Raw genomic sequence first — 141,731 nt, forward strand, 5'->3', positions numbered from 1 at the left:
AGTTCCAGGTCAGCCAGTCTTTAAAAAAAAAGCTAGTAAAAACAAAACCCCACCAAAATATTTTAGAGAGAGAAGAGAGAAAAAGGAAAAGAGAGAGGAGATAGAAAGGCAAAAAAGAGAAGAAGGAGGGGGAGAGAGAAGAGAGAGGAGAGAGAAGGAGACGGGAAGAAAAGAGGAGACAAGCGGGGGAGAGAAGAGTGAGAGGAGGCAGGGAAGAGAGGAGGAGAGGAGAAAGAGAGGACACTTGTGGTTGACTCCCCTACAGTGTGTCAGGTGCAGGGCTGGGTCCCAGGACTCAGTGTGAGCAATCACAGTGTGCCACGTGTGAGCTCGCAGTCTGTGCGCACAGCTGAGGCTCCAGTCATCACACACAGAGCTACAGGCAGAGAAAGACATGTTTTTTTATAAAGCACAGACCAAAGGAGCCTGCGGAACTGGGGGACTTGAGAGACGGTCTAAAGAGTCAGCACATACTCTGGGCCCTGGGAGGTGAGTGACCAGTTGTGGGAGGAGTAGAAACAGCTGGGCAGGTGTCGTTTGGAAGCTGGACATGACATTCATCCTCTGCCTACAGGTCAGCAGCTTGGAGTCTCCTGCAAATGCAGTGGGTTCCCTCTCCTTTGATAGGCAGAGGCTAGAAAGCATCTTGAAGTTTGTTCTCACCTCCCTAAGACAGTGGTTGCGAGGAGGGCCCAGAGCGGGTATCAACCAGTCAGTAACCTGCAGCTGAGTCAGTAGACAGGGAGCCTGGTCCGGGAGGCCAGACTTAGATGTATGAGCCTAGCCAGGGCACATGGGAATGTGAGAGAGTTCAGCTCCCGGGAGGAGACTGTACCGTGGGCATCAGCCAACAGCTAGTGGTCAGACAAGACTGCTTTTCAGGTAGGGGCAGGAACTTCTGTTTGGTAGAGAATCATAAAAGCCAATACCCACAGACAGACACAGTGGGCAGCACCAACTGGGTCTCATGAGAGTATGCCTGGGCGGGGTGAGGTCCTATACCTCTTGACTAACTGCAGGGTCACTGTGGCCACTCTGGAGACTTGGTAAAGACAGACCCTGCCTGGAGGAGGTTTATTCCTGAGTTTCCAGGAGTCCCTTGGGGAAAGGGAACACAGATATGCACTTTGCAGCAGGCTGTTGGGAGCAGGAAGGAAGAGTCCAGGGGACCTTGAGACCACCCTCAAGTTAGAGGCTGCCCTTCTGTGAACCATTTGTCAGCGAGCTGCTACACTCAGGTTTGAGGAAATGGGTCAAGACCAGCACAGAGGAAGGTGTTGTGGGTGTGTATGGGGAGGGGATGACATGCAGATCAGTCCTGTTACCAGGTGTCATCTCCCTGTGGGTTGTGTGGATGGTACCCTATGGAGCACAGCCCAAAAGGGCTTCTTCACCCACTGCCCATTTCAGAGTGCCTATGTGATTGGTCCCAGCCCTTCAGTCTCCAGTCTCCTCAAAGGTCCAACTAGGATGGCACAGCCTAAGATACCACAAAAACATACATTGTTAACATAAACTCCCTGGTGTGGCCTGAAGCTTCAGAATATAAAGCATCTGCTGTCTGGGTAGCTATTCCAAGGCCTTGGAGCTCATGTCCCTAGAGCTGTTTAAGAATGTATAGGGTCCATACAACCCAGGCCTGCAGCTCTGAAGCCGTATTAGTGTGGATGCCACTATTGGCCGGGGTCCAGATATCTAAGAGGAATGACAGTCAGGAAAACTAGGGATTTTCATTACCATCCTTTCCAGAATTCTGCTTTGCCTAACTCTTTAGTCCTGGCCTCTTGCAGCCTCTGGAAGTTCGACCACAGCTGGTGAGGCAGGGGCAGTGAATCTCTCACCTTCTGAGTCACAGATCGCCTCCCAGAGCTGGAGGGAAGGTAGGAATCCAGCCTCTTTGATCAGTTCCTCTGCCTTCCCGCTGCATTGCGGTGTTCCTGGGGGCTGGGCCAGCTCTGAAAGGACACATATGGTGATCTGTGGGCCGCCTCCAGGGTTCATCTCGGCACTTGCTGTTTAGTGCACAGATGGTGCTCCAGATATGTCACCCTCCCCGCCATGCAGTTGCTGCAGGATGAGGCTGCTCTCTCCCTGTCCCGTGCCGTGCTCTCCTCTCCCAGTAGTCCCCACCATCATCAAACAATGCTTATTCTAGCAATGTCTAGGGTTTCAGAGTTTTATCGAACTGCTTCTCTGTGCAGCTTCCTCAAGACACTCAGGCAGGGGGCTGGAGAGGGGGTTCAGTGCTGTCTTAGAGTTTCTATTATTGTGAAGAGACACCATGTTATGGCAATTCTTATAAAAGAAAACATTTAATTGGGGGTGGTTTACAGTTTCAGAGGTTTAGTCCAACACGGCAGGACATGGCAGTGTGCAGGCAGACATGGTGCTGGAGAAGAGGCTGAGAGTCCTACATCTTGATCCGCAGATAGCAAGAGTCTGTCCCACCAGGCTTGAACACATATCAGACCTTAAAGCCTGCTTCCACAGTGACACACTTCCTCCAACAAGGCCACATCCATATGGCCAAGCATTCAAACACCTCAGTCCACAAGGGTTACAATCAAACCACCACAGTGGGTAATACTGTGTACTGATCTGGCAGAGAACCTGAGTTTGGTTACTAGATTCCAGTAACTGGGAGATTCAACACCTCTAGTGTTTTCTGGCACAAGCACTCATGTGCACACGTGCGTGTGCGTGTGTGTGTGTGTGTGTGTGTGTGTGTGCGCACATGTAATTGAGAACAAAATAAATCTTAAAAGAAAAAAAAAGACAACCTAGCAAAGAGGCTGAGTACTTTCCTGTGAATGTTTTAAATACATTTGAACAAAACAAATGGTTGTCTGTCTGTCTGTTTGCTTGTTTGCTTTGAGACAGGGTCTCAAGTACCTCAGGCTGGCCTTGAACTGTAGCAGCCACTGGAGCTGGCTCTCTCTGGGGTTCTTAGGGCACCCCAGGTAAAGCCCTCCGCTTTGCTGGCTTTGAGTTTAACACAGAATGACTCAGGGAATGACTCAAACTCATTATGTTGCCAAGGATGACCTTGATTCCTGATCCTCCTGCCTCCACTTCCCAAGTGCTGGGACCACAGGCATATGCCATCACACCCAACTTCAATTAACAGGGTCAGACAGAATCAAAAGCAATTTCCACCAGTTCCCACAGTAATGAACTGTCCAACCACGCCTCTCCTGTTGTAGGACTCCACTTTGGGATGAGATTATCTTCAGTCACCTCCAACATTTCCATGGCTGCCATTCATTGGGTCTCCTTTTCGGGGAGATGGAATATGGGTTCTGAAAACAGTTTCAGGTGGCAGTGTCTTTTGGCGAGGGCCTTTTAGTCTCTAACAGATCACTTCTCCTTTGCAGCCAGCCTTCAACAAAGCCGCAGTGTCCTATGCTCATGTTCCAGCACTCACATTGGTGCACTGAACTATTTAACACCTTTTGGGCACTTCCTAGGCTGACTTATCACTAGGAGCTTTGAACGTCACACAGAGTGCCCAGTAATGAGAGCTTACTTGGGAGGTCCTGAGCCATTCTGTGCTCAGTGGACTGATGCTAGATTCCAGACTCAGAGCCAGTAGAGTGGAGGGCTTTAACTGGGGTGCCCTCAGCCTCCCAGAGACAGTCAGATTCAATGGTTCCTGCAGTGTTCCTCATTCCTGGCAGTCAACTCCACAACAGAATCTTGCTTTGAGCCTGAGTTTACTGCACATGAAGATAGGGGACCCTGGATCCCAGCAGGGTCCTCAGGCAGATCGCGTTGTGCACTGTTTGCCGAGCTTGCCAATCTCTTCTAAGACTTCTCACCGAGGTTTTATATTTGGAAAGACAAGAGTCAGAGGGACCTGTACATCTGAGAGGGCAATGGCCCCATGGCAGCCTTCCAACTCACACTGTACAGCATGGAGCGCAGGGCACAGGAGAGCCACACCTAAGGCTTTTGGATGCAATGGGTCAACAGACCTCTTGAGGTAGGCTTTCCAGAAGCTGGAAAAGCCAACACATCTTGTGAATGTGCCAGAGAACAACAGTATGCAGAACAGCTTGGTTGGCCTGAAAATATCGTCTCTGTGTGACATGTGATGTATGTGTATATGTGGTATGGTATATGGTGTTTGTGTATGCATGAGATATGTGTATATAGTATTGTGTGGTATATAATGTATGTGAGTGGTGCTGTGCTGTGGATGTCTTTCTGCATTCTGTGAATATGTGTTGCTCTGATTGGTTGATAAATAAAACATTGATTGGCCAGTAGCCAGGTGGAAGTATAGGTGGGACAAGCAGAGAGGAGGGCTGGGAAGAGGAAGGCTGAGCCAGGAGATGCCAGCCTGCCGTCCAGGGAGCAGCATGTAATGGCACACAGGTAAAGCAACACGCGGCGACATATAGATTAACAGAAATGGGCTGATTTTAATTGTAAGAGCTAGTCAGTGGTAGGCCTGAGCTAATGGCCAAGCAGTTTTAATTAATATAAGCCTCTGTATGTTTACTTGGGTCTGAGCAGCTGCTGACTGGGCGGGACACAGGAAAACTTCCTACTACAGTGCTGTAGGAGGAATGTGGTGGTAGTGTGTATGTAGTATATTTGTCTATGTGGTGTATGTGTGTGTGTGTGTGTGTGTGTGTGTGTGTGTGTGTGAGAGAGAGAGAGAGAGAGAGAGAGAGAGAGAGAGAGAGAGAGAGAGAAATCCAGTTCCTGGTCCTGAACTTCATTGTCATTATTAATACATGAGTTATGCCATAAAGTCTACAACTAAATGTACTTCATCCTTGGTGTGACTTATATTAAAAAGAGATCAAGACTTGGAAATGTCTGTTGCTACAGAAACCATCCTGCTGCACTTCCCATCTAAGACCTCTGCGTGCGGTTGGTTGTCATCACAGACTAGTCTGTTCTCAGTTTCACACACGGGACTCATGCCCCTGAGATGGTGGCTCTGGTTTCCACTGTTAACATGTTCTGAGCATCATCCATGTTACAGGAGACAGTAGTCTTGAAACAATCTCTTGATCCCTCCTCATCAACAGCAGGGACGAGGGTCTAGGAGATGTCAGTGAGTAAAATGCTTGCTGTGCAGGCCTGAGGACCTAAGTTCAGTTCCCAGCACACATATTAAAAAGCTAGGTATGGCTGTACACTCCTGTCACTGGGGTGGGGCAGTGACAGGCGGATCTAGGGGCATGCATCCCTGAGACTCACTGGCCTTGCAGCCTAACTGAAAGATAGTGAGCTCTGGGTTAGTGAGACTTTATAAGGTGGAGAATGATAGGGAAGACATCTTACATCCTTGGACCTCTGCATGGGTATAGACATGCCCCCACCCAAATGCACACTGCACATGCATACCCACATACACAAATGCACACTGCACATGCACACACTCACACACACAAATGCACACTGCACATGCACACACTTACACACACAAATGCACACTGCACATGCACACACACAAATGCACACTGCACATGCACACACTTACACACACAAATGCACACTGCATATGCACACTGACCCACCCACACTCTCACACAAAGAGCAGGAAAGAGACAACATTAGGAGCAACTCTGTGAACATGTTCCCTGCTCAGATGTGACTTTTGGGATCCATTTGTCTATAAACAGACACTCATCAACTTTGAAGCAAAATTGGAGCTTTTTCTTCATAAATATTTTAACACTTTTATTAAGTGTTTATTTTGGCATATTCTTCATTGGGAAGTCACTGTACCTTTGAAGTCTTTGGGATGTCTTTACAAAACTTAGAAAGTGCACAGTCCTTGTTCCTTCTGCTGTGCTGGAGATGAAATGTGTGAAAGGTAGAAAGGCAAGTTCAAGGTTACTCACCAACTCTTGAACCACAAATGCTCAGCAGGCATTGATTAGCAGCTGCTCGGTGGCCACTTGATCAATTCTAGTGACTGAGACAGAAAGGACAGTGTGTGGTGGCTGGTCTCCATGGGCTCAGAAGAAAATCCAGTCAACTATCATTTAATGGTGAAGATATACTCTTCTTAGATGTCCTTAGGCTGTTTTTATGATGTATTAATGCAACACACTTACCCAAACCTAGGCGGTGCAGTCTGCTGTAGCCCTTTGGCTCCATCACGAAGATTGTTTCAGAGCCTTGGACACATGGTACAGCCTTCCAGGCTCCTTGGCTCCATACTGCAGCCTGTCAGGTCCTTCAGCCCCACAGTACAGCCAGTAGTTCCTTGGCTACAATCCTGGACAGCCTATTGCTGTGCAGAATTCTGCTGCAGCTCTACTACAATGGTATTTGCATATCTAAACAGACAAAAGACAGAGCAACAATTTAGATCATACTAATTTTTCAGCTCCATCATTGTTAACAGAAACATCACTGTGTGGCACCTGTTGGGAGTTCATACTGCCACCCTGTCCGGTGCTGTGACTCACTCTAAGTTGCTTATAGGTGGCCCTGACTTCAAGCATGGTCATAGTCTGTGTTCCTGGTCTTCAACAAGATCTGGGACAGTAGGGTCTGAGATGGGACCACAAAGAAGCTGGTAGCCAACCTGTGTTTGTCAGCAGGGTCCAAAATGCCTGCTTTATTCAAAGAAGGCATTCTGCCAATATTTGCTAAATTAATGAGTGATGGAGAAAATAGCAGAATCCCGAGGCTACTAGATCAGATAGTAAAGACTTGGACAGGATCTGTGACTGGCCCCTTGCCCTCCCCTTCTGTATCCTTCCTCTCTCCCCTCCTCTTCTTTTACATACCCTCTTTTCCCTTCTATTTTTCCCCCGTGGTGCTAGAAATGAAATCCAGGACACCCTGCAAGCAGGCAAGCTCTCTACCCCTGAGCATTACTACAGCCCACCCTCCCTGCTTTTTAATGTGTGACATGGAGAGGACCATGTTCCCCAGCAGAAGAGATAAGACTGAGCCTGTATCCTTGGTAAGACTCCGCCCAATGCTGGTACTTACTAGGTGCTCAGGAGTAGACGTCAGAATGGGAAGAAGAGAATCCTATGTTCATCCTGTCTTCTGACCGAGTAAATTCAGTCATCCCTGTGGGGGCCTGGCTCTAAGATTCCTCATGATGCCAAACCTACAGGTGCTGTGATACTCAGTATTCTATTGCTATGAAGAGACACCATAACTACAGCAACTCTTATAAAAGAAAGCATTTAAGTGGGGCTGGCTTATAGTTTCAGAGATTTACTCCAATAATGTCATGGCAGGAAGCATGGCAGCATGCAGGCAGATGTAGTGCTGGAAAAGTAGCTGAGAGTTCTACATCTGGATCCACAGGCAGCTGAGAGTTCTACATCTGGAAGGAAGAGAGAAACACTGACACCTGGCTTGGGCTTTTGAACCCTCAAAGTCCACCCCCAGTGACACACTTCCTCCAAAAAGGCCACACCTTCTAATCCTTTTAAATAGGGTCACTCCTTGTTGACTAAGCGTTCAAACATCTGAGCCTAGGGGGGCCATTCTTACTTACACCACCACAGGTGCTCAAGCCCCTTCTGTAAAGTGAGCACATGAACCTCTCCCACCCCCACCCTTTCTGCAAGCGTGAACAATACTGTAATGAGTGTAGAAATAGAGCCCAGGACAAACCCCAGACCCTCTACTGAGGACCGAGGGACTTTCTGAATCAGGCCTGTGAAAATGCCCAACCCAGGGAGGGTACTGGGCCCGACCCATATCTGGCCACCAACTCTAACTTTGTGAGTCCCTCCAGGTTCTCCTTTAAACAGACTCTGTTTCCTGGGGCAGGGAAGCCAATGGAGTCCCTGAGCCCTGGATCCCAGCAGAGCCCTCTCTACTGGGTCCGTTAGCTATGAGAAGCTGGGCCTGAGGCCCTCTTTCCTCCACACTGTCTGTGCCACCAGCCAAGTGGAGGGCTCGGCATTTTTGTTCAGCTATTGTCAGCCCTGCAGGCTTTCGGGCCTGGGCCTTTCCTGCCCTTGTTCTGCTGCATTCACTGTTTGGTCTTGCTTGGGTTGTTCATAGTCACTCTGAAAGGCCGCCACCACTCCATTCCCTGGGAAAGTGGAACACAGAAACATTAAAGAACATTTTCAAAGAAGAAGGTCCGCTCACAGGATCATGAGGTCAATTCCTTCCCATGGGTCAGCCAAAAATAAGCTTCCTACCTCCTCCAAGAAGCCCATTCTGCCTCTGCCTATCTGCCACCTGCCAGGCTGAAGAGAGAGAGAGCCACATGCCACTTTGTCAGGGACGCAGCAAGGTCAGTCCTGATTCTCTAATCCACGAAAATCCCAATATTGTTCGCTGGAAAACGTGCTTCTGATTGAAGCAGACAGAGCCGAGGGGGGCAGCTAGGTGAAAATCAACCAGTCCCCCTTCCAGCACTCGCAGTTAGTAGCCCTGGATACTCTGGGCAGCAACCAAGCTTGTTACATTCCTCTCTTTAACCAGACAGGAATTTGACAGAAATCTCTAGCAGAACACTGTGAGTGCACTGGGCACCGGGGCCAGAGCTAAGGAGTGCAGTGGGTACATGCAGACTTTGGGGTACAGTGTGCAGGACTTCGGAGAGAGTAACTGAGACTCTTCTCCTCCAGGGGTCTGCAATGCAAGCTCACTCCCTTCTCAAGTTATGGTGCCAAGGGGTGGCTCCGTAGTCCACCAGATGCTGATTGGGCCCAAGTCTGCTCTCTCCCACCTCTACTTCCCCTCTTCCTGAGGACTAGGCTCTATGGTCCCCATTGGGGCCACAAGTCTTTTCTCTACCCACTGTACTGGTTCTATATTCTGTCATGATAATGAAACAGTCGAGCCATTTGTGCAGATCTACACAAAGACGGGGTTTGTGTAGCTCCTGCTTCTGAGGGTTTAAAGGCATGACATGATGTAGCAGAGCTCTGGTAAGGATCCCTTGGCAGATGGTGGCACAGGGTGGAAGTACAGGAAGACGAGATCACATGTGGAAACAGGAAGCCAGAGAAACACTGAAGGGTCAGTCTCACTCTTAGAACAACTCACTTTGGCCAGAGCTCAGACAGCTTCCTTAATCCCTTATAAGGACATGCCCCAGTGATCTAAAGACCTTCTGCCAGGCTCTACCTCTTAAGATTCCACCACCTCTAGCTTCACCTGAATCCACAGGACAAGCTACATCCAACTGGAGTAGCCATAGAGCCTGAAGCACTAGAGACAAGAAGCCCAGGCTTGCAGAGTGAGCCATAGATCCCCCGGTAGCTGGGTCATGCCCAGTCTGCTGTTGGACATAGCTCTATAGGTTGATGTAGGCAGCACAGACTTCCTGGGGGAAGGTGGCTATCCATGTTCTGGGATTATTCAAAGGAACAATGTTGGGGGTGCTGCCCACTAGTGCCTCTAATCGTCAGCTTCTTTGAGAAGCTGGGTCCTGCCTCTCATATCTGCTACCTGTCAGGCAAAAGTGAGAAAGCTACATGCCACTTTGTCATACTGACCTAAAAAGGTCAGTTCTGATACTGCAAACCCAGAACCCCCCAATATTGTTCAATGAAAAATGTCCTGACTGAAGCAGACAGAGCTGAGGAAAACATCTAAATGACAAGTCATAGCCTCTTCTAGTGCCCACAGCCACAGGACCTGTGGATGTCCTGTGACTACAGCATTTAACTAAGTTATTCTTTTATCAATAAAAACCCAGAGTCAGATATTGGGGTAGAAACCTGATAGATCCACAGAGCAACAGAGAAATGATCAGCTGACGCTGCCTCTCCACCTTCCCTGATCCAATCTTTCTAAGACCCTCCTTACTCCTTCCTGTGTCTCTCTATCCTAATCTGAGTCCGCCAAAACCTCTATGGTTTATTCTGGCCAGCTGAACGTGGACTCCACCCTCTGATTCAAGGTTTACATTTATTGGCAGGAGAGACAGTGCGAACAAATCTCCTGCAACAACAGTCACACGTCCTATCCTCTCCAGTGGTTTCCTTGGAGTCCTAGTTAGCAGTAATTGTCAGCTTGATACAACCTAGAACCCAGAGTCATCTGAGCAGAAAGCCTTTACTGAGGAGTTGCCTAGGTCAGATTGGTCTGGAGGCATGCTGTGATTGTTAACCCACTGTGGGGGGAACCATTCCCTAGGCAGGTGGTCCTGCCCTGTATAAGAAAGCTAGCTGAGCCAGGTGTCGTGGTGCTCACCTTTAATCTCAGCACTGGGGAGGGAGAGGCAGATCGATCTCTGAGTTTGAGGTCAGCCTGGTCTACAGAGTGAGTTCCATGACAGTCAGGGCTACCCAGAAAAACCCTGTCTAAAAGAAAAAGAAAAAGAAAGCTAGCTGAGTATACGCCAGGCTCTGAGCAACTTACCAGCAGCATCCTCCATAGTTCCTGCTGCATTTCCTTGGCTGTGAGTGAATGCCTGGTTGGAGGTAATGCTTTGTGGAACAGGACACAAGCCTGCCTTCAGGTTCCTGCCCCCAACTTCACTGGATGTGCCTGTGACCTGAAAGTGCTAAATAAACCAGTTTCTGCCTTAAATTGCTTTTGGTCAGTATTTTATCACAGGAACAGAAAGAAACTAGAACACTTGGCCGGAAGCAATATTGAATGAACCTATTGCAGATGGATGAATTGAGTAGTGTGTGAGTCCTCAGGTGATGGCGGAAGTCCTGTGGGCAGGAGAGAGTATCCCCTCAGTCAAGCCCTTTGGATGGAGTGGCACACTGACCCCTGGTGATGGGGCTGAAGGAACAGGGTGAGTCTCGGCTGCTGACAGGCATGGCTCCTTCCATCGGGGCTCAGGTTGACTCCACCTACCAAGCTCCAGTGAAAGGACTCTGAAGGTTTCCACTTGCAAGGATCATTTCTGGTTCCAAGAACAGGACCTAGATTGACTTCTCTGGAACAAGACTCAGTGGCAGCTCAATGTTAGGGTACTTGACTAGCGTGTACAAGGCCCTGAGCTCCATCCCCGGAATGGACAAAAGAAAAAGTATCTCCAAGGATGGGGAGGTAGCTCAGTGGTAGAGGATGCTCCTGGGTTAAAACCTCCATGCATGGTCACACATGCTCACAGGTCCATCTGATGGAGGCAATTCTTCAGCTGAGGTTCCTTCAAGTTTGTCAAATTGACAGCCATGATTAGCTATCATGGATCCTGTCTCAAAAAGGCAAAAAACAAAACGGAAAAGATGATGATGGTAGAAGCCCCCAAGTCTTTCCTTCCCATGCTCACACTGCTCCTAGAGTCAAGAGGAGAGTCTGACTATTCTTGAATGTTGGTATGACCAATAGAAGACAATTGTTCTGGAATGTTCTGAGGCCACATTATACCACAATGTATGAGGAAGCCCAGACTAGCCGTGGGGCATAGATGTGCTTTGGAACAACAGCACTGGCCAGCTTCTGCCGCTGGGGTCCTCTCTACTATGCAAGGGAGACCTTGCTTCTTTTCCCCGCATATGACTTTCCTGTGGGGCTTCTCTGCCCAGCATCCTGTTCCTGAGAGATGGTGAATGTGGACACAGCTCTTTCCTCATGAGAGCCCACTGTGGAATCACTCATCTGTCCATCAGCTCTCCTAGCCCCACTGACATCTAACTGTGACCTGATGAGGGAGGGTCCCTAAGAGAGAGCCACTCAGGTGAGTCCAGCTGACTATGGAATTTTGAGGTGCTGTGGAATGGTGGCTCTGAGCCCCTGTGCCTGGGGCAGCTCACTGCAGAGCGTTAGATGAGCAGAGTGGTGGCGGAGTTTCCCTATCAACTGTTTGCTTTCTCCGTGACATGTGGGGATAATGTACATCTTTAATTACCGACATCTTACATTTGAGGAAATCCCATTATGGCTTGTCTTATTTCACAGGGCTGCTATGAGAATTAAATCTCTGCACTAATATAACCGTTCCCTACTCTCGGGGTCTGTGAGCGAGGGCAAGTCGCACCGCAGAAGTCTATGGCTTTGTTCTCCTCCCCTCCCGCTTCCAGTACCTCTCTGCCCGTTTTCCCTCCTGATGCTGAGGTGCCCAGCATCCCCTCCTCCTGATATTAAATTTTCTTCCTCTTGTCTGCTTTTCTCAGTTAAAAAAGGGAGGATGTCAGAGGCGGTAGTGTGGGGTTTCCTGATAAAGTCACACTTCCTTCAAACACCTTCATTTGGTTGGAACAAGCCTTCTTTCTTTATGTGGAAACAGCCACCTGCTCAAGATCCCAGGTGCTTACGTGTGGTTTGTTCAGTTGGAGCAAGTCCTGTGTTCTTCCTCTGTGAACTTACAATGCAGAAACCTGTAGCTCTGCTCCATAGTCCTCTGGCAGACAGCATAGCCAAGTGCGGCTGCATCTCCAGACTCTGGTGGCTTCAGGGCTCTGTGTGACACTGCCTATCTCCCCAAGAGACCTGTACTCATCACCACAAAGAGGACTTGATAAAGTGTGGCAGGCTCTGTGTAACCAAGCATAATTGATCTGGAGGTATAAGCATCCACAAGGACAAGTCTACTATACCTCATCTGAATTTATCCATAGATAAATATGGCCAAATGGCTTTCTTGTTGATTTTTGTTGAAGATTTGAAAAAAAAATTATGTGAGTACTTGGGAGGCAGAGTCAGATGGATCACTAAGAGTTCAAGGCCAACCTTGTCTACATAGCAAGTTTCAGTCCCACCAGGGCTACATAGTGAGTCCCTGTTTAAAAAAAGAAAAGTGTATGTGTATGTTGATTTGTGTGTGTAAGTGCAGTCGCTTAAGCATCCACAAGAGGGCATCTTATTTCCCTGGAGCTGGAGTTAAGGGGGTTGTGAGTGGCCCAACATAGGTGCTGGGAACTAAATCAGGTTCTTTGCAAGAGCTGTTTGCATTCTTAATTGCCAAGCCATCTCTCCAACCCCTTTCTTAGTTTTTAAACCATGTCTTTTAAAAGACTTTTTTCACTGAGGTCTGGGAATGGAGCTCAGTTGGTAGAATGTTTGCTTAGTAGGCAGGAAGTCCTGGATATGATCCCAGCACTACACAAACTAGACACTAGATCTGAAACTCTAGCATTCAGGAGGTAGAGGCAGGAGTATCAGAAATTTGAAGTCATCTTCAACTATGTCGCAAGTTTGAGGCCAGCATAGGCTACATGAGACCCTATCTCAAAAATATTTCTTGAATTATAATGGGTTTCTCCTGATGAACACATAGTATCGCACGCAGTTTGACAAGCCCTATGGGCAAGTCCACTGGGTTAAATAGTACCCATGTCAACAGCCGGATGCCAGCTGACCCAGACTTGTCAATGGCCAGAAAGTATGGCCTCTGTGTGGCTGCTTCTCACACACAGGAGCTCACCTCTTTCCCTTCTTCACACAACCCTATGTTCAGCTTCTCCCTCCCCATCATGGTGTGAGATTATCCATGTGGCGTGTGACAAAGCCTGCTCGATCTTCACACTCTGTGTGTGCTGCTGTGAGACCCAACGCTGATGTACATCTCAGTGGTTTCCAGGTCTGGGGCATGGTGGACACATTGCTCTGAGCTCTCACACACACCTTGGTGCACTTGATTTGCTGCATTTCTGCTGATCCCCCACCTGTAAATGCAAATTCAACCCCAGTAAACATTGCCAGTGTTCCGACATGACCATGCCAGTGGACACATCCTCCATCTTTGGGGGAGCACTCCTATCCCCACCCTCACCAGAGGACTTCTTGTTTTCCATCTATCTTCAGTTAGCCAAAGAGCAGCCTCTTGCACTGATCACTGACTCCAAGTCAGAGACTCCACTCGGTGTCTCATGCGTCATTAAGCCTCCCGGGAAGCCATCCTCCTTTTCACTAAGGTAGAAGTACGTTTTCACCCATCCTGAACTGTGTGGCCAGCAGTTGATCCCTCCCTGGCATGTGACTAGATGGTCAAAGCCTCACTGCTCTAGGACAAAGCTATGACTCTTAAGTACAGCTCTTGGTGAATCTGCTGGTCAGGCTAGTCAGTTAAGTATTGAATCTGAGGAGGTCCCGGGAGCTGGTGATCAGGGAAAGGCAGAGTCCAAGACTGTGACTGAAGTGGGAACAGTCTTACAGAGGATGGGATCTTTAATGACCCATCTGATATGAAGGTCAGAGTTTAGAGTAACCCACACTTGGCTCCCTTTATCACTGAGTCAGTGGACACCACTGGATACCAGTGGATATATATTATATCATACTGAGGCTATAGGAATCAATGATATAGTCAGCACTCCTCCCCAAGGTCATGGGAAGTGAGAGTCCAGATACCCACAGTGCTCTGTGGGAAGGAAAGTCACTGTTTCTGAGTTTGACAGGAAGTGACCAGCCAGAAGATGAACTATATGTGGGCAGGGGTCACTTCCAGGAGTCTGGTAGCCTGTTCCTTCTCAGAGCTCCTTCCCTTGGGTTTTGGACAGGTGTCCTCTTGTGGTTTATTTTAGTGCTATGAGGTAGAGCAGGTGGGGAGGAGATCCTCGGGATGACTGTTTGTGCCATCACTCTTTGTACCACGGTCACACAGGAAACTGGTGCTCTTAGAGCCTAAGCCCCATGCTAGAAAGGAGGGTAAGAATGAGTGGGAGTGTCATATGCTCATGGGGGAAAGGAGTTTATAACTGGTTTTTAAGTGTGTGTGTGTGTGTGTGTGTGTGTGTGTGTGTGTGTGTGTGTGTGCATATGCACACCAGAGGACAATCTCCAATGTCATTCTCAAGAACACTTCCCACCTCTTTTGATACACCTCTCATTGGCCTGAAGCTCACCAAGCAGGCTAGAATAGCTGGTCAGTGGGCCCCAGAGATCTTTCTGCCTCCACTTTTCTAGTGCTGGGATTATTGCCTGAATCTTTACATGGGTTCTAGGGTTGATCTCTGGTCCTCAAGCTTGTAAGACAAGCACCTTGCTAAGGGAGCCATCTCCCAGGCCTGAGTTACTGCATCACACATAAAGAGGTCCTGGGAAGTGATGAGAAGGAGGAGACACAGCAGCTAGGGCTGTGTGAAGATGGCTCCACCCCAGCTCAGAGAGAGCAGCTGAGCACCCTAAATAGAGACAGAATTTCACACCTATGTGCTACAGATTTTCGAAAGAAGTTCTAGAAAGGACTTGTCACAGCAAATAGTCTTCCTGGAATTATTTTTCAAAGCCTGTTGGATTGAACCCTGAGGCCTCTGACTTCTCAGCAGTTAAGTTCCCCCTACGGTCTTCAGGGACTCATGAGCCCCTGGATAGGAAGGCTGTGGGTCACTAAAGGCTGGGGCTCCTCAGAACTCCATTGATTAATGTTAAAACTCTGAACTTTTAAGTCTTAATATAATGATAGCATAGAGAGGGAAAGAGGTCTGAAACATTTTTCATTTTTATTCACCTTCTTATACCTCTACAAATTGCATTTACACACCTTAAAATACCTTCTTATACCCTAAAACATTTTCTTAGATCCTCACAATTCAAGCTTCCTATCCTCAGACCTTACATAAACTTTACACCTTTTCTCATTCAGTCACTATGAGACACAGGTGGTTACTGAGAACAGTTATTGTAAAGTGAGAAAATAAAGAAATAGCAAAAAGTTACATTGAAAGTTTCTTTGTGAGTTTATCTCTTTTTAGAATCTGGTAGTAGGTAGACTGTGGGTAGACTGGTAGTAGCTCTAGGAAAGTGAGGCCTGACTTTTACATATAAAGAGAACTGAGATGGTAGTTGAAGCCTTGGTTACTGCTGTTAAACTGGCAAAGCTATCACTAGCCTAGTCATCAACATCACCAGAGAGCTGAGTAGATTAAATTTCACTGGAGTAAGTAAGCAGGAAGTACAGATCAAGCAGCTCCAGAATCTATTAAAAATGACAGAGACTTACCAGCTACCTGGACAATCACCCTAGGTTCCTCTGTGGTCACTGGGGTAGAGGTCCTAGGACAGTGCCAGTCTCTGGTCACCAGGCCCAGATCTGACAGACTTTCCTGTAGAGGAAGAATTTGGGGGGACTGGCCTACCTTGTCTAGGCAAAAGAGGGCAATCAACTCAGTTTGGACAGGGCCCTGGCAGTGGATGTGGTAATGGGCAGTTTTTCACCCAGTGGCTGGCTTTGTCACATTTAAAGCAGGCTCCAGGGAGAGTTCTTCTGTGGCCCACCATTTTTGGAGGAGATCACAGGGGATACTGCCAGAAGTCTCTCTATCATGAAAAGCTTTTGTTGTTGTTGTTGTTAGACATTTAAAATGCCATATTCAGCAGATCTCTGAAGAGTTTGAGGACCATTATCTATTAGGTATATCTAAACTAAACTTCACTTGTTTCTGTTTTCTTTTTTTCTTGGCTTAATTTTGAAATCATATACAGGAGGTTAAATAAAGCATATTCCTGTAATTAATTAAATTAATCTGAACACATTAAAGATCATTTATTAAACACATGTGATCATTTATAAGGTGATTGGAATATCTTAATTATCCTTAACAGTTTACAACAAGTTAGTAGCTTTTATAAGACTAGGACTTAGATTCCATCCCTGCCTGTTAGATTTAGCTTTAAAAAAATAACAATTTTTTTTTAGATTTATTTATTTATTATGTATACAGTGTTCTGCTTGCATGTATGTCTGCAGGCCAGACAAGGGCACCAGATCTCATTACGGATGGTTGTGAGCCACCATGTGGTTGCTGGGAGTTGAACTCAGGACCTCTGGAAGAGCAGTCAGTACTCTTAACCTCTCAGCCAAAAAATAACAATTTTTTAACTGAAGCTCTTCTAGTATCAAAATAAAACTTTTTTTTTTTTTTGAGACAGGGTTTCTCTGTAGCTTTGGAGCCTGTCCTGGAACTAGCTCTGTAGATCAGGCTAGCCTTGAACTCAGATCTTCCTGCTTCTGCCTGGGATTAAAGGTGTGTGCCACCACCGCCTGGCAAAATAAAACTTTTTTTTTTATATATAAGAGATTTTCTAGTCATTTTACATATCAGCCATGGATTCCCCTGTCCTCCCTCCTCTCAACCTCTCCCCCCCCAATCCAACCCCCATTCCCACCTCCTCTGAGGCAAGGTCTCCCCTGGAGAGTCAGCCCAGCCTGGTACATTCAGTTGAGGCAGGTCCAATCCCCTCATCCCTGCACCAAGGCTGTGCAAAGTGTCCCACCATAGGCCCTAGGTTCCAAAAAGCTGGCTCATGCACCAAGGACAGGTCCCAGTCCCACTGCCTAGGGGCCTCCTAAACAGTTCAAGCTAATCAACTATCTCACTTATCCAAGGGGCCTAGTCCAGTTCCATGGGGGCTCCTTTAATCGTAGAAACACTCCATAGGGAGACTGGCAACTTTATTGATCCTTTTATAGTATACCATTATAGAACATTCAAGTTTTTGTATGGCTTAGTTTATCCATATAACTAAAGCTTAAAGTGAGAAAAGACAAAGAAGCTAGACAAATATTACTTTGAACTTGAGTAGACCTTAGGAATTTATAAATCTTGATTATCAAATATACCTTATTTATCAAACATGTTGTTACTTACCTAAATTTTCTAGCAGGCTGGTGTTGAATAATTAGCAAAGACTTAGTAGTTAGGTGTAAATATCTAAGTAAGCTTTTGTTGATCTGAGTAGACTTTTATAACCTTAAAATTTTATCTCCATATAGAATATATTCTAAACCAGAGTTGAATCACATATATAGTATGTTGTAACAAATATAACCTTAATTTTTTATCATCATACAAAAGTATATACCAATCCAAAATATTTGAGACTTGTTATTGCTTGCTTAGTCTAAAAAGAAGATACAGTGATAAACAGAGAGTTCATTAGGACTAAGAAGTTTTATAATTATTGCTTTATACCCTCTTAAGATGGTGAAGTCACATGGCATGTACTCTTTAACCTTAGTAAAGAAGGCTGCCAGCCATGTGGCTGCTTACATTCTGATGAGGTCATCGGCCAAGATGGAGGAGAGCTACATGGTTGCTACTTAAAAACATCTGTTTTCCTAGTAGAACTATTTTTTTAAATGAGAGTTGAATCCAAGTTACATACATACACATATAGAGTTGAATCTTACATTCATACACATATCCTAAAAAAGAGTTGAATTTTATATATATATACACATACACCCATGTGTAGATTTTTAATTAGAGGCCCTTTGTTATAAGTTTAAAGCTAAATTTTGTTACAGATTTATAGATTTTTCAACCATACCTAATGAGCAACTTACAAATTCTGAGGTAAGAGTTTACAGCATCATCTTAAGAGATTTTTTTGAGAGCAGAGCACAGAGAAATCATACAGATAAAAGATTTTTAAGAGTGGAAAGTAGAGAAAGTGTAGAGTGGAGCAAATTTAGACATAAGATATTTGGGGATTGTTTGTCTGTGCTGCAGCAGTCATTTTGATTTGTAAGAATTTGGAAATCAAGCTTGCCAATTTTGGGCCATTGATCTGTCCTGAGGCCAGGCTGTTGTAATAAAATCTGAGGCTGTGGAGGAAGAGAGAGAGGGTTACAAAACGGAACATCATGCAGATGTGTTCCTGTAAACTCCGAGAGGGAGAGCTGAAGCTGCAGGACTGCAGGCTGGAGCCAGACACAGCCAGGAGAGTGCGGGGAAAGGGAGCCTGTAAGGGTCTTCAGTAGAGAGACCAGAGGGTGTAGAAGGCCAGAGCAGAGAGTGAATGTCACCCATGTGGTGGGAGCCCGAAGGGTGTAGAAGCTGAATCCAGGAGCCAGAAAGACACTTACAGCATAGGACAAGCAGAGGAGCAAACAGGAACTGAGAAGCAGGGTCAACAGCTCCTCAGGGGAGTAGAGGGAATTAGCAAAGTGTAGGCTGGGAAAGTACAAAGAGGATAGAGCAGGTCGCTCCAAGGGGAAGGAAGCAAGGGAAAAATAAAGAATCCCAGGCTGCCCAGGGCAGGACTGCAGCTCCTGGGCCAGAGAGAGGGGGGGGGAGAAGAAGAAGAAGAAGAAGAAGAAGAAGAAGAAGAAGAAGAAGAAGAAGAAGAAGAAGAAGAAGAAGAAGAAGAAGAGAGAAAAGAGAAGAGAAGAGAAGAGCAGAGAAGAGAAGAGAAGAGGAGAAGAGGAGAAGAGAAGAGAAGAGAAGAGAAGAGAAGAGAAGAGAAGAGAAGAGAAGAGAAGAGAAGAGCAGAGAAGAGAAGAGAAGGGAGATGTCCATGAGGGTATAACAGGCCAGAGGTGCAGCAGGCTGCAGGAGCCAGAGAAGCACATAGGTTCCCACGTGGAGGTCAGAGCAGGCCAGAGGGAAGCAGAATTGGACTCTAGAATTTGGAATCAAACTAATAAACAAATGATCCGCACATTCCTTAGGAGACTTGGTTCAGAGGGGACACTGCAGGGGAGAAGTGACCTTCAGTTCACAGTTGGCAAATCCTGTTCATGACACCAACTCTTACGCCACCCACTTTGCCCTCTCTGGTCCTTGCTCAGCCTGGGTGTGTAGCTAGGGTGTAGAGCGCTGGCCTAGCAGGTGGGTTCCAGCTCCAGCTCCATGTGAGGAAAGGGTGGCGGGAGAACAAATAAAAACACAATACTAAATGAAAGACAGAAAAGAGAGCCTGAGATGTGATCCTATCTGTGCCAAACATCCAAAGCAGACAAATGTACAGACAGAAATAGTACTGCTGGGGGTTGGGTGGGGTGCAGGAGACCACACTGAGAAGGTGTAGGGCATTGCTAGAAGATGAGGATTTCTCTGGGGAATGACAAAAACATTCTTGGACTGGTTTTGCTGACAGTTCCTCAACTCTGTAAACATACTAAAAGCCGCTGAATTATAGACTTCCTAAAAAGCTTTTCCAGGAGCTTTCATTTCATGTCAAGCTCCCCACCTCCTGCCCGGAAGTCTCCTAGGATCTGGTGCAAAGCAAGTCAGGGTGAATGGCATGTGTCAGCCCTGCAGTTCTGTTCCTTCCTCTCCTGGTGGCCCTTTCTGGTGACAAGTGTCAGGTGCCACACCCAGAAGAAAAGGGAGGCAGTCAGGGTGCATGTTAAACAACCCAGTGAAAATTGGTTTCTCCCTGGCTGCTGGTGAGATAGAACACACAAACTCACAGCCTGTCTCGTGGTTGACATATCACCAAACACAAGGTTTGGAATTCAATCTGGCAAGTTTGTTCTGAGAAGGAAATTCCAGAGAATGGTTCCACACTGAAGTGGTCCTGCCGCATGTCACAGGCATCACACAGGTGACCTGCAGGTACGCAGCAGACAACGCTCTTTTCTTTCTCTCAGCATTCCCTACTCCCCTCCCTCCCTCAGCATGGATGATATAGGCAGATATGGGTTGAGTGATTCCGTGTCATCCCCTCCCGGTGGGACCAGAGTCCTGGTCACTCCTCACTGCCTCTCCTCTCCTCCCTCTGTTCTAACCAGCCCCGCTTGACCCTGCTCTCCTGGATCTGGAGATGCAAGCACACATCTAAAGTCCTAACCCTGACCTGCTACTCAGTGGGAGGACCTGGGTCACTCACCTGCCACCCTGTGGTGTCCCTCACCGCTGTCCCAAAGCCCCATGCTTTCTATCTACTCCTGTTTGTCAAGATAACACAGACAAACCTCTTTGGGGCAGGAGTCCCACCCAGTCACGTAAGTCCTCCATCACCCAGAATTTTGAGTAAATGTATTCTAAGATAAAGTGTTATTAATATCCAGGGTTGTAGCCCATCCTGCTTTGATAACTACCTGACTTACCATTTCATTCGGTTTATTCCCCTGCTGAACACACACCATGAGGCTCCTCTTCGCTCACATCCAGACCAAATGCAATGAAGAACTTGGAGGTAGCTGAGTCTACAGGTATCTCCGGTTCATTTTTCCCAGTTCTTGTTCCTCACCACAGGAAAAGGCAACCTAGAAAGAAGAGGAAATCAAAGCAAAACACAAGGGAGCACAGACTTGCGCTTCAAACACCTTTTGAGGGGCACTATTCTAAGCCCACAAAGTCAAGCTTATCCTGCTCTATGCTGGGGCCTTGGCTACCAGCGGGCGGGTGGGTTCATCATAACAAGCCTGTCAGGAGAGATGGGGAGAGTGACGTGAGGGTGGGGGTGATGTACTTTGGGAAACCAGGGTCCTAGGTCTGTCCACACCACCCCCTGGGCCCTGGCACTTCCATTGGCTCCAGGGTGTCCCACCTGTTCCAATGCCCTCCTGCAGTCCCACCTGCTAAGGCAGCAGGATCTCCCATCTACCGGCCAGCATCCCCCAGGGCGCTGCAAAGGCACTATGTGTGTCCAGAGAGAAAAATGACCACTTGTCCTCAGGTGGATAGTCCAAGCACACAAGCAAGATTGGCTTGTAAAGTCTCCTGGTTTCTCCCAAGACATTCAAAGGTAGCAGCCAATCTGAACCACTCAGAACACAATTTCCCTGGCAACTGGAGCAAAGCTCTTCCCTCCTGTCCTGTGGGGATGTTAAAAATAACACATACTCAGGCCACGGTTACTCACATCTCCAATTACCTGCTGTACTGTCCCCCTGGCTGCAGCAGACGCCCGGCTCCCTTGCATCTCATCCATCACCAAGGCAGCCTTGTCAGGACGTGGGGTAACTCACCTGCATACCCTTGCTTATACCTCCTTCCTGCCTGCAGGGAAAAAAAAGCTGGAGTTTGGTCATTAGCAGAGGGGCTGGAGTGTGTGTGTGTGTGTGTGTGTGTGTGTGTGTGTGTGTGTGTGTGTGTGCTTCTTGAGTTCATACATCATCCCTGGCTTCAAATCTAGTGTGTAGGAATCTTCCTTGCCTTTCCCCCATTCCATATCAGAACCTCCCTTCCATGGTTAAAATCTCAGTTTCCTGGTTTACTGGATCACACATGTGCAAACTGCAGATAGAACCCCGGGCCTCTCACAATCAAAGCGTGTGCACTGTCAGTCAGCTACACTCAGGCCCCTCTCTCCCCTTCCCCGTGTAGCACTGATGTTCTAGTCACTAAGCAACCTTCAGAATTCTGATGAGACCGCCCTCTTCTTCCTCCCCCGTCCCTCCCTCTGTCCTGTCCCATCTTCCGTTCTTTCTTCTAATATGATTAACACAAACCCAAAAAGATTTGAAACAGTTAGCTCAATGAGCTTTGACACTTGTATAAGCAGGGCAGAATATAGAGCATGCCCAATTCTCTCTAGAATGTTCCCTCATGTATTTTCCACCTTTCACGGAAGAACATGAGGTAGATACATTCAACATGGTGTCCTCAAACGTGAAGAGAAAGCTCAAGTTTCTTGTGGGAGAAATCAAGAGGTGAAAATTCGAGATAGGGATAGTGACACATGTCTATAATTCCAGAGTCTATGAAGCGGAGGCAGAAGATGGAGATTTCCTGACCAGCCTGGGTATAGTGTTAGACCTGACTCAAAAGTAACAAGCAACAACAATAATAAAGACGTTTATGGAGGGAGAGGGATGGCTCAGTACTTGTTGATTGGGTAAGAGCACTTGTTGCTCTTGCAGAGGACCTGGGTTCAATTCTCAGCACCCACATGATGGCTCATAACCATCTGTTACCCCAGTTTCAGGGGATCTGATGCCTTCTTCTGACCTGTTGGGAACACATTGGTGCATAGACATACTGGCAGGCAAAACACTTATACACATAAATAAATATTTTTTAAAGACCTTCATAAGTAAGCTCTATTTTTCAGTTATTATAAACTACTTATTTAGTATGTTATCCTCTATTTTAATATTTAAAGACTGAATTCCTAAGTGGTAACATTACAGCTCTTGTACTAATAAAAAAAAACACATACCAAAGGGTTTATTTTGTGTACCCTTTAATCTGAAAAACAGTAACAGGTTACAACTAATTAAAAGGAAAACTCCCAAGAGTGGACACATACAGGGGCAACCAGCAATGTCAGCATGAATTGCTTACTAAATGAAAAACTGGCTCCTTTTGTGGTGGCAAAGGAGTCAATTATGCTTCCCCTGGGGAAAAATGTATTGTCATGGTTAAACCTGTGTGTTTCAGATGTGATGAGGAAGGAGAAGCTTTTGACTCACATCTGTGACCCCAGCACTGTGCAGACCAAGGCAGGAAGAGTCCCCTGAGTTCCAGATCAGCCCAGGGATACAGTGTGAGACCTTGCTCCCCAGAAAATGAAAGTAAGTTAGATCTAGCGGTAATAAACCAGGAAACTCGAGGAGGCCCATGTAGACTTTTCTGTCTCTGTGTGTTTGTTCAGATGAAGGTTATCCCTCTCTGGGGTACAGGGAAGGTAGCTCTTTAAGGGGAGTCTCAGAGAACCTCACTTTATTATTCAGGATTCTCTGGAAGTACAGAAGTGGGAGGATGAATCCATATTACAAGGGGGATTCATTAGATTGGTTTACACAGAATGGGCTCGGTAGGTAGTCCCACAATGGTTGGCTGCATGTTGGAGAGGCTGAGAAATCGGTTCGCTGCTCAGTCCACAATGCTGGATGCTTTAGCAGTTCCAGGCTTTCCGAGGAGGTCTGCAGTCCACGTTGGAGGGCCGAGGAAGCTGTGTTCTGATGTCAGGAGAAGAATGCAGCAGCAGTGGCCACCAACGGTGATGGACTCACAACAAGAAGCGAAGGCAGGCAAGCTTCTTCCTCAGACTGGAAGGTGCCATTCACTCTGGGGGAGGGGCTTCCCCTTTCATTTACTTCTGTCTGGAAATCCCCCACCCCAGACACACCCAGAAGCAGGTCTCTTGGTTTCTTCCAGATCCAATCAGCCTGACAAGGAAGATTAGCCACCATGCCCCTCAGGGTCTTGACACTCTGGTTTGGGGGAGGAAGGCAGGAAAGTGGCCATGACCTTCCTGCTTCTGCTGTCTTCTCAGAAGCTACAGTGCCATGTTTGGGGGTAATGTATCTTAAAACACTACTTTGTTGCTAATTTATTAAATTAGTACAGGAATTTGCTACAACGGATCAACCAATACCAATATATTATTATGGGCTAAAATCTGTAATTTACCCTGATTTCCCCAATTTCTCCCTAAGGTCCTTTAAAGGTCTTGGGACACTTCTCCCCCTCCCCCAACGGCCTACTGTTATCATGCTGCTGGTATTCACTTATTTCTACTGTCATGCAATATTCCTTTGTATCACGGTTGGTTTTGAGATTTATTTATTTTATTTTATTTTATTTTATTTTATTTTATTTTATTTTATTATTTTATGTATATGGTTGTTTTGCCTACATGTACATCTATGCACCATGTTCATGCCTGGTGCCCATGGAGGCCAGAAGAAGGCATCAGACCCCCTGGAGCTGGGATTACAGATCCTTGTGAGCCACCCATGGGTGCTGGGAATCAAACCCAGGTTCCCTAGAAGAGCAGTCAGTGCTTTCAACTGCTGAGCCATCTCTCCAGCACTTGTGATTGTTTTTAATGTTAACTTGCCACAAGTTAGAATCTCCTGACTACAGAGTGTCACCTGAAGAAGTGTCCTGATTGCCTTGATTGAGTGGGAAGACCCACCCTGAACGTGGGCGGTACCTTCCGGTAGCAGTCCTGATGAAAAGGGTGTGGCGAGGAAGATCACCCACCTGGCTTTTGCTCCTTGGCTGTCCCTTTGTCAAAGAGTTAATTTGCCCTGTTGCTCCTGCTGATTCCTTTGCTGACATGACAGCAAGTGTCCCCAAGATTTCTTGGCAGACTAGGGACCAGCAGCTCCAGGAACCTTCTGAGCTTCCGACACAAGATCCGGACTGCTGAAGCACCCAGCCTCAAGGACCACATGATAATGAGGCATCCAGATTTTTTCAGCTGTGTTGAGGGTCCATCCGCAGATGTCGAGATCAAGGGTGTATTGTCAATGTCAAAACCCACTGTGCGCAATGATTTCTGTTAGTAGGAGTGTTTACCACTATTGTTTCCAGTGCTAGGGATTGAATCCAGAGCCTCACACATGCCGACTGAGCACCTCTGAGCTGCATTCCCAGCCCTGCCCACAATTCCTAACACAAGAAAGCTTTGTAGTTCTCATTCTTTTCTACACAATCTTGTGCTTTTCCAGCTTGAAACTCCAGGCAAATCTTCCTGAAGATGTCAAGTTCAGCATCTTCCCATATTCACGAGACAAAATAATTCATATACTAATATCACATATCCTTCATATTCAAAAATTTAATCTTTCACAGTGCATTAACTACTAGAAAAACTGGATTGCTGTGGGCATAGTGTGGAAAGGGGCACACAGTGAGGCAGAATAAGAAAGGAGCCAAAAACAAAACTGTTCTCTCTAAAAGGAATAATTCTATCTAAACCAACGGTGGAATGGAGGTCATGTGACACTCAAAGCTGATATATACTCTGTATCTGAAATGGCCTCCATAACCCACCAGCAGGGCTGGGGATGCTGCAGGCTTCCAGTGTCCCTCTTGGGCACTCCTCTTTGCCCTCATTCCACGACTCCTGCTACCCATCAGTGGCTTTTCTCATGCCTATCTTGTGTCCCAAAGCCTCAAGATGTGATGGCTCTGGTGGTCACCATCAGCCAAGCTGGACTGAGGAGTTGAAGACCCCTGAATTCACAGAGCACAGGGCAGCCAATAATGTAACTAGCTCTGAGAACTGGCCTATGGTCCAGGGTCTCCACATGCTGGCCGTGGAGACAATAGGCACATGTGCTATCTGGCTCACAGTGGGTGGGTGTGGCACCAAACAGGCCAGCTTGGGTTTCTCTTTGGCAAAGTGACCAGAGGTTCTCCCCCACCACCTACTAATAAATATCCCACAGCAGCGCACTAGTGATTGAATGGAGAGTTGAGGACCATCTGAAGCTACATAACTATCATCTGGGAACTTGTTTCTCCCTTAAATGCTGTCATCCACTCCAGGGCTCCTAATTCCAACTGGACAGGCATTACATGCTGCTTTCTCACTCTTTGCCATGGATGAGCACGGATATAATTCACAGGAGCTTCCCAGTAGGATAAAAAGTGAAAGAGGAAGAGGGAGAGGAGGAGGGAGAGAGGAAGGAGAGGAGGAGGGAAGGGAGGAGGTAGAGGAGGAGGAGGGAGGGAAGGAGGAAGGGGAAAGAGATGATCCATGGGATCTGTATATTCCAGGTGTGGGGTTTCTGTAATCCTACTTTCCATTTATAAAATTCACTTAGTCATGATAGATGGCTGATGGACAGATGGACAGATAGATAGAATCTATGATGATTGATATGATATATAGATAATAGATTGATAGATATAGACAGATGATTGATTATATAGATAGATGATAAATATAGGGAGATGATAGAATATATACAGATGATAGATATATAGAGATATTATATACAGATAATAGATAAATTGATAGATAAAGACAGATGATTGGTTATAGAAATAAGTGATTGATGGTAGATAAATATAGACAAATAATAGCTGATAGATAAATGACAGCTCTGTAGACACATAACAGCTATAGATAAGTAACAGGAGGATGATAGATACAGGTAGGTGATACATAGATGGGGGATAGATGGCTGATGGAGCGTTATGTCTCCTGATCTAACAACATTCATCCAGGACCATTTTCACGTGCACGTGCTATTACAGAATGAGTAAACTGACAAGGAGAGAAACAAGTGACTTCCCAAATTTAAACCTGACAGTTTGGACTGAGCCTCTCTGTTGTGCTGTGAGAGGTCCAGGGGCAGTGGGCTCTCATGTCCTCTTGCCACACTGTCAATCGCTGTTTTGTGCATAAAAGACAAATGACCGCAGATAAGTGTGCAGTATGGCTGACAGTGTGTTTTTGGATGAATGATGGGGTGAGGTGTTGCCTCGTCACATCCTGGGTACCCCAATTTAAACAGATAATATTTTCCAGCCAGGAGATGTGGCTGTGTCACTGGGTAAATGCCTTTTCATTGAACAAAGCTGCTTGCATGCCCTTCAGAAACATTCAGCAGCCTCCTTTAGTCTTTTGAAGGAGATACTCTCTCCAAATGGTTTTCATCTCCTGTCACCGACTCTACCTGCAGGAGTGATGGATAGACCTGAACATATCTCAAAGAGGAGACAGCAAATGTGATGTCAGGCAAGTTTTCCAGGGTGTCTCTGTGTCTCTGTCAGTCTGTCTGTCTGTCTCTCTTTTTCAAATGTGCGGGTGTCAAAACTCACCTCAGCCCAAGACTGTGATATTTCACTGCTATTGTGGCCCAGGTATTTCTGAGCTGCTTTTGATGCTGGGGCCTCGCGGCCTGATTCACATGCATGGCAAGTGTGACTTGATGCAATCACATGCACTTGCCCTGAGCTCAGCCTGAGTGTCCTCAGTCTAAAGTGTGCTCTGTGAGGCATGAATAGCTGCCACACGGAGCCTCGGGAGGCGGGATGATGTTACCTTCAGATGCCTGCAGCTATTCTTGGCAGTCTCTGTGGTGCTGAGGGCTCATTATATCCCTGGATGCTACTCTCTCTGGGACATTTTAAAAATGGCCCTGCAAAGCTCCTCTGGCAGCCGGAGGAGTTTCATCCAGCTTTCTTACCTCCACACTAGAGCCATCCAATCTGACCTTAAGAGAGTCACTTAGAAGAATTCCTCCTCTGGGATGCCTGGGGCTCCCTGGCCAGCCAGTTTAGCCTAATGGGCGAGCTCCAGATTCCAGACCCTGTCTCAAAAACTAAGACAGAGAATTGATTGAGGAAGGCACTTGACATCAATGTTGATCTTTGGCTTACACACACACACACACACACACACACACACACACACACACACACACTATTGGCAACTTAAAAAAAAATTTCCCTCTCTGCCTGTGTCAGGTACCATTTCAGAAATGCTACCACCTGTAATTCAGGACCACCGGCCAACTTGCTGGTTTGCTTTAATCTAATAAGCCTGTCACAGAGGAAAGTCCTGGCAAGCAGAGCTTCTGTGGCTGCTGTGGGGCTGAGTTTCTGTCAAAATCAAAGCTGCACTCTTGTTGAGACAATGTCCCCTGTGCAGACCCAGGAACTCACAGTTGTCCAGCTGCAGCCTTCCCCGTGCTGGGACCGCAGGCATGCACCGCCACGAATGCAGAGCTGCTCTTGTTTCTGTCTGTTAGGAAGTCGAAGCACCCTGAACAACCAGAGTAATGGAAAAAGCCACACAGCTGACTGAATGCTCCCTTTCACTCAGAGAGAATAGAACCAATGCAGAGTCAGGGACGGTCACGGTTTAGACGTGGAATTGCTCCCACAGTTCCTGCGTTGGGCACTTAGTCACCAGATGTTTGGGGGTGGTTGTGCAGCCTCGCGAGCTGGGATAGGTCACTGAGGGTAGGCCTTTTGGGGCTACAGCTCAGTCTCTCTGCTTCCTGCTCTGACTTCTGTGTGGGAGGCATTGGCTGTAAGCACCTGCTTTCATGCCTTTCCTGGCCTGACAGAGTGGTAAAGGGAGTCAAAATCCTACCACCCACCACCCACTCCTGCCCCGAGAAAAGTAATGAATACAGAGCATGAGAGATAGGAAGTGAGGCCAGGTCTCACCCAAGTGTCATCGTACTGAGTACAGGGTGTGGGAGTCTGCACTGGACTCCAGTTGCTCCAGGGAGGCAAAAACACCTGCACAAGGAAAGACACTGAAGGAAGCTTCACGGTCACAGTGAACTAAGTGAGCCTTGTCGTGCAGATGAGGCAGGCATGCCCCCTTATCTAGATTTTGTGATAGAGAAAAGAAAACCTTCCCCTGGGAATACACGACTATAATAACACGTGATACAAGTTTTTGATTCAAATTCACAGAACCTTTTTCCAGCCACCAAATATCACAGGGTGATGTTTTATTCAAAGTGTTCCCAGGTTGGTGGCATCTTCAGGAAACTGAAAAACAAATCCTCTCTATCAGCTGGACCACAGGACTTTTCCTTAGACAATGGCCCAAGGGTATAAGCTAGTTGCAATACAGGTCACAAAATCTGAAAAGAAAAGGGTTCTGCATGTGAGAATCAGATTCAACAGCTGTCAGGGCAGATCACAGGGGACTGGGTGGGTCTGAGGACAGTCTGACTGTGAAGATACCTAAAAAACAAATGAGGGGCTGGAGAGGTAGCTCAGCAGTTAAGAGCACTTGCTGCTCTTGCAGAAGACCTGAGTTCAGTTCCCAGTGCCCATACAGCAGCTTTCAACAGTCTCTAACTTGAGTTCCAGAGGATCTGATGCCCTCTTCTGGCCTCCGAGGGCATCAGGCATATATCTGGTACACATACATAACACAGAGGTGAAAATTCATACACATAAAAAAATAAGCAAATAAAAACCAAATGGGATTGACTAACAAACTTAACACAAAATAAATGAGATGAAACAAACGGATGGACTAAACAATAGATTAGATATGGCCAAAGAGACACTTAGTAAAATTAAAGAATATGTTTTCAGTGAGACATGGTGCATGCCCACGGTTCTCGGGAGACTAAGGCAGAGAGAGAGGATCAGGAGTTCAAGGTCAATTTGGGCTACAGAGTGACATTATGTCAGAAAAAGTTGAGAGAAAGACGGGAGGGGAAAAAGGGAAGTGAAAGGAAGGAAAGAAAGGAGGGAGGGAGGGAGGAAGAAAGAAAGGGAGAGAGGAAGGGAGGGAAGAGAGTAATGGAGACTGAAATGACTGTGTTAGCCTTTGTCTTAAGTGTAAGCTAGAGTGGAAGAGTAGGCCATAGTCTAAAACATAAGAGGAGCTGGGGATGTAGCTCACTTGGTAGAGTGCTTACCTAGCATGCATAAGGTCCTGAGTTCAATCCTCCAACACTGCACAAACTGGGTATGGTGGTGCACATCTGAAATCCCAGTTCTCAGGTGCTGGAGGCAAGAGGATCAGGGTTCAAGGTCAACCTTTGCTACACAGTGTTGCAGGCCAACCTGGTTAATGTGAGACTCATTCTCCAAAAGCTAAAAAATTAGGGGGAAAATGTTTCACAAAACTGTAAAGGACACTAAATTTAGATCCAAAGAACCCAGTGAATTCCAGAGTGATAAGGAGGCAGAAGGCCCATTGGGGGGGGGGGGGGAGAGGACAGCATAGTGTCTAGAGGTCTTAGTGCTGTGCAGGACACTGCCTAGCTTCTGTCTTCATAGGTTGAGTGTGTGTCCTGGAAGAGCTAAGATGAGTCATGAGCCTGAAAAAAAGCCCTAATGGGACCAAAACAGCAAAAGCCTTTTTACCACAAGAGTGTATATATCAGCAAATGTTGAAAACGAGTCTTGTGTTCATCAGGAGGCAGGAAGCTGTCCAAATAAACCAAGCATCCACACAATGGAGGTCTTTAAAAAGAATGGACATGTGATTTCCCAACAGAGAAGAGAGAGGAAAAACTGAACGGTGGAGGCTTGGGATTTAATCATTCCAAAGGAAGGCCAAAAAAGTGGGGGGGGGGGCAAGGAGTGTAGGTTGATTTTTTTTTTCTCTTTCCTGGTCAGCCACCCAACTTCCAAATAAATACATGGAGACTTATTCTTACTTATGAATGCCCAGTCTTCACTTGGCTTATTTCTAGCAAGTTTTTCTTAAATTATCCCATCTACCTTTTGCCTCTGGGCTTTTATCTTTCTATATTCCTTTCTTTCCTTCTTACTCTGGGGCTGGCTGGGTGCCTGGCCCCTGGTGTCCTCCTCTCCTCCTTTTCTCAATCCTCCTTCTCTCTCTAGCCTAGATTTCTCCTCCTATTCATTCTCTCAGCCTGGCAGCCCCGCCTAGTTCTCTCTCCTGCCTTGCTATTGGCTGTTCAGTTCTTTATTAGACTAATCAGATGTTTTAGACAGACAAAGTAACACAGCTTTACAGAGTTAAACAAATGCAACATAAAAGAATGCAACACATCTTTGCATTATGAAGCAAATATTCTACAGCATAAACGAATGTAACACATCTTGAACTAACATTCCACAACACAGGAGAAGACACAAGAAGAAAAACCAGGACAAAGACAAGAACACAACAATGTACACTCAGTACATTGTCACAGCAATGACAGGTGGACATAGTCCGTGTTTACAAAAGAAGCTCCACCCATGTTTTTATGACAAGATATAGCTCAAATGTAAAGATCCTAGAAAATCATGTATTAAGCAAACATTACCCCCAAAAGACTTTAAAGAAAGTAAGATTTGCTAGAGGTTATACCAGAGATAAAGACAATAACTAAAGGCCCAACTTGTAAGAATGAACTGGTAGGAATGTGATATTTAACTTAAAAATATATTAAGTAAAATTTGACATGTCTAAAAAGAGAGGTATAAAGTTTACCTGAATAGTGAGAGATCTAAAAGTACCTCTCTGTAGCTGACTGTGATTGGCATGCTGAAAGTAGACCAATGATCAGTAAGCATGGAAGTGTGAACTAATCTTGACAGCCTTGCTGTAGAGATGGAGAGGAAGGAGGAGAGGGAGGGAGGGATGCATTCTCAGGCTTAGAGAAAGCACAAGCATGCATTCAGTGTCCACGGAAATGAGCCGCCTTCTAGATTAGAAAGCCCCCCTACCACCCTGTGGAGCAAAGAACAGCTCCTGAGACGGCAGTGTGGTTATGTGAGAGGATGATGGTAACAGTGACATGAACCTGGAGGGAATTACACACCTAGGTGTTAAAAAGAGACTCCTTGGGTTGATGAGATGGCTCATGGGTAAAGGCTCTTGTTGCCAGCTGATGACCTGAGTTCCATCTCCTGGACCACGTGGAAGAGGGAAAGAACCAATTTTTGCAAGTTGTCCCACATCATTGACAACACCCTTACAAATAAATAAATAAATGTAGTAATAGAAAAAGGTTTTCAAATTGACTTATTCTCAAAAAGATTTTTTTTTATTTTGACAAATAAGAACTATGAATGGTCATGGCATACAGAATATGTTTTTTATTAGTTCTTTGAGTATTTGATTCAATGAAATACTCCCTCCCCTAACTCTTCCCAGATCTAACCCCCTCCATTTCCACCCAAATCTGTGTCCTCCTTTTCCCCCTACATCAAAGTCAATTTGTGCCACCCATATACTCTTTTTGAATCTGTTTGTTTTGTTTTTCTTTTTTGAGACGAGTCTCACTATGTAGCCCTGGCTGGCCTGGAACTGACAGTGTAGACCAGGCTGGCCTCCTACTCCTAGAAATTCACCTGCCTCTGCCTCCCTGCCCACATACTCTTGGATGTGTGCCCTTTCACTGGAGCATCGCTGACTTATTATAGTTTGTGTTCCTAGAGAAATCGGGCCCTTCTTCTCCCAGCAGCTAACAATTGCCAACAGCTCCTCAGCTAGGGGTGGGAGTTGGTGTTGAAGCCCCCGCTCTCCATGCTGGGATTTGGTGTGGCTGGGCTGGTGCATGCTGTCACAGTCTCTGCAAGTTCATATGTGCAGCCGCTCTGCTGTGTCCAGAAGACACTGTTCCCTTGCAGTCATTCACCGCGTCTGGCTCTCACCCTCCTTCCGCCCCCTCTTCAGCAACGATCCTTATGTCTTTGGAGGTGGGGTGCAGCATGACGTTTGGTTATAAAAAATAAATTCTAAGCTACTTATTGTTCCATTACAAAATGACAGTGGGAATGGAAAATGATTAAAAATGATTAAAATGATTAAAAATAATATACACAGGACTTGTGGGAGAATCAAAGCAGATGTCTATGAACTTAAGTCTGACCGTTATAAAAAGAATGCCTCTAAAGAGATGAGCGCAGCATTCATATTAGCTTGATTAATAATGTCTTTTGCAACAGGGCAGGGTGGTGCCTGCCTTTAATCCCAGCACTAGGGAGTGTAGGGGCTGTGGGGCAGGGGTATGCAGAGGGCAGGTGTATCTCTGTGGGTTCAAAGCCAACCTGGTCTACATACTGAATTTCAGGACAGCCAGGGCTATGTAGAGAGACCCTGGCTCAAACAGCAATGAAATGCCTTTTGCAGAGCAAAAGTTTTTCTTATTTTTTTGAGATAGGTGTCACAAATAGCCTAGATGATATGGGAAAGATGGGGTGTCTTTGAGTTTTATGGAAGCCACTGTGGTGGTTTGAATAAAAATGGCCCCCATAGGCTCATAGGAAGTGGCACTTTAGGAGGCATGGCCTTGTTGGAATAGGTGTGGCATTGTTAGAGGAAGTGTGTCACTGGGAGCAGGCTCATGTTCAAGCCAGGACTAATGTGGCAGTCTCTTCCTGCTGCCTGCCGATCCGGATGTAGAGCTCTCAGCCTCTTCTTCAGCGCCATGTCTGCCTGCACACCACCATGCTTCCTGCCATGGTCCTGACCTCTGAACTGTAAGCCAGCCCCAATTAAATAGAGTTGCCTTAGTCATGGTGTCTCTTCACAGGAATAGAAACCCTAACATAGACAGCCTCTGATAGGCTTTAACTCAGGAGTTAGGATGCCAAATTCTCATAAAACTTCACTGAGCCAGTGACCTCGGAGGTCATCTTGTAAATTCAAAGGATAAAGTCCATGGACCACAGAGGATGAGTGTTAGGGAGTTTAGTATAAATTTACATACAGGTGGGAGTGAGGCAGAGTGGAGGGGCAGAGCTACTAGATAACAGGAAAGATCCCTGGGAAGAGGATAACACTGATCTGGTAGGCTGAGGGCTTTTTACACAGATTATAGCAGAAACTGGGGTGAGGAATGGGGAGGGGCACAGTAGCAGGCTTTCTTTTGGGCTATCAACCAGCTCCCAAATCATGACAGAGACTTCTTATTACTTATGAATGCTTGGCCTTAGCTTATGCTTATCTCACTAGCTCTCATAACTTAAATGAACCTGTTTCTCTTTGTCTATGTTTTGCTTGGGACTTTTTACCTTTCTTTCCTTCTGTCTGTCCTATAGAATGTCTGGTTGACCGGAGGCTGCCTTGCTGGCTGGCCCTGGGCATCTCCCTCTCTTTCTCCCTTGTTCGTTCTCTCTCTTCTGTCTCTCTCCATCCAGCCTAGATCCCTCCTACTACTTATTCTCTCTGCCCACCAGCCCCCAATACCCCTCTACTGCCTAGCTATTGGCCATTCAGCTTTTATTAAACCAATCAGGTGCCTTAGGCAGGCAAGGTGAAACAGAAATACATCTTTACATGATTAAAAAATGCAGCATAATCAAATGTAACACACCTTTACATAGTTAAAGTAATAGCCCACAACAAGGAATGAGCTAGTCAGCCCATTTGGACCAACCACTGGGTGTCCAGGTGCTTCTCCCCTCAGTTTCGGTCCCCTCCTCATGTGTAGCTTCCAGGCAAGGAAGAGACAAGGAACCAGCAACTAGAACTCTCTTCTGGCATTCCTGGCCTCCAGGGAGGACCTTGTCAGAACCATTGCTTTGGGGTCCCTGTCCTACCTGACCAGTTACTATCTCTTGTTTTTATCACAGGCTCCCCTTTAGCCTAGCATGACCTTGAAATTCTGATCCCTGCTGCACCCCATCTGAGTGAGTTTGGGGGAATTGGGGAGGTCTGTGTTGACATGTGTGGACTTACCTACAGATGTTCAGTTGTTACAGGACCTGTCATTGAAAACACTCCTCCCTGAAGTTTACTGCTTTTGCTCCTTTGCCGAAGGTGAGTTGACCATATCAGAGTGGGTCTGTTCCTGGGCCTCTATTCTGTTTACTGAAACCTGTGTTCCCTTCATCTGGTTGTCTGCTCTCTTGCTAATTCCACACTGGTCTCTAGGTTACTGAAGCTTTATAGTGAGTCCGGAGTTGGGGAGTGTCCGTTCTCTGAGTTTCTTCTCCTTCAGTGTTGCATGGGCTGTCCTGTGTCTTTTGCCTTTCCAAATGAACATTAGGATCACTTTGTCATTTCACAATCTTTTACTGAGCTTTTGATGGTGACTCCACCAAAGCCACAGCTCAACGGGCAGCTCTCCCCATCCATGAACATGGGATGTTTGTCACTTATTTAGTTCTTTGTTTTTGCTTATCAGACCTTTGTAGTTTTCCAACATAGGTCTTTGTAGTAGTAACTTTCCTTGTTGCTGTAACTAAACACCTACAAAAGCAACTTAAGGGAGGAAGCATATATTTGGGCATGCAGTTTGAGGATGCAATCCATCAAGGAAAGGAAGGCACGACATCAGGAACGTGAGGCGGCCAGTCACATCACATCCACAGTCAGGAAGCAGAGAGAGATGCATGCTGTGCTCAGCCCTGCTCACTCCTTTTTTATTCAGTCTGAGACCACAGCCCATAGGATGGTGCTGCCTGCATTTTAGGGTGGGTCTTCCCACCTCAATTAAGATATTCCCTCACAAACTTACTCAGAGGTTTGTTCTCTAGGCAATTCTAGATCCTGTCAAGTTGGCAGTCAACATTAACCATCACAGTCATGTACATACTGTTAGATTTCTACCCAAGGTGTTTTTTTTTTTTATCTTTTCCCTTTTCTTTCTTTCTTTTTTTTTTGTGCTAAAGGAATTTTTAGAAGAAAATGAAATTAGAAAGCTTAGCAATTACAAAGAAGTAAAGTAAAAGGGGGAACATTAAGCTGCATAATTGGAGGCATAATTCCAAAGGCAGAATAGCACAAGAATAGAATGTAGTTTGTTAAGAAGGCATAAAGACAGCCCAGAGGCTTCTTTAGTGGTGCAAACGTGGGAACAATCTGAGCCTCACAAGAAGAGCCTGCGAGCCTCAGAGGCAGAGCTGATTGTCCACAGAGCTGACTTTACCAGGCTGCCTCAGCCCTTGCCACTGCACAACACCATACACCCCGGGCAGGGCAGGCGGGGGGCGGGGGGTAGGAAGCAAGAAGAGGAGACAGGGAAAGCAGAGCTCAGAGCTCAGATATTGCGTGTCTCCTCTATTGGTCCCAAAGCCACCATGAGGAGCTGAGACGCCACCTGCCCTGAGAAGGCACAGGCTGTCAGACAGACCCAGGGGAGGTACCAAACAAAGAACTCCTCTGCTTGGCGGAGGAACTGTTTATTGTCAAGGCTGAACTCTGAGAGCAAGGGTTTCAGAAACTGAAAACAGTGGGGGTTAAACTACATTTTGGTAAAAAGAAGAGAAATCCCAGGTGGTGAGTGCTGAAAACGATGGGATGGAAACCCAAAGAAAGGTTGTCAGTGTGGTTTGGTTCCGGTGGAGCAGACTTTAGCATAGGTAGGCCATGCCGTGGTGTCGAGGGCAGGTGCAAGGGCCGTGGGGCTTTCTTACTCAAGCTGTACCCTCACCTCTTCCCTAACTCAGGAGAAACCAAAACTTGGGGTGGAAATCAAGGAAGGGGGGCCTGAATTCCATACCTATGTCAGCCTCTCTCCCTAAAAGAGGAAGGAGTCCCAGGAAAGACAAGAGTGACCTCATCAGGTCCTGCAGAAGTGATGACTCCAACAGGCCTAACCAGGAGGTTACAAGTCCCAGGAACACATAGACTCTGCACCAGCTGACCAGCTGTGAGGGTCAGTTACTCAAAGGGATCACATAAGAAAAAACCCAAGCCGGGCAGTGGTGGAGCATGCTTTTAATCTCAGCACTCAGGACGCAGAGGCAGGAGGATCTCTGAGTTTGAGACTATCCTGGTCTACATAGTGAGTTCCAGGATGGCCAGGGCTACAGAGAGAAACCCTGTTTCAAACAACCAAAAAGAAAAAAAAAGCCAACTCTCTCTCTCTCTCTCTCTCTCTCTCTCTCTCTCTCTCTCTCTCTCTCTTTCTCATTTTTTTTAGAGACAGGTTTCTTTGTGTAGCCTTGACTGTCCTGGATCTCACTCTGTAGACCAGGCTGGCCTCAAACTCACAGAGATCTGCCTGCCTCTGCCTCCCGAGTGCTGGGATTAAAGGCGTGCGCCACCAACGCCGGGCTCCAAGTCTCTTTTTTGTCACGTGTGTGTGTGTGTGTGTGTGTGTGTGTGTGTGTGTGTGTATGTTTGCCTGTGCATATTTGCATGTATGCGGGTACACACGTGTATGCACAGTTGGAGGCTCAGGGTTTACATCGAAATCTTCCTTGTCACTCTCATATTATTCATTGAGATAGGGTCTCTCAGTAGAACCCAGAGCTCACCAGTTTGGGAGTGTTGCTAACCAGCTGACTCTGCCTTCCACACGCTGTAATTATAGGTGGGCCACCATACCACCTGGCCTCTGTAGACACTGCACTCCTGTGAGCACCACACTCCCCTGGCATTTGGGTGAGTTCTGGGAAGCTGAACTCTGGCCTTTATGTTTGGGGGTATGTACTTTAACCACTGAGTCAATTCCCCAGCTCAAGTCTCTCTTTAAAAAAAAAATCGACAAGAGCAATTTACAAGCATAATCTCCTTTGACCTTACAACCCATGAAGTCAGGACTGTGTACTGGTGTGTGCATTCATGTAAGTGCATATGTGTGTGCAGGTGGATATGCACATATGTGCAGATGGAGGTCAGAGGTTACCAGTTGTCATTCATCAGAAGTTGTTCACCTCTGTTCATGAGACAAGGTCTTTCATTGGCCCGAGACTCACCAACAAGGATGGCCAGCCAGCAAGCCCTAGGCATCCTCTATTTCCACATCCCCAGCGCTGGGAGTACAAGCTTGCTTCACTGGGACTAGCTGTGGTCGTCAGGCTTGTGGGACAACCACTTTGCTGACTGGCTGAACCCTCCCTCCAGTGCAAGGGCAGGACTCTCACCTCTATTTTTTCTCAAAATAGGAAAATTGGAGCTTAGAGCAAGTAACAACTTGCCAAGGGCTCAGGGGTACGTAGTGACAACAGGATATGACACAAACTATTGGAGGGGAGACCCCACAGAAGCCGGTGCTAGCCCACAGCCCCTTTGTGTGCCCATAGGAGAATCTCACAGCCAGCTAGGAGGGCTCTTGTCAAGACTGCCATTTCCCCACCGTGAGATCTAGTGAGCTGACTTCTGCGTGTGCAGCAGCAGAGCCCCGGCTCTTTCGAGGAAAGGATAACAGTGGGACACTAACAGTCCGCCCCACCTTGGAGCCTTGCTTTTCTGTAACTCCAATTGCTAAAGGTCATATTAATAAAAACCTGAAGCTTGATACTGAGGTGAAAGCTGAAAGATTAAAGAAGCAGAGCGAGTCACAGTCACCACCTCTCACCTCACCAACTCCTCAGCCTGGAAGAGCTCCAGCCGAAAGAGCCTCGAGCTGAAAGGGATGCTTCTGCCGAAAAGCCTCAGTTCCTGTCTCCTCACGCCTTATGTACCTTTCTCTGCCCAGCCATCACTTCCTGGGATTAAAGGTGTGTGTGCTGCCCAGTACTGGGATTAAAGGTGTGTGCCACCACTGCCTGGCTCTGTTTCTCTCCTAGACTGAGTCAATTTCATGTAGTCCAGGGTGGCCCTGAACTCACAGAGATCCAGATGGATCTCTGCCTCCCAAGTGCTAGGATTAAAGGTGTGTGCCACCACTGCCTGGCCTCTATGTTTAATCTAGTGGCTTGTTCTGTCATCTGATCTTCAGGTAAATTTTATTAGGGTACACAACATATCACCATACTTTTCTCTGCCGCACTTACCACATTTCACATTCTGGATTTAAGCAGTTCATCTATCTATGGTGTCTTCCCCAACAGCAGAGATTTTACTCTTTCTTTCTGAAAAGCTTCTTGATACATACTTGTCAGATGAGCCTCAGTTTTTAACCTAACGGGCACAGTACCTTGGAGATGTACTTGGTAGTTCCTTTAAAAGTTAAGTATCCGGCTTAGGAGAAGCAATAGCTCACCTGGTAAAGAGAACCTATGTTTGCTATACATAACTAGATAAAGCCAGGCTTTGTGGTAGGCGCTTGTAATCCCAGCACTGAGGAGATGGAGATAAGCAGATCCTGGGGCTCATTGGCCAGCTTGTCTTTCCTGCTTAGTGAGCTCCAGGCTAGTGAGAGAATTTGTCTCAAAAAAAGAGAATATGGAGCTTGGGAGATAGCTCAGTGGTTAAGAGCACTTGCTGCTTCTTTGGAGGACCGGAGTTGGGTCCTAGCACCCACATCAGATGGTTCATAATTACCTGAAACCACAACTCCAGGGTATCTGACACCCTCTCTGGCCTCTGTGGACACTGGTGTGGATACACACACACACACACACACACACACACACACAAGCACACACACACAAGCACAGGCACACATGCACACAAATAAATAATAAAATAAATATTTTTTAAGATGAGGAATAATACCTGAAGTTGTGGTCTGGCCTCCACATGCATGTACACACCACACACACACACACACACACACACACACACACAGTTAAATAAGCATCTACCTGTGACCTACCTTCTATGCTGATGTTTGTATCTGAAAGAAAGGAAAATAGACACCAGAGAAAGCCCTGTTTGCAGGTGATAACAACGTCTTGTTTCTGATCATCCAAATGCCTATCTATAGAAAAATGGATAAACAAGCGGTCCCTTAAATAGAAATGAAATGCAACAATGAAAAAGAACAAACAATCGTCTGAAAATCGGTATGTGTGGATCTCAAAAGCTCATGTTCTGTGAAAGAAGCCAGACATAGAAATTCTATTTCAGATAAGTTCACAGAATCAGAGAGCTGACCCAGAGTGACAGCAGAAGGGCCGTCCTGGGCAGGTGTTGCTCACCACGGGGCTGTGGGGTTTCTTGATATGAAAGTTCTTTATCTAGCTTTGGATTTGGGCCTAGAAATATGACTAATGTTTAAACTTACCAAATGGGTCATTCAAGACGTGGGCATCTTATTGCACAGAGATGACAGCTCAATGAAAAAAAAAACCTTTGAAAATGTTAACCAAGGGCTAGTGAAATGGCTCAGTGGTTAACAGCACTTACTGCTCTTCCAGAGGACCTAGGTTTGGTTCCCAGCCCCCACATTGGTTGCTCACAAACTGCCTATGACTCTAGCTCCAGAGGATCCAATGCCCTCTTCTGGACTCTGTGGGCATTGACTTCACATATTCATATACATAGAGACATACATACATATACACATAATTTAAAATAACAATAGTTATCTTTAAAAAGCAAAACCGTAGCTAACGTGAGTCAGAGAATTCTTCTTTTCTCTTGGAAAGCTGTGCTATCTAGCCAAATGGATCCGTTTTCCAGTTGGGAGATCTTGACTCTTCCATTTCCTTGTGTGTAATCTGAGAAATAGAATGCGTCCCTGATGGAATTTTTGTCAGGATGAAGTTAGGGAAGGTAGAAAACACAGTTAGCCCCCTATTATCCAGCACAAAACAAGTCTTCCCCCAGGTTGCTGTCGTGTCTTGCAATTAAAAAGACAGTTCTCCATTGGGCTCTCTTGGCTCCTGCTCAAGCTGAGTCTCTCTGAGCACGCCTCTGATCTATGGATGCGGCGAATGTCGCTCCATGAGACCACGAGTGCTTCTGACCTTGAAGCAAAGCAAAACTGGGTCAAACTGAATCAATTTTGATAATGGCAAAGTTAAGCGTCAGTTCTGAAGCCCGTTCCCTGAACCTCTCAGATCTGTCTTGTGTTCCACACGGGAACTTACGGGAACCACTCATTGACAAAGCCCTTTAAAGCCTTCCTTTAGATTCTCAAAGTAAATGTCTGCTAAAGGTTATGGACATAGTTGGTGCTGTCATTTTATTATCTCAGAAAATGAAAGTCATTATTTCTTGATTTTGCATTATTGACCTGGCTAATGATTTCTGTCACTCTAGACAGCTGGGCTTGCTCCGGGGAGCCTGTGATTGCTGGCTCCATGCTGTGTCTCTCTTCATTCATTCCCCCCAGGACACTGTGACACAGAGAGGTTAGGATGTCAGAGCTGGCTCAGGCTGTGAGAACAAGCAGCTATCTCCTATGGAGTCACATCAGCTGAGGCAGGGCTCTGGGACCTTCTGGCCAGTAGCCCAATCTCAGAGTTATAAGCCCATATCTGAGAACACAAGACATAGGGGTGAGGTAGGAGGACCTAGGATAAGTCAGAGCAGTCCCTGGCTGCCCTGCTGTGTCCTGAGTCCTGGCTGTGGAGGTCAAGTGGTAAAAAAGATAGATATAACTCCACCCCTAAACTCTGAGCCTGCCTGCTGCTCTGCTCAGGAGTTCCCCTATGGTGGCACCAGCTCAGAGTTTCTAGCCAAAGACTCCTTGGAGGATGACTGTTCTTGTGAGTTACAGCAGTACACTCATGACCAAATCTCAGCCAATGATGAACAGCATGCACAAAGTAGTCCTGTATGATTATAATAAAGCTGAAAAGTACAAATGACTAGCAATACTACAAATAGGCAACATTACAGATGGTGTCTTGTCTCCCGGGTGTCAGAAATCTACGATGCTCCTCCATCCAGTACAGATAGGATAAGGCACAGCTACTATAGTTTGTAGGTAAAATGTCCCCAAAGGCTTATGTATTTATATGCTTTGTCCCCAGCTGGTGGCCTGTTTGCAGAGGCTGAGAAACCTTTAAAAGGTGGAGTCTCACTGGAGGAAGTGGGTCACTGTGGGTGGAACTTGAGGTTTGATTGCTAGGTACCACTTCTTGCTTGATTTCTGTTCCTCTAATGTGGATACAATGTGATCAGCTGGCCTCATGCTCCTGGCACTATGATGAAACATATCTCCTGAAATGTGAGCCAAAATAAACCTGTCTTCCTTTGTGTTGCTTCTTGTCAGATATGTGGTCACAGCAACAGAAAAGTGATTAATGTACTGGCTTCTACTGTGGTTCTGTGTTTTCTTTCTGGCATTACTTTAGTGCGTGTTCCTACTTATAAAATGAAAGTTCACTGTAAAGCAATATGCCGCATCTCAAGAGCAGCTGTGCATGTTTCTTTTTATTGCTGGGACCAAGATACCTAACCAGAAACAGGGTTATTTTGCTAACCCAGATACCTAACCAGAAAAGAAAGAAGAACAGGGTTGTTTTGCTCACTGTTTCAATGGTTTTAGTCCACAGTAGTGGGAGGGTATGGTGGAACAGAGTAGTTCAGATTTGTGTGAACAGGAAGGCGAGTGGTGTCAGGACAAGACATAGGACTCAAAGCCACCCCCTCACTGACCTCCTTCTTCCAGCCAGGCCTTGACTTCCACAGTCCCACCACATTCCAACAGTCTTTTCTAGATTCAGACCTGTCAGAGCCCCCATGATATAATCACTTCCTAAGCCTAGGAGCTGGTAACCAAGCCTGAAGGGACATCCTGGATGCAGTCTATAACAAGCAGCCTTGGCACACAGCATCTCAAAGTCACTTGACCTCCTGGTCCTTCTGCCTCTGTCCTCTGAATGCTGGGATTGCAAGTGTGTGCTATCATCCCTGGTTTATATGGTGATGGGGATGGGCCCTGAACATGCAAGCCAAGCACCCCACCCACTGAGCCACACCCCAGTCAACCTTGTCTCTTGATCATATGCTTTTTCCTTGTGTGTGATTTAACCTCACACTGTTTCATTCAGGTAGGTTTAGGAGTTATTCACTGGCTGTATCATATATACACTGTGTGGCTAGGTGTGCAATTGACTATAACTTCTAGGCTTATAGATCACACAGTAAATGAAATTGTCTCATGATGTACTTCTTAGAATGATTCCTGTGTATCCCATTATTAAATGATACATGACTATTCTTGCTGACTACAGACAGTGTCTTCTGGCACCGTTCCTGTGTGCCAAGGAGGCAATAGGAAAAACACTGGCACTACTACCCATGGTTAAGTAAGAAATTTCCAGGCTGAGGAAATGAGTAGAACCAGCTACCTCACCTGTGATGGCAAGAAAAGGATCTCCTGACCCAAAGGCAGGGCTAAAGCTGTGCATGTCCCTCCTCTCCTGGGAAAGCCCTGGTCAGAGTGGACAGGAGGTACATGGGACACAAGCTCATCTGAGTCCTTGTGATACTAGACCATGAGTCATAAGACTGCTTCTGATACAGCACTGATTACTAGATTACTGTTTCTCAGTAACAGTAGTGACCAAAGTCCAGTCAATCTGCAGTGTTTGAAGATGAAGTCACCAAACACAAAGTTACAGAAAGTCTGCATTTTAACCACAGTAATTACAAACACAATATCCAGTCACTTGAGGTCACCAGACTGCAGAGGAATTACACAGGTCGCTTTTCTGCAACATTGACATGATGGTTCCATCATTTACTGCTCCAGTTGCATTGTGGGCCTCGAGCTTTTAAAATGCATTTTAACTCTGAGAAACTACACTGGCAAGGTTAAATACATCATGATAGCTCCAGAAGTAGACAAATGGCTTCTGAAAAGCCATTACCATAGGTATACTGAGATGCACTTGCAGACCCATCCATGTCATCATGGCTCCACATCCAGCCTGAATGTTTTGTAAATCTATGTGCTCAGTAATCCTCAAACACACACACAGCATCCGGATCATTGCTGGCAGGCCATGCTGCTCAGTGTCAGAAGCCTGTCTTTGAAAGACCATACCCCTGTAACAAAGAAAAGTAAATTTCTTTTCAAGTTTTGGTTTTGAGAACAGTGACTCGGGCCTATAATTCCAATACATGATGAGACAGAGGCAAGAGGGTCTCCACAAGTTTGAAGTCAGCCTGGACTACATGCAGAAACCTGTGTCTTGGTTACTTTTCTCATTACTATGACCAAATACTTGACAAACAGTAACTTAAGGAGGGGAGGATTTATTTTGGCTCATGGTTTAAAGGGCTACAGTCCACCGTGTGTGTGTGTGTGTGTGTGTGTGTGTGTGTGTGTGTGTGTGTGGTGGGGGGGAAGGCATGGCAGTTGGCATGGCAGGTGGCTGGTCACATTGTAACCAGGTCAGGAAGCAGGGAGAGAAGAAAGCTGGTGCTTAGCTTGCTTTCTCCCTGATGATGCAATGATGCTGCCTACATTCACGGTGGGTCTGCCCATCTCAGGCAAACCTCTCTGAAGATAGATGCTCTCAGACACATGCAGAGGTGTGTTTCCATGGTGATTCTAATCCATTCATGCTAACATAAAGGTTAACCATCACATCCTGCCCCCCGAATAAACGACAACAAATTCATTTTGAATCGCAGTTGGCTTAGCTGAGTTTTCATGGCCTCTTCTTCTAGTTTGTTTTTGGTAGTAAAAACACCATGACCAAAAACAACTTGGGGACGAACGGGTTTATTTATTCTTACAGGTTATAGTCTATTGTCCAGGAAAGCCAAGGCAGGAAGGAACTGGAGATAGGAACTGAAGCAGAGACCATGGGGAAATGCTCCTTTGTAGCTGGAGAGTTTCTCTCCAGCTCCCACCAAGCCCTGGCCGTCCCGCAGCCCACTTATAAAATAAACACACAGACTTTTATATTATTTAAACTGTTTGGCCTAATGGCTCAGGCTTCTAGCTATCTAGTTCTTACATCTTAAATTAGCCCATTTCTATTAATCTATAAGTTGCCACGTAGCTCGTGGCTTACCGGTATCTTAACATCTGCTTCTCATCATGGTGGCTGGCAGTGTCTCCCTGCCTCAGCCTTCCACTTCCCAGAATTCTCCTCTCTCCTTGTCCCGCCTATACTTCCTGCCTGGCTACTGGCCAATCAGCTTTATTTATCAATCAATTATCCACAGCACTCCTTAATGGCTCACATTCAGCTACTTTTCTTACACAGCACAAGCCCACATGCCTAAGGATGGTATCGTGGGCTGAGTCCTCCTACATCAATTAACAATCAAGAAAAAGACAACGCAGACATGACCACAAACCATCTGGTCAAAGCAATTCCTCAGCTGAAGTTCCCCTTTCCAGGTGACACCAGGTTATGTCATTATGTCAGGTTGGCAAAACCTGACCAGCTTGCCTCTTTTCTTGTATTCCCACTTTGAGAATTTGGCACCAATGTACAGACTGATATTGCCTCTTCATTTTTCTTCCTGTTTCTGAATCCCCTACTGCTTTCAAGAATGTTATGGACATTCAGTGTTATGATTACCGTCAAGCTTTCCTACTGATATTAATTTTATTTAACACATCAAACAAAATGAGAGATGAACAACTAAATTGAAAAGTGGATTCTTAAAAAAAGTATATCTTTGGTGGAACTCTAGAATCTTAAACAAACAAAATCAGGGCTGGAATTGGAGAGTTTGGCCGGCAGTTAAGTGTGTATATTACTCTTGCAGAAGACCCACATGGTTCCTGGCCCCACATAGAGTAGCCCACAACTCCTGTAATTTCAGCTCCAGGAAATCAGCACCTTCTGGTTGCCACAGGCGCCTGCACTCACACATGTGCATGTGTGCATACTAACACACACACACACACACACACACACACACACACACACACACTTAGAGTGTGGTCACATCTTTAATCTGAGAACTCAGTAGGCAGAGGCAGGTGGATCTCTGTGAGTTTGAGGCCAGCATGTTCTACACAGTAAGTTCTGGGCTAGCTAGGGTTACATAGTGAGACCCTGTCTCAAAGAAGAAGAAAAAACAAAACAAAACAAAACAAAACAGGGAGTGGTGGCTTAAACCGTAATCCCAGCACTCAGAAGGCTAAGGTAAGAGGTGAGTTAGAGGCCAGCTTAGACCACACAGTCAATTCCAGACTAGCCAGGACTTGTAAGGCCCCAACACAACAACAAGAATTTTTACTAAATTTGCAAACGGGGCTAGAGAGATGGTTGAGCAGTTAGGAGTACTTGTTGCTCTTCCAGAGGACCCTGCTTTGATTCTCAGGGCCCACACAGCAGCTCACAGCTGTCTGTAACTCCAGTTACAGGAGATCTGACACCCTTCCCTTGCCTCCAGGGGCACGGGTATACACATGGTGTGCAGACATACATGGAGGGCAGAGCACCCACACACATAAAATAAGGTAAGAATAACTTTGAAAAGAATGTGCACACATCCATCCCAGTCTGTGTCATGTTCTTCCGAAGTGCCTTGCTTTCTCTTGACCCTTGTACTTTAAGTCTGTGTTAAGATCTCTTTCAATCAGTTCCAACTCTATTCCAACTGTCTCACCCTGAAATTCTGCATTGAAGCTAAGGATCTGCTTTTCCCTGAGTTGAGGTCCCTAACCTCATGCAGGTGACAGCATGGAGCTGTGGCTCTGTCAGCATTTGCAGCAACACTGGTGAGGTGAACACTTCATGAACATTCTGGATTCTTCCTAGAGAAAGCTTCCCAATGGAGACAGTACAGAGAGACGGGCTCTTCAGAGAAGCAAGCAGATGGCTATTATTATTTTCTTTCAACCAATTAAAAGTACATTGGTACAGAAGATACCCAGCAAATATCTTTCATTTGATAAGTTTTGGATCCTGCATGAAGCCTGTCTTTTATGTGTAAAAATAACAGAAATACTAGCAGTAATGAAAGAGACCCACAGTGGCTAGTGACATGTAATTAACCTCACCCCTGCTCTGTGTAGCCAGCAGTTAATTAGGTTTGGACGACTGCACCAAGTAGGATTAAAAACAAACTCCAAGGAGATGCCCAAATGTTCAGCTCCTCTCCCTGTTAATTTTATGCTAGAACAAAGGAAAAGCCCCAGGCAGGTGTTTTCTGTCACTGAGCATAAGGTGGCCAGATCCCAAATTAGGGGCCATAGGTTTGTTTTGATTGCAGACATGTGGAATTATATGAAAACACTCTTTGTTTTCTTCAGGAGGTTTCACTAGGAAGCTATAGATATGTATTAGTATAGACTGAGGAGCACAAAAAAATTTAATGCTAATTTTTTTAAAGGCACATCATTAGTTTCAATGCAATTTGCCTATTGTAAGCAGCTGAATTGTTATTTCTGACCCCACAATCCATATGCTGAAGTCAAAACTCTTGATACTGCACAAAGTGTTTGGAGACAGGGATTTTACAGAAGTCATTAAGTAAAAAGGAGCCTGGAGATATGCTCAGTTGGTAGAGTGCCTGTCTAATGTACATGGGTTCAATCCATGCACCACATAAACTTGGTATAATGGCATATACCTGTAGCCACAGCACCCAGAAGGCAGAGGCAAGAGGATCAGAAGTTCAAAGTCATCCTTAATTATGTAGGGTCTTTGAGTCCAGCCTGGGCTAGAGAACTTGTCTCCTAAAAAAGTGGTTAAGAGTAATTAAGTTAATATTAGAATCATGTATTAATCAGGGTTCTCTGGAGTAGCAGAACTTATACAATGAATCTCTCTGTACATAGAAAGGGGATTTATTAGAATGACTTATAGGCTGTGGTCCAGCTAATCCAATAATGGCTGCCTATGAATGGAAGATCCAATAATCCAGTAGTTGTTCAGTTCACAAGGCTTGATGTCTCAACTGGTCTTCAGTAGACACTGGAATCCCGAAGAAGTAGGCTCTAATGCCAGCGAAGGAATGAATGGACTTGCTATCAAGGTGAAAGCAAGCAGGAAAAGAGGAAAGGCTTCCTTATTCCATGTCCTTATAAAGGTTTCTATCAGAAGGTGTGGCTCAGATTAGAGGCTGATCTTTCCACCTCAAAAGATCTGGATTAAAGGTGTGTCTTCCCACATCAAAGATCCAGATTAGAAGTGAACCTTCTGCTTCAATTTAAGCAAAAGTCCCTCACAAATGTGCCCCAGTTTTGGGGTTTTTGTTAATTCCAGATGTAGTCAAGCTGACAACCAAGAATAGCCATCACAGGGCAGTAGGGTATGTAGCTAGAGTTTTCCTGCCTGGCCCACAGTCAGGACAAATCTCTGACACCTGCCAGTCCCACAGCCACTCAGACTCGACCAAGTAAACACAGAGACTTATATTGGTTACAAACTGTATGGCCGTGGCAGGCTTCTTGCTAACTGTTCTTATATCTTAAATTAATCGATTTCTATTAATCTATATCTTGCCAAGTAGCTCGTGGCTTACCAGCATCTTCACATGCTGTTTCTCATCATGGCGGCTGGCAGTGTCTCTCTGACTCAGCCTTCCACTTCCCAGCTTTATTCTCCTCCTTGTCCTGCCTACACTTCCTGCCTAGCCAATGGCCAATCAGTGTTTTATTAGTTTATTATTTAGTGATTATTGACTAATCAGCAACACATTTGCCATACAGAACATCCCACAGCAAGGGTAGGTCCTGATCTGATCTGACAGTGAGCGGGACACAGGCATGCACAAAGGGATGACCACATGAGGACACAGAAGGAAGATGCCATCAGCAAGGAGGAACTAGGCCTGCTCACACCTTGACTTTAAATTTCCAACGTTCTGCTTAAATTTCTGTTCTGACTTGTTGTTGTTGTTGTTATAGAAGAGCAAATACCTCTTGGAAAACTGGGATCTGCCAATGCACATATCTCCCTTTATCCCCTGCTTACGCGCATGCCTCCCTCACCACTGGATCATCAACCTCACTCAAATGATACAAGTTAAACTGATCAGAGTTAAACTGCTCACAACTTCAAGACAAAAACAGCAGAGCACCACCCAAGCTCCTGGTCCGTCTGAGGGATAGACCTGGACCACCATGGGTTGCCCATAGCAAAGCTGGTCATGAAGCAGGATAGAAGGACAGGGAACATTATGGCGACATGAGGAGAAGACCCCTCTCCCAGGAATATTTTGAAGCAGCTGAAAATCAAGAATTCCAACACAGTTGGCATTTGTTCAAGCCTTCACCCCCTTTCCAGCTGTCAGCCCACAGTTTTCTATAACCTCGCCTGAAATCTCTCAACACTCTTGCACTGGTAGCAAGGTTCCTACGTACATGACATTTGGGGAACATATTTAGACTGCTGCACCTGCCAGTGAGGTGATGGGGCACATTAGGAAGGGGCCTGGACACTTGGAAAGGACAGGGAAGTGGACTCTGAAGTCACCATTCCCCTATGCTGTCAATATCTTATTAAACGTGAGGTTCCACAACCAAGGGGATGCCCTTAACAAAGCATATTAATATTCTGAAAATAATATTCTTTGTTGATTCCAAAGAGAGACAATTATGGAAACAAGTGCTTATGTCTGAACCTGGAGTCAGTAAGACTTCAGCTTGGCAATGGTAGGGGCATGGTGAGGAGGAGGTCAGAGTCATATAATGTGGGATGTCTTTCTGTACGCTGTGAATATGTGTTGCCCTGATTGGTTGATAAATAAAGCTGCATTGGCCTATGGCAGGGCAGGATGGAGCCAGGCGGGAAAATTGGAGATAGTGAAAGGAGAAAGGAGAACAGGAGAGATGCCAGACCACTGTCCAGGGAGCAGCAAGATGCCAGCAGACCAGTAATGCCATGGCCACACGGCAACTTATAGGTTAATAGAAATGGGTTATGTTATAAGAGCTAGCTAGCAAGAAGCTTCAGCCATAGGCCATCCAGTTCATAATTAATATAAGCCTCTGAGGGATTATTTTATAGGCAGCTGTGGGACTGCAGGGCCAGGTGGGATCGGAGAAACTTCTGGCTACAATTATAAGACCCTTTAGGAGCTAAAACTCTACCATTGACAACTTTGGTGACATTTTTCTTCAAACGAAGGCCTTCAATGCTGAGGGGCCTGGAGTAGATAGTGCTATGTTGTTAAGGAGTGTCCCTGTCTCTGCTTTGGGAAAATACTGTCCTCTGGGCATTCTGTGCCCTGTGGGTCTCTCAAGGCAGCATAGGGTCTACCCTCAGTTGCTGCTGGACAGTCAGGAGCCTTAGGCACTATCCCCCTTCAAGACTCAGGGAGGTAGAGTGGGGTCTTGTGATGAATATAAAAACATTTGCTATTTTTTTAAATATATCTGCACGTATACCTTTATGACTATATTTACATATATTTGCATGCAATTTGCAAGTGTGCTTGTAAAATATAATGATTATCTAAAATACTGATTTGCTCTCTATTTTGGTAAGATGGGGCATGTGACAATTAAAAACATGTGGCATCTTCCCCAACTCTGTGATGTCAATTTAACGTTCTCCTAACCCTCAGAGCATCCCTACATTTTAGATACTATAATTAAGGTACAGTCTATTGTGCACAGCAACATATTAGTATGTGGCTTCCAGCTTTTGTCTAGCAGACCAGACAGGGCATCTAGCCAGGCAGCAGAGGATGGGAGGGCAGAGCCCCTGAGCAGGAGCAGAAAGCTTGGTTTGTCTTCTTGGGCCAAGTATAATGTCTGTAAAGAGTCTCAAAACCAAAAGAAGGAAAGGTCCCACAGGTCCTGCTTGTCTGTGGGGTGCTGTGGGAAGTCTAGGGAAATACTTCAGTGGGGAACACCAGGTTTCTGTTCTGGGGGATTGCACCTGACTCCCACCAGAGCCTTGTCTGAATCTTGTCACTCTGTCCTTAAATGGCTTTCCCAGAAGAAGGATAGTGATTACATCCAAACAGTAGAATTTTGAGAAGTAGGGTGATATGTTGATCCATCCTAGGAGCACTGACTATACCAAGGTTGCTATTTGTGACCCCGACACTAATATTTATAAAAAGTTTCTGGGAAGGATGCTAGGGGAATGGACAGAAATTGAACTAAATATTATGAAAGTCCCAATTTGAGCATTTCTATTTCCTTTCTTTCTCTTCCATGAGGATGCAGGTGGAGGTGAAGGCCCACTTAAGTTTGGTGGCTTTTTGTAGGTAGCTGGCCTTTACCACAGTGAATATGAAGTGAAGTTCAGAGATCAGTATGCTGATTCCAGGTAACATAAGGGCTGCCTAGCATGATGGTCTGGAAACACCCCTGGGATTTCTTCCTAATGTTCCTCATCCTTCCTTCTCATCTCCCGGTGAATGCCATGCTCTCTGGCAGTTCTTAAGGAACTAGAGTGTGACCCCTGCAACTTAATTGGTTCCTGAAGAACAATACTGATGGCTTGAAGGAAAATTCTTTTCCTGGGAAGAGCCAAGCTCTGATCCAGACTGCAGGACTTGAACCAGCTCTTGTACTCAGAACATAAATAAATAAATAAATAATTGCTATTAGTAGTCACCTTTCCTGCATGATCCCTCGACTTAGGTACTGCTAAGTGTTCTTAACTGGGAGGGGAATGAGGTACAAATGACAGTTAAATAAATCCTAGGTAGCCACCATTAAGAGTATACTATGAAGAGATGGCTTAGTGCATACAGTAGAGAGCAAAGAGACCCCTTTTAAAATTCAGACTTTCATACACATGTATAACATGGTTTGACCAAATCCACACCCCTATTCCCTCCCCTCCATTCTCTCCTCTACCCTCTCACCACAACTTTTCCCTTCAAACTTCATATACTCTTTTATTTATTTTTAAAAATTCATTGTGCCCACTTATTAGTTCCTGTGTGTACATGGATGTAGGACCATTTACTAGAGCATGGATATACTAGAGCATATCCATATTAGGGCCTTCATCCCTGGTGAGAGAATTTCTTGTTGTTTTTGAGACAAGGTCTCTCTATGTAGCCCAGGCTGTCTTGGAACTTGCCATTAGACCAGGCTGGCCTTGAACTCACATATCTGCCTGCCTCTACTTCCCAAGTGCTGGCATTAAAGGTGTGAGCACAGTTGATGGCTTCTGGTGTGTGTGGGAGGACTCAGTTGTCTTTAAGGGGGTGGCCACTGGGAGTTTGACATGCTCCAGTGAGTGCATGGACAACACAAATTGGACTTGGTGAATCTTTTACTTTTTAGGGGAGGAGGGCACAAGGGTGGGAAGGTTAACCTGGGTGGGATGGGAAGCAAGTGTGATCCGGGTGCATTGTGTGAAATTCCCAAATACCAATAAAAATATTATGTTAAACAAAAGGCATGCACCACCACAGCCAGCCCATGAGAGAACTTTTAAAGGAAAAACAAAACAAAACAAAACAAAACAAAACAAAACAAAACAAAACACTTCCAAAGGAAGAAGCCAGCCAGAGAAGGGCAAAAATTAGCAGCTCAAATGGGCATTCTGTACAAAGAGCTGGGCTTTTATGGTGCCTTAGCCATGTTTTCTAGCTTCTTTGCATAGTAATGTAGGTTTTCTCAAGCATGCTCCACTGTCTAAAATCTAAAGATTTATTTATTTGTGTGTGTGTTCACGTGTGTGCCCCAGCTTGTATGCACACACCACATGTGTATAGGTGAGTGTGCAGTCCAGAAAAATGTGTTTGATCCCATGGAGCTGGAGTTTCAAGCAGTTATGAGCCACTAGATATGGGCTCTGGCAACTGAACTCATGTATGTCCTCTGGAAGAGCAGAAAGTACTCTTAACTGCTGAGCTATCTCTCCAGTCCTTCAGTAATTCTAGATATGACTTCCTGCATCAGATGCTTAATTAGCATCTTAAATATCCAACCAGTGTTGCTCCCACAATGAGACAAAGATTGCATTCAGAGCTCTAGTGTGCGTCTGTGCCTGGGCCAGCAGTTCCAGACAACAGACAGGGAGTTTCTAGTTTTCCTCTTTTCCAACTTGTGATTTCTCAAATGTTGATTCCATAAGTTCTGTGTGAGGCTTTCTGGACCTTACTCTTCACCTCATTTTTCTGCTGTAGGAGGATTACTAGGAGTTCAAGGCCAGCAGCATGGGCTACATAGGGTGACTACAGCTTAGGAGGGGGAGAAAAAGGAAGAGGAAGATGGGGAGAGAAAAACTGACAGATCCACATCTAAAATCCAATGTGGGCAACGTAGATGACACTATCTACAAAGACAAAAGCGAACTTTGTAGACAGAGTTTTGGAATCATCACAGATGCTTCAAATCGCTGTTATCTAAGAATGTAAAAACCTAACTTGGCAATATGTATTTTCTTCTTCACTCTAAACATTTCATAATATTCACTTGGAAAAAAATTATTTCAAACCCTGGATAAAGAAAGGTGGGTTGAAACATTAATCAGTTACCTGTGCTGCCTGGCAGGGGTCTAGCTGCCCTAAGTCAGCACATGGAAATGTAAATCATCTAAATAACTCAAGGAGAAAAAAAAATCCTTGGGATGAGAAGCCACTTCCCCACCTTTTCATGTCCTTCCCTAGATTCTTGCTTACCGACCTCACCAGTGTTAACTCTAAACCCCTAAGTCTGAGGAGGAGTTTCTGTAATAGAAGGGCTTATTGATTGGTTTTGGACGCTGGTCAGAAAGGGACCTGGCTCTGGGGCAGATTTCCTCAACTCCTAGCAGTTTAGCTCTATACAAGGTGAATGGCAGATGTGGCAATCAATCAGCTGGTAAAAATAAATAAATTAAACAAATACATAATACATACATACGTACATACATAAAAAGTTGGGCATGGTAGCACATGCCATGTGCTAACTCTTAAGCTGTGAACCAGAATAAACCTGTTCTCTCTTAAATTGCTCCTGTCAGACTATTTTATCATATCAATAGGGAAAAAAAATAAACTAAGGAAGTACACTATAAAAGGAGACTCAGGGGCTGGGAATACAGCACAGTAGCAGAGCTCTTGCCCAAGTATACAAGGCCCCGAGTTCAATCCCAACCACTGCAGTCAATCAATCCATCAAAAATATAAAAAGTAAGTAAAAGAAGGCTCAGGCACAATTGCAAATGACAACAGCTTTTAATTTTGAAAAAGTTTGATTTGTTTTTATGTTGTGTGTGTTTTGCCTGCACACATGTCTGTGCACCATGTGCAAGCCTGTTGCCTTTGCAGGCTAGAAGAGGACATCAGATTCCCTGCAACTAGAATTGTAGACAGTTATGAGCTACCATATGGGTGCTGGGCACTAAACCAAGTCCTTTGCAAAAGCAGCGAGTGCTCTTAACCACTGAGCTATCTCCCCAGCCCCACCATTGGTTTTGACATAAAAACATACACCTTTGGTTTAACAAAACCCAGGAAGTCTACAATAGATGAATTACTTTCACTGCCTGGAACTCTTTCAGAAACCCAAAATCTAAAAATCCAATGTTAATCTAAGATTAATTCTTTTTGAAATTAAATTATTTGGAAGATGTTTTTAAATGACTCAAAGGTAAACAACTTCAGTGTAATATCCATTCTCCAGTCATTCTCACAAATTATGTTCCAGCTATAGGTAATGACAAGGAGTCAATGGTGGCATCCAGCATTGGTACTGGACAGACCGGAACTTATTTTCCCTTAATTCTTCTGTCTCCCCTCTCTCCCTGACTTTGTGCAAGAAGCAGCTGCCTGTCTTCAAAGGTTGGCATGTTTTCACTTTTTCTTGCTTGGATAACCTTGCTGAAACAAAATAACATGTTAAGTGCTTGACTATAAGCTGAAGCAGTCATCTAACTTTAATTTTTATATGTATTTATTTGGTGTTATGGGTGTGTGGTGGTTTAAATGAGAGTGGCCCCCATAAGCTCATACATTTGATTACTTGGTCCGCAGGTGGTGGAACTGTCGGGGAAAGACTGGGAGGTTTGGCTTTGTTGGAGGAGGTGGAGGTGGGCTTTGAGGTTGCTTGGTTGAGGAGCTGGGTCAGACACTAAAACAGTCTCCGTCAACAACTGTCATGTAAGGGCGGCAATACGGCTGAGGTGGCTCGTCTTTCCTTGCAGTCCTTGGTGCTAGTTCAAGCTAGTTCTCTGTACCTTGTGTCTGTGGCTTGAGACGAGCGCTATCAGCTGCCCTGCCCTGATGCCTTGTCCCACCATCATGGACTCTAGCCATCTGGAAATGTCAGCCCAATTAAATGCTTTCTTCTATAAGTTACCTTGATCATGATGGGTTATTACAGCAATAAGAAAGTAACTAACACAGGATGTTTTAAAGTCTGCAAGTTGGAGGACAGCCTGGGCATGTCAGACACTGTCTCAAAAAGAAAAAAAAAATAAAGGAAGGGAAGGGAACTGGGGACAGTAGTTTATCGAATGGAAATTAGATAAGGAGCCGAAGAGATTGCTCAGCAGTTCAGAGCAGCAGGTGTTCTCCCATGGACATATATCCTGTGAGTGCCTGGTGCCTGCAGAAGCCAGAAGAGGGCACTGGGCCCCTTGACACTGGAGTCAGCCAGTTGGAAGCTGTCGTGGAAGTGCTGGCAATTGTACCTGGGTCCTCTGGAAGAACAGGCTGGCCTCCAACTTGCTCTCTCAGTGTGTAGCCGAGGATGACCTTGAACTTCTGATTCTAGTGCCTCCATCTCCCAAGTGCTTGGATTACAGGCTGTACCACCACAGCCACTCTGTGTGTCCCTGGGGATCAAACCAAGGGGTTCTGGCATCCTTAGTAACAGTTTGCTAGCTGAACTAAATCCCCAGGCCCATAAGCCTGTTTCTTTCCTGACGGTATAATCCTCTTCCCTCTGTTACTCCCCATATGAGCTACTGGAAAGCACAAAGGCCCTGTATTTCCTTGGTATGAGCACCATATCAGGGTCAATGAATTACTGTCTGTACTTTAGCTGTTACTGTTTGGTCCCATGCTCCCATGCTGACAAAGCAACCAGAATCACACTCACATTGGCTGCTTTTGTCATCCTTGACTGGGGAAGGATGGACTCTTTCTTATAGACTGTACTCTCTAGTGACACACACACACACATACACACATCCTTTTTTTGGTCACTTCATTATTTTTAATAGGTAACACAAAATCTTACAAGAGTCCTTCCTACCTAGGATTTGGCCTATGAAGTCTTATTTTGTTCCTTTAACCTATGATTCCCCATGGCTCTTTCTGATTAAGTCTGTTTATAGGCACCCTACTTTCCAACCTTTGGCAGTTTGCTGTACATAGGAATGCTAGAAACCTCCCTTTCTTTGGCATACTTTCCCAGAAGAGTTGTAATACTTTGCAAGCACTTTCTTGTTTATCAGCTAATACACACGGAGGAGAATGATATGTAAGTCCCTTTCTTTTTCCATCCTGTCTACTTGTGATTATCAATGGATTCATACCTGTGCAGAGACCCGGTTTGGAAGTCGCAGGGTCTGGGGCTAGGAAGACATGAGTGAAAGGTTCAGCTGGTGGCAGGTTGGTCCCAGCACCTTCATTCCATATGCACACTCAGGAATAGCAACCTTCCGTCTTGTTTTGTATAATTATCATTTAGTATACCCAGTAGGGTTTTCAAGCCTTTCACATCTACGTGGATTTATTTTATTTTAGAGTGAAAGTGACTTTATGACCCAATTACCATTAATGTGACTTATTGCATTATGTTAGGGAGGAGGAGGGGAAAAGACATTCTGATGAGGCGAGGCCGGCTGGCCTGATGCTCCTGCCCCAGAAAAGAGAAAACCGAACTCTGCTCCATTGTTAAAGCGCCGAAGCCCTGCGACCCAGCTGTTTTTTTCCTGACTATATAACTCTTTTCGAGATTGCGTGTTCCAGATATCCTACCAGATGTGCGTGTTCAAGGCCTGTGCAAGCAATACCAGAGCGCAGGTGGCGATAGATCTGGAAGCAATTTTGAGTTCAGAAGGTGTCAGCGTCAAGGACTGTAAGGAAAGACGAGCCACCTCAGTCCAGTGTTGCCTCCCTTACACGACAGTTGTTGACTGTTTTCGTGTCTGAACCAGCTTCTCAACCAAGCAAGAATCGGGGAAGCCAGGAGGGCAGCCTGAAATTCACAGGAGCGTGCGGCCCAGCCTGGCGGGCCGCCCACCTGGAGCGTGTCCGCGGCGTGAATTTCAGAACCGCTGGGCGGACAGCTCCCCGGCGCCGGGCGCGGCTGCGCAAGGGGCGGGCCAGAGCGCACGGACCACGAGGACCCGCCTTCCTCCCCACGCCCGCGGCCCGCTAGGAGCCTGTGGGAGGTGATCCCCGCGACAGACTGGCCGCGCGCCACGCCCCAAGGAGGTGGGGCGTCCGAGTATCCCCGCCCCCTCGAGGCCCGCGATCTCCATTGGCCAGCGGCTGGAGGTGCTGGAGGCGGGCCCGGTCCGCGGCTCGCGCCGGGGAAGGTCTGCGGCGCAACGCGGCTGCCGCGGGGAGGGCGCACGGGGACGCGACGGGGCCGGGCGCGGCGGAGACGCAGCGGGCGGGGGCGGCGGCGGCGGCGGTGGCGGCGGCGCCGGGCAGTGACTGAGTCTCTTCCCGCCGCGGCCGCAGGTAGCGGCGCCCGAGCTCCAAGGCGCATCCCGGGCTCGCGGCCCGAGCGGCCAAGACGGCGGGCCGGCCGGGCGCGGGGCGGCGCGCGCTGTGCTGCGGGCTGCGCTGGTGGGGAGCCGCGGGCCGCGGCGGGGGTCCGGGCCCCGGCGTGTGCGGCTGGGAGGCGCTGTGGGGTGTGGGCACGCGGGCGGCGGCCGGGGCTATGGCCGAGGGCGGCGGGGGCGCGCGGAGGAGGGCTCCGGCGCTGCTGGAGGCAGCCCGCGCGCGGTACGAGAGCCTGCACATCTCAGACGACGTGTTCGGCGAGTCGGGCCCGGACAGCGGCGGGAACCCCTTCTACAGCACCTCCGCAGCCTCGCACTCCTCCTCGGCCGCCTCCTCGGACGATGAGCGCGAGCGCCCCGCTCCTCCGGGGACCGCCCCGCCACCCCAAGCAGCAGATCCATTGGAGCTGGAGGAGGATGAGGCCGGTGGAGGCTGGAGCGCCGCGCTGCGGGATCGCCCGCCCCCGCGCTTCGAGGACACCGGTGGTGAGGATCGGCCGGGGACACTGGGATGCAGGGGCGCAGGGCGCGGCCTGAAGGCTGGAGTAAGAGTCAGGCGGGTTCCAGACACTCCCAACCCACACCTGTAATTTTCTGGAAGCAGATGGTTTTGGGAGCAGGGATTTAAACTAGAGATGGTCCTACTGCCCAAGGGGGTGGTCCCAGGTTTCTCGTGGGTGGAGACCACATGAGCACTTTGCCAGAGGCTTTCTGTCATCTGGTAGTGTCACACCTGTGGGCTCAGTAAAGTATGGCCTTCTTGGTGTAGGGGATCCAAATGCCTGGTAGGGCTGAGGCAGGGTCATTTGCAATATGCAGGACCTAGGTGCCAGGGGTGAGGCTGGTCGCAGCTGAAGCGCAGTGAGCGCCCAGTGCGAGGTCACCTCAGCATCTTCACTGAGCTCTGTTTTCCTGAGAAACTTCCTGTGGTGCCAGTCGATCTCTCGCTGAGAGGAGGGCGCGTGCTCTAAATTCGAGTTACTTTCAAGGTTTATAGACCAGACCCAGATTATGTGGAGGTGACTGGAGTTGAGCGCAGTGACTGCCACTCTGGGACCTCAGGCTACTCTTGGCTTCTGAGGGGTCGAATTCTAATTTGCAGCAGCTCAGCCCTCTGCTTTCTGAGAAAGTGGAGGCTGCATTCCCATTTGACACCCCCCACCCCACACCCCACCCCTACCCCGGTGCTGCTGTTCAGACTCCATGACTTCCAGGCAGGAGGATGTTACACCACATTCTTCTGTGAAGTGCACACAACCAGTGTGGATGCCCTTTGCATGATCCCCCCCCCACACACACACACACTTTGGATTAACCCAGGGTAGTGTATGCTTAGTGACACTGTAGTTATTGTTCAACCCAGCAAGAATGCAGGTGCCCAGGAGGCAGGCCCCAGGGACTGGATCTGGAAACCTTGCTGCAGGGAGCTGGAGGTGGGAAAGGTTGGCCCAGCTCTGGAGGGAGTGGTCTGCAACCTTGCCAGGCTGCGGTGTGGATGGGCAAAGTTGCAGCTGGATTGGAGTGCAAGGCTCCAAGTGGGGATATTTTAAAGCAGGGCCATTTGGCCGTGATTAACAGTACTCTAAATCTTGCTGTTGTGCTGTCCTGCATTTTGCCGGTGTGCCATAAAGGGCCTCCTGCCCTGGACAGCTGTTTTCCATATTGACTCCTGGGACTGTACCAGCCCAGTGCCCTGGTTTGGCAGTCTTTGTGCTGTGAGCCTTGGTGATCTCACGTTGTAGCACTTGAGATAGAAGTCTACAGAGGAAAACGCAGCAACCTCATAGGTCTCAGGGCAAAATAAGGACGTTGTGCTGGGTTAGGCCTAGTTTAAGAATGATGAAAGTTCTGGGGTTGAGAAGTGTAAACACACCAGAGTGACTGTTTACACAGTAGTTTACTGTAGAAACCTGTAAGTCAAGATTCTGAAGCAGGGCCCTTTACTCTGTCCATTGCGCACTCCTCATCATGAAGACCAGTATTATTTCTTAGGAACCTGTAAGTCAAGATTCTGAAGAATTACTTGCCGCTGGCATTAGATTCAAATCCTGCTTCCTGTCGGTGCCACAGAGTTTGCACATGAGCCCAAGAGTCACTGCAGGTACCATAGGTAGGCAAAGGCATTCGTGGCTCTTGGCTGGTATTTGTGGCCAGTGTTGTTTTTCTGCTCTAGGAGTGGTCCTGTCTTTTAAACTTAGGTCTGATTTAGCATTTCCTCTTTGTGGTACCGTCTCCCTGAGGGAAACAGGGGTAGAGGGGCAAAGTTAATGGCTTGTGAAGCACATGGAATGTGATATATCAGGGCTTAAAATAGATGGTGATTTCCAGGGTGGCTTGAGAAGATCCTCGAGCCCAGGATCATGGAGAGGGATGGATGTGTTTATTAGGAGGCCAGCTGCTGCAGCACTCAGCCAAGAGGTTGAGCTACCCACCTCCAGCGACGGGGACACTCCAACAATTGCTCTGCACCTCCAGGAATGCTCCTGCATCCCTCTCCCTTCTCTACCGTCCAGTTTGACTGGGTGGGTAGGGTGGGAGCGGGGAGAGGAAGAGAGGGGCATTTTGATTGGCTACCAGGTTTCATAATGGAGCATTTGCAGTTGCTGTGGCTGCTGCAGCCTGGTGAGGACTGCACAGGACTCTGGGTTGATATGGAACTTACTGACTTGCCCCACTGTAAACAATTGTATCTGTGCGTGAGTGTGACTATGCAGATAGTGTGTGGGAAGGTGTGCCTTGCCATTGCTGGTGGAGCTGGGGAGAGTGCCTCTCTGGGGTAGAATGCAGCTGTGTGTTCTCTTGACTCCTTTGATGACCCGGAGACCTTTGCTGCGTCTTTGGGCAGGAAGGAGATGCATGGTGGTGACCATTGTGCATTGAGCTGATGTCAGAGCGGTTCTGTGGCTCCATGGAGATGGTGCACAGAGAGAGACATGGGTGCTAAGCTGAGAGGCAGAGGGGAGGAGAGATACCCATGGTTACTGGTGAGAGTCCTGTTCCTTCAGACTGTTCAGGTCTTCGCAGCCTCACCCCTATTTCCTATGGCTTCAGCTTGCTGGGTGGAGCATGCGTGGGGAGTGAAGCACGGCCAGCAACGGCGGGGGAGTGGCTCTTTCACCTCTCCCAGGCTCTGCTCTGAGGTGTGGGTCCCCTTGGGAAGACTTACATATACATACTGCTGGTAGGCTGGGTGGCACGCTTTAACCCTTGTGTTGATGGGAGAGTCTTCCTGGGAACTGAACTGCTCTCTGGGAGCACAGGTCCAGCCTTGCAGCTGAAACCCCTAAAATAGCCCAGCCTCACTTGCCTTCCCGTTGTGCAAATCACCAGCGGTGTGCCCAGACTCCTTCCTGGGAGCAGTGTGGAATTCAGGCAGGCTGTGTTTGGGCTCTGACCTTCAGGTTTCCTCCTCTGAGCAGGCCTTCCATCACCTCTTACAGGAGGCAGAGGAGCAGGCAGCACCACGGTCTCGGCTCTCCTGTTCTAGCTTTGTTGGGTTTTTGTGGTGGCTGACTACGGTTGGGCTGTTGGAAGGAGAAGTTCACAGACAAGTCCCCTCCCATCCGTGATACCAACTGCCTGAGACTCCAGGAGGAGCCTGACCTTGGGAAGATGAGAGGAACATATGGGGCTGGAAATTAACGTGGTTGAATTTTTGTCCTTAGAGTTTACTGCTGGCTTATTTTATTATTATTATTATTATTATTATTATTATTATCATTACCGTTATTATTTTTGAGACAGGTTTCTCTGTGTAACAGCCCTGGTGGTCCTGGAACTTACTTTGTAGACTAGGCAAGTCTTTTATATTTAACGTTTGTAATAATTATTTATTATATATATTTATTCTTCGAGAGTTTCATGCATGCATGCAATGTCTTTTGATCATATTCACACTCTTCCTGCCTCCAACTCTTCCTGGACCCTCTTTCCCCACATCTGCCTCCCAACTTTGTGTTCTCTCTCTCTCATAACCTGCACTGTCTGATTTATGCTGTCTGTCTATGCAGGGATGTGGGACTATCCACTGGAGCATGGTCAACCTAGCAGGTAGCACAGCCCTAAAGAAAACTCTCTTTCCCAGCAGATATCAGCTCTATAGATCCTTAGCTAGGGATGGGGCAGCTGTGCCCTACTTCCACCCATCCTGGATTATAGACTGGCTTGATCTTGATCTTATGAATTCCTGAGTATTGTGGTTCTGTCATGTCCAGAAAACACTGCACCACACCACTCCTCTCCAGCCTCTGGCTCTTACATTTTCCACCCCCTCTTCTGCAGCGGTTCCTGAGCCTTTCTGGCAGGGGTGTGATGTAGATGTCCCACTTATGGCTGCGCCCTCCACAGACATTCCTTGAACTCTAATCATTTGTGACTCTCTCTAATAACACCATCTAGTGAAGCATTTCAGCTAATGAGTAAGAACAGAAAAAGGTTTCTCTTTAAGGCTAGAGTTAAGTGGGGTCTATGACCTGGGAGAGTGGGAGACCCTCCTGTGGAATCGGGAAATCGGTGCTTTCTGTCTTGGCTCTGTGCCAGGCTGCATGGCAGCAGGAGGAGCCTGGGACTTAGGGGGCTGCGACTGCAATCTCAGGCAGTCCTGCCTGACAGCTGAGTAGCCATGCAGGGCCAGTGCAGCTGGCTTCCTGGGAGCTCTGTATCCCAAGGATGCCCAGGGTGGGGAACCTGGAGCTCCTGGGTGTAGTTCACATCAGTAATTGCTCATCTGTGTGTTGGCACACGTCATGTTCACACAGACTCTGTGGTAGAGAAGTTGTCATTTCTGCAGAAGAAGACAGTCCTAACTTCCTAGCTGTGGGGGCAGATGGAGAGATTTGGCCAGATGGACACAAGGACACCACCATTCCCTAGTCAGCCCTACAGCTCTGGACAGGCAATTCCACCCCTTTTTGTTACTGGAACGTCTTTCAGCCCTGCCACCATACCTGACTTATCTCCACGTTAATACATAGAACTGCTTTTTCCCTAGGTGGGCGTGGGGGTTACTGTTCTGTGAGTTTTAACACATGAATATACTTTCATAACGAACCCTTGTCAGGATAGAGCAGGAGGAATCTGCTTTCCCTAGGAACATAGTGCTGCTTTTCTGGAGGCGGGACTTCCTGTGCAGGAGGTGTGGCTATGGATGCTGGCAGGGCCTTTGTAAAGTCCCCACTCATTCTAGAGTGTCAAACTCACCTTTATTTCTAAAAGCCGTGCTTGTGTATTTTTCCTAACATCATAACAAGCATCTTCACTCTAGAAAATAAAAAATCTATTAAATTTTTTTTTAGTCCCACAATTTTCCATTGTCTGGAGAAAACCAATTGTGATGCTAAATCTGTAAGTCATGTATAAGATTACATCATGATGGGTGAACTGAGTTTTAATTGCAATTAATGACTTGTGGACATTTTCCATTAAATTTTAAAGTTGTAAAATTTTAATGGATATGTAATATTCTGGTGATCTTTCTGGTTAGCCTTGAGCCTATGGCCTTAAAAATTATGATTGGGTATGTGTGTGTATGTGATGTGTTGGGGGGCATGTGTGCCATGGTGTGTGTTTAGAGATCAGAGGATAGTTGTATGGAGTCAGTTCTTGCCTTCTACAGTATATGGGTTCCAGGGATGTAACTTAGCTCTTTTGGCTTGCATGGCTAACACCTTTACCTACTGAGCCGTCTTGCTGATTAAATCAATGCTGTGATGACCGTTTTCAAAATGTAGGGTTTTTTTGACCCTTTATTTGACCCTTAACATAAAACCAGCATAATGGTATCAAGGGGAAGGATTTTTGTACATTTTTAGAGCTTTTGGTACCTGTTGTGAAAGAATCTTCTAGAAGCATACATACCTGTTTACACTTTTGCCAGCAGTGAGTGTCCTGGTTCATCCATGAGAAGTTTTGGTCATGTGACAAATACCTTCGAGAATTTAAGGCAGGATGGAGATTGGCTCCTGGTTTCAGAGTGTCCAGTCCCTGGCTGGCTCCACTGCTTGGGGTCTGAGGTGAGACAGGGCATTGTGGCAGAACTGGCAGTGGACTAAAGTGTTTCACCTCAGTAACAGCTGGGATGCAGGGAGAGGACAGAGAAGGAGGAGCAGGGGACAAGAAACATCCCTCAGTGGCAGGCCTCCAGTGACCTGTTTCCTTCAGCCAGGCTCACCTTCTAGAGTTCATATCACCACCTCACTAAAATGCCACCAGCTTGTGATCCACAAGTGGATGAAGGCTGCTTGCCTTGGGGACCAAGTCTTCATATCCGAGCCTTTTTTGGGGGGGCGCTGTTGTAGTCCCCTTCTGTTGCAGTGATAAAACATGGACTAAAAGCAACTTGTGGGGAGAAGGTGTCTATTTCATCCTACGCTTTCAAGTCGTAATCTGTCATTAAGGGAAGACAGGGCTTCAAGGCAGAGAGTTGTCCAGATAATGCCCACAGGCCAGCTTGGTCTAGGTAATTCCTCAGTTGAGGTTCCTTCCTCCCCTGTGACTCTAGATTATTGTGTCAATTTGACAATGGCAGCTAATCCGGACAGATGCTCAGCTCCAAAGTGATTAACATCTTCCTTTCAGGATAGCAAACCAGCATGTGATTTTGGAGATGTGCCTAGACTTGTGGGGAGTCTTGCACTCAATGAAGTATAGGTAGGGGGTATAACAGACTTGGGGTGCATGTGTTCTGAATCCCCAGCAGAATGACTTTTTACATAGTGCATTCATGCACCCACACAGATACAAGTCAGGGGCACCCCAACACCTGAAAGATCCTCCTGCTCCTCTTAGCCAGTACCTTCCTCTTCTAGAGACAGCCATTAGAGTTTTATCATGTAGAGTAACTTTGCTTATATTATGCTTTCAAGACTAAGTCCTATTATTGCATGTCTCAACTTTTTAAAAAAATTACTGGTAATGTTTAAACATTTATTATTTTAAGTTATGTGTCAGTATGTGTCTGCATGTGGGTATGTGCACATGAGTGCAGGTTCCCAAGGAAGCCAGAGGCATCAGATCCCCTGAAGCTGGAGTTAGAGATGGTGGTTAACTACCTGATATGGGTGCTGGGAACTGGACTCTGCTCCTGGAAGAGCAGCAAGTGCTCTTAACCCCTGACCCATCCATCTTTGCAGCTACCTGCATGTGTTTTTGTGGATCTGTAGTCCTCTTTCTTTGGGGCATGAATACCTAAGAGTAGACTGCTGGGCATAATCTAGATGTCTGTTGAGATTTTAGACGGGATGATTCTTGATTGTTGAGGTCTGTCCTGTGCGTCATACGACATTAAGCAGCATGTCAGGCCCACTTGCTTTTGCCCTTCTCCTCGGTGGTAATAGGCCTGTTTCTGGACTTTGTAGGGCTGGGGGACAGGATGGCCACTGCTGTAGTGGGTGGCGACAGTTTTCCCGTTTACTGTCCGTCAGCAGAGATTAAGACCTGCCAGGCATTAATTCAGCAAGCACATTGAGCCCTGCTGAGTGAGATAGGAAGCTGAGCAAGTTCAGTCTCCTGGGACTTGGGAGGGGGGAAGGGGGGTTACAGTGGAGGAGAAAGAGATGAGTCTCGGTGTGCTGCGATCAGGGGAAAGAGATTTACAAGGGATTCCAGAACAGGGTGGAAGAACAAGTGAAAATTAGTCAGGGATGAAAACTGTCTCAGGAGAGATGCCACAGTGGTTAAGATCTTGCAGAGGATCCAGCATCTATATAGTGGCTCACAGTGGTTTATAACTCCAGCTTCAGGGATCTGGCATCCACTTGCGGCTTCTGTGGGCACTGCGTGCACAGGGTATATACTTCCATACATGCAGGAAAAACACATAAAAATAAAAATAAATAAATAAAGCTCTTTATAAAGAGAAAGAGAAGCTGGGTGGTGGTGGTGCATGCCTTGAATCACAGGCAAAGGCAGGTGGAACTTTGAGTTCAAGTCCATCCTGGTCTACGATGTGACTTCCAAGGCAGCCAGGGCTACACATGGAAACCCTGTCTCAAAAAAAAAAAAAAAATGAGAGAGAGGAGGGGAAGGGACTCCATCTTCCCTGTGTAAAGGAACCCTGGGTGAGAATGCTTTGGACTTGGAGTTTGTATAGTTGCACCTCAAGTAACCCTGAGGAGCTGGACTCTTGAGTTGACCTTGAGGAGCACAGGACTCTCCCCGGCGGGGATAGAGGGTTTTAGAAGGTTTGTGGAGTGAGAGCTTGGAGGGGATGGTAGGGGCCTTCCAGGAAGATGGCTAGGAACTGGCAGTGTGGTAAAGTGGTCATAGTAGACTGGCGGCACTCAGGTCTCTGCACAGGGACTCCTGCTCTCTAAGCTGCAGTGTGCTGTGCCGGCCTTTGGCTCATGGTGCTTTGCTGGGGCTCCTCTTCTGCTTCTCCTTAGATCTAAGAGTTTGTTTCTTGTTTAGAGTTTCTTCGTTTATTTTTATTTCTTGGTTTCAGAGACAAGATCATACTCAGTACCTCAGGCTGACGTGGAACTTGACATGGAGCCCAAACTGGACTTTCAGTCCCCAGTGCGACCTGTACCACCACACCTGAATGGGATATCATTTTTAAAAAAGTTTTGGATTTTGGGGCATTTTGAATTTTACTTTCAGATTACAGGTACTCAGTTCAGGCTACTTTATCCGTTCATCAGTTAGTTGAGATTTGTTTGGGTTGTAACAACGTTTTGGAATAAGAGCCCAAACCTTCAATCTTTGTGTATCCTCATCCTTCTTGGGTCTGTACCTCAAGGGTGGAGTTGCTGCTTCCTACAGGAACGTTTTGGGGTCTCGCTGACTGTTTTCCTTTGGGGCTACACTGTGCGCAGGTCTCAGGAGCAGGATGTGGCTTGCTAGGGGTTTCTTGTTGCCCCCTCACACTGGCCGTAGGTTTTGATTTTAGTCGGTCTGCTGAGGGCAGAGGAGATCTAAGAAGGTCCTGATTTGGGCTCCCCCATCAACGACTGCTGGAGTTGAGCGTCTCTCTTATGTTTATTGTCTTTTGAATATTCTTTGTGTGTGTATACATGCTCGAGTGTACCTGTTCTATTCTTTTGCATGTAGATGTTCACTTTCTCAGCACGGTCCTTTGGAAAGACCACCCTTTCTCCATTGGGTTGTTTTGGTACCCTTGTCAAATACCTGTTGGCTGCTATTTATAGTTATGATTCCACCCCCTCTCCCTTTCCCCTCCCCTCCCTCCCTCTGCACCCCCTTTCTCTGGAGATTGAAGCCAGGTCTTGTGCATGCTAGGCATGCACCTCACTACTGATCTAGTCCCTATTTTCTGTCTTAATTCTATTTATGTCTCTTTTTCTTCCCATACTTTATAGTGAAATATCTATTTCTCCACAGTAATTTGAAAATAATATGCTGATTCCCCAACCCAGATCTTTTTCAGGCTGGGAGGATGTGACTTTCTGATAGAGCACCTGCCTACCATGCACAAAGCGCCAGCTTTGGTCCCCAGCACTGAGAATTAAAAAAAAAAAAAAAAAGAGTAAGACCTTCCGTATGTAAAACTTTTAACTTTCTGTCATACAGTTCCAGGGTTTATAACTTGTAATCTTTTCATGTCACACATTCATGGATGTGATCACAGACGCTAATACACACACGCACACGATAGATCAAATACACACTTTACCCAAATGGCTAACTGTTTGCTTAAGTCACGACGGAAGCTGACTGTAGAATGGACTTCCGAGATAAAAAGAATACCTTCTGAAGTTTTGTTTAAAAGCACGTACATTAAAATCTGTGAGTTGAGTGTTGAAAGGATCCACGGCATAGCTCAGGAGTAATAATTTTTCACCCTGTCAGAGCCTGGATCTTGCCTGCAGCTGCTCTACTGGGAGCTCATGAAGAGAGAGAGAGATGTTCACTTTTAGCAGGTTCAGGGGGTCCCCTCATCTGGGATGTGCTTCCCTTCCTGCACTGGCTCCTCTTTCAGGTTGGAGTATAGCTGTGAGGATTTGCGTGGTGGGAGGATGCCATTTCATTCACCCAAGCCGGAGCGATGGACCTTCTCACTGCCTCAGGCGTTCTTTGGGCATTTGTAGGAGCAAGTTTCAGGTTGGCCCACTTGTGGGTTTTTTGTTGTTTTTTTTTAACTCCTGTTTCTGCACATCGCCGCTGTTCCTAAGATTACTTGGAAAGGCCAGGAATGTGGCAGTGGACCAATGTGCTTTTCTTTCAAGCTAACAAAAATCATTGGTTTTGTGTCTTCCTGCAGAGATAAGTGGTGTGCAGTGAGGAGCGCCTCCCCTCCCAAGACTGATCACTTGGTTCCCAGGGTTCTTAGGGACAACAAAGCAGGAACAAGTCTGGGGGCTCCTTAGTCTATCGGGCTGTTGACTGCAGAGGCCTGTGTGCTGGCATGTCCAAATGTCTGCTGCTCAGGGACAGGAAATGCACGTTAACCAGGAGAAATCTTCTTTCAGTACCACATTTTCCAGGAAGAACTTTATAACAGTGGGTCATAGAGCAGATCTCAGTGAGCCTTTGTCTCTTGGTGGACAAATATTGGTGGCCTGTCTCTGGTGCTCACACCAGCCTCATGTAGAGTGGGGCTTTAGTCTCTAGAAATTAAAATGACAAGGACTTATTCCCACCCTTTGGCAAAGTCTCAGTGTGTGGTGTGGGCTGGTCTTGAACATATGGCAATTCAGCCGCCTCAACCTCGGCTGGTATCACAGACGAGAATCATAAGAAATCGACTTCATTTGGCAGTCCTATAGGATTTGAGTAAGTTCCAGGAGTGAAGACTGTTTTTCTCTAGAACTTCCTTTTTTTCTCCTGTACTTTGTGTATTCTTTTTAGGTCTAGACTGTTTGCCATGAGTGGTGTATTAAAGAGTGTTGGATTTTTGACCTGTTCCAGAATTTTCAACTTCTTGCTTTTCTGCTTTTAACACCTACTCACTAGATGAATTCCCAGATAGGACATTTCTCTGAAATAGTTATATCCCAAATGAAATTAAATGGCTATAAAATTACATTAAATTCTTAAGGGCTATTCAGTTTAGTTTTATACAGTATTAACTGTTTTAATACATAAAACAGTTCTACAAATATTATTCTACATTGTAAGCTATTTTTTTCTGCCTTTTATCATATCAGCTCTAAAAGGATGTTCTTTAAAAAAGTGTGTGTGTGTGTGTGTGTGTGTGTGTGTGTGTGTGTGTGTCTGTGCATGTATGTAGTTCTCCACAGAAGCCAGAAGAGGGTGTTGGATCCCTTGGAGCTGGAGACTTAACAGGCACTTGTGGGCCACTTGACGTGGGTGCTGGGAACAGAACCCAGGTCCTCTGGAAGAGCAGGAAGTGCTCTTGACTCTTGAGCCATCTCTCCAGCCCCAAGGATAAATATTCTCTAGAATGTTTGTCTAGGCTTTGGGGCTGAGAGCCGGCTAAGCAGTTAAGAGTACTTCTGCTCTTCCAGAGGACCTGGGATCGATTTCCAGCACCCACGTGATAGCACACATCTGTTTGTAACTCTGGTTCTCGTGGATCTGACTCCCTCTTTTGGCCTCCGAGGGCATCAGGCACACACATGGTTCACAGCCAAAACACCCATACACATGCAGTAGTAGATTTTTAAAAGTTACCTGGGCAACATACTTATTACACTCTTGTATTGACTGTCTAATTTTCAGGTATAGAAAACTTTTTAAAGTCTTAATTTATTTTGTGTGTGTTTGTGGGTGTGTAGTGGATGCAGAGGCTAGGAACCTGTTAAGCTCTTATTTCTGTTCTAAATTCAGCAGTAATGAAAAATTTTAATTATTGAAAACTTCTCCCTTGTCATTGAGTACATTTATTCCTTTAAAAATTTTATTCCACTTAAAGCCAGGCATAGTGGCACACACCTTTAATCCTAGCACTCGGGAAGCAGAGGCAGGTGGATTTCTGAGTTCGAGGCCAGCCTGATATAGAGTGAGTTACAGCACAGCCAGGGCACACAGAGAAACCCTGTCTCAAAAAACAAATGAAGTAACAAATAAGTTTATTCCACTTACATTTTGTACATGTGTGTGGAGGTCAGGCAACCTGTAGGAGTCAGTTCTCTCCCATGTGGGTCCCAGGGATTGAACACAGGATGTCAGGCTCGGTGACAAGCCCCCTTGTCATCGTGCCAGCTCTGGGTATAGTCATTCTTTCAGAATTTCAGTCTGTGTGGAGTTTGAGAATGCCTTTAGTTGGAGGTATGTCTATGGTGCTTAACTGTATGTGCCAGTGACCAGCCAGACAGTAGTAAAGGTCTGAGTTAGTTGTCTGGTGTGTGCTGCTGAGGTAGGTTTACTGAGGCATGGTGGGAGGCTACACGATTGACATTGATCACCCCTTCGGTGGGCTCCTGCTCAGGCCAAGCCTTGGCTCCGTGCTGGCCGATTGCCTCCTTGGCTCGTCTTGTTTTCTCAGGCATGGCTTCTGCGGTTATGACCTTCCCTGCTGTTACCCCAGCTGTGGGTCTGGGGTGTCCACACGACTCTGAAAATGCGTTCCCTACCTTGAGAGTGGGGGATTTGCAGAGGGGAGCGTCCCCAGGAGCCTGGTGTGCTGTCCTTGTGGCCTGCCCAGAGCTGCCCTGGCAGGGGCGTGGCCGGTCGGTGTCCAGTTCTTGTCAGTTGAGTTTGCTCCCCGTGAGAGATGGACCTTGTTTCCCTTTCATCTGAGATCCAGACATGTCACCAGGGAACACCCTGTGTCTTTTCTTGTCACCTCCGGGCAGAACTTGTGCTTTGTTGCTGCTCCCTGGTTATCCCTTTCATCCGTGCATCTCAGAGTGAAGCCTCCAGTCTCTGGCCTTACCTTTTGTGCTGCTCTCTTCATTCACCCCTGCTTTGCTCTTCTCAGTCTTGATCTCCCAAGTCAGTCATTCAGCAGTTGTTGTTGTGACCACCTTTGCGGGAAGAGCTGTTTAGGGGGGGATTGGGTGTCACTGTGGCGGTCCTGTCATGACGCCCTTCCCCTTCCATGTATTGCAGGGGAAATCCTTTGGGTACTGTGATTATTTTAATTAAAATTCAAGCTACACCTGTACCCTCCAGCTGCTCTTTCTTCTGGGGTGTGTGGTCTGTTTCTTCTGAGCAGGCTTTCTGCCTCTGTTCCTGAGACTCTTTTTTGTTTGTTTGCTTGCTGGTTTTTTTTGTTGTTTGTTTGTTTGTTTGTTTGTTTTGTTTTGTTTTGGGGTTTTTGAGACAGAGTTTCTCTGTGTAGTTTTGATGCCTGTCCTAGATTTCACTCTGTAAGCTGGCCTCGAACTCACAGAGATCCTCCTGGCTCTGCCTCCCAAGTGCTGGGATTAAAGGCATGCACCACCACCACCTGGCTTCCTGTGACTCTTAAAGTCAGCACTTCCTATAGGCTCCTGGGATCTAGGTTGGTAAGGAACTGGCACCCTACTCCCTTGAGATTTTGCTTCTGGCAGCAGCTTTGGAGTTAGGGTCCTGCTGCTGTTTGTTAAGGCAGATGGGGAGCCTGTGCCAACTCTGGTTCCTGTCTAGAGTCCATGCACCTCTAAAAAGCTACATACTGACCTATTCCAAGTGTGGTGGAAAGGTGGGTACCGCTGGGGTGACTTTAGACACCTTATATGTTTCTTTGAAAAAACATAGTGAGTGCGTCTGCACACACGTGTGTACATGCTATGGCATGGGTGTGGAGGTCAGAGGATAACTTGTAGGAGTTGGGTTTTTCCACCATGTGGGTTTAGGGATGGAATTGAGGTCATCAGTTTAGGTAGACAGCGCCTTTACCTGCTGAACCATCTCAATGGCCCCTACCTTGGGTATTTCTCAGGGTGGTGAGGGAATCAGAATCATACAGGTCTTGATACTGATCGATGATAGCCATTGTCTGTTGCTTTACAGCTGATAGGCATCTCTGACTGCTTCTCTCAGTGGTACAGCAGAGAATGTTGCAGCCACACTTCCCAGGGAGCTGTGGGCGTTACAGTGTAACATCATTGAGCCTGGCACTTGGGTGCCCCTGGGGCAGCTGGCTCTTTCTTCCGCTCTTCTGTTACCTGTGTGGTGCGTGGAGAGGCATATGAGGGTCTCGGTTCTGAGCACATTACATCTCAAGTACTGATCCAGGCTCTCGGGACATGCTTGTGAGCAGAATCGAGGCCTGCCTGGGTGAGGCATGTGCTCTGTAATGAGATCGTAGCCAGCAGGAAACATGACACATGGATAGCATGTTAGGAGAAATGTTACAGAAGAAGCAGTGGGCAGGATTCAGGGTCTCAGTGACGACAGGGAAAGGATCACACCGAGAAGACCACACTCGCAGGTAGTAAGGGTGTTGGCCAAGTGCCCATTCGGGAAGTGGATGTTGCGCCCACACAGGCAGGTGAAGTCCTTCATGAGATCTGGACTGCAAGCTCAGTGGCCGTAAGGTCCCAGGAGGGGTGAGGGGCAAGCCCAGGAAGTGGGGACATAGAAGAAGGAGGTCAGAAAGTTAAGAAAGGGGAGGTGTGAAGGGGTCTTGTGGGACATGGCTTACAGGGTAAGACACAAGGTAAGTGTCTAGTGTCCTTTAACAAAGGAATATGGGGCCTAGCATGGGTTTTGAAGAAATGTGCCCAGTTGACAAGATGCCACAGGGCCTGTGTGTGATTGTAACCTGGGAAGAGATGGTGGAGGTTTTGTGCCCAGGTCGCAAGTCCCCCAAGCAAGACCACCACAGAGCCGATATCTGATGCAAGCACACAGAGGTTTTTTAATAACAAAACAAGCAAGCCCGGGGCTTGGTCCGACATCTGATACAGAGGGTGGAGGAGGACGGCCCTGAGCACTCACTCTAAGGGGTTTATATAGGAAAGGTTTACTTGCAGCTTGGGATTGGACGAGGGGGCTAGGGGTGAGGTAGTTCTTTGAAGTTACTGTCTGAACTATAAGCATGAGGTTACTGTTGACTAACAGGATTCAGGGTATCTTAGAGACATAAATTTTTACTCCCTATGTCCTGCTTTTGCTGAACCTAGGATATACACATTCAGATTTATTATTCCAGTCCTATTTTCCCATAAGTTCAATTTCTGGTCAGTTGAGTCCATTACTCCCCATATCCTGTTTTGCCAAGTCCAGGATACATAGATTTATTATTCCAGCCTTATCTTCCCATGGGTTCAACTTCTGGTCAGTTCTAAAACTGCTGGTCAGCAAATGCCTTTGGGGGTGGGGGAGTGTCTCTCAAGATGGCTACTGATTTTTCCCTTTCAGAGGTAGGAGTGTTTGTTTCTTGGTGTGTTTTGAGTTCTGGTGCCTTGATAGGTTGAGAGGTTGACCCTGGGAACTGAGTAAAGGAGGGATCGCCAGCACCATGGGCAAAGAAATAGTGCTGTCTTGGCGAGCTTTGGATTTAGCAGAGGTTCCGGATGCCATCAACAGTATCTTCTGGAGACTGCCCAGCCACCTGGCCCTTTTTCTGTCATGTCACTGTTGCTGTTGACAGTGCTGATTGTGTCCATCTGAGGACCAGACCAGAAGCATGGCACACATGGTCCATGATGTTGAGTGCATGGATGTTGAGGCATGGGGTGTCATGGTGTTCCTTTGTGGAGTGAGTAGGTGCGGCCCTGTATTGTGTTCTTATTGTGGTGACAATAAAAAAGCAGCTTAAGCAAAGAAGGGCTTTATTTTGGCTCACATCTTGAAGATATAGTCCTTCACAGATATCGTATGTCTTTTTAATGACCAGGGGGTTGTCTTCTAGGTGATTTAGATCTTGTCAGTTTGACAATTTTAACCATCACAAGCTCCATGAGAAGACTGGAGGAAGCTGGGTCTAGATGAGAATGTGTTTAAACTCTCAGTAGTACTGAGTGACTCACCCCAGTAACATCAACAACCTCTTAATGTAAGTTTGTCCCAGATACTCCTCAGGGGCACACTTGCATAGGAAAACATACACTGTTTATTGGATATTGAAATTGAACTGGGAGCTCTGCACTTTGATTTGCTAAATCTGGTCCCTCATCCTGGCAAGTTCTTGTTCATTGCACGTGCCACCCTAGTAACCTGTCAAGTTGCTAAGTAACAGGACTTGACTTTGAAAGAGCCACTTGATTTCTGTTGGTTCCACTGGGCCCGTGGGTCAGCCTTTTTAACCCGGTCACTGAGCTGCATGTCGGAGAGTGGGAGTGCTCCACATGTCCTGACCACCTTCAGCTTCAGTTTCTTCTTCATGGACGAGCTGTTCGCGGGCCTGAAACTGGGTCTGCCGTCCTGCTGGCTGTGCAGGCCACAGGGAGGAGATACAGGTAGAAGATGATGCACAGAGGTGCGGAGTCCTCAGTGCCCGGAAACTGACATGGTAATCAGCGGAGGAGTCCGTACTGAAGCACAGAGGCCTTAGGCAGGTTCTGTTGGGGCAGACAACTCTGCCCGAGACCTGTTTGTAGTTCTGTCCTCAGCATTTGGCCTGCTCATGGTTACCTCTTGTCCATTCAGGGCCGAACAGTGTGGCTGTGTTGTCCCACCCCCACCCTGCGCCAACATCTAAACTCATGCATTGAAATCTTAATCCCACTGCCTCCGGATGGGACTTTATTTAGAGACAGGGTCTTGAAAGAAGTGATGAAGTCTTAAGTGGAGTCATTAGGGTAGGCCCTCATACAATCTCACTGGTGTTTTTAAGAGGGGATTAGGATGTAGACACACAAAGGGATGAGAACATGTGACCATGTGAAGAAGATGGTCCACAGGTCAAGGGGTGAGACCTCAGGGGGAGCCTGGTTTTGCTCTTGTATTCCCTCCAGGACTGGGGAGTTTCCTTATGTGCAAACTACCTTGTCTATGGGACTTCTTATAGTAACTACACAACTGATGAGGTGAGAAAGATCAGATGATTAGCTGACTCTAGGGGTTCAGAGGAGATGTTTTCGAGGGGGTGGGCCCTAGCCATAACCTGCTGGGACCACAGTGCCGGGAATAAGAGATGTCAATACAGACTTGTAGGTGATCTGGGGCTGTTGCTCTACAGCTCCTCTGGGGCACAGCTCCTGAGCAGAGGAGCCTCCAAGCCAGTGTGTGTATATAGGGGCAGGGGATGCCACCCAGAATGAGCCTGCAGTTGTGTGTCACAGCCTTGGATGTGAAACTTCCCCTGGTGGCAGAGGTTGGGTCCCATGAGGAAAATGTCACCCTACTCAGAAGCCATCAACAATGTTTGTTTGTTTGTTTGTTTGTTTGTTTGTTTGTTTGTTTTGCCTAGGGTAGCTAAGGGAGACTGTGCAGTCTGAAGACACAGCTCTCACTGAATCTGCATGTGTAACACCCATGGGTTCCTTGAGGAGGTTTGAGGAAATACCCTAGAGCGATCCTTATGGCATTGACATCGCTGGGTAATTAAAGAATCTCTTTTATGTCATTGTTCTTAGGAATCAACTTGATAAATATTCTTAATTCCCTGGTGTTGCTTGGATTAGCGTGCCATATAAAGATGTGATTTTCTTTATAAAAATGTCACCTCAGATTCAGAAACAAGTCTTAGAAGTCAGGGTTAATTGGAGAGGACACCATCGAAGCTGGGTTCTGGATTTCCAGTTTGCTGTGCTGAGCTCTTGTGATGTGCTGCTCATCCTGGTTAGGATGGAGGAGGCTAGCTGAGGAGGCTGTGCTTTCGATCGCCTTTCTAGGGACTTGGGCTGAGAGATTTGGCCAGCGCGGTTGGAGCACCACTTCATAGACAAGGGAGCTTGCCAGGCGGCCTTCCCTCACAGGTCTCAAGCTGGGATCGCTGGACGGACTCCATCTACAGTGCCCAGTTCAAGGGTCAGAGTGAGTGTGCAGGTGTGTGTGCTCACACAGGCATATGTGCACGTACATGTAGGCATACTTGTAAGCTCCTGTGGTTGTGCTCGTTCAGGCTTGGGTGTGCTCATGCAGGTGTGTGCTCATGCAGGCATGTACTTGTACATGTGTGTGTTGGTGCAGACATGTACCCTGCAACTGTATTCCTGGATGGGCTGGTGTGGACCATGGCACAGTGTGACTCCTCCTCCTGGGACTTGAACATACATCTGGGGTTTTGGCACACAACAGCCTGAAACTCTATCCTCAGCTGTGCTGACATGCCTTCCAGCTGTGCCTGGAAAGGCTCAGGTGTGGCTGTTGGCCTTTAAGGAGGCCTGCAGGTATGTGAAGTTGCATGGAGCCACCAGTTTTACAGAAGGATATTAAAACATTGGGGGCCATTTTACTTGGCTGGTGTAAACAGGCTTGTGACTGATCTACCTCGTGGGTAGACTCTCTCCATTGGTGTTTTATGCAGGGAAGCAGGGCTCTGAGAGGGCACTGACCTGCTTGGATTCTCAGGACAGTAAGAATGTAGGATTAGGGTTAGAGCTCATTCCTGTGGGGGTGGTCCATATAAGGGACGCCTTCCATGCCTGAGTGTGGAGTGACCCTGACCAAGGGTTGGGTCTCCAAGGAAACTGAAAGGTAGTAAGCTTGTTTTGTTGAGCCCCGAATGAGGGCTGTGAGGGGCATATGTTGAGGAGCTGTGGGCAGAGTGTGGATGAGAGAATCTGGTTTTCTTCAAGGTTCGCAGCCCACCCAGAGAGTGATGAGCAGAGAGTGGGAGGGAGGTGGAGGCGTCCCAGAGATTCACGGGTTCTAGGGGCCTGTGGAATCTTTTCTTCTTCTCTGTTGGGGTTGCTGCCTTGGGACAGAAGTCTGCTCTGTGAGGGACAGACCCTCTCCTGTCCCATGAGAACCTCTGGTCCTTAAAGGTCTATGGTGGAAGGTCCCAGATGGACTTCCCATTGTGTGTCTCCCCTTCTCACATCCTCCCATCCCCTCCTGTTTCCAGGTCTGGAGCAAAATCTACCCTCCCTTCTCTACCCAGCTGCCCATCTCCTGCTGTTCCAGGTGCTTGGCTGGGGGGGCTATGAGGGTACTGCTGCTATCGGTTCTCTTCCTTGGCTCTCCTTCCTACCAGCCAGTACTGTTCCCTGGGGCTCTGTCTTCCATCCTTGACCCTCAGGATTTGTTTGGCGTGCCCCTCCATCAACTTCCAAGCCTCAGCAGGAGCCTGGGGGAGGGACAGGGGCTGATAAAAGCCACTGCACTAAGGGACCATGTGGGCTTCAGCTGGATGCGTGGACCAGTACGAGACAGGGCCATTCAGCCAAAATTTTGGAGGTAGGAAATATAGACAATTTTCTGGCTGTGGACGTGTCCCCATGGAGCTCGAGATGAAGCCACACGAGCAGATGCAAGAGTAGGACAGAGCCCCAGTTCCAAGGCACCCTCCCAGTTCCTGTGAGCAGAGATAAAGTGAAAGCTTTTAAACTGGGCTTTGGTGGGGGATGGAGCCACTCAGTGACATTTGAAGCTTTTGTGAGCGAGACTTGCATGGTGGCCTGTCTTTGCTCAGAAGGTGCTTTGCCTTTGTGAGCTTTCGGTCCTGCCCGATGGGTTATAGGGAGAGGAGAAGGCTGCGGTCTCTCGGAGGTTTCTCAGCTACACCCTTGTGATATGATGCCAGTTCCCTCCACCCTCTCAGAACAGTCCAGGTGTGGTGTGGAACCAGGGCCAGCTGGGGATCACTGTCTTATAGCACACAGAGGCCTGAAAATGGGGAAGCAGGCATCCAAGGAAGTTAGGTTTCCATCTGCACATCTGGTTGGGAAGCTTTGCAGCCCAGTAAGCCTCGAGCCAGCTTTCCCTTGTGAGATGTTCATTTCGTCTCCTGCTCCTTTCTAACTTTGTCTGTCTGTGAAATGAGTGCATGCCCAGCAGGATGCGTGTCTGGCTCCCTGTGCAGAGGGAAGGTAGCTGGGTCCTCCTAGCTTCTTCTCACTGCCACTGAGCACCAAGGAAAGGTACATGGTGGGGACTCATTTAGTCTAATAGTGTCAGAGAGACCAACACATCTGTGTTGGGAAGCCTCTTCTATTTATTGCTATTGGAAATGGTATGGGTGGGGTTTATCTCTGGAAAGAGTGCATTTGCTTCACTGTGCTCCAAACATCATGGCAGTGGAATTTGTGCATGGCTAGGTACTATTACTCTGTGTGCACTTGGGGTCCTAGAAACTGTTCCATTGCATCAAAAGCAAGTGTCAAGGAGTGTCTGGTGTTACATTTCTCCCTGACACCAGCACTGGGTGGCAATGCATCCTGGGACAGTCCCTGTTGACACAGACTCCATCACATCCTCGTGGGTGATGATGAGGCAAATTCATGTTTTCCCTGGGACAGAATGAGGGGCAAAATGGGAAAATTGCATGATTGTCGTTCCATGTGCAGCTTCTGACTCCTTCCCAACTGCTTCAGCGACTAAACAAGAGTGAGTCAGGGACCGCCCTGCACCTGCACTTGGAGCTGCTGCCATCTCCAGGAGTGGACTCTCGGCCACCCCACCTCACCCACACTCAGGAGCACAGGCTTTGGTATGTGCTGTGCCTTCCCGGTAACTTCAGCCTAGGCACAGTGGCTAGTCAGTGTGAAATGAGATGGACAAGCCGGCAAGCATCCATACCGTTCTAGAGTGGGGTCCTTCCAGGTACTTCAGGCAAATGAGCGCCTTCCAGCCATGGGATTTATTTATTTATCTATTTATTCATTTATTTATTGAGACCCAACCCCATGTAACTCAGGCTGTCCTCAAACTTGCTATATAGCCAAGGATAACCTTGAACTGCTGATCCTGCTGCCTGCACTCTCCCGAAGCTAGAATGATAGGTGTGCACCACCATGTCTACTTTGTGCAATGTTGGCAGATGATCTGCCAGCTGAGCTACATCCTCAGCCTCAACCCATGATTCTGAGCTATGGGTACAAACCGGGCAGGGAGGGGTGGCTGTTGTCTGAGAACACCACTCTGGTGATCCTGACATCATACTTATGCTCCATCACACCTGTGCTCCAGATGAGAGGCCCAACCATGAACTTGGGTCTGGACGCCCCCCCTCGCCAAGCCAAATTTATTTATCTTATGTGTGTGAGTGTTTTGCCTGCATGTGTATATGTGTACCACCCATGTGCTTGGTACTCATGGAAGTCAGAAGAAGGTGTCTGTTTCCCTGGGGACTGGAGTTACAAAAAGTTGTAAGCTGCCATGTGGTAACTGGGAATTGAACCCAGTTCTCTGTAAGAGCAGTAAGTACTCTTAACCACTGAGCCCACTCTCCAGCCTGCCCCCACTTTTTCTGATGCCTGCTCACAGACTGCTGGGAACACAGCGTCTCAAACATGCCTGGGTTGGTTTTGCTTGCTGTTGTCAGAAAAGATACGCTGCAGATGAGCTGAGAAACAGTTGAGAGGCTGGGGCTTTTGCTGGGGGACATCAGGGTCTGTGAGGAAGCTGAGGCCAGGGACAATGGGCCAGTATGTACATGTAGGTGTGTGGTGGGTTGTGCCGTGTCTGGACCTTTTTGCTCTGAAAGGCAGAGGGAACATGGACCTGAGTTAGCGGTGGTAAAGAGTAGTGGTCACTCAGATGCGGTGATGTAGGGAAGGGCGTCTGATTACTCCTCCCTGCTCTCTGCCTGATGCTGTCCTGTGATAGAGTGACCTCCAGAGTGACTTGCTATGTTCTGGGGCATTGTTTATGCTCGGCTGCTTCTATCCTAGCTTGGTCATTATCTGCTGGGCTATCCCAGCTTGGCTGTCCACTGCTGACCCAGGCAGTTTTCATCTTCTCATCCTCTGCCTCCCTGCTGTATGATTTGGGCAAGCCACTTTCTCTCTGGGCCTCGGTTTCTCCATTTATTTAGTTACTGTTTTGATTTATTGTTTATTTATGTTTATGTTTATTCGTGTATATGTACATGTGTGCAGGTATGTGTGCAGGTGTGAAGGACAACCGTGGGCGTCCTTCCTCGGGAGCCATCTAGCTTGTCTTTTAAGACAGTTGGTCTCACTGGCTTGGAGTTCACCTGGTGGGCTAGGCTGGCTGGTCACCGAGCCCCAGGGACCCACCTGTCACTAGGATTATAACTAGGAACCACTGTCCCAGCCGTTTTTAAACCTGGACTCTGGGGGTTGAGCCCAGGTCCCCATTGTCTGCATAGCAGGCACTTTACCAGCTGAGCCGGCTCCCTGGCTCACGCTCCTCTTTTCTTAAAAGACAGGGTAAGGACAGCTTTCTCATTGTAGGTACTGCCCCTTTGGGGACAGGATGATGTCCTAAGTCGTTGCAAATGGGTTGCACTTTTCCATCTCCCAGGTCACAGGTGAACTCTAAAGACCGAGTCGAGTTGACCTTGATTTGGCTTAAATTAGCGACTATGGCAAAATACTCAAGGTAAATAACCTATAAGGAAGAGAGGTTTGGTTTGTCTCACAGTTTCCGTTCGTGGTTAGCTGGCTCCATAGCTTTGGGCCTGTGGTGAGGAAGAGCATCATGGGGATCAGAGAGACCATGGGGCAGGGAATCCCAGTATCCCCTTCTAGGGCACCCCCACCAGTAACAGAACTTCCACTAGGCCCCACATCCTAGAGGCAGACACATTGCCTAGAGCAGAGAGCCTTCCATGCGAACTTTCCTGAGACACTCCAGATCCAAACTGTAGTGTATCTTAAGGCTGAATTTTGTATATTGTAGCTGAACATACCATACATGACTTTTCAGTGCCTGTTGTGTTTTTAATGATTTATTTATTTTTATTTTATGTTGCATTGGTATTTTGCCTGTACATAGGTTTGTATGAGGGCATTAGATCCCCCGGGAACAGGAGTTACAGACAGTTGTGAGCTACCAAGTGGGTGCTTCAAATTGAACCCAGGTCCTCTGGAAGAGCAGCAGTACTCTTAACCACTGAGGCATCTCTCCAGCCCCTTCAGTCCCTGTTTTTAATAAATCCTTTTGCAGAACTTGAACATTTCCACAGTCCTTCTAAAACTCTGGCTTCTGGGCTCTATGCCCAGTGCCTGCAGGATGAACAGCCTTCCTCCCCCTCCAGACATCCTGAAGACTGTGGTTCTTGTAGGTGGAGGCACCCAGCCTGGGGAGTCTGGGCAGCCTTTCATCTGTCATAGAAACGGTACCCATGAGTACACCATGTGTGTTTCTTTGCTTATTTTTTTGTATGTATGTATGTGTATATGTCACATGTGTATGATTGTATGTACATGTACTGCACATGTGTGAGTGTACATGTGGAGGTCCCAGGTTGACATCGAGACTTTCTTGATCATTCTTCAACTTGTTCATTGAGGTAGAGTCTCTCAGTTGAACCCAGAGCTCCTGATACAAGCTAGTCTTGCTAGCCAGCTTGTTTCAGAGATCCCCATCTCTGCCTTGTGAGTCCTGGACTTACAGGTGGGCCCATAGCCACTGGCCCTTTGTGTAGATTCTAAGGCTCTCAACTCCAGTCTTCATGCCTGTGCTGCAAGCCCTTACCCCCAGGCCCTGTTTGCTTGTTTATTTACTTTTGAAGCAGGGTCTCATGAAACACAGGGTGGTCTAATATGGCAGAGGATGACCTTGAACTTCTGATCCTCCTTCTTTCACTCCCAAGTGCCCAGATTACTGTCATACCTAGTTTATGTAGTGCTAGGATCGAGCCAAGGGCTTTGTACGCACTAGGCAGCACTTTTAACAACTGAGCTATAACTACAGTACCCACCATATATATATCTGAGGAAAATTCCATTTACTTCACAGAGCCACAGAGGTTTGGAAACATCACTACAGAGTTTGAGTGATGCCTCTTCTTCTGAAGGAATTCACTCAGCAGGGGACTCTCCTCAGCTTCCTCAGCTTCCTCCCAGCCTTTCCAGAGAACTGGCCATAGCGGATAGAGAACAGGTTGACAAGTGTCTGCATAGGAGTACCCAGCTGTAGAAGTCCTTCCTTCCCGTTCTCGGGCCTGACTCCGCCACAGCCTGAGGCGGTAGAGTCACTTTGCCATGTTCTTTGCCAGAACAGTGACAGGTGGCTGGCTCCTCGGGAGACCTTCTATCCTCCTGCTCACTCTGCAGTTTATTCCTGGGCCAATGTGGGTAATAAAACCAGAGGAAGCTGGGGTACATGTTTGAATCAGAGGGCAATGCTGGGCTCATTCAACCCTGCCATGACTGGCTGGCCCACTGTATGCCAGAGTCCTACACTCAGCCACATTGAAATTCGACTCGTAGACCATGGCATAGTGTATCATCTCAAGGGTCCCAGCCAAGCTCTATGCTGGTTTTTCTCATCTGTGATCTACAGATGTATTTCTACTTCGGCAGCCATCTACCATGGTTGGTCAGGGATACCGGAGTTTAGTTCTGGGCAACAGGCTCTGGCTGGCAGAATAGTGGACTTGGAAAGTAACCCAATGGTAAAATACTTAGCTAACAGTTCCTGGTTACAGTCCATCATTGTAGAGAAGTCACGAGGACAGAGCTAGTTGGTCACACTGCACTCAGTTAAGCTGCAGAGTTCAATGAAGGCTTGCATTCTGCTGTCAGCCCCCCCCCTCCCTCCACAGTCTAGGATTCCAGTTAAAGAATGGCCCTACTTGGGCTGGAGAGATGGCTCAGAGGTTAAGAGTACCGACTGCTCTTCCAGAGGTCCTGAGTTCAGTTCCCAGCACCCACATGGTGGCTCACAACCATCTGTAATAAGATCTGGCACCCTCTTCTGTATACATAATAAATAAAATAAATCTTTAAAAAAAAAAAAGAATGATCCTACTCAGAAAGGGTGGGTCTCTCCACCTCTATGCCTCAGGCCCACCTTCGAGGTGATTTAGAGTCAGTCAGGTGGACTGCACCACCCACCACAGCCTGAGAGTCCTCCTTGGCAAACCGCTTGCTGTGGTAGGGATGTCTCACGGGCCTGAGTGATCCGGGAGCTTGCTACAACTTTGAAAAGGAGGTTAAGTTTCCTGGACAGATCCTCTCATGAGCAGCCGTGGAGGGCTGTCCCTGTGACCCTTTTACTTCCTTCACTGGGGTTGTGGACCTGCTGATCCCTGACTGTCTCCACTGTGTGCCTCAGCTTTCTCACGGTTTCTGATAGGCAGAAAAATCAGGTTGAGGGCCAACCCGCTAAGTGCTTGAGAAAAGCAAGGGGGCTTCTGTCTTCCTACCTGCCTGGTCCAGCTACCTGGCCTCAGGGCCTCTGGCCTGCTCACTGCTGGTAAAGAAAACGCTCCTTTCCCCAGGGCCACAAGACAAGCCCCATTCTCTCCTTTAATCTTCATTCGGAACCGCCCGGATGACATCTTCACAAGGAACTGAATCAGGGTCTAGAAAAAAAGGTGTTCTTAGTACAACCTCATTTACTGCTGGCTCGGGAACACTGGCTCTGGAAATGAGGTCGGAACGGCTGTGCGACGGGAAGCCGACAGTGCGGCTGCTATCTGGGTCTCTGCTCACCTTTTAGAAAATTTAAAATTTCATATAAATGGCCTTCTGCATTACGACTGCCGGTCTGCCAGGCTGCGGCGGCGGGGTTATTAAAAAATAAAAAGTGCTTCTAGCACTTGCTTTTAAAACTCTGTCACCTGAGAGCGAAGGCCCCAAGCGAAGCCTCAAGCTCACCTTGATGTTTTGAGATTCTGGGGATTGAACCCAGGACCTCATGCATCCTAGGCAAGTGCTCTACCACCGAGCTATAGCCCCTGCCCCCTTATTTTTGTCAGGGACAGGTTCCTAATGTTCTGGCCTTGAACTCTCGGTGTAGCCCAGGGAGGCTTTGAACTTCTAATCCTCCTGCCTCAGCCTCCTGAGTAGCTGGGTTTACAGTCCTACAACTCCAGGCTCATCTTCACCTTGTTTTTTTTTTTTTTTTTTTTTTTTTTTAATTTATATGTGTGGGTATTTTTCCTGGATGTTTGTCTCTTCGACATACGCATTCCTGCTGCCCACAGAGGCCAGAAGAGGGCATCGTGTCCTTTGGGGCGGGAGTTAACAGTTTGCAAGGCACCATGTGGGTGTTGGGAATCAACTACACACACGTTTAAAACACACACACACACACACACACACACACACACACACACACACACACACACGGCAGGGCTAAGAACTTACAGCAGTGCCTAGCATGAAGCTTTGGCAAAGGCATTTTTAACTTTTCAGTTCCTTTTCTTTGCCGGCTCTGCGCCGGGCGCCCACTGCCCTTGTTATCACAGGGAGAGGAGCCAGCGTTCTTAACTGCTGAGCCATCTTTCTAGCCTCTTCAGGTTGGTTTTGATGCCAGTTTCAGGAAGAAAGGCTCAGGAGGGAGGTGAACATGGTTCAGCCTTCCTTCATAAAACCCCTTCTTGACTTGGGGATACAGTCCAACACTGGGCAAAATGCCACATTTGAAATTTGTACTACATTGGTAATATTTCAAATATGTATGTTCTAAATATATAAAAGCGTCTTGCCAACTCAGAGAAGCCAAGGACAGTCATCTCAAGGAAGAGCCCGTGGCCGGCCTGAAGACGCGGCCTGATTGAATGGGCTCGGGTTTGGCCACACTGGGGTTCCTGATGAAGTGTCCTTGAGTCTATCAGAGAACACTTACAAAGAGGGCGGCTCAGCATGGCACTGGACAGGCTGTGGCATCCTCCTGCCACCATGTCCCTGGGATCTCAGGGTTGGGATTCTGAGTCTCTGGACTCCGCATTAAGAAGGTAGACACTCCCGTTCTGTTTTTCCTGTCACCGAAAAATGTCTGGCCTGTCTCTTTAGGGCTCAAAATTCTCCCTTCAAAGCAAGGCAGTGACTCGCCAGTTTTCCACTGTCAGGAGCAAGCCTGGTAATTACCAGGCATCTGTCTCCTTATTCAAAGTCAAGGCCCTGCAGGCAGAGGCGCTATGAATCAGCAAGCAAAAGGACAGGGGGTTGTTGGGGAGAGAGATAGGGCTGTGGAACCTGGAGGCTGAAATCCCAACTTCAAGGCTGAGCATGGGCGCACTAGACTGGCTGGCAGAGTCAAAGGCTTTCGCTGTTTTGCCGAGGGCAGAGCTATGCCGAGGGGCTGAAAACACACTTGTGTAAGATCAGCTCTTTAGCGGGGGCCTTGCTGCAGCTCAGCTGTAAGAAGAGTAGGTAAAACAACTGTCTGGGGCTGACGTTTTATTTCTGGTGATGGCGTCTTAGAGCAATGAGTGGGCCAAACAGGCAGGGAAGTGGGGAAGGGTTGCTACCCAACCAGGCACCAGTTTTGTTGGAGCTCTGATCTGTAACCACAGATTCCCACGTGAGAGGTGGCCCGGCATCATGGGAGCCAAACCAGCCTCATTCTGCCCCTCTGCCTGAGTAGCCTTGAAGAAGTTACTGCTAGGCTACTTCATTTGTAAGACTGCATAGCTTTTGAGACTAAGGAAGGGTATGTGTAGTGATGTCTGTCTAGCAGAGTGTGGTGCTGCTTAGTAGGTGGAAGGCTGTTAAATGGAGGACAGCTTGCAGAGGACACCATCCCCACGGGCCAGAGCTGGGTTTAACCGGGATGGTGCCAGTCCTGAAGTCTCCATGCGCCACACTGAGCCACCTAGCCGAGCCCCAGAAACATCCCTCAAGCTTTCCGCCTTGCTGCTTCCCACTCCTTGTTAGAACCCAAGACCCCAAATCAGAGTAGTGGAAGAAGCTGCATACATTCCTCTCTCCTCCACTTTGGCATCTTTTCTCAGCACAATACTCAATAACCTTAAACTTAGCAGGCCACCCAGCAAACCAGCTCACTTAACGCTGGGGGCTTTCTGGTGTGTGTAGGTAGGATGGGCAGGTGCACCGCTGTTCACTGAGTCCACCCACTCTGGTTAATGGTTATCTCTGATGTCACAGGAATTGTCCTGGCATGCTCTGCCCATCTTTGTCTTGGCTTCTCACCATCTGGCCTCTGTCCCTTTCTCTGCTTTCCTGGCCAGCCCACATAGCCTTCTGTCCACAGGGTCTGAGACCAGAGTGTTTGGGAAGCTGGAAATGGAGGAAGGGGAAGCCAGCTAGGGCTCAGACTGCACACTACAAGTATAGAGTCCTTCAAAGGTGCTCCAGTCCCAGGCACCATACCTGTTGCACCAGACTCAGACACTGTGAGTCAGTGGGCTGGCACAGAAGCCTGGCACGTGGCTGCCCCAGCAGTTCCAGCCAGAGAGCATTGTAAACAAGGGTCAACGCCCCTGCCACAGTAACCAGCATCTGAAACTTGAAGAGACCTGGATGTCCGAGACACACCTTTCACACCAGGCTTATCATCTGACACCTAGCATCCTAATTTGCTCTGGTTGTCCTGGTTTCAGAGCTGAAGTCCTGGGTCCAGGAATATCTCCTAATCCTTTGCAAACCTAGGTGAGTGTTATTCCTGTGACCTTCCCAACAGTGATGAACGAACTCCATGTCCTCATGACCATGCAGACTAGAGGCTGGAGTCCCCACCTGCCATCAGCAAGACTGCAGTGCTGGGCTGCCTCAGGAGTGGTCAGCTCTGGATATCCCTTACCTGGCCATGGGAAATATCATCACTCAAACACAGGGTGCCACATGTTGCCGATTGGTTCCTGCTGGCTAGGACCCTCAACAGAAAGGGACCACTTGGTCACAAGGAATGGAGTTGCACATTAAAGTATTTATGTTATAGTTGGAAATCAAACTTTGTATGAGAAAGATGCAAAAGATGTGGCCTTTGAAAGATGAGGACACCTCTGAAGTTTTCACGAGGAAGTGGAGGCTGAGCGAGGTTCGCGAGCTCTGCAGATGATGCAAGAGCAGGGTAGGGTGATATAGTAGAGGAAGCAGAAGTGTGGCCATAGGGGTGAAAGGTGAGGTGGTAAATGAGAGGGAGAGGGGACAGGTCAATTCCACTCAGTCCTGCATGCCAGCTGGGATGTCTAAAGGAAAGCCCAGTGTGTGGCTCTCCATGGACTCAGAGAAGCAGGGGTGTGGCCTGCCTGCCAGGGCTGCCCTGCTCACACAGTTGGGACTCAGATCAGTGACCAGTGAGGACTCTGACAGCAGAGAAGTTGATAGAGGTCTCACCTTGCTCTGTCAGAGACTTCAGGCCAACAAGGTATTTGCCAAGGCAGTCGAAAACCTCCACAGAGCGAATGTCGGTCTCTGCCGGGTAGGGAGGGATAGCTCCCTCCCTCATGGTGTAAGTCTGCTGATGGCTTCAGATGCCCTGGCTGTGTGGGAGGTGCTGTGCCTATTATGGACTTCCCTGGAAATGGCTGGGATTTGAGTGGCTCTAGGGTCCAGTCACAGAGCCAAGGTACCTTTCCGTGGAGATATCCAGGGAGTGGCTGGTGGCTTCTGCCATCAGTCTGCTGGCCTCGTGTGCACTATCAGGGTTTGACTGTGGCCAGGCATGCCCACTGCCTCGGGGCTAGGCTGAGAGAGCAGGCACTCAGCATTGGCAGGTAGAAAAAAACATGGGCCAGTGCAGTGAATTCTGCAGCCTGGCTTGGGCGTCCGCTTTCTTATGTACTACCTGGGCAGAAGCTCACGCACTTTAAAGACTGGTCATGTGAATGTAAACTGTAAAGTAATGGGAACAAAGAAGGTACCTGCCTCACTCTCCCTCTTCCCTGAGGAAAATGCGGCAGCAGGCACTCACCTGTCCCACCCTGCTGCAACTCTGCCTTCTGTGATCAAGGGCTAGGGCACATTCTTTGCTGTTGTGTTTTCAAAATGGGCCTCAGGCTGACCTTGAACTTGTGATAATCCTCCTGCCTCTGCCTCCCTGGTGCTAGGATTACATAACGTGTACCACCATGCCTCATTGGTGCCCTTTGCTCTTGTGTGTCACTTGGCTACACAATCTTATTTGGGACAGCTCAGCTCTTGGGTGGTCAACACGTCCACGCACTGCCTTGGAACCAGGACATTGGTCTGGTGGGTAGACGTTGAGCACCCGGGTCCCTGTGAAGATATGACCTGGCTCTGCCCAGTGCCTTCTCTGCCAGGTGGGCTTTTGCTTGTAAGGCTTTCTTGGACTTCTGACCCTCCACTCCTACCCCGACACCAGCGAGGAGCACACACAGCTCCTTTCCTTCTGCAGGGGCACAGGGGCCAAGGAAAGCGTCTATCAACTTGTCAAGTCAGCCAGACATTTGTGGACTCCCACCCAAGAGACAGGTGTGGGCATTCTGGTCTTAAATGCCCAGGCCTCAGGGTGGTCACACTAGTCTCACTGTCCAGTACCAGCCAAGCCCGGATATTTCCTGCCTAGAGCTCCACACCAGGAAGCAGAGCACTGGGAGCCTATGTGGCACCAGTTTGGCACCCGAGTTAACCACTCCAAGCAGGGCTCATGTCTCCATACAATTAAGTGAAGGGAGTGACATGAAAATACTGCTTGTCTCTTCTAGGGTCGGGCTCCACCCTCTATTTTGCCATTTTCCTTAATTATCCTGGAAGGTGCCCTGCCCAGGCTGCTTTTGCTATGTGGCACAGGGCCTTGGGTCCAGAGCAGAGGTAGCTGCAGAGCTGCTGTGCACATCAGATAAGCAGCCACAGGATAATTTAACAATAGGCTGCACTGATGTAGTGATTCGGAATTGCTGGGTAGGGGTCAGGAGATATGGCTAAGCAGTTAAGAGCACTTGCTGCTCTTCCAGAGGACCCAGGTTTTGTTCCTAGCACCCACACGACAGCTCACAACCTTCTCTAACTTCTAGGATATCTGACATCTCCTGGACTATCAGGGCACCAGGCATGCACAGGGTGCACATGCAGACATGCAGGCAAAGCACTCATACATGTTAAATAAATGAATCTCTTTAAAAAAGTGATTGTCAGGCAGGGTCAGGTTCAGGCCCTAGGGAAGCTGCCGGGTCCCTAGCTTCAGTTTGCCTCACCTGTGAAGTGATGACAGTCAGGTCTCATGGAGAGACCTAACTGAGCTCACACGATGGCACCAACACTGTGGAGGACATGATAACTGGCTGTGGGTGCTGTGTGTCATGTTAGGAGTGGCTGAGCCTCTACGATCAAAGAGGGAGGAACAGGCCAGTCTTTGGACTAGATGAGAAGGCTGATCGTGGCCTGGGAATGAGGTCATGGGAGGTGAGAGGTTAACTGACGGGAGCGAAATTGTCCACTGTGCTGGTGAGCAAGTACCTTTGGTGTGGCCCAAATCATGAAATGACATGACAGTTCTTGATACAGTAGACACAGGTGCCTGCAGAACACTTGAAGCAGGAGACTGGCTAAAAAGGATTGTTTTTTTTTAAACTAACTCTGCATCCTGGGCATGCGGCTCAGTGGGCCCAAGGCCCTGGAAACTGGAGGCAAGAGACTCGGAAATTTAAAGGCATCCTTGGCAATGCATCACGTTTGAAGCCAGCCTGGATAACATGAGACCTTGTCTTTCTTAAAAAAAAAAAAAAAAAGACAAACAACAACAAAATCATGGAATTGGTGGAATTGGGGGTGCGGCTCAGTTGGGAGAGTGCTTCTCTAGCATGCACAGAGCCCTGCGTTTGATCCTCAGCAGCACATAAATTTGGTGTGGTGATTAATGCCTGTAGCCCTGGCACTTGGGGGTGAAGCAGGAGGATCAGAATTTAGTTTCTCAGCTACAAAATGAGTTTGAGGCCAGCCTGGGATACATGATCTCCCCCCACCCTCAAAAAAAAAAAAAAAAAAAAAAAAAAAAAAAAAAAACTAAACAAGCATGGGGCTAGAGAAATCGCTTAGCAGTTCAGAGTACTTGCACTCCAGCAGAGGATTCATGTTCAGTTCCTAGCACTCACATAGCAGCTCACAACTACCCAGTTCCAGAGGCTCAGACACCATCTTCTGGCCTCCACAGGTACCAGGCACACACGTGGTGTGCATGGATATGTGCAGGCAAAACATTCATACTCATGAAATAAGTTAATCTGTTAATCAGATGGGTGGGAAACTGCAATTCTGGCAGCTGTAATTTCTCCTAAAGGTGCTGGGGATGCACTGAGAGAGCAGGAGTTTGGGAGAGGCAGATGAGGCCTGTGGAGAGCCGCTAGAACGTGGGTAGGAGACACTGGAGGAAGAACCAAGGACGTCATGTGTCTGGGAAGTTGGTGGTTGGCAGAGAGCCAGAAGCTGGTGGGCTGGAGGGCTGGGAATGAGGTCCTTCCACTCACTTGGGCATGTCAGGTTCAGTTCAGGATGGCACTGGACTTGAATGGACATCAGAAAGGAGTGTAGGCCGTTTCTCTAGGCCTCCTAGGTTGGCGAGGAGTTTCTGGTCTTTAGGGTGGCTGTATGGGCCAGAAAAAAAGGTCCTTCCCGTTGGTGTTGCTACAGCCCGGCAGGCAAGTGATTCCATCTCATATGTAGGATGCCGGACAGCTGCTCTTCCTGTTGGGTTGGCTCACATAAAGGAGGACGGTATCATCTGGTGTGGTGATGTACATCTGTCATTCTAGCCACAGGAGGATGGAGAGTTGGAGAGCAGCCTGGGCTATATAATGAAGTCCTGTCTCAAAAAAGGGGAAGAAAAGAAAAAGGTGGGGAGGGGATGAGGAGGATATTGTCCCTGTTCACAGTGGTGTTGACATGCTGCATAGCCAACGCCTTGAAAGGACACTTTCTCTTTTGGACACCACTGGCTGTGCCCACTTCTAGAAGGTGGTGTCACCATGCCCAGCGCTGGTAGGTGCAGGAAGTGATGTGTTAGGCTGTGAGGATGCATAGGAAAAGAAAATGTAGGGTAGTATGCAGCAGACAAGGTGCAGGGGAGTGGTTCACGGAGCTGGAGAGGTGTGGCAGCTTTATGTACACAGGAAGAGCCCCAGCTCCAGGCCATACACCATGCTTGCCTCTTCCCAAGTCCCAGCCTGCTTGGGGTTGTGTGGGTGGGACACAGAAGCCGGCCGGCTGTGTGGCCCAAGTGCTGAGAACTTGGATGCGGAGAGGGGAGCAGTGAAAGGCTTTCCTCTGTGCTCAGAGGGTGCTTAGCAGCAGAGCCTTTTCTGGAGGTGGCTCCTGACCACCATCTCATCAACCTGCACACCGACGCTCCTTAGTGCTCGGTGAGATCATCTTAATATGGAGCACAGGAGGTGGAGCACAGTCGGAGACTGGAGGCCCGCAAAGAGCATCCCCCAAATACCTTCTGCCACTGTTGACTTCAGAACGTGTGCTTGGGGCTCTGCTAACCCCTGATGCTCTGTCCTGCTGAGCCCTGTGCTTGAACTTGGAGGATTAGCTAAGAGGCCTGAACGGGGTACATCTTTCATTGTTGGTATGTAAAAACTGCATCCCTTCTCCTCAGGTGCAGAGTCGACCTCAAGGTGGATACCTAGTTTTTCCTTAGAGGGAGTCTTCGATAGAGTCACTCACTGTGCCTGTGTTGAGGAAGCATGTTGGCAGATGACTTTCATAATAGCAATGGTTAGTGGCTAGTCCATATCCAGTGTGAACCTCATGCTACACCCTGCTTCCTGCACAGTGTATTGTTTTATTCTCAAGATTGCTTGTTGTGTTGAAAACTCTTATTCTGCAGATAGGGAAATGAAGGCTTTGTGTTTGCTGTGCCCTAGCTAGAGAGCCTATTTGGAAGGTAGATATGCGTGGCTGCAGACCTGGGCCTTCTTCCTGCAAGGTGACCCTGAGGCTCTGCAGGCAGCCTGAGCCACTGTGGTCAGCCTGGTGCTCCCTCAGCCTCCGGCCAAAGGGATCCACTCCATGTAGTTCTGTCTTGGCAAAGCCCCTGGCTCTGCATTCCAGGCCCTCTTGTGGGTTGGCATTGTCTTGATGGAATCTTCTCTGTGAGGTATTCGTGTGTGCCTGGCACTGCGGAATTCAGCACTTCACCCCAGCTGCCGTTTTGTATCTGCTGCAGTGGTCCTCAAATTCAGCAACACATAGTATTGGAATTGGCAATTAGCTTCAAGGGAGTCGGAAATCAGTACCGGTATTTCTTCGGCCTTTGCTTCTGGGGGCTGCTTGTACTTGGAATTGGAAGGGGCGCCCTCCAGAGGCTGTATAGACCAGAGTGGAGGGAAGGATCTGGAGACTTGTAAAACCAGAGTCAGGGAGGGGGACCTCCAGGGACAAAGTGAACTTGAAGTCAGGAAAGCCTGCAGGTGCTTGTACTTGGAGTCTGGGGACTCTGGAGTCAGAGGACTTTCCCATCCTAAGAAGATGTCCTGTCAGGCCCTGTCCACAGATAGAAAGTTGTGCCTCAGCTGGCTTTTGCCTGCTTCCTAGCCATGTTTGTGACCGCCCTTTGAGAATGTAGTCCGTGCCTTCAGCATGCTAACAACGCCTTTTCAGAGACCTCCAGTCTCTCTCCTGTGCCCTGGGGGTGAAGGGCATTTTTTTCCCTTCCCACAGTGGGAGTAGCAGCAGTGAGTTGAGAACCCACTGACTGATTGGAACAGTTGTTCAGTGAGCCTGAAAGGCACATTTTCAGCTTTTTTTCTGTAGAGGAGGAAACTGATTCCTTTGCCTGGCATCTGCATAGGGACTCAAACCTGTCTGCCCCTCTCTCCCCAGCCTCCTCTGCTGGTCTGCCATCTGAGAAACATCTCAGTTCTCCTCCCAGCCCCCAGGCTTCGGTGTGATGACTGAGCTCTGCAACCCTTGGAGTTAGAATGAGAACTCTGAGCAGTGGTGAGGGGAATAGACTGTTAGGTGATGGGCATGGCAGCTGAGGGGCAGATCTGGAGGGTTGGGAAGAGCACAGAGGCCAGGCCCTCAGCTTGCTTGGGGGTAGATGAGGCTGCTGGATGACTCTATTCTATATCTATTTTTGACCTCATCATGTAAGGATCCTGCAGCCTGAAAGGACAATAGAATCTAGCAGGAAAGATGGGCCAGCCTGGAAGATAGGGCTGCTCCAAGGACTGTTAGACAAGTTGGGCTTGAAGGAGCAGCTTTCTTCCAGCCTGGGTCCTCCCCTCTCTAGACGTGCCTTGGAAATGTGCCTTCGTAGTGGTACACTCAGTGCAGTCAGCCGTGGGGCTCTGGCTACACGCCACTTTGGTAGACTCTGGAGGAAATGAAAATAGCAGACTGGTAGGAATGGCCTGTGTTTCCTCTGTACCAGGGGGTCCTCACTCCATCCTGCAACACTCCTGCGGGGCAGGTGGACCAGGCCTGCGTTTCCTCTGTGCCAGGGGGTCCTCACTCCGTCCTGCAGCACTCCTGCAGGGCAGGTGGACCAAGACAGATGCCATGGTCAGCTGGGCCCCTGGTACCGGGAGCTGTACTCACAAGCCTCTCTAGTCATTGGGGAAGGATGAGAGAAGAAGAAAGAGATGGTACCTGGGGGCCGGTGAGACAGCCAGGCAGGCGAGGGTGCTTAGCACAAAGGCTGATGACCAGAGGTGGATCCCAGGGACACACATGGTGGAAGGAGAGACTTGAGTCCTACAAGTTGTTATCCTCAGATCTACACATGCACTCCATCTACACATGTGCTCATGCCCACACATATACATGTATACATGCGTGCTCACACACACAGATAAACATAAAAAAGAAAACAACATGGTGTGTGGGAGCTGTTGGCCCTCAGAAGGACTGTGGAGGAAGAGAGCTACTCTGTTTGTGGCCTACTACTTTATTGTGATTTTTGTTCCCATCTACAAAAAGAGCCAGGTGTGATGGCCCACACCTATAATCACCAGCACTTAGGAGGCTGAGGTAGAAGGGTTGCCATAGTTTGAGGCCACCCTGGGTCTATGGAGTGAGTTCTAGGCCAGCCTGGGCCACAGAATGAGATCCTGTCTCAAAAACCAAATGAAAATAAAAAGCAACAACAATCAAAAAAGTACATCAGGAAGGAAAGCTGAGCTAGAGTTTTAGAAAACTCAAGTCCAACCTGATCTTACCAGGATGATCCATCCTGTGGTACAACATCCATGTAGACATCTCCGCTGGCCGTTGGGTCTGGGACCAACTCAGAGTCATCTGGAAGAGGTGTGTGTGAGGTGTGTCTGCTGTCCCTGGCTGTCCCTGCCCTCACTTGCTCACTATGGACCTCCTCTTCCTCCCGCTTGCCATTTCACCAGCATCTGCCAACAGCTGTATTTTCTACCCTGAGTTTGACAAACAATACCCTTGGTTATCAAGAGGACTATTTATAGCCAGGGGAAAGTATAAACCACTATTTGACTGCCATAGCAACATTTTTGGATCTTTTTTGTTTTGTTTTTACAGCCTCATTAAACATGCATCTTTTGAGGTTTGTTGCTTTCAGCCTGCACGTACACATTTGGGTGGTTTTTGCCTTCCGTGCCTGCTTGCTTATTCCTTTTTGGAAACTTTGTGCAGGAGGGAGAAACCAAAGATGTTACGGAAGCGTTTGGGAGTCTGTGAAGAGGAAAAGAGGTAAGCGGTGGGCTCTGAACACTGTATCTGCTCCCCGTGGGGCTCTTATGGCTCCTGTTAGGGAATAAATGTGGACCCAGAGACAGGTTGGCTGCAACACACAGAATGTCCACTCCAGAAGGATGGACATCACAGTATCCTGCGCAGCTTTTGCAGGTGAAACCACTCCTTCACTTGAAGGGACAGGCAGAGTACGAGGAATTAGGACTTCCTGAGCACTTAGATTACACCCTTGGCTTGTGTTGGCTTGTGTATTGGTCGCTTTTCTTGTCACTGTGACAAAATACCTCACAAAAGCAACTCAAGGCTTTATCCTGGCTCACAGTTTGAGGGTGCAGTTCGTCATGATTGGCAAGGCATGACAGCAGGAACATGTGAGGTGGCTGGTCACATGACATCCACAGTCAGGAAGTCGAGAGCTCACATCCTTTTGTTATACAGCTCGAGACCACAGCTTGTGGAAGGGTACTGCCCACATTCAGGGTGGGTCTTCCCACTTTAGTTGATCAAATCTAGAAGATCCCTCACTGACACACATAGAGACCTATCTCTCAGATGGTTCTAGATCTTGTGAAGTTGACGATATTAGCTATTATACTGCAGCTTAGGATTCTGTTCCCAGCACACACACACACACACACACACACACACACACTCCATTGCTACCTTTACTAGCCATATATTTAGTTGTGTCAATGATTTCCAGAAATTATAATTCAAATGTATAAAGAAGTTAGAGATCCCCCTAGGATCCTTCTAGGCTGAAGCATGTGCGGCTCACCCTCAGCTTTACATGTTTGCAAACTCATCTTTTAAATTTTTAAGTAAGTTTGGGCTTTTTTGCTTATATTACTTTATAATCTTTTTAAAAACTGTTTATTTTGTGTGTGTGAGTGTGTTGTCTACACAGTTGTATGTGTACTACATGTGTGCAGTACCCATGGAAGCCAGAAGAGGGCATTGGATTCCCCTGGAACTGCAGTGACAGTTACAGGCTGCCTCGTGGGTGCTTCCAGTCATCGGTAATTCCAGTTCCTGGGATCTGGTGACTTCCTCTGGCCTCTGACCTCTGCGGTCACTGCATGTACATGGTGTGCTTAACACTGGTACACACAAAATAAAAATACATTAAAAAACACTTGTATTTGGGAAGAAACACTCCTCCTGATTTCCCTCCTATAGAGAGCGTGACAAGCATGGCCCCCGGCCCCCTGGTCCTCATCACCTGAAGCAGGCATTGAGCTTCAGTCACAGCACCAGGTGGGGCTTTAGACTCCTTGTTGCACATGTGTAGACTTGGTGGATTGACTCAAGAGCAGAAGCTTGTGCCATCTCTACACAGGGGTCGCCTGTTTCACTGTGGTGTGCCATGTCCCGTCTCACTGATCCCTGGAGTGTGTGCCTGGAGAGGGGTGGCAAGGCTGATTGGGGAAACAGCTGTGTGGACGTGTCCATAGGCCTCTGAGCACCCATCACAGCACCATGCATTGTCCTCCTTCCCTCATGGCCACTCTGTCCTCAGCCTGCCTGGAGATGAAGCCGTTTTCAAAATAAATCCCCTCCCTTTGGTCTTCACCTGCTGAGCTTCCTTCTCAGCCCACAACCTGGCAGAGCTTCAGTTGGAGCAGTGGGGTACTGCAGGGGAGGGGGCTGCACCAGGAGAAGGCCGAGTTGAAGACTGGGGAGGGAGGGCAAGGCCACCTGCTGCAGGCCTTGGAGTGTCGCTGCGGACACTCAGGTGGCCATGGTGAGAATCTGTAAGAGGCATTTTTGTGCTGATGGGCCCCTGTCGAGTGAGCCCACCTGCACCAGGGCACATGGGGTAAGAAGACAGATCCCCCGCGTCTCCATGGCCGTCAACTGTCAGGCATCTCTAGAGAGCATGCTGGTGACTAGGAGGGATAGAAGTGTCAAGGCGTCCTGGCTGTCTACTTCCATTCACAGGGCTCTCCTTGGACAGGTGTGTCCTGTACCCTTTGTATTTGTGCAGATACGAAGGACTCTCTAGAACTGAGGAATGAGGGTGGATGGTGGTAATGTCGCTGGGGAAAGCCACACGGTGCCATGCCCCAGCAGCAGCAGCCAGGGAGTTCTCTTCAGAGATCTCCACTCAGGCAAAACTGGGATTCATGGCTTAGACAACAAAATACATTTCAGAGTGAGCCGAATATGAAGCAAAGTTGGGTTTGTTGAAAAGAAAAGAAAAAGTGCTCTAGGAGAGTGAAGCGGTCTGATTTGACAAGTGTGGGCTCTGAATACTCAGATTCCTCTGCACATATATGTGAGATCTGTGGCTCTCAAGTTAGATCTCTGAAGGTTGCTAAGAAACCAACTTGTTTCTTTCCAACATTGCCCAGAGAGTGTAATTTGTAACAAGCTTTAAAGTTAGACTTTTTCTCAGTAAACAAAATTGTGAGTTAGATTTATAAGGTATCTTCTACATCTGAGAACTGGAATGCTAGCAACGTTGTATCCGTAAGTAACCACAGCCCTGATTAATTATGGTCTTTTGACAGTCTTAATTGAAGTGTTTTGGGGAACGCTTCATTGGGCCCTTAAATAAGCACAATTTATCGTCTTTGATAAGATGCCTTTCAGAAAACACACATTGTCTCAGTGAGTCCTTGTCAGTTGTATCTGAAGACTGCTATTTTTCATCACCAAAAGCACATCGGGTCCCGGAGCCTTCCCTCTCTCCCAGCCTTTTCTCCCTCCCTCTGTCACCCCGGATCTTTCCCTCCGTCCTGCCTCAGAGGGAAAGACATCTTGTGTTTGCCGTGGCTGGCTCACAGTGTTCTGTGTCTCCTTCCCTTTTGGTCACACGCAACATGTGTGTATGTTTGTGAGGTCAGCAGGGTGAGGTGTGGATTGGGGTCTTTCTAGGGTAGGATTGGCTCTAATAGGGAAACCCAACAGCACGAAACTGCTCCAGCCACCCCAGTGAAGTCCAGCGGGCATGCAGAGACCGGCAGAGGGTGCGTGCTGAGTACAAGGCCCCTGCTTTTCCGTCACTCACCTCCCATTGACTGTTTCCTGGTCTCACCGGAATGCAGCTGTCTTGGGTGTCCTCGAACATTCTCTGGAGGGCTCTGCCGCCCTGTCTCACTGTGGGGGAACAGAGACCTCTGGGCACTGCATGGCCGAGCAGGTGTCCTGTCTCTAGGAGTCTCTGTTTGCTTCCTCCCTTCCCTCATGCCTCCCCAGCCTCCTCTCCAGGGCTTGAGTAGCTTGTTACAGGTTTTGCCAGCACCAGAGTGGGAGCTCCTGAGCACAGACTCTGGCCCTGTCCTTCGGAGGGTGCTGTGGGACGGGTGTCTGAGCCCTGTGGCTGGCCCTCACCTGTAAAGTTTCCTCAGAGTTGTGGTGATAAGCTCTCAGTCACTAGCTGTCCTCCTGGTACATGGTAGGCTGAATTCAGTCCTCCACATAAAGTGTCACCTCACATAAAGTGCCTCTGGAGTTAAAGGTACCCACCTGGCAGCTTCCTTCCTGAAGGGATGTGAAAATAGAACAAGTTCACTGGGAGCAAAATGCTTGCCCTGAGTCTGTAATCCTATGGTTTTTGGGTTTTGTTTGTTTGTTTGTTTGTTTGTTTTGTTGTTGTTGTTTTTTACAGATTTCTTTTTTCTTTATGTTATGTCTATTGGTGTTTTTGCTTGTGTGTGTGTGTGTGTGTGTGTGTGTGTGTGTGTGTGTGTGTGTGAAGGTGTCAGAACTTCTGGAGTTGCGTTTATAGACAGTAGTGCGCTGCCATGTGGATGCTGGAAATTGAACCCAGGTCTTCTGGAAGAGTAGCCAGTACTCTTAACCACTACGCCATCTTTCCAGCCACAATCCTATGTTCTTTTAAGCAGTGGCATGCATGTAGAGCAGATGGGTAGTGGTCACGTTTGCATCTTTGACTCCTCAAAAAAAAAAAAAAAGCCTCTGAATCATGTTGAATTTAGGTCCCAGCTGTCTGTCCTTCCACGGGTCTGAGCTGGTTCTCACTGCCTGGGTCCCTAATAAAAGCCCCACCAGGGGGCTGTCCTCACCAGGGACTTTTTCCCATCTCCGCTTTTGTCTTTGTGCGAGCTCATAATCTGAAGAAAAGAATAGCTGTTGCCACAAGATGGGACAATTAGAGAAGCTTTTGTGCTGGAAAGCTTCAATTGCAGTTTAAAAATACTTCGGCAGACTTGCGATGTGGCTCAGTTGGTAGAGTGCTTGCCTAGTATGCCTGAATCCCCTGGGGTTAACTCCCAGCACCATATAAACCAGGCATGGTGGTGCATGCCTGTCATTTCAGCACTTCAGAAGTGGAGACAGGAGGATCAGAAGTTCAAGATCATGTTCAGCTACATAGTGAGTTTGAGCCCAGCCTAGAATATATGAGATTCTGTCTCAAAACTACATGGGCTGCTGTATGAATGTCACTGTACTTAGAAGTCTCCCTTTTGAAGTGTGTGGGGACTGTGCCCTGGACAGGGCTGTGAGTGCCTAGCTCCATCCACACACAGAAGGAGCGAGGAGGCCTTAGTCATATTGGGGACATGTTACTCTATGTTCATTGAGCACTTTTGTCCTGTGCCTGTGGGTTATATTCCTAAGACATGGGGTCTGATCTCAGCAGATGATGGGCTTTCAGAGTGTTGTTGGTTTTCTTCATCTAGTTGTGGGCTGTATTGTGTTGAGGTTGTGGAGTTATGTTGAAGGCCTTTGGTACAGAGGACTCTGACGATAAAATGGAACCAGCTGGAAAGGTGAAGGTGCCTTCCACAGAGCTGGGCTGTTGGGTTTATTCTGGTTATAACACTGTATTATTAGTCAGATTTCTTGACAAATACCTGACAGGAGCAGCTTTAGTTAGGGCGGGATATGAAAGTTGAACAAGTTCACTGGGAGCAAAATGCTTCCCCTGAGTCTGTAATCCTATGTTTTTTGTTTGTTTGTTTGTTTGTTTGTTTTAACAGATTTCTTTTTGCTTTTTTTAATTTTTTTTTTTTAATTTTGGCTCACAGTTCAGAAGTATATGAGCCACCGTGGAGGGGAATGCACAGAGGCAGGAGCATGAGGCTGCTGGTCACATTGTGTCTCTAGGAAGGAAGGGAAGCTAATGAATGTTGGTGCTCACTGTCTGCTTCTTGGTGCATTCTGCTACCCTAGACTGTGGGGTGGTGCCACTCACATCCTGGGGATGGTCCCCCATCTCAGTTAAGTCTCTGGGAATAGCCTCCCAGATGCTCCAAGGGGCATTTCCATGATGATTTTAAATCCAGTCAAGCTGACAGTGCAGAGTAATCACCACAAACACTACCAGATGCATGACCTTGGAAATGGCCCTTACAACAACAAATGCAACATCCCTCTGTGACTTAGTTTCCCCTTCAGGTCAGTGGGGTTAATAACAGAACAGATTGCGCGGAGCTGGTATCCAGGAACAAGTAAATGATCATTTGTGAAGCAGACAGCACACGCCTACGTGTAAAAGCATGGTAAATGCTGTGCGTATGTTAAGTGAAGTGAATTCGACATTCTTATATTTATGGATAAACAAACGAAGTGTTCCCTTGGCAATGCTTTTGGAGCTAATACTATTGAAGTATGTTGAAATGTGGCTAGGAGACGACAATCCCTCAGCTCCCGTTCTGGGGAGACAGGAGTGCCCTGCCTGTACCTCTTCAGGCCTTCGCCCTTTGGTCTCCTGGGCCTGCTGCTCCTGCTCTGTCCCAGCCCAGTGCTCACTATCAAACGAGGACACTGAAGTTTGTGCCTTGTCATTCTCGTGCTTCTGAGCCATGCCGTCATCTTGGGATCTGTTTCTGTACCCCAACTCCCCTTTCTCATTTTCTTCTTTCTCTTCTCTCCCAGCAGGGCGTGGGTGGGTGCACAAGGGATGGGAGGGATATAATTAGCATCCAGGGAGAAGCAGCTCCAGCCTGCATTTTTTCTGGGACAGCAGTATGGTGAGGAGGACATGGGTATCCAGGGACCTAGCTTCCGGCTGCCATTGACCCCAGCTGTCCTGCAACTTTTTGTTCATACCCAGAGTCAAAACAAACAGAGGACCCAGTGGTGGGGCAGGGGTCTCTGGGCCCCACAAGCTGGGCTGTGTGTCCTTGAAGGATCGTGGGTCTATGTGAGCTGTGATGGGCTGGACCTTCGGTGCCTCCTAGCTGGATGTCTTCAGGAGGATGGGAGGGAGCCACTTGCCCAGATGTCCAAGTGGGAAGGTGGTCCATCTGGGAAGGAAGTCTGGTATTGTCCCCACTACACACACACAGGCCAGGAAGATCCAGCTCCCATGTTGGGCAGGGAGCATAAAAGTCAGTCCAAGGCAGGGGTCATAGGTCAGGTAGAGGAGGAGTTGCATCCATACCTGTCTGTTATGCTGTGTGGTTGTCAGTGACATCATTTTCACCATCCCCCTGTCTCCCTCAGTTTTGCTGTTGCTGAGGAGCTGTGTTTAAACAGGGATCTGGCCTGAGTTAGAGGTCTGAGCTTTACCCTTTTGTGTGGGCTGGAAGAGCCAGACCTGTTCCTTGAGCCTTGTAGAGCCTCTTTGATTTGTTTCTTTGGACTCCCAGTTATTTTTCAAATGCTGGGGCAGGGTTATGAGGATAGAAATGTGTTTCCTGTGTCCAACCTGTCCTGTGAACCCCTGGGACCCTCTGGTTAAGTTCGTTTGAACATAAGAAAAGATTTGAAGCCAGGGTTTTGGAGACTGAGGTCTAGAGCAAGTTCATGCATGGCAAGGCTTCTGCACACAGGCACATGGGCACCATGGCTTCTGCACACAGGCGCCTGGGCACCAAGGCTTCTGCACACAGGCGCATGGGCGCCAAGGCTTCTGCATACAGGCGCATGGGCACCATGGCTTCTGCACACAGGCGCCTGGGCACCAAGGCTTCTGCACACATGGGCACCAAGGCTTCTGCACACAGGCGCATGGGCACCAAGGCTTCTGCACACAGGCGCATGGGCACCAAGGCTTCTGCATACAGGCGCATGGGCACCATGGCTTCTGCACACAGGCGCCTGGGCACCAAGGCTTCTGCACACAGGCGCATGGGCACCAAGGCTTCTGCACACAGGCGCATGGGCACCAAGACTTCTGCACACATGGGCGCCAAGGCTTCTGCACACATGGGCACCGAGGCTTCTGCACACATGGGCACCATGGCTTCTGCACACATGGACACCATGGCTTCTGCACACATGGGCACCATGGCTCCTGCACACAGGCGCATGGGTGCCAAGGCTTCTGCACACAGACGCACCATGGCTTCTGCACACAGGCGCATGGGCACCAAGGCTTCTGCACACAGACGCATGGGCACCAAGGCTTCTGCACACATGGGCACCGTGGCTTCTGCACACAGGCGCATGGGCGCCGCACACTCTCCCTGCCTCTTCCCTGTCTGAGGGTTCCTCCTGTGTTTCAGCTGCTCCTGGTCCCAGGCTGAACTACCCAGAACTACTGGCTGCCCTGTTGCCTTCCTCTACCCCTCATTTCCTCAGGGACACCTCTGTCCTTTCTCTGCCCTTTCCCCCTTCCTCTCCTTTCCTTGACAGGGTGTCACTCTATGTAGCCCAGGCTGGACTATAACTTGCTATGTAAACTAGGCTAGCTTTGAACTCACAGTAGTCCACCTGCCTCAGTTTCCTAAGTGCTGGGATTATAGGCACACACTGGCCTGCAGGCCTCTCTCTGCACCACCCTTCACCGAATGAGATTCCTGATGTCTCCAGAGAGGGGCAGTTTGTGGTGATGTGAGCCATTCTAGTTACGATTTTTGAACTTACTTGATTTAGCCTGGAGAGAAGTGATTCCAGGGTTTTAAACTCAGCATTTAAAATACAAATTGATCTTTAGCTGTGCCACAAAACTGTTGACAGTATCTGCCCCAAATGTGTTCAAATGGCCCATCTCCACCCCAAGCAGCATGGCTGCTCCAGAAATGCAAGAAGACACTCTTCCCAGTCCAGTGAGTGGTGCTGGGGATTCGTTGTACCTTTGGGGTGTTTATTGACTCCCACATTGATGGTCATGAAGTGTGTTGCATGAATGAGGAATGAGCAACCCAGTAGGTCACTTGCAGCCAAGGTTCATCCTGCCTGTGTGAGGCTTTGTGGCCCTCCTATTTAGTCTCTTTGGAGACTAAAGGTTGTGTTATTTGCGTTTGGCTTAGTGCTTGAGATGGGAAGAAGGCAGAGGGAAGTGAGGAAGGCCAGGAGTGGGCCTTCCACCACCAGGGGCTTTCCCCAGTAGGAGAAAGGAGGTTGAGAGCAGGGAAAACAAGGCTGGACCCATTGTGGCTCCAGGCAGGCTATGCATTTACCACTTCCTGCCCAACACCCAGAACATCCCGACTTTTCAGGTGGGCTCCCTCACATGCTCTGAACCTCTGTTTGTCCTGTCAGTCCTCCGTGTCACCCTTCAAGGTATGGTGGACAAGGCTGACCCAAACCTGTCACCAAGCGGTGACACAGGCACTCTTTCTTCCTACTGAACTCAGCAAAGATGCCCTTTGCATCTCGTGGAGTGTGGCGCCCATTCTCCCCTTTGTTAACCTCTAAAATGTTGGGCACACCACATCCTGAACTTGGAGGACAGGAAGCATACGGCAGCCATGGTGTTGGCCTTCTTGCTTCAATAGGTGTCAGAGTGGGTGGCACAGGCAGCCATGTCTGAGCTGGGACCTGTGCAAAGAGGGCAGTCTGTGAAGTCGGATAGAAGAAGCTCCAGTGCAGGGCTGAGCTCCTATTGGCTATCAGGAGAGTGAGGGGAAGGAAGCCATGCTCAGGGGACCGGGTGATAAAGGCAGGCCCTTAACACGGTGACCTGTGGTGTGAACTTTTGCTCTGGACTTTGGACTCAGATCTTCCACTCCCACTAGACCCTAAGGACACCTCTTCCAGATCTCCCACCACCCCTGCCCCAGGCCTCCCTGCAGTCAGTGACGTAAGGTCCCTGCTTCCTTTAGATACCCACTAGGTGCCTTTACCCTTTCACTCCACAGCAGGAGGGTGTCGCGGAGGGGAGAGATACATGGTTGTTGTTCCCATGGGGGCATGTGGCATTCTTAGTAATCTCCACAGACAGCAGGCAAAGTCCCACGCAGAGCTACGAAGTCATCCAGCTATGTCACTTAGAGAGCACATGCTATGTCCTCCTCCTAACCTTCTCTCTGCATGGGGGTAGTGCCCCTTGGGGCTGATGTCAAGTTACACAGGCCATGCTAGAAAGCTAAGTGGCCGTATTGTGAGGCTGTAAGTAGGAGCTGGAGCAACCACTCACCTCCTTCTTCATGACAACCGACCTATGTCACCTAATTCCAAGTGGCAGGGATCACAGCAACCATGAAAGACCAACAAGGGAGCTTGTCAGTCTGCATAGGTCAGGGAAGCCAGCCGCTCTGCCGTCTGTTCAGGAGGCAGGCTGGAGTAGGCCTCCTTAGGAATCCATCTAGAAACGGCATGCATGGGAAGGAAGACTGCTTTAGACATAGCTTTAGGAGGAGAAAAATTCCATGCCTCTCAGTCAGCATGATGCAGCAGTTACGAGGCTGGCCTTCCCCCTTGCTGAACGCCATGCTGAATAATTTATGGCTCCACCCACAGGAGGCTGCCAGGCCTACTGAAATGCTGAGATGCTCACCAGGGCAGTTACGGAACACCAGTAAACATAGCCCTGTGTTTCAGCATTCCCATGCCAACTGGACTGCTTCCTGGGTCAGTTTGGTGCACTGGTGCTAGCTAGGCTACCTTTCTATGGTGTGGCTAGGGACAGTGGATGCGGGAGCTGCCCTGCTGTCTAGGTGGACTGAAAACAGGATTTGCTTTGCAAAGCCCTCAGTGATTTCCCTGGATTTGTCTCTTCCTGCCAGTGTTGTGCGGGGAATCTGGTATGTGGCCTTGTTCATTTTACTTTGTAGACAGTCTTTCGAAGCTGGTTTCACTCAGTCCATTCTACAAAGAGAATAGTAGAGCTGGGAGCAAGTGGCAAATCTGATGTACAGTGAACTGAATTTTAAGGAATCGGGCTAGGGAGGTGGTTGAAGTGCTTACCACGCAAGTGTGAGGATTAGAGTTTGGGTCCTTATCAGTGAGCTCTGGGTTTGATTAAGAAACCCTGTCTCAATGAATAATATGGAAATGAATGATTGAAGATTCACAATTTCAACCTTGGGCTTCATTTGTATGTGCACATGCATAGGTGTGTGTGCACTCCTGCATGTACCCACACACATGGGAACATCCACAGACACACATCACACACACACACACACCCATATAAATGGAGAAAAAATGTAGGTGCATCCCTGGATCTGGCCACTGCTCAAAAACCCAACTGTCTCATTGGCTTTATCGGTCTGTGTTTTGCTGTGAACAGCTTGGTTTTTCAGAGACTGAACAAGTTGATGGGAAAGGAAGGCCTTTGAAACTCTGGAGAATCCACACAGTTTTTATTAAAAATTGCCACACAAAAGAAAGCTTGACTCCTACAAATCAGAGCATGCTGCTTCAAACCTGTTTAATAGAATTGCAATCAGTGGCTCCTAAGAATCATCGAAACACAACACACACATGCACACACATATACACAAATACTCACACACCCACAGAGGGAGAGAGAGACCTCAGCTCAGTTTAAGAGTTCTTGACTTAAGCAGGGCAGTGGTGGCCTATGCCTTTAATCCCAGCACTCAGGAGGCAGAGAGGCAGCTGGATCTCTGGGTTTGAGACCAGCCGGGTCTACAGAGCGAGTTCCAAGACAGCCAGGTCTACTCAAAGAAACTCTTTCTTTGAAAAGAAAGAAATGAAGGAAGGAAGGAAGGAAAGAAGGAAGGAAGGAAGGAAGGAAGGAAGGAAGGAAGGAAGGAAGGAAGGAAGGAAGGAAGAGTTCTTGACTTTAGGGTAATGCAAAAGCAGTGGTGTATTTGAGTAGGAACCATATTTGCATTTTAAACTTGGATCTTTTCTCTGGCTGGCTTTATGTCAGCTGATAATTCTCCTGAGGTTTGAAGCAGTGATGTTGAGCTCTGGCTCCCAGTCAGTTGCCATTGTGAGGGGAGCAGCTGACACCCTGCCGTGAATTAGAGCAATCTGGTTAGGATGGCACACGCATTTTCCACTTAAGATGTTTTTGGTTCATGATGAGAATGTTAGAGTAAGTTGAAGAGTCGTGTGTGTGTGTGTGTGTGTGTGTGTGTGTGCGCGCGCGCGCGCGCGTGCGTGCGTGCGTGCGTGCGTGCGTGTGTGTGTGTGTGTGTGTGTGTGTGTACATGTGCAAAGAAGCTGTATCAGCTAAAATTTGTGAGGCTTGTCTCCCAATGGTGAAACTGTCTTCTTACATTACTCCCTTTGAATTGCTCCACCAATAGTTTCCAATTCTGTGAGAATCCTTAGTAAAGTTTGCTCTCTGCTGGGTGCAACGGAAGCATTGTAGTTACAGAGTCCCCATACCTTCCACAGTACGAGCTGGAGAGTGACAGTGGAGCTGTGATGCCCCCTCCCCTCCGGGTCTCTCTCCTCAGATCAGCCTTCACTGGGTGGGCTGCATTTGGCAGGATTCTTGAAAGAGTATTGCCACTGATGTCCTATAGGGTGAATTTGGGGACAGCCTAGGTGTGATGGGTCGGGCAGCAGGAGGACCAAGGGACAGGAGGTCAGGGATGAAAGGAACAGAACAGAAGGGCGTGGGCTATGGGAGACAGGTTTGGAAGAAAGATGGGAATGATGCCTGTGTTCTGGGAGACAAGAGAGGAGCATCTGAGTGACAGGAAGTCCAGGGGATGGGAGAGCGGGCCCATGGCCTCCAGTGGGCAAGGTGTCAGATGCAGGAGGAAAGGGAGGCTAGACAGGGTTGCTGGCCTGAGGCCCAAGGCCAAGAAGACTTGATTCCTATTGGGTGGTGGTGGCTTGGGGAGTGAATACTTGGCCTGTCTTTGGGTTTCAGGTCCAATCAGAAAGATGCCTCCCAGCGCTAGTGCAGTGGACTTCTTTCAGCTTTTTGTTCCGGACAACGTGCTCAAGAACATGGTAGTACAGACCAACATGTATGCCAGGAAGTTCCAGGAACGCTTTGGAAGTGATGGTGCCTGGGTGGAGGTGACATTGGCCGAGATGAAGGCCTTCCTGGGCTATGTGATATCTACCAGCGTCTCGCACTGTGAGTCGGTACTTAGCATTTGGAGTGGAGGCTTCTATAGCAACCGGAGCCTCGCCCTCGTCATGAGCCAGGCCCGCTTCGAGAAGATCCTCAAGTACTTCCATGTGGTGGCCTTCCGTTCCAGCCAGACCACGCATGGGCTCTACAAGGTCCAGCCCTTCCTGGACTCACTGCAGAGCAGCTTCGATGCTGCCTTCAGGCCGTCTCAGACCCAGGTGAGGCCAGTGTGTGTGTGTGTGTGTGTGTGTGTGTGTGTGTGTGTGTGTCCATGTGCCTGTGTGTGTGTGTGTCCGTGTGCCTATGTGTGTATGTGTGCCTGTGTGTGTGTCTATGTGCCTATGTGTGTATGTGTGCCTGTGTGTGTGTCCGTGTGCCTATGTGTGTGTGAGCCTGAGTATGTGTATGTGTGTTTGTGTGTATGTGTGCCTGTGTGTGTGTGTCCATGTGCCTATGTATGTGTGTCCGTGTGCCTCTGTGTGTGCCTGAGTATGTGTGTTTGTGTTTGTGTGTATGTGTGTGCGCACCAGATGCCATTGAATGCCCTGAGCCTTTTCTTGCCTAGGGACAGGGTTTAGGATGTCCTTTCTCCCTGTCCAGCCATACTTTCTCCAATGACTCAAAAAAGTCCCTTCAAGGTCACCAGTCATACTGTTACCCTTTATGATCCAAACATGTTTGTAAGGGTGGAAGGGATAGTGGGGGCTTGAACTGCAGCCCCCAGACAGTTGGAATTCAACCCTTTGCTCAGAGGTACAGCAATCTCCTCTTTCCACATCTTCCTGTTCCATGGCTCTTTCTGTACTAGGCTTTACACAGACTAGCCTCGAGATCCCTGTCATGTTCACTGAGGGGCACATATCTGGTAGTATGCCTTCACTTTTTGGACACTGAAGAAACGAACTGGAATTGTGACTACTCTTTGGTCATTGGGACATCTTACATGCAAAGGTCCACCTGGCCACTCAGGGTAGAACCTGGAGCCTTTTCCAGGGTCTGGTGGCCCAGCACCCCTGGCACAGCCCCCCGACTCCTTCCAGATATTCTAGGAGGCAGCCACTGTTGGCTCTCAGCTCCTGATCCACCCTGTCTTCCATGTCTGCCTGTAGTTAGCCCTGTTATGCTGTCCAACACAGTCTGGTGCCAGAATCTCAGACTTTCCTCAGAATTCTCTGTTGATCTAGCACATCAAGGAGGTGGCTGATACCTGTAAAGCTCTCTAACTCAAATTAAGAAGTTGTGTGCCTAGGTAAGTAAGCGGAGTTCCCTCTGTGGAGAGATCCGGTTACACAGACGCACCATTCTTTATGCCCATGACTATCTTTTAAGAGACTCCTGCTAGGCTCCCACTCAAGGTTCACTTCTACCTGAGTCTGTAATGTTCCCTTGTTCTGCACAACTGGAAACATCAGGGCTTTTATGGGGATGTTATTGTGTCTCGGGTCCATGGGCTTCTGAATACCCTGCACAGGTTTCCCTTCTGTTCTAGAACTTGCCAGGCACCTTGTGAGAGCCAGAGCCGGGGTGGTGGGAGGGGATGGCAAGCTACATTCTTGCCTGGGAACTTGTCTGCCTTTGCCTGTTGAGACCAATTGAGATGACAAGACCAAACGCTCTTGTCAACTGGGGTCAGACTTGCTCTGGTCCCCAGGAGTGACCCAGAGCCAGCTCCCTTGTACCATCATGCCTCTGCCCTGAACACATGTGCACGAGCATACACACACACACACACACACACACACACACACACACACACACAGGTGCAATCTTGGGAGCTATCATTCTAGCAAATGTTACCCTTTGCAGAAGGCTTTACAGAGTCCTCAGAAGACCCCAGAATCTACCAGTAAACAAGCCATTTTTGTGTGTGATGTTCACATACAAGTACAAAATAGGAGGCATTACTCTCATCAAAACTGGAACCAGATTAATCAGAGAAATATCCCTGGATAGGGATTATGTAAATAAGTAAAAGATGTTTTGTCTACCATACGTGCTACCTGGAACACTCTGAGTGGCTTGTCGCACAGAGGGGACTCAGGGACAACGCTGTATGACAGGGATGCTGGATGTTTTCCCCAGAGGAGGAGGAGACTCAGATTCCTGTTGGCCCTGCTGTGATGCACTTTTAAATGTAGTTGAAGATCATGTAGAGATGAACTTACTCACTCACTGAGGAGGAGGACATTTGGGTGGCTGAGAAACCACAGATGCATGATCTAGGCAAGGAGATGGGCAAGGGAAGAGCAGGGAGCCTGGACACCTCCATGTTGTCTCTTCCCTGTTCCTATGACCTCCTTAGATTGTCCATTTTTGCTAGACGGTTCCACACGGGGCCTTGAGTATTTCATAAGCTGCAAGGAGCCAGGGACTGTGAGGAGCTGGACGTGAGGGTCTCAGTTGCAGCACAGGCAGGGCCAGCTTGTCCATTCCCATACTGAGTAGAGGCAGGGGCATATCCTGAAGTCAGTTTCAAGATTTTCCAACAATAAAAGTTCAAGGGGCAGAGTATGTACAGTGCATACCAGTGAGTTGTGGCTGGTGCTTTAAAAAAAAAGTTATTTTATGTTTATGAGTGTTGTGCCTGCATGTCTGTAAGTACACTACATGTGTGCAGTGCCCACAGAGATCAGAAGAGGGCATTGGATCCCCTAGAACTGGAGTTCCACAAGGTTGTGAGCCACCATGTGGGTGCTGGAAACCAAACATGGATCCTTTGCAAGAGGAGCCATCAATAAAGCCCTGAGACTGATGCTGTTTTGTTTTGTTTTGGTTTTTGGTTTTTTGAGACAGGGTTTCTCTGTGTAGCTTTGGTGCCTTTCCTGGATCTCACTCTGTAGACCAGGCTGGCCTCGAACTCACAGAGATCCGCCTGGCTCTGCCTCCCAAGTGCTGGGATTAAAGGTGTGTGCCACCACTGCCCGGCTCGAGGCTGAAGCTTTTTAAAAATAGAACCAAAGGCACCATTACCAAAAGAATGCTGGGTCACGAGAGCAGAGCTCACCTTCCAGGGTGCCCATGCCAGGCCATGGACTGTTGTGGCTCTTTGGGAAGACCTCATGCCCTGAGCTGACTCAAACCTGCTGAGAGAGACACACTTGACTACCATCTCTAGGAGCTGAGATCCTCAAAACTTCCTCATGTGGTCAAAGACTGCCTTAGAGTTCTGTGGTCTCTGTTGGATCTTGTCCCTTCTTTCATGTGGCCACAAAGCTGCAGTGGATGAGAACAGAGGATTATTCCAATAAATTTTGTTGACAAAAGTAGACAGTGGTTCGATGATCCTCGATCTAGAGCATTGTGTGGTGTGGAAGTCAGTGTGTATGCACATCATCTTCTTTCACTGATGTCCTCGATCTAGAGCGTTGTGTGATGTGGAAGTCAGTGTGTATGCACATCATCTTATTTAGCTGATGATCCTCGATCTAGAGCGTTGTGTGGTGTGGAAGTCAGTGTGTATGCACATCATCTTATTTAGCTGATGATCCTCGATCTAGAGCGTTGTGTGGTGTGGAAGTCGGTGTGTATGCACATCATCTTATTTAGCTGCAGATGTGCACTCTAACTCGTAACTGTGGAACAGACCTGGGGAGGGAATTGTAGTGTGTACTGTATTGCCACAATGCACTCCAAAGCCTCCCAAGCATTTTAGTTTGAAAAACCAACTTGGAGTCTTTTTTATTGTTCTGTCTTTGAAAAGGTCGTAGAATCATGTTATCAAGAAGTTGATATAATGGGGCTGGAGAGATGGCTCAGAGGTTAAGAGCACCGACTGCTCTTCCAAAGGATCCAGGTTCAATTCCCAGCACCCACATGGTAGTTCACAACTGTCTGTAATTCCAGTTCCAGGGGATCTGACACCCTCATATAGATACACATGCAGGCAAAACTCCAAAGTATATTAAATAAATACATCTTTTTTTAAAAAAAAGTTGACGTAGGTGAAGTACAGTTAATAATTACTTAGGGATGTCAGAGCCAGAGAGTTGCTCAGTGGCTAAGAATGCTTTTTGTTCTTGCGAGGATCCAGGTTTACTTCAGAGCACACATACTGGACAGCTCACAACCACTTGTACCTCCAGTCCCAGGGAATCGGATACCCCGGCCCCTGTAGACACCTTTGTAGTTGGGTTTGGTTTTGTTTTACTCTTTGGGGGCCTGCCACCCAGCTCCCAGATAAATACATGGAAACTTATTACTTATGAATGCCTGGCCTTGGCTTGGCTTATTTCTAGCCAGCGTTTCTTAAATTATCCCATCTACCTTGCGTCTGGGCTTTTACCTTTCTCTATTCTATATACCTTTCTTTCCTTCTTACCTTGGGGCTGGCCGGGTGGCTGGCCCCTGTCATCCTCCTCTCCTCCTTTTCTTGCTCTTCCCTTCTCCTTCTCTTTATTCTCTCTGCCTGGCAGCCCCACCTATCCCTCTCCTGCTTAGCTATTGGCCAGTTAGCTCTTTATTAGACCAATCATGTGTTCTAGGCAAGCAAAGTAACACAGCTTTACAGAGTTAAACATGCAATATAAGAGAATGCAGCACATCTTTGCATCATTAAATAAATGTTCCACAGCATAAACGAATATAACACATCTTAAAATAATATTCCACAACACACCTTCACTCATGTGCACTTATTATCACACACACACACACACCACACACACACCTCCACACACAAGGACACAAGTTGGGCCTGGAGACCCTGGGCCAGTGACAGAGGTCACTGACATGGGCTGCAGTCATACCTGGCCCCGTCCCTGTGATGTAGGGTTTTGACAAGGATCTAGGGTTCCAGACACTCACAGTCACCAAAGATGGGCCTGGGATAGTGGCTCTGAGTTTGTTGTCTCATGCCAATGAAGATTACAGACACAGCCAGTGTGGGAATATGTAAAGAGGATAGCAAGAAGCACAGTCATCTCTGCTAAAGGAATGCCTGCTGAGCATCAGGATGTAGGTGAATGCGCCCATGCTTCCCCGCTGAGCCCTCCCGAGAGCACCAGTGCAGTTACGCTAACCCTTCACAGATAAGGAGACTCCAGGTCAGTCAGAGAGGTCAGGCAGCTTGGTCATGGTCACACAGGCTTCTGAAGGTGTTGCTGAGAGCCGAGCTCACACTGCCCCGTGAGAACTTCCGTTTTCCCCTTTCTTGCAGGTGCTACATGAACCCCTGATTGATGAGGATCCCGTGTTCATTGCCACGTGCACAGAGCGTGAGCTGCGCAAGAGGAAAAAGCGGAAATTCAGCCTGTGGGTCCGCCAGTGCTCGTCGACTGGCTTCATCATCCAGGTGAGCCAGGGGGCATTGTGGAGGGGATGAGAGGTTTCAGAAATGGGGGGGCTGCTGGGGATGTGCAGGCACTGGGGAGATGGGAAGGATGAAGTGGAGTGCCATGGGCCCAGTTAGTTCACTTCCTTTTATATATATGTGTGTGTATATGTATATATATATACATATACATATACATATACATATACATATACATATACATATACATATACACACACCCAGAAGAGGGCATCAGATCCCATTGTAGATGGTGGTGAGCCACCATGTGGTTGCTGGGAATTGAGCTCAGGACCTCTGGAAGAGCAGCCAGTGCTCTTAACCGCTGCGCTATCTCTCCAGCCCCGTTAGTTCACTTTCTTCCCTCTGTATGTCACACTGGGCCCCAGCACTCCAGCAGAGGCCAGTCTGGTCTCACTTGGCCTACTGTGGGGTAGCTGGTCCTTGGCAAGGACACAGTCATACCTGGCTCCACCCCTGTCATGTAGGGTTCTCGGCATGACCCAAGGACCAAGGGTGCCGGACACTCAGGCACCGAAGCTGGCCTGGGATGCTCGCTCTGAGTTTGTCTCAGGCCAGTGAAGGTTAAAGACACAGACAGCTGGAGTATGTAAAGCGGAAGCAAGCTGTGTTATGGAGAATTAGGGAAAGGTGAGAGACTGAGGCAAAGATGGAAAAGCCCCCGAGAGCTGGAGGGTTTCCGGGAGGGAATGCCATCAGACTCTCTTGTCTGGGATTCATCGAAGGTCATGGTGGAGACCAGACAACAGCTGAAGTAATTGCTTTGAGCTTGGTTAGTCTTCTTGACTGTTGTGGGCTGAGCCAGCGGAGGGCCCACGTGCTCCATGCATGTCCCCTGACCCAGATATGGAGATTATCATGTGTTGTTCAGGCCATTAGGGGTGGTTGGAACCCCCACTCTGTCTATCTCTGGGTCCATCGACAAAGTGCTGACCTTGACTGTCTGTTAGCCATTGGCCGTGTTACTACCTCCAGCCTTACAGGTGCCTCAGGTGCTGTTACTTACACTATGTTCTCTCTGTTCACATTTACATGACCAGCCCCCAGTTTCTAGTTCTAGGTACCTGCAGTGAATCGCCATCTGTAAATATCATGCAAAACACTCCAGAAATAACCAGCTCTTGAGTTCTGTGCGTTTCTTGAGTAGGGAAACCCACCTTGAAAAGTGAGTCATCCGTTTGCCCAGCATATCCACTCTGTGTATATGACCACCTGCCCAGAGGTCACTGGGCTGTTGTCTACCATCAGGTCATCTGTCACAGTGCTTGTGCCCAAGACCAGCCGTGTTTCCTTATAGCGACCCCCCAATCAAGAGTCAGGGTGCTGACCACTCAGATTTGTCAAAAACGTATGGCAAGTGCTTCTCCTAGATGCAAGGTGAAAGTTTTTGAATTGATAAGAAAAGAGAAACAGTGGACTGGCAGTTGCTAAGCTCTGTGCTAAGAAGGAATCTCCCCGCGAAGCTGTGCAGGAGGGAGGTTGGGACTGACTTTGTTGGCATATCTCAAGCTGCAAAGGTTGTAGGCACAGCTTGTGACAAGGCACAGAGCATAGTACTGTCTGTCAAGTGTCTGCTGGGGGTCGTGCAACAGCCCTAGGAGTGGTGATGGCTGCATAAACAAGCACCTTTGGGGCTAGGGATGGAGCTCGGTAGAGCTTTCCTAGCGTGTGCAAAGCCCCAGATTTGATCTCCAGTCCTGCATCGCCTGGTAGTTCATGCCTGTAAACTCAGCACTTAGGCAGTTGAGGCAGCAGGATCAGAAGTTCAAGGTCGTCCTCAGCTACATCCAAGACCAAGGCCAAGCTGTCATACATGAAACACCCTGTCTGGAAAGATAAATATTAAACAAACAAGCAAACAAAAATACACTTCCAGGTCCCCGACTTCACAGTGGGCTTGTAGGCTGCATGCAACCAATCATCCTTGTGGACCGGGAAAGCAAGGCTCCAAGCATGTAATCTGCTTGCTTACAGTTGCATAAGCAGTGAGTGATGCAGCCAGGCCTCCACTCTGGCACTCACGCCCTGGTGTCTCCAGTATCTCTTGTGAGGGGATGTTTAGAAGTCTCAGGGCTCTCTGGCATGGCCAGACACCTCCGCCATCTTACCTATGCCTTTCCTGTGAGCATCGGTTATGCGTCTTTGTGCTATTTGCCCATGACTGCATCGTATATGTCCTCCCTGGCTCCTCACACCGCTGCTGACGAGATTCACCAGTTTTACGTCCCCGGGTACATTCTGTACTAGCAGCAGGGAACTCCAATTCTGTCCTGTTCCAAAGGAGAGGAAGTCATGCCAGTGAATATGACGGGGCTTCCGGCTCATTTTTCTAGAGGCCCCGGTGCACCAGACCCCAGTGACAGTGGAGTGTCAGCTGGTGCATCTCAGTGGCCTCTGCGTCCACCAGATCAGTTGCCGAAGTGGCCCTCATGTTATTTGAAGGAATCAGGGAGAAGCGGGAGGAATGCTGTTGACTTCCAGGCCAGCCTGGGCTACAGAGTGAGACTGTATCTCTAAACAAGTATAGAGGGTCTGTGAGAGGGCTCAGTGGGTAAGGGTGCTTGCTGCTAAGCCTGACAAATGAGTTTGATCCCTAGGACCTACATGGTGGAAAGAGAGAACTAATTCCCCATGTTGTCCTCTGACTTCTACATACTGACCATGGTGCACAGTGGCATGTTCTCATGTAGGCATGCCTGTATACACACACACATATACACACAATAAATAAACTAATACATTTAATTTTTTTAAGTATAGAACTTACTATTGTATACTAGTGAGTTCTCCACACTTGGGAGTCTCTGAGCACCTCTCTGGTGCTGCTTCCAGATTCCTTGTCAGGGAGGAGAAGGCTGTTGGCTCAGCAGAAGTCCATACTACACCATGGCCACACCTGCAGAAGGGACTAGCTGGAATGCCCGGACTTACCCATGTGGGCACAGTGCTGAGCAATTTCAGATGGTCTTGCAAATGTGTGTCCCAAGCCAAGGGCAGACTCTCAGCTGCCCATTGCTGCTATTAGGGGAAATTGCCAGTTCCAGGAGAGCAAGATCCAGGCCTAGCTTTGAGTCCTGGTCATCTCCAGGCCTGCAGAAAAGGTAGTACGCACCAATGACCACAAACTTATGTCCCAGAACACAGCAATTTCCAGCTACACTTACCAATGCTGGTGAGGAAGGTCTTTTATAATTAGTGTCTCTTCCTAATTTAATTTTATGTTCAGTACCCCCCCCAAAAAAAAAAAAAAAAACAACCCAGGACATCTGTAATTCCAGGAAATGATTTTTTTTCTTTTAAAGATTCATTTCTTTTCATTTTTATGTACAGGAGTTTTGTGTACATATGTAAGTATATGTGCACCACATGTGTGCCTGGTGCCTGTGGAGGCCAGAAGAGGGTATCGGATCTCCCGGAACGATTACAGACTGTTGGGAGCCACCATGAGCGCGCTGGGACCAAACAGAAGAGCAGCCAGTGCTCTTAACCACTCAGCCATCTCCCTAGCCCTAGTAAATGCATACTGTTCTCTGTATTAGTCGCTTTTTTGTCACTAAGACTAAATACATGACATAAAGCAGCTTAGAGGTTTCTGCTAGCTCAGTGCTAGGCCGACACAGTGGCAGCAGGAGCGGTCCAGGCCTGTGGCAGTGGGGGAGGCAAGTAGCTGGTTACGTTGTGTTGACAGGAAGCAGAGAGCTCAATAGAAAACAGAGACCAGGATGTAATCCTCAAGGCTAGCATACCACCCCCTTCAAGAAGGCCCCGCCTCCAAAAGGTTCCATAACCTCTCAGAACAATGCCACCATCTGGGGACCAACTGGCCAAACACACAAATGTGGAGAACATTTTGCATTCTAACCACAACCTGCAGAGTATATAGTCAGCATGTTTAGATAAACCATGCTGGCTGAAGCTAGAGGGGTAGAGGCTTAGACCATCCTCATGGCTCCCAGAGAGTGATGGACGTTCTCAGCCCTGCAATCTAATTGCCCCAGCAGGTTCTTGAACCCTAGGTGAAAACACACCAGCTGATGTTTTGACTTCAACCTTGTGGTCCATGAACATAAGAGCTACCTATGCCATGCACAGGCTCCCCTCCTGTAGCGTTGGGTGCCAACATATACATCTGTGGTACATGCAGTAATTTTTAAAAACCCTGGAGCATAGTGTTTCTGAAGCTAAGTGTGGATGTGTGTAGAGTCGGCTACAAATTACAGAAGATCCATGGCTGGCCAGGACCCACCAACTTCACAACCATTGCTGAACCAGTGGCTCTGTTGTCCTGCACCATTTCTCAGTGAAGTGTTGCTCATGCCTTTGAAGGTTTTCTTGCTAAGTCATATTCCTGTGCATCGACCTAAACACAGAGTTGGGCTTCAAGGACACCTGGGCTTGGTAGGTGACCACCCAAACTCATCAGACAGGATGGATCCTGACATGGTAGCTGTGTCTTCCACATGTTCCCTCTGGGTGTTTCTCAGAGAACACTGTTGGTATCCCAGCTCCTAGCAGTTCTGGCATAGTCAGATTGCTCCAATGTCAGTGTGCTCTGCAGGGCAGGGCAGGACAGGCAGGACAGTGATAGCGCCTGTTGATCTGTCTACAGAAGTCTCTGAGCATTCCCAGGAACTTCTCCTCTCCTTCAGGGAGGGGACTAGTCATACCCTACATTGAACCCATCCTCTTTCTCACATCCACTCCTTTGGTGGTGATCATGGAGCTGGTATGGACTGTGTGTTAGGGATGGCTTCCTCAGCTCAGCACACCCTCTTTGATTACCTGGCCCTTGGAGAGTGTCTGACCTCCATTGTGTCTCTGGTATGGTGAGACAGATGAGGCCTGTCCTGCCTGTCTTTGAACTGACTAGTCATTTTGCCCAGTGGGCAATACCCATATAAGAGCATGCCTAGCCCTTGAAGTGACCCTTGATTCTATTTTTTTGTGTGTGATTTTTATTTATGTTTGGGAACTTAGAAGCAGGTTTGCATCATGTTAACTGCCAGTTTTGCCATCTGTAACTGCTCATTTCCTACCTAGACTTTTCCAGACAGAGGGCTTCAAGCTAAACATCCAGCTGCTCAGGTTTTGGGTTGCCGTGGTGGTGACCTTGGACCGCATGGGGCTGATGAGACAATGGGGTGATCTCCCCATCTTCTCTGCATGTTTCCTGTAGCCTCAGGCTATGGTCCATGTTGCCCTTGGCTCTCTGACCTCTGTGCGTTTCCATTCAAGATCTATGTCCACCTGAAGGAAGGCGGTGGCCCAGATGGCCTGGACGCTCTGAAGAACAAGCCACAGCTCCACAGCATGGTGGCCCGGAGCCTGTGCCGGAATGCGGCTGGGAAGAATTATATCATCTTCACGGGGCCCAGCATCACCAGCCTCACCCTGTTTGAAGAATTTGAGAAGCAAGGTTTGTCCAGTGGCCGTCCCAGCATGGCCAGCGCCTTGGGGAAGTGGTAAGAGGTTGAAGAGACAGGAGTAGTGGCATAAGCATCTCAGACTGCATAAGCATCTCGGCCGCCCTGTGTCTGGATTCTGGTGCTCTCAAGGTGTGTGTGTCCTTTGCTGTGTGGTTCTGGCCATCAAAGGCCTGAAGGAAAAGCCCCTAGTAAAAAGGATCTGAAAAGTATGAGAATCATCCACCATCACTAGCGAGTCTCCTTCCCTTCTGGCAGAGATCTGTGTGGTCAGGAACAATCCCATGGGCCTCAGAAAGGTCTTAGGCTTCTGGTGGCAAGAGGTTCTGTTCGTTCTTTGCAGACTGGATAAGCCTCCCATGGCTTTGACAGAAGTTGGATGTAAAAATGAAGACCTAAATGCTAAGCCGTGCTTGGAGACAGCTCAGAAAGTGTCACTCATAGACAGAAGCTGCTAGAATTGAGGCATTTTGCTGTGCCACACAGTGGACACCAGGCCTGCAAACTGAACCCTCTTGTATTGTGGAGGAATAAGCAGCTTACATCCTGGGCCTTGGAAGCTGTGTAGAAGTGAGGGAGCAGCGCACCTCTGTGCCTTGCAGGCTGGGTTAGGGTGACCCTCGGCACTGGCCAGTGCAGGCAGGCTCAGAGCTCATCTATGGCAAGAGCTCAGCAAGAGCTCAGACTGAGGAGGGAAGGAAAGCTGCAGGAACTGATCCTAGAACCCAGGACACAGCTGCTTGGAGGAGCTCTGGGTGTCCGTGAAGCCCAGTGGGGAGCTGGCCTGCTGCCTGAGCCCATGTGTCTGTGGAGGCACGTATTAGAGGTGTAACCTCTGATGCTGTGTGCATATGTATGTATGTGATGGTCCACTCCTGGATTTGCTATCAGCACTAGGAGTTAGAGTGTGTGTGTGTGTGTGTGTGTGTGTGTGTGTGTGTGTGTGTGTGTGTGATGTGCAGAGCAGCATGAGTGTTGGTACCGAATCATGGCCTGGACCACTGGGGCTGCTTCCCCAGGAGTCAGGAGTGTTGCTTCTGAGATCCAAGGGGAAAAAGTATTCCCTGGCTCAGCAAGCTAGGAGATGGGCAGAGAACTCCAGCTGGAAGGGCGTGATTGGGTATGAGGTTTTGTCTTTTTCTAAGGTTAGGTAATATAAAAGTGACAGCACTGTGAATTTTTGGAAGCATCTAGAGTTACTGAGCTCTTGGCAATGGAGTGCCATGTGCCTCATCTCCAGTGACGAGGGTCCTAAGAACTGTCAGGTATGTCCATCCCGAGGACTCAGGCTGCATGGTTGGGCACAGCCACACCCCCTTTACCACCTCAGCTGTGACCTGGGGGCCTTTCCTCCTTCAGAGCTCCTTCCTCCTCTTCTTCTGTGATGTACATGTGAGAACCCAGCAAGTACAGGTTTCTGGAAGCAGATGGGGTGACATGCCCCACAGCGCCAACAAAGAGCCCTGTCGATAAGGGCCGTGTTGTTGCATTTATCCATCGCTTACATTAGCCATGGCCTTGGTGACCTTAGGGGGAGTTCTTATAGAGGAAGGGGGCGGGCAGAGAAGAGGCCCAGCGGCTGCTTCTGGAGGGTCCGCTCTTGCCAGTCTCTCCTTACCTGTGTTGTGGTTTGGGGCACCCTGGCAACAGCACATGTGAGAGTTTGTGTCTTTCCTGCCAGGGATCTACTGCTGTGGCCTGCTGAGCTCTAGGAAAAGCGACTGCACCGGCCTCCCTCCATCCATGTTGACCAACCCTGCCACCCCACTGGCCCGGGGCCAGCACCAGATCAGGACCAAGGGGAACATGTCTCTGATCTGCTGGTACAACAAGGGGCACTTCCGCTTCCTGACCAATGCCTACTCCCCTGTGCAGCAAGGTGAGTAGGGAGTGGGAGCGTGGGTGTAGGAAGTGGGGGAGCATCCAGGGCACGAGCCTGGAGGACCCTCATGCTGTCTGTGTCCCTAGTAGGTGGTTGTTCTGTCCTGGAGGGGGCAGGGAAGAGCCTCATGAAGAAGCCCTTAGCTTGCCTTGGCAAGCTGGGAGGGTTTGATTGACAAGTGGCTTTGTGGCCTCACCTGCTTGTGAGGGTGTGATGATTCTGTTGTTTAGGGCATGATGTCGGGCTACATTCTGGGAGGAATTTGTGGATCATTTTATCATCATAGACTCCTGGAAGCAAAGCGCCCGTGTAATCCTGGCTGCCAGGCGGCCCGCTGTTTTCCTCACTAATTCTCTGGGGATTTAAAATCGATTCAGAACAGAGGGACTTAATTAGCCCAGAGTCTGTATTTAAAGTAACTGACAGTTAAGACAGTGTTAAACTGCTGAGAGAGAAAAAAAAATTGAGAGGATTGCAAAGGAATCTGCAGAGATGCTTCCAGTGTGGTATGCACACGAGCAGTTTGCATTCTCGTGTGCGTGCTGGGAGTGTGACATGTGGGTGGTGTGTGTGTGTGTGTGTGTGTGTGTGTGTGTGTGTGTGTGTGTGTAGTGGTATAATATACAGTGTGTGTGTGTGTGTGTGTGTGTGTGTGTGTGTGTGTGTGTGTAGTGGTATAATATACAGTATGTGTGTGTGTGTGTGTGTATAGTGGTACAATGTATGTATGGTCATGTTACATGGGTGGTCCACAAGTGCTTCTGTGGCAGTGTGTTATATTTATGTTATCCATATAGTGTGTGTTCCTGTAGTGTGATCTAAAACTGACCAGCACAGTGGGACACCCTGTGCATGCCCAGTGCACACACACGGTGCTAGGAAGGACACCTCCATCTCTGTCCCCGTGTCCCGCAGAGGCGAGGCAGACTGTGCACAGGCAGGCCCGGGGACAGGCATCATACAGCAGCCATTGGTGCAGTGGAATGGTGCGGTCCTGTGGGTTCCCTTTCAGTCCCCGGGCTCTGCGGGATGTGAATTGTGCCATGGCTCTGGAGACACCTCTGCTGCATTCCCTTTGTGTGTGTGGAAGGGGTGGCCTCCTTGTTCCCTGTGACATGATCCCACCCACACAGAAGGGGACGCAGAGAAAATGCCACTGTTCCCCCTCCCGGCAGCCCTTGACCACACCTGCCAGTATGGGGAGGAAGAGAGAGCCCCGCTTCCCCCCCCCCTTCCTCTCAGGCCTGTCTGACCGTAGTCTGTGTGTGCCTCTTAGGGTTGCCTGCGGGTGTGTGTCACTGTCCCTGGGCCCGTGAGGCTCCCGTGAGTCTTGGTGGCAGATGTCTGCACTTGCTTGTTCCGTGTCCCCTCCCCCAACTCTGCTAAAGCACCTGATGGATGGGGCCAGTCCAGTGCCCCACCCCACCCCACCCCAGGCGCAGGCTCTGGGCAGCCAGGAACATTGTGGGTAAGTGCCTGGAAGAGGGCTGAGCGCTGTCTCCCCGACAGGTGTCATCATCAAGAGGAGGAGTGGGGAGATCCCCTGCCCGCTGGCTGTGGAGGCCTTCGCTGCTCACCTCAGCTACATCTGCAGATACGACGACAAGTATAGCAAGTGAGTGTGAGCGGCTGGGGTGCACTCGGGTGGTGATGGATGGGGTGTGGAGGGTGAACAACACTACAGCAAGTGAGTGTGAGCGGCTGGGGTGCACTCGGGTGGTGATGGATGGGGTGTGCAGGGTGAACACCACACAGCAAGTGAGTGTGAGCGGCTGGGGTGCACTCGGGTGCCGTTGGATGGGGTGTGCAGGGTGAACACCACTACAGCAAGTGAGTGTGAGCAGCTGGGGTGCACTCGGGTGCCGTTGGATGGGGTGTGCAGGGTGAACAACACCGGCCCAGTGGTGGGATGGGAGGACAGTGTTGGCCCAGACTTGTTGAAGAACATGAGTTTGGAACATGAGGACCTGCAGGGTAGTCCCTGGCCCTCACCCTGGCCCCAGGTGGCCTATACACCCACCTTACCTTTAGAGACCTCTGCACTCCACTCACATCCCAGGCCTCCAGCCCCACCTGAGGTCCCCTTCCCTGCCCACACCTCAGTGGTGGGCATCTTGGCACACAGTTTAGCCTCCATCCTCTGTGGGCTTTGTCCATCCTGCCCCCTCAATTGGTCCACAATGCCAGGAGTCAGCTCAAGGCCTTTTCCTGAGTTCTTGGTCCCTTTACACAAGGATGCCCGAGATCAGGTGTGGGCTTGTGCTGTGCTCATACAGAAGGCACATGCAGTGTGCACAGTAGGTGGGTGTGGCTGACATCTACACAGAGCCAGCCTACCAGTTGTCCTGATAACCACACAGGAGGCTGTTGAGCATGTCAATGCCTCCACCACAGTCTTCCTACCTAGATCAAAGCTAGTCCAGCAGCTTGGCTGCCTTAGGGGAAACTCCATTGCTTGCCCTATGACCTGGTCAGGAGGGGAGAACAAGACCCGCGTCTTCTCTGGAGCATCTAGCCTTCCCGCGAGAAGCCACATCTCCTGCCTTGACAGGACCCTTGCCACATCAGTGTCATGGTGTTTCAAAAATGGTGGTGGTTTAGTGGACACAGAGGCATGGTGTCCTGTGCTAGACACCCTGGTGGTCTTCAGACATGTTGTGGCCAGGGTGCAGAGAAAATACACAGGAAAAGATAATCCTAAAATAAGCTTCTGGGCTCAATAGCATTCAGGGTCAGTCCCAAGGAAAAACAAATGGATAACGGAAACACGTGGGAAAGAGAGAGCGCATTGCAGGGCCTGGAGCTGAGGGATTAAGCGCTTCAGGTGTGGATGGGCCTAGAGAAGGGCTTTGAGAAGAGGGATGCTGGGGGCTGGGGTGGGGCCCTAAATACCTGTTTCTTTGTCTTCATTTCCTTGAGTGAAGTTCACTGTGATGGGGCCCTGCCCACAGCTGGTCCCTGGTGCCCTCACTGATGGGAGTCTGCAGATACCATGGCCAAAGGCAGAGCCTCTGGGCTCTTCTTCCCGGGGAGCTATAACCAGCTTACCTGCTGTGTGACTTTTCTGAGGAGAGGTTGACAAATACCTGTCTGCCCCAGCTTGAGCACTAGCAACAGATTAAAGGAATAGTTCCACCCAAGTCTAGCCCAGTCAGCCAGGGAGTTTATCATGGTCACTTAACAAAAGCTGTATCCCTGGAGCTCCCTCAGCTGATTGGAGAGTCTCCTCTTCCCAGTGTTTGCCAGGGCTGATGTAGCCTTGGGATGGGAGCCTTGTGAGCCCCTCGGGTTCCACGAGCTCCCTCAGCCGGATGGGTTTTGTTTCCTCCTGTGCTTTGGGGGTTTCATTTACTTCCTGAGTCTTAAAGCGCTTCCCTCCACAAGGGGGCGTTTAAACCTCAGGCAGTAGCCACCCAACATGGCCACTCCCCTCTGTCCCCAGGTATTTCATCTCTCACAAGCCAAACAAGACGTGGCAGCAGGTGTTCTGGTTTGCCGTCAGCATTGCCGTCAACAACGCCTACATCCTGTACAAAATGTCAGATGCCTACCACGTGAAGAGGTACAGCCGGGCACAGTTTGGAGAGAGACTTGTCAGGGAGTTACTGGGCCTGGAGGATGCATCACCAGCCCACTGAGACTGTGCTGGCCCAGGGGTGGCAGGGACAAGGAAGGAGCCTGTCACCTGCCTATTGGAGGGCCCATGTGTGGCCCGAGGGTCTGCTTTCAGCACCTCCCCCAAGAGGGGGGGACTCCCCAGAGCCTAATACAGGTGACTGGAGGGGCTGTGACCTTGGAAGGTACCAGCAATAGGGACCAGTGGACCATGCTCTGCTTCCCAGAGCCTGAGAGCTTATGACGGGCTCAAGCTCAGACCGGGCAAGCTTGCAAAATGGACCACTCAGTGCCACCACTCAGCACCTAGGGACGTGTGTGTTCAGCTTAGATGGCTCCCTTGAAAGAAGAAACGCAACGTGGTGCCATTAAAACTCAGAGTCGACGAGAGGAACAGTTGCGGCTTGCTGACTACAAACAGGGTGTTCCTGCTACATCCTCCACGGGGCTAGTGGAGGGCAGGGCCGGGAGGGAGCCGCCAGGTTCACAGTCAAGAGGGATGCTGGTTTTTTATTTTTCAATATATCTTCAGGTTATTTTCCTACTGTTGCTTAAGGTCTACTGTAAACAAGATGTGTCCCCCTCCTCCCTCACCCCCCACACCCCCACAGTTCCCTGCATGATCACAGTTCTGTGTCTGGCCTGTGGTGGGGGAGGAAGGGCCCGATGCGGCTGCACCTCCCAAGGCCTGGGGAGCCTGCAGGCTGTGCGCTTTGTCACACGTTCGTCGTTGGCAGAATTACTTGTTTTGAGAACTACGTAGCAATTGTGAAAACAAAATCCTCCACTATCCTGTTCTCCGTGTGTGGTGGTCCCCCGGAAAGGTACAGCTGGATTGGGAGGCCCTGGCTAGGGAACCACCTGGTGACCTGACCTGGGGTTGGAGATGTCCCACAGCAGGGACAGGCAGCAGCTAGGAGGAAGGCATGTGGAACCCATAGACCCAGGCCCTTCCTGCCCGAGGTTGACACGTCTCCGTGGATCCTCAGCCCCAAGGTGGACCCGCTGTCCCCACAGCTGGGAAACAAGTGATTTCTGCACCCCCTCATCTGCACCTAATTTCTTCAGATACACAATGTCCTCAGTGGGGGCTTTGGGACACTCTTCTTCATACATCTGGTGAGCTGAGGTGTGGCTGGCGGTGTGCCCTCCACACCTTATCACTTCTGTGTCCTCACTCCCACAAGTAGCCTCACTTGTGGTGGGACCTGCGATGCCGTGGATCGTGGGCCCCATTTCAGATCATGTTTGAGATAACCTTTGCTGTACCCTTAATCGGATTGAAAGCACTTTTACCACATGGAGAAATATATTTTTAATTTGTGATGCTTTTCTACAAGGTCCACTTTTTCTGAGTTCAGGTGTTTCCAACACTTAGGGAGACTAATGAAGGCCAATGACTTTTTCTTTTCTGTCCAAACAAGAAAAATAAAAATAAAAGTCTATTTAGATGTTGGCTGTTATTAGTACGTGGCTTTGTTTCAAAGGTCAGGGTTAGAAAGCTACCCCTTTGACCTCGCTTTCCCACCGTGTGGCCAGGGACGTGTGAGCTGAACTGTTCTTGGAACCTTGAACCACTGAACAGTTTATAAAAAGAAATCAGTTAGAATTCGATGTGTGAATAGATATATATATTCACACATCGAATATATATATATATATATATATATATATATATATATATATATATATATATCTGAATGAATGACGGTAGTCCTGAGTGAAGTTGTCCACACACACACCCCACCATTATTTTTAGTCTTGGTTACCTGAGGTCAACTGTGATCCAAAAATACTAAATGGAAAATTCCAGAAATAAACAATCCATAAGTTGTAAACTTTTATTATAGCACATTGCTACAGTTATTGTATTTTATCGTTAACTTCTTACTGTGCCTAATTAAACTTTATCACAAGAGTGTAAGTAAAGGAAGAAACATAGTGTGTAATTCTAGCACCCACGGATGGGCTTGGGTCTCAGGAACATTCCCTGCTGAAGGATGGGCAGGGACTGCTGAGTCTCCCCAGACTGTAGTGTGTGTCTGAAGCCAGCAGGTGGCGCTGTTCTACAGGGTGTTCGCGCCTGTGAACTGGGGGAGCCACCGCAGGGGGAGGTGCTGTTTGTGGCTCTGTCACCACTTGCTTTCTCTAAATAGTGGGAAGGCGGCAGCGAGGCAGTGGGGGCGCTGCAGCCTGTGAGGCCTGTGTGGGCTGAAGAGCTTTCCTTCAGTTCACGAAGGTCAGAATGGCGTGTGGTATGGGGTTAGAAAGCCTTCAGGCTTGGGCCTCCACGGGTGACCTGGAAGAGCTTCAGGCACTGCTGTCGTTAAACTCACTGGATGAGGCCAGTGTCTCTTGGTCCTCAAGCAGACACTGGCTGTTCAGGGGTTAGACATCCCTGGTGATCAGGGAGAAGTCCCTGTGTCAGCTTCCTGTCACCAGACAGAAGGCCGGTCTGTTAGAACCAAGGACTGGACGTCTGCTTGGTTCTCAGTCTGAGCACATAGGCGGCCCACTCTTCTGCTTTGGGTTAACAAGGCAGAAGGTCTTGACAGGAGGGCATGGTAGAACAAGGCTGTTGGCTTCGTGGCAGCCGGGAGGTAAAGTGAGAGATGGGGGAGCCAGGGTCCCAGTATCCTCTTCAAAGGCACACCCTGATGGCCTCACCTCCTTCCACTAGACACCCCTCCTAAAGGTTCTGCCACCTCCCAGTAGTGCCACAGACTGATGAAGATGTCTTCAACACACCCCCTTTGGGAGGACAGTGACGATCCATAGCCCAGTGGCCCAGGAAGTGCTTCTCATGAGAGGTGTAGCACAGGTCCCAGCTCCTTCCTGCATATCCCACAAGCCACCACTTCCCCAGGGATTGCCCTGGCAGAATACACGAGGCTGGTGGCACCTCCACATCCCATGACCAGTGAGGTTTGTTATTAGGCATAGAAATGAAAGAACCATGAGTCCCAGACCCCTCGTGTGAAACAAAACCCCAGAATTTCTCCAAGGCAAATGGCCCTTGAGGCCCCCTGAACAGGTCATCTGTTGTTCTGGGGCTGCAGTGTGTGGTCAGCAGCGGCCTCTGGTGAACTCAGTTCAGATCGTAAGGATCTGTGTATTTGCCCTTTTCCTTTCTATTTGGCTGACGAGAGCCTCAGACTGGGACATTGTTTTCTATGGTCTTTGAGTCATCTTTGAAAACTTGGGTGGGTCGTTCTAGGCAAAGACTCCCTGGCTGCTGACTCATCAAGGAGACTCTCCACCAAGATTGAGTAACCCGTGTGCTGGAGTCAAGATGAACACTACCACGACCCAAGGCCCAAGGTTCCAAATCTCTCATCTACAGCCAGTCCATGGGCTACCACTGCCTCAGCACCTGACAGTGTGGGTGTGGGACAGGGTAGGGGGCAGTCGCCACAAGGGTATCTGGCACCATGGGCACTTCCTATGAGGCAGGTGGGACAGATCCCACATTTTGTGGGCTCGTCAAAGGTACAGGTCACATTCTGTCAGTGTGTGGCCTACAGTGAGTTAGCACACAAACAAGCAGTTGAGCATGAACAGGCCAAAGGGAGGCCCTCTGTTCCTACCCATTGTATACACAAAGGCCAAGTGAATACACATAGGTCAGGCCTGGAGTGAGGCCCCCTGTTCCTACCCCATGCATACACAAAGGCCAAGTGTGTACACATAGATCAAAAAATTAACAAGACAGTAAAATGTAAGGGTGTTTTTACTCTAAGATTCCCTCTAATTTTGCTGCAAGAAAGACAAAGGAAGGAAGGGGAGGGAGGGAGGGGAGGAGGGAGGGAAGAAGAGAGAGAGGAAGGGAGAAAGAAAAGAATACATCCAAGGGCTAGAGAGATGACTCTGGTTAAGAACACTTGCTGCTCTTATAGAGGATCCAAATTCAGTTCCCAGCACCCACACCAGGTGGTCCACAACTGCCTGTAACTCCAGCTCCAGAGATCCCACATCCTCATTCTCGACTCTGCAGAGACCTGCACTCAAACATGCACATTCCCCCCACACACACTCATATGCACATAAGAATAAAATAAGCATTTCAAAAGTTCACCTGGAGTTTTGCAAGATATAGATGGATGCATCCAGTTCTTGTATTTTTAGGTAGAAGTTCAGGGTCTGGGGTTAAGACTGTGGTGGATTTTCATCCGAGGCTTTCTTCCCCTCCATCATTTTTCTCTGATGCCCAATGCCAAGTAACTTCCAAATCCATAGGACAGTGTCCACTTAAACGTCAGGCAAGGTTCTCTGGGATCCTAACATCAAACCAGGTGTCCAGTCCTGAACTCACCCACAGCTAGAGCCAGTGCCAGGATGGGGGTTCCACAGGGCCAGGATGGGGGTGCCACAGGGCCAGGATGGGGGTGCCACATCAAAGCTAAGTGCCAGGGAGGGGTGAGAGAACTGGGGGTGATACGTGGTCAGCCCTGACCCAGGGGGGTCTGGACATTGGCCTCTGAGTTTCTTGGTCCTTTTTGAAAAGGTATTATGTACCAGGCTTTTTCTTTGGGGCCACCAACCAGGTCCCAAATCGTGACACAGAGACTTCTTAGTTTTAAATGCTCGGCCCAGCTTAGGCTCTTTTCTGGCTAGCTCTTTTAACTTAAATTAACCTGTTTCTCTTTATCGACCTTTTACCTCCGGGCTTTTTACTTTTCTTTCCTTCTGTGTATCTTACTTTCGCTACTTCCCGATGTCTGGCTGGCTGGAGGCATGTCCCTCTTTCTCTCCTTTTCTCATTCTTCCCTTCTGAGCCTAGACTTCTCCTGTTTATTTTCTCTCCCTGCCAGCCACACCTACCCTTTTCCTGCCTAGCTATTGGCCATTCAGCTCTTCATTAAATCAGCCAGGTGCCTTAGGCAGGCAAGGTGAAACAAATGTAACACATGTTTACGTAACTAAACAAATGCAGCGTAAACAAATGCAACACACCTTTACATAGTTAAAGTAATATTCTGCAGCATAAACAAATGTAACACACCTTTGCCCAGTTAAAATAATATTCTACAACAATATTAGATTTGAGTGACCCCAAGGTTGGATGGGGTCTGATGGGTGTATGTCACTGAGAGGCAGCCTCCAGCATGGGGGAGGAAGGGGAGGAAATGTCCAACATTCAGTGCTGGCTAGATGGAGAAAGGGCATTTCCAGAGGCTGGGAACAACCTGCCAGGGGCAGTTGGTCCTAAAAGTTGCTCTCAAGGAGCACTGGCACCCCGTGGGTGGGAGGGGGCTCTAAGTCCACCTGTAGGCCTGGGCAGGACACCTGTTTGAAGTACTGACCCTCAAGGAAAACGCATGTTCAGGAAGCCAAGCCCTAGCTCTGGGCTCACAGGAAGAGCTAGCATCACAAATAGTGACTTAGGACAGCCTATCCTGAGTCCTCCTCCTCCTGTAAGGGCAGTATGGACTAACATCACGAACAGTCTGTACCTGGGAACTCTTGCAAGCCCCCCCCCCCCCCCCCCCCCGCTTCGGGTGGAGGTTCCTGCCCTCTCCTGGGGAGCAGCCATGCATGGTAAGGAAACCTGTGGTCAGAGAAGATTGTAGATCTACATTTCTACCACTTCTCAGTGTTTTCCCTCATTTTCTCCTTGTGGTTTTTATTTAGCAGTTTTCCAGGGCAGACAATCAGCTTCATCAGAACTTACATGTGTAGCTCTCCAGGATGTCATAGCCACAGCCCCTCGAGTGACGCAGAGCACGCCTTCATTGAGATGATCCCCGTTTGCACTCAAGCACATTTTGCATGATTTATTTATTTACAAATTTCCTAGACCTTGGACCGGGCAGTAGTGGCGCACACTTTTAATCCCAGCACTTGGGAGGCAGAGGCAGGTGAATCTCAGTGAGTTCGAGTCCAGCCTGGTCTACAGAGCAAGTTCCAGGACAGCCAGGACTGTTACACAGAGAAACCTGGTCTCGGGGGGCAGGGGGGGGTGCGGGGGGGATTCCTAGACCATGAGCTAAGTCTGGGGTCATATGACCCCTGTTAGGATAATTCAGGTATCCAGTGATGTTTGTTTCTTCAACAGAGTTTTACAGCCCAGAACTCTAAAATACAGTCACATACATTGTGTCTTCCACTCTTCTGGTTTCTCTTGGGGTGAGAGGACATGGGAAACATGCTCACACAAAGCACCAAGTTTGCTGGTGAATACGGCTGCTCTTACAGTTTGGATCTAAAATGTCACTGGGCACGGATGTATTGAAGACTGGGTCCCTGCAGGTGGTGCTATTGGGAGGTGAGTGAACGGCGGAGACGCTAAACTGAGCAATGACTTAAGCTGTTGATGAGTTCACAGCTGAGTGAGCAATCAGACTGTGGGTCTGGTTAGAGAAGGCATCGCTGGAGACATGCCTTTCAAAGCTTCGCCTTGGTCCTGGTCCCCTAATCCTTCACCCTCTGCCTCCTGGTCACCATAAAGTCACATCCTTCTACCACAGTGTTTCTGCCATGCCACGGGACCCATAAGCCAGAGTCACCCTTTCTTCCTTTAAGTGGGTTTCTCGGATGTGTTGTCATGAAAATCTGACCAATCTCTCTGGGGTTAGGCCAAGCTTGGGACCCCTGCCATGGCTGTGGGAGATGAAGAGAGAGCAGGCCAGCGTCCCTTGCTGCCCCATTCTGCTGGTGGTCTCTGTACCTTCCTTGTCTCCACCTTCTATCTCCCTCTACTCATAGACTGTTCTGTGGAGCTAGCAGCTCCCTTGACCACTGATCTGCTGGCCTTTGCACCCTCTGCCCCTATGGAAATCTGGAATCTGGGGTGAGTATCACAGTCAGAAGTGCAGAGACCCAAAGGTGGTGTGCGAGCGAAGGAGATGTAAGAGGGAGCCCCATGCAAAGGTCTGTACCCAGTGTCCAGGTTCCCGAGTGACTTGGAAATCGTCTGTGATCTGGGGGATTGTGTAATGCCTTCTCTGGGAGAAATCCTGCTTCCTAAATCTGCCCAGGGGAGTCCTTCTTGACTGGAGTTCAAGTAAAGAATGAAAGGGATGTGGCTTTGGCCTTGCTGGACATCCTAGACGATCACACGGTGGGAACTGTTGCAGTTAGCAACAGATATGAAGAGGAAGATTTCATTTTCCAGGGTTCTGGCTTTATACTTCATTACAAGAGAACAAAAATATTTTAAGGGGGGCCGGAGAGATGGCGCCGTGGTTAAGAGCACTTGTTCTTGTAGAGGACCTGGGCTTCGTTCCCAGAACCCATATGGCAGCTCACAACTAACCATTTCTAACTCCAATTCCAGGGGATCCAACACTCTCTATTAACGTCTGCTGGCACCAGGCACACATGTGATGCACATACCTACATGCAGGGAAATAACTCTTGCACATAAATCTAAAAGATTCTGAGAGGTACATGTCTTTCAACATAAAATAGGACATTAAAATATTTATTTTAATGATAATTTTTATTATTTATTTATTTGTGTGTGTGTGTGTGTGTGTGTGTGTGTGTGTGTGTGTGTATGTGTGTGTGCCCCAGTACACACTGGGACCAGAAGAAGACATTGTATCCCCTGGTGCTGGAATTACAAGTAGTGAGTCACTCCGTATAGGTGCTGGGTATAGAACGCGGGTCCTCTGCAAGAGCAGCAAGTGCTCTTAACCACTGATCCCTCTCTCAAGCTCCAGCATTAAAATATTTTTGCAACACGTTATAACAATGCTTGAGGTTTTTCTACTAGCCAAAGATAGTCCCAAACACCCTTGAAAATTTCAAATCAATCTCCCGGTAAGGACAGAATTCACCTTCACTACTTTCTGTGAATCCTGATGTAATAACTTTTTAATAAAAGGGTGGCTTTATGCTACCCTCATTCTTGATCCCTCTATGGCCCTATCCACATCTCTGCATTACCTTCTTTGCTATCTCCATCTTTTTACTGTTCTCCCCAGAATTCCTGTTTGAAGGAGAGTTAGAGGGACGTAGGTAGACAAGGAAAGGAAATGGGGCTCTCTGAGGGCCTCTTGATCCCAGAAGACATTGCGAGTAGGCAGCGTGGGGGCGGGTCTCTAAACAGGACCAATAGGACAGGAGGAAGACCCAGGGGTTTTATAAACTACCCAGGCCAGCGCAGACTCCACTGGGCTTCTCCCAGCTTGAAGGAATGAAGCTGTTTCTTTCGCTTTCTCTGTGGTTTGGGCTTTAGTCTTTTCCCGATGTTCAGTTCTTTGTCCATCCCAGAGAATGAGTTCAGTGACCCCCCCCCCCCCCAGATGACCATCAGCACTCCCTTCACATGTCCTGGCTTCTCTTGTTTGGATTTGAGCCGTCTACCTGACTAAAAATGGAGGAGGACTTGGAAGTGGCCGTTACAATCTGGTAAGGGCTCCTTTTGAACAAGGGGACACCTCACAACTAGCATGGTGGGGACCCAGCAAGCCCCCACCCCCACTGCAAGTAAGGAGAGTAAGGGAGCTTCAGTCGGGCGCTTTGATCTCCGATGGCTGGTCGGAGATGGCAGAGCTCTCCTGAAAGACCTGTGGTGGAGAGTTATGTCAGGACTCCTAGGCCAAGAGATACTGCAAAGCGGACCCCAAGAAATGGATTGTCTTCCCAGGGAGAAAGGTGGGGAGAGGGCAGACCTCCCACTTGGCATACCTGGGGAAGGGCCATAGGGAATGCCACTCCTCTGCTCAGCTGCTTCCTCACCCCACACTGGGCTCTCGGGCCCCTGGGCTGTGAATAGCAAAGTGCGGGCACCTGAGGCCAACTGCGGGCAAGGAGACTTGCTGGGTTTTCCCTTGACGTTCCAGCACTGAGGCAGAACTCCAGGTAGTCTTGAGGTTTTCTAGCGGAGAGGAAAGAAAGCCTGTTTTTGTTTGTTTGTTCGTTTTTTGTTAGTTTGCTTTTTTGGTTTTACAGGGTTTCTCTGTATAGCTTTTGGTGCCTGTCCTGGATCTCGTGCTGTAGACCAGGCTGGCCTCGAACTCACAGAGTTCCTCCTGGCTCTGCCTCCTGAGTGCAGGGATTAAAGGCGTGCGCCACTGCTGCCCCGCCAGAAAGCCTGTTTTGAGTTCAGGATGAGTGCCTGAGGTTCAAGGACAGGGGCTTCCAGGGCAGGAGAGCAAGTGCTGTCTGTGCAGGAGAGCTTCGTTGGGGGTTGTCCCTCTGCGGGGCTGTTTGTCCAGTGTCCACACAGATACCACTGGGGTGGCAGGGCAGATGCCTTCACACATGTGTCCTTCTCTAGCCCAGGCTCCCGTGTCCCTGCCTGTTGTGTATGCAGAGCTAGCTCTCTGCGGGCCTCGCAAAAAGCCGGCAGGCTCTGGAGGGCTCCAGGCTGATGGGTGAGTGGGGAAAAATAGGACAAGGGTGCGGGGCTGCAGGGTGCGGGGCTGCAGGGCTGCAAGGTTGCAGGGGGAACTCAGCCGTGCCCTGGGTTCCATCCCCAGCCCTGCAACAGCCAGTTCATGCAGCCAAAGGAGAGGTAGGTTTTCCCAGCCTGTGGCATAAATGGCTAGACCTTGGAAGCTCCTGTGGATCTGCAGCAGCCAGGGCCAGGTGCTATAGACAAGCTGCTGCCAGGAACAGGTAGAGGCCAGAAAGGACCAACCTGCTTGAGTGCCAGGCTGGATTGAGGGCTCCACCGGGTCTCAGTGTCTGCTCCTTCTGCCTGGCATCTCTGTGCCTGCTTTTCTCTGATTGAGATAGAATATTCTTTCTCCTTGCCGCCTGCTTTTGCCCTACCGTGCCCTGGGTACCCCACTTCCCATTTTGTTTTTATTTCTCGGTTGCATCCCGTATTCTCTAAATTACAGGTACATGTGGCAAATTACTCACACCGGGTGCATAGCACGCTTGCTTCCGCATCATAAATGTGAGGAAAGGGAACACTGACTCCAGATTTTATTTAATGGAGGATTTTATGAGGCTGGGAATTCACTAAGGTTGCAGTATTGAAGATTCACATCTGCAAGAGTAAACAATCCAAGCAGGTACCCATGTCCACATCCATAAAGAAGTGACTAAACCTCCAGACTACACTTTGGCGAGGGAGACACGGACTGGAAGATGCTCCAAAGTATCTTTTTTCTTACAGATGGGTAGGCTAGGGCAGGTGGATATGAGTAGCCAGTTACTGTTGAAAAATGGGGAAGAGTAGCTGGCAAATGGCAGTGGCTGGATGCAGGCCCAGCACATGTCTGAAACCTTGCAACCAGCCTGAAAGGACCCAAGAGCTGGATGTAATCTATCTCAGTTGGATAACACTAGGTTAGGGGGCAATTCTCATGTGTGAAGCTTTCTTAAGCAGGAGTTTTCTCCTCAAAAGGCCCCTAGCCTGCACATCTGGGGGGCCAGATAGGAATGTGACAGGCACAGAGGTCAACCTATAAGGAAGGAACAACCCTGTTCATTATCAAGAAGGAGTTGGGGCAGGAACTCAAGCAGGGCAGGAACCTGGAGGCAGGAGCTGATGCAGATGCTGATGACTGGCTTGCTCCTCATGGTTGCTCAGCCTGCTTTCTTATAGAACCCAGGACCACCAGCCCAGGGATGGCCTCACCCATGATGGGCCCTCCCTATCAACCACTAATTAAGAAAATGCCCTACAGGCCAGTCTTATGGAGGTTTTTTTTTTTTTTCAACTGAGGTTCCTTTCTCTCAGATGACTTTTGCTTATGTCAAGTTGTTATGACCTTATTGCTGGCTACTTGACACAAGATAGTCATTTGGGAAGAGGGGCTCTTAATTAAGAAAATGCCTCCATAATATTGGCCTGTGGGCAATCTGTGGGGTATTGTCTTGATTTAGTGATTGATGTGGGAAGCCCCCACTCACTGTAGGGGGGTAGTGCCACCCCTGGGCAGGGGTCTTGGGTAATATAAGAAAACAGGCTGAACAAACCATGGGGAGCATCAGCCATATGTGGTCTCTGCTTCAGGTTCCGTCTCCAGGTTCCTGCCTTGAATTCTTGTCCCAACTCCTTTCATGATAGATTGCAATCAGGACAAGGAAGCTGAAATAAGCTCCTTCCTCTCCAAGTTGCTTTTGGTCATGCTGTTTCACCACAGCAACAGAAACATTAACTAAGACAGCCTATCCAGTTTGAAAGTTTCGCAGAGCCTAAAGAAACACAGAGGATGTTAAAATTTTCAGGAAATCTTGTCGGTTCCTGTTTTAGCCATCTGGACACACCTATACTGGTTATGAGTGCAGGTACTTTGGGTCCAGCCCGTTGTCATCCGACTCACAGCAAGTCTGTCGAGTGTAACCCACTGGGTTCGGTTTTACAGAGGAACGGATACCTTTCCTATAGATCGTCAATTGCTGGTTGAACTCCCTGAGAAGCAGGCTTTGGATTTGGCTTCTGACTTCTGACTCACGCATTTGTTAGAAAATGTCCTCCAAAGTCCCCTTTGCTGAATCAGGCTGTCCCCCTTCCTGTGACAGGAAGAAGAGAGGTGACAGAAGGAGACAGTCCAAGGGATGCTACTCTAAGTACGAGATGCTATTTAGACAACTTTTATCATTAATGATTTCTTTTTGTTCTTGATAAGGAAAATGTGGGACACCATAACCTTGGCTCACTTCAATACTGTGGCACCTACCTGCAGCCAGAGAGTAAAGGCCGTTGTGGCTATTATTTATCTCATGACGTGAGTATCTGCTGCTTTCCTTCATTCAACATTGAAAGCACCATCAAGCACTCTATGGACTGCATAAAGACTGTCTTGGGTTACCTGTAAGGTTTACCTAGGAATGTACCGGGTCCCATAGTTTAACCACAGGCACTCCGGTAATATTACGTGTGGTTACTATTCAACTTTCTCTTACTAAGGCGATGTTGCACTGTGATATTACGTGTGGTTACTATTCAACTTTCTCTTTACTAAGGTGATGTTGCATTGTGATATTACGTGTGGTTACTATTCAACTTTCTCTTACTAAGGTGATGTTGCACTGTGCTGTCTTCCAAGCTAAACAGCTGCCATCTTCAGGGTACCACTTGTGCCAGCTGGCAGAAGAGCATCAAAGCTAGGCTTGCTGGCTGTTGAGTTATTAATGTTATTATGTCTTATAAGGTTGCTAGATGTTTTTCCATAATGAAAAAGAACATTGTAAAGCTTAAGCAAGTCACAAAGTTTACATAAACTGAAGCAAGTTGCCAGGTGGTGGTGGCGCACGCCTTTAATCCCAGCACTCAGGAGGCAGAGCCAGGTGGATTTCTGTGAGTTTGAGGCCAACCTGGTCTACAGAGCGAGATCCAGGACCGGCTACAAAACTATACAGAGAAACCCTGTCTAGAAAAAAACAAAAAAAAAAAAACTTAAGCAAGTTACATACACAATGTAAAAGGTCAAAGTTCAATACATTGCTATCAAATCTGAGCTTAGATCTATGGAGTTGTTGGGCAATTGTCTGTAACAATTACAAGGACCGGCTTAAATGGAAAAATGTGTTTCTAATCAGTTCTAAGTGTTTGGTTTTTGTCCAAGCTTTATCTACACAGTCGTTAAAGTATGACCTTCTGGCTCTCCTACAACCACACTTGGAGGCTATACTGATGTGGTCAGAGGGACTAAAGAGGATAGTATTCTCCACCTTGCCCTCCAAGGTCAAGTAGACACCCGGAGACTGTGCAGCATCTCAAAATGTTCTGTAACTATTGGGGAACGACTTGTTCTCTTATTTGTGGCAGCCACGGCGTCCCTACCCAGTTAGCACTAAGCAGTGTCCAGTCTACAAATGGAACAGTCAGTACTCAGGAAATTTTTCCTTGCTGCTTTGAAGTGAGGCCATGTTCAAGCAAGGCCTTTGACTTTACCAGTTTTTCCATCGAGGTGAGGTTAACGGAGACCTAGAGGAGCCAGAGGCCTCCCTTAAGCCCAGGTGAGGAGGAATAGATCCTCAACTGGCTTTGACGGTAAACCAAAACCAATTCATTTTGGCCACTGACACGATCTTAAATGCCCAGCAGGAATGTATAACCAAAGACTAAAATAATTGGTATGCTTCAGCAGTCCAAGGGGAATCATAAGCCCAGATACTAGGTTTAATTGCATGAGATGTTTTAGACAATTATTTCTCACTAATGATTTTCTTCTTAATAACCAAAGTGCTGCCCAGATAGGGGACATCATGACCTTGTCTCAGTTCAACACTGCAGCCAAGAGAGACAGGTCCACCATTGTTTCAGAAGAAGTTAACCAGTGTGTAAGATCTTGGACTGCCCTACTCCAAGGATTTACTGGGACTGGCCTCCTCTCAGGACCTCATGGACTGGTCAAGTCCCCATGAAAACTTTGTTCCAACATGTAGATGACCTGTTACTCTGTGGGGCACCTGAGAAGAGACTTGGGGACGCCAGATGCTCTCGAGTCATTAGGGGATATGCCCAGAGGAAAGATGAGACCTGAGCTCTGACCCAGCAGAGAACCTCATCTGTTCCTCCAGATGTGGGACCACTGCCCCCAGGACTGGAGCCCGACTCTCTTGGACCAGCTCCCCCCTAGACTATGCCCCTTTGAAGTCATCACCCCTCCCCCTGAGAGCTGTTCTTGTTGATCTCTGAAAAGCAGGGACTGAAGGAGAGTTGGAGAAATGCAGGTAGACAGGGAAAATGGCAGCAGCTTCCCTGAGTGATAGTGTCTAGCTCTCGGAGGACATTGTGAGGAGAAATGGCTGGAAGGCGTGGCGGTGAGTATCTTAAACAGGACCAGTAGAGAAAAGAGAGGACTCAATGACCCTGTAAAATATCCAGCCCAGGGCTGGAAAATGGCTGTTCTTCCAGAGGGCCCAGCTAGTCAATTCCCAGCACATATATGGTGGTTCACAACCATCTAACTCAATTTCCAGGGACTCTGACTCTTCTGGCCCTAGTGAGTACTTGGCTCACTATTCCAGATGTCAGAATCCAGGTGCTCCATCTGGTGGTGGTTTGTTGCTGACAGCATCCCAAGATGTCCCAGTCATCAAATGGAGACAAGCATGTGTCTGTGTGTGCCCCCTAGCCAGTCTTCCTCTCCTTATCATAAAAGCCATCAGATTCAGTCAGGGGCCCCACACTGATGAATTTTCCTAACCCCAAACCTCCTTCCAAAACCTGTCTCCAAACATGACAGTCAGACTAAAGTCCCATCCTCTTAATGCCTCACAGTGGGGACTGGATTTCAACACATAGGCACAGTGAAACATACCTGTAACCTGTGTGTGTGTGTGTGTGTGTGTGTGTGTGTGTGTGTGTGTGTGTGTATGAGCATGTTGGTGTATATGTGTGTATGCATGCAAATGTGTATGTGTGTGCATGCATGCATGCATGCAGATTGTGTGCATGCAGATATGTGTGTATGTGTGTGTGTGCATATGTGTAAGGAACTTTACTTTGCTGTGAGTTTGAGGATAGTCTGGACTATCCAGGTCAGCCTTGACTACAGAGTGAGACCCTTTCTCCAAAACAGAATTTCAGCATGTAGAGCCTGGGCGTTGGGTATAAACCACACTCAAGTTATAGCTGGAGCTCATAGGGATACTCAGCCATGGTTGACCTGAGCGAGGATAGCAGTAGTAAGTGGACTATTAAACAAAACAAAAACCTGCCACCAAGCACCACCAGATCTTGGGCATTGAGGCATAAGCAAGAACTTCTGATCAGTAGAGAGCAGAAAGCCAGAACTCTTGCTTGGTCAGAGTGATAATAGCTGAGGCTGGGGGCACATGGGCTGCCACTCACTGTCACTGGGACAGGGTATGTAACAGGTCAGAGGCGGGGGGGCGGGGAGTGCTACTTCACAACCTGAGTAACCTTGTTCCTGTGGCAAACCTTTTGTGACACTGGAACATTTGGGGCCAACATCTCTGAGCATCACCACTGGGAGGCGCTTGAGCCCAAAGGATTTGAGACAGTTCGGCAGGGCAAGAGAGCGAGTCTGTGCCTGTTAGCTCTCTGAAGGGCGAGGCAGTGCTGGACCCTGAAGAAGCCCACAGAAACCTTGGTGTCTGGACTGGATGCTAATGGGAGCATGTGGCCCCTAGGGGTCTTCATGTTCCCATGCAGCCAAGCAGGATATCTGAAGAGCTAGAGAAGGAGTCATCCAGGCCAAATCAAGACTGTGGCCTCTAAGGATAGAATAGTATGGAGTATGTAAGAGTCTGAGACTGTCGTCCTGGTATGGGTGGCCTGAATTAGGGCTGGGAGAGGGACAGGTTTAGGTGCTGCTCTCTGACTTAAACAGTGTTAGTCACAAAACAGCAGCAAATCTAACAACCTGATCTTCCCTGGATTCAAGGATCGCCCAAACCTAGTTTTTTGCCTTCTTTCCTGGGACGTGTCTGCACCTTTGAATGAGGTTGTTCCCAGTCCGTCCAGCAGAGGGAAGCAGAGTCTCAAATGATCACAAAACAGACAAACTAGTGTTAAGTGCAATCAATGTGGTGAGATGGGGGTTGGACTGTGGGGCAGCTGGTACTATGGAAGACGTGGCCCAAAGTGAGATCAGCAACAACAAAGTCATTGGAACTAATGTAGGGTGACAGGGAAGGAATGGGAGAGGGCTGAGACTCCCACAATCCTTCACATGGCTAGTGATGTCTAAGTTTGTGAGGTACTCACTTGTGGGAACCATGAAGAGGACAGAGGTCCCTGGTCCTATACTATACTTATTTTCCAGCAGAGGATTTGTGCACAGTGAGCAGGAAAGACAGCAGGACTTGGGAAGGGGCGGGGGTAGTGTGCTGCCCTCCCAGGTCTGATGGAAGCTCGCTGAGGAGAGGAGCGGTGGTAGCCGGTGATCAGATGAGCAGAGCCATGATCACAGGGACACTGGCTGAGGCTAAGGACCTCACCTGGAGCTGGGCTATGCTTCCAGTTTACAGGTGAGCACAGCAATGATGCAGGCTCAGCTCCCAGGAGAAAGAGATCAGGACTGGAGCCCAGGGCTCCTCCCACTCCATTACATCCCGAGCCAGGCAACTCTCTTGGAAGTCTTTATCTAGCCCTAGTTCTGCCTCAAAGGCATGGCTCCGAAGCCATTGGCTCACTTGCAGGAATTCAGCCAAGCAGGTAAGGTGCTGGACTGCCTAACATCTGGACAGCCCACCGCTGCTCCCACCAGGGCACTGAGGGTCACGGAGAGGCAGAGGACAACAGCGGCACACTCTGCTGTCCAAGCTGACCCAGCCTCTGAACCTTGGCTGCTCCCAACTCATAAGATATTGAGAACTCAGGGTGAAATCCCACAAAAGGTCTAAAACGGGGTGTGTTCATACCACCTCTGAAACAAACCTTAGCAAAACTACAGCTGTTAGTGAATGCGTTTATCTATTTGGGGATGCGAGGAAGCTTACAGGAGGCAGCCTATGGAAGGTGTCAGTACAGGGACCATAGTGTGGTAGATGGGCTGCCTGATCCTCCGGAACAGTCTTCCCTCTTAGCTGCCCTTACATAAGCCCTTGCAGGGTTTGGTCACTGTAGTGGCAGCCACAACCCAAAAGGAAGGAGTTGCATTGTGTGCATGGAATAGCTGTGGCCATGACTCGGGGGTTTGGTCTGTGATCTTTGGACACTGTGAAGCCCACTGTCACTGTCAGTGAGGTTACCACGTGGGGAAATCAGGCAGCAGTACTTGTTTGTGTGAGGGGTACTATTTGGTACCTCTGTCCCAGCACAATCCATGACCATTTTTCTAGGGCATGTGGGTGACAGATGGGATATTCAGGAGGAGGCTTTCATCATCCAGACAATATTCCCAGACAGACGCTGCCTCTGGGTCCGTACCCCAGCAATTCAGTCTGTGTCCACAAGCCTTCCCATCTGGTTCTTGACTTAACAGTTTGACTCAACGACACATCAGAGAAACACTCTGAGGCATAGGATGCTCCTTCACTCCCAGGCCTGGTGTTTTCTGCTTCTTGGGTTAAGCTTGCTATCAACACACTTGGCATGAAAACATTCAGTTGAGTGAGTTCCCTGCTTCTCTACTTCCTTCCTTTCCTTTGTTTTTGGAGATGAAGTCTCTGGAACTTGTGATGTAGCCAAAGATGACCCTGGATGCTGGATGCCTCTACCTCCATCTCAAGTGCTGGATTTACAAGTATACATCACCAAACCCACAGAAGCAGTTAATGAAATTCGGGTCTGGTATATGAGACCTACCCTGCAGGCCCAAGCAACTCTTTGGTTATGAAGAGATCCTTAACAGAGATGTCTATCCCTCTGGCGAGCTGGGTAGGAGCCCTGCTATTCCTGGTAGGGGTGTATACAGACTTTTCCTCGGTGGAGAATGACTCACCATCAGGGCTCAAGCCTTAGGCACCCTCCCCCTTTTCTCCAGCACAGGAGCACAAGACCATGCCCTGGTGAGAATAACAGAGGATTGACAGGGGACAGAGGACACCTGTCTGCAAAGCCACCTTCCTAATGAGAGGCAAGGTGTGCTCTCAGATGGAGAGGCAGTCCCCCCCCCCCCCCACACACACACACATTCACTCCTCCTCTTTCTGTTCAGAAAAGGGCAGGCCTCCCATGGATTGTCAATAAAGCATGGCATATCAAGTTGAGGTAGGACTCAGCTCCTCCCTTTATGTTAAGGCTGGGTGAGGCGACCCAGTATGAGGAATAGGTTCCCAAAAGCCAGTCCAGGCATTAAGGACAGGCCCTGATCCCACTGCTAGGAGCCTCACAGATACATCAAGCTACACAACTGTCACACACATGTAGAGGGCCTCGGTCGGTCCCATGCAGGCTCTGTCAGTTGAGACTCTGTGAGCTCCTATGAGCCCAGGTGAGTTGTTTCTGTGGGTTCCCTTGTGATGACCTTGACCCCCCCCCCACTCGTACAATCCTTCCTCTCTTCAACAGGATTCCTGGAGCTCGGCCCAGTGCTTGCCTGTGGATCTCTGCATCTGCTTCTATCAGCTACTGGATCAAAGTTCTCTAATGACAATTAGGGTAGTCACCAATCTGATTACAGAAGAAGGCCAGTTTAGGCACCCTCTCCACTATTTTTAGGAGTCTTAGCTGGGGTCATCCTTGTGGATTCCTGGGAGTTTCCCTGGCACCAGGTTTCGCCCTAACCCCGAAATGATCCTTGCCCCTCCCCATCAAGACCTCTCTTTTATTACTCTCTCCCACCATCCTACCCCCAACCTGATATCTTGTGTTCCCATTCCCCTACCCCAAGTTTACCCAGGAGATCTCTTCTATTTTCCCTTCCCATGGAAATCCATGCATCCCTCTTTTGGCCCTCCTTGTTACCTAGCCTCTCTGGGGCTGTAGATTATATCCTGGTTATCCTTTAGTTTACAGCTAATATCCATTTATGAGTGAGTTCATACCATGTTTGTCTTTGTGGGTCTAGGTTACCTCACAGGATGACTTTTTTTTAGTTCTATCCATTTGCCTGCAAATTTCAAGATGTCGTTTTTTAATAGCTGAATAATACTCCATTTTGTAAATGTACCACATTTTCTTTATCCATTCTCCAGTTGAGGGGCATCTAGCTTGTTTTCAGGTTCTGGCTATTACAAATAATGCTGCTATGAATGTAGTTGAACAAGTGTCCTTGTGGTATAATTGAGAATACATTGGGTATACACCCAAGATTGGTATAGCTGGGTGTAGCTGGAGAGTTTCTCTCCAGCTCTCACCAAGCCCCAGCAGTCCCATAGCCCACTTATAAAATAAACACACAGACTCTCATATTATTTAAACTGTTTGGCCTAATGGCTCAGGCTTCTAGCTATCTAGTTCTTACATCTTAACCCATTTCTATAAATCTATACCTTGCCACATGGCTCGTGGCTTACCAGTATCTTACATGTTGGTACTCATGGCGGTGGCTGGCAGCATCTCTTGACTCAGCCTTCTTGTTCCCAGAATTCTCTTCTCTGCTTGTCCTGCCTATACTTCCTGCCTGGCTACTGGCCAATCAGCATTTTATTTATACAGAGCGATATCCACAGCAGCTGGGTCTTGAGGTAGATGGATTCCCAGTTTTCTGAGAAACTGCCATATCAATTTCCAAGGTGGCTATACAAGTTTGCACTCCCACCAGCACTGGAGAAGTAAGTGTTCCCTTTACTCTCCAACCTCTCCAACATAAGCTGTCATTAGTGTTTTTGATCTTAGCCATTCTGACAGGTGTAAGATGGTATCTTGGAGTCATTTTGACTTGCATTTCCCTGATGACTAAGGATGTTGAACAATTCTTTAAGTTTACCTTGGCCATTTGAGATTCTTCTGTTGGGAATTCTCTGTTTACATCAGTACTCCATTTTTTAGTTGGATTATTTGGTATTTTGATGTCTAGTTTCTTGAGTTCTTTATATATTTTGAAGATCTGCCCTCTGTCAAATGTGGGGTTGGTGAAGATCTTTTCCCATTCTGTAGGCTGTTGTTTTGGCTTATTGACAGTGTCCTTTGCCTTATAGAAGTTTTTCAGTTTCATGAGGTCCCATTTATTGTCAGTCTCAGTGTCTGTGCTACTGGGGTTCTATTCAGGAAGTAGTCTCCTGTTCCAATGTATTGAAGGTATTTCCCACTTTCTCTTCTATCAGGTTCAGTGTAACTGGATTTATGTTGAGGTCTTTGGTCTACTTGGACTTGAGTTTTGTGCAGAGCAATAGTTGTGAATCTATTTGCATTCTTCTACATGCTGACATCCAGTTATGGCAGCACCATTTGTTGAAGATGCTTCCTATTTTTTCCACTGTATAATTTTGGCTTCTTTGTCAAAAATCAGGTGTTCATATATGTGGATTTTCATCAGAGACTTTGATTCAATTCCACTGATCCACCTGTCTGTTTTTATGCCAATACCATGCTGTTTTTATTATTATAACTCTGTAGTAGAGCTTGAAATCAAGGATGGTGATATCTCTAGAAGTTCCTTTATTGAGTGCTATATTGAATAGACATGGAGAGTGGACAGCCTTGTCTTGTTCCTGATTTTAACAGAATTGCTTTGAGTTTCTCTTCTTTGATGTTTGCTTCAGCTTGCTGTATATTGATTGCTTTTATGATTAGATATGCTCCTTTCCAAGACCTTTATCATGAAGGGGGGTTGAATTTTATCAAAGGCTTTTTTAGCATCTAATGAGATGATCATTTTTTTCCTTTCAGTTTATCTAGGCAGATTTTTCTGTCCCACCTGCCAGCTCCCAAATAACCACACAGAGACTTCTTATTAATTATGAAAGCTTGGCTGATAGCTTAGGCTTGTTCCTAACTAGTTTGTATAACCTTTATTAACCTTTATCTTTCCATCTACATTCTTTTATGTGGCTCAGTTACTTTTACTCTGTACTCCTCATGCTGCTGCTTCTCCATCTAGCTAGTAACTCCACCTTCTTCTCAGAGTTCTTTCTGTCCCAAGAAGTCTTGCCTAACCTCTTTTCTTGCCTAGCTATTGGCCATTCAGCTCTTTATTAAAGGTGCTTTGGCAAAGATTCTTCTTCACAGTGTACAAAAA

The 141,731-nt window shown here is 48.2% G+C and overlaps 1 protein-coding gene across 2 annotated transcripts; it reads left to right on the forward strand.

Annotated features, from left to right (window-relative positions):
- Positions 1 to 56,884: 56,884 nt before the first annotated feature.
- Pgbd5 (piggyBac transposable element derived 5) lies at positions 56,885 to 121,677 on the forward strand. Of its 2 annotated transcripts, XM_059262491.1 has the most exons (8): positions 90,370 to 90,485; positions 91,070 to 91,186; positions 104,850 to 105,277; positions 110,215 to 110,349; positions 115,603 to 115,783; positions 117,472 to 117,669; positions 119,182 to 119,287; positions 121,115 to 121,677. In XM_059262491.1, the coding sequence occupies exons 2-8, from the start codon at positions 91,168 to 91,170 to the stop codon at positions 121,308 to 121,310; spliced, it is 1,263 nt and encodes a 420-aa protein (XP_059118474.1). In that variant the 5' UTR covers positions 90,370 to 90,485; positions 91,070 to 91,167; the 3' UTR covers positions 121,311 to 121,677. The 2 variants fall into 2 exon arrangements, with proteins under 2 accessions (XP_059118473.1, XP_059118474.1); XM_059262490.1 differs by lacking the exons at positions 90,370 to 90,485; positions 91,070 to 91,186 and adding an exon at positions 56,885 to 57,212.
- The last annotated feature ends 20,054 nt before the right edge of the window (positions 121,678 to 141,731 follow it).

The sequence above is a fragment of the Peromyscus eremicus genome, chromosome 5, assembly GCF_949786415.1.
Source record: "Peromyscus eremicus chromosome 5, PerEre_H2_v1, whole genome shotgun sequence".
NCBI classification, from domain to species: Eukaryota; Metazoa; Chordata; class Mammalia; order Rodentia; family Cricetidae; genus Peromyscus; species Peromyscus eremicus.

What these genes read in the sequence shown, in the direction of transcription:
- Pgbd5 (XM_059262490.1), top strand. Translation starts at nt 56,885, where the DNA reads ATGGCCGAGGGCGGCGGGGGCGCGCGGAGGAGGGCTCCGGCGCTGCTG. An exon ending in TCAGGCCGTCTCAGACCCAG is followed by an intron (nt 105,278 to 110,214) that starts GTGAGGCCAGTG and finishes CCTTTCTTGCAG; the next exon opens with GTGCTACATGAACCCCTGAT. An exon ending in CTACTCCCCTGTGCAGCAAG is followed by an intron (nt 117,670 to 119,181) that starts GTGAGTAGGGAG and finishes TCTCCCCGACAG; the next exon opens with GTGTCATCATCAAGAGGAGG.